The sequence below is a fragment of the Caloenas nicobarica genome, chromosome 3 (assembly GCF_036013445.1).
Source record: "Caloenas nicobarica isolate bCalNic1 chromosome 3, bCalNic1.hap1, whole genome shotgun sequence".
In the NCBI taxonomy this organism is placed as follows: domain Eukaryota; kingdom Metazoa; phylum Chordata; class Aves; order Columbiformes; family Columbidae; genus Caloenas; species Caloenas nicobarica.
The window spans coordinates 92,353,836-92,498,014 of record NC_088247.1 but is presented as its reverse complement, the minus strand read 5'-3'; the positions used below and the strand labels follow the sequence as shown (position 1 = coordinate 92,498,014).

Here is a 144,179-nt window from a genome sequence, read left to right as displayed (position 1 = left end):
AGTGAGAGCTAGTGGTCATTTTTTCTGGAAAAAGAGGAACAGCAGCCGGGATAAAGCTTTTATTCAGTTACTTAGTTTTGGTTGATCTAGTTATCTAAATCTGCATATATAGATCATACCTATAGCCAGCAACGTCACTTTACGTGGTTAAATTTCCTTTCAGGAAGATCACGTCATCGTTCATTTCAATCATCTGCAGATTTTTACATAAATGTCCAGTGGACCCTCCTTGTAACCTTCCACTGCTTCCGAAACGCAGAGGCTGTGGAAATGCGAGAGGACCTTGCACTCTGCACTCATTCTGCACTGTCAGGAAACTACCCAGTCACTACACCTGGATCTGAGATACTATTTTCTCTGTTGCCTTGATTCGGCCAGCCTGGTACATAGCATTGGTTTTGGAACCACATTGCCCCTCAGGTGCTCAAAGATTATCATCATGACTGAGGTCAGACTTACCACAGACACGTGATAACCCGAGTAGGGTTAGACTACACTCATTTCACCCTGACCTGAATGTTTCTTTTTTTTTCTTTTTTCATATCCAGCCTGACTATCGAATACTATTCAGGTTTTTTTACTGTTAAGAACACAATGAAAAGAGAAGACAGACAGAGACAAGACTTAAATAAAACAGAGTAAGATGTGCATGGGGACATATGGGCGAGTTATGCTCTGATTCTAACAACATTAGAAGGTTGATAAGTTTGCACTTACTCTAACCTGACATACCATATGGTAGATGACTCTTCACCTTTTCTCTGCTGGAAATATCCTGTATTGCATGACTGAAAGAGTAGAAAAATAGTCTAGTCACATCCTCACTAGACAAAATGCCTTTTTATTGGGGCTACATTTAATATCATTCCTTATCAGTGTGGATACTTCAGAAAACACAATGCCTAAATCATAAAGAATGTTTGCTGGTCTATTGCTGATAGAAACTGTGTGTAACTACGGAGGATGGTGCAGGACAGAGGGGACAGACAGAGGCAGAGACAGCCCTAGTCCAAAGTGAGGTGTCTGTTCAGTGCATAGCACTGAACACATAACAGGATATTAAATTCTCCTGAGCGCATTCCTCATGCTAATGAATCCAACTCCGAAACCTCTCTGAGATAATTTATTGTAAGTAAGCCCAAGTCACCATGTTAATCCAAGGAGGTGAGATAAAACAGAAAGAACACATTCCAAAATTATTTCTTACTGCATACAACTTTATTTGTAGAGATGAATGCCCCTGAATGATGTCAAACACATTGATGAGACAGCATGAAGTCAAATGATGTGATGTTGTCACAATTTTCTTGAGGAAATCAGTTAGTTTTCCATAGTTAGGCTGTTGTGCGTATACAAGAGCTGAAATCCTGCATGTATGATTGGTGTTGTGAGGAAAAGTTAATAAAAAGCAGTGAAAACAGGGGCAAAAAGTGTACATACGCTGCCCTTTTTAAGAACGTTTTTTCTTATTTTTGTAAGCCTGGAACATATTTTTGAAAATTAAAAAAAGCACAACAGCAAAACAGAACAGGTAATGGGCTTGCAGACAGTAGAAGAGGAGCTCCTTTACTGTGTAAACAACATGAATAATGATGAAGCAGTATAGGAACAAGGCATACTGGTTTGTGGGCCGGAGTAGGTCCTGGAGTGCTTGGCTGAGCTGTGGAAAAAGGAGAAGATGCGCATTATGTCACATGGCGATGTCTCACTCCCGCCCAGGCCCTGTGCTTCTCTGAGCACTCCCACTCCTCCGGCACACTTGGTTCATACGAGGTTGCTGTGAGATAAACCAGCACATGAACTGAATGCAAATCAGCTACGCTGTGTTAAGTGATAGGTGTCACATTCCCAGCCACATCCGTAACACAGGTTAGGTTTTCTCTCACTAAAATTAAGGTGAGTGACCTCATAATTACTGCAAGAATGAATATGCAGGTTCTCAAAGCAATTCATGTGAGGTAGGTGCATGCCCAGGGTAAGGCTTTTGTGTATCCATCTCTACATCTGTGGCACAAACTGTTGCCTGTGTTTTTTCGCTGCATGGTCATTTTCGTACATTTATACATGCTCATAGACAAACATTCAAGTTTTAATTTAAAAAGATAATTCAGTAGTTCATTTCCTTAGTCCAGACGCATGTCAGTCATTTAGCCCAATATATATTTGACCTGATCCTCATTAGTTTTTCTCTGACATAACTTCATGGATTTAATGGGAACGGCATTTACTTCACATAATCGTGAGATCCTATCCAGGCCTATGGATTAACTATATGGAAAAAAAATAACATATGCATATGGAAAACTTCAGGGCTTCTGTGGTGCTTAGCTTGGTGCCGTTATTGTGCATGATCTGAGCTCATGTGTACAACCACCACACAAATGCTACAAATACTGTGTAAAACACATCCTTCTATCCTGTCCTGATTTAGGGTACAGAACATGCAAGAGAAGATAAACATGCAGGTCCCATTAAAACACTAATGATTTAGACTCAGACACTCTTCTTACTCTCTCAGTCCAACGACAAATTGTGTTAAATTGGAGGAGAGTCAGGCGCACAGACAGCCAGTGTGATCAGGAAGAGCCCAGACAACCAAGATTTGCAGCTGTCCCATTTGCTAAACTCTGTCAAATAGAATGGTCTATTCTGGGCTGGACTACTGTCAACAACAGACTCCTATGCCTGAACATACGATTACTTCAGCTACTTCTACAAAACACAGGCTTGTAAAATCTGACTAATTGCCAAAAAAAATTGCATTGCTTTGGTAGATTCTGCAATCCACTCATTTGTTCATATATTTGTTATCTGAGTCATTCAACTGATCAGTTTCCAAGCCAGGAAATGGATCCCACTGTCGAAGCAGGAAGCAGATCAAATTGATGCTCAGAACAATTCCTCTGATGTTCAAGGGAAAAATAAGGAAAACAAAAATAAATTCTTGGATACTTACGTTATGAATTTAATTTGTGAGTTAACTGTTCTTCAATATATTTCATAGCAATGAATGTTATCATAGTTCAACTCCATTCTCCTTAAGTAGGTGTACAAGCTATAAAGATCACCTAGTCAAGTCTAAGTCACAGTACTACTCAACACACAAAAGAACAAAACCTTACAAGTTGCTTAATATAGAATGCACATGTTTCAGTATCTATTGTGTTCAGCCCTTTTTCCTTTCCCTACTTACAGATCTTTTTATTGCCTGTTGATGAATCTGCTCCATTCTCTCTTCATGAAGCCTTTGCTTTTCATTATCCTCATGTTCATATTTCAGTTTCGCCAGCACAAAATCCCACCGCATCCTCTCAAGCTCAATATCGGCCGCTGTGTCCTGCTTGTCACAGAGCTGTTCCAGCTCCTCTGTGCTGCTGGATAGTTCTGACTGCAAAGCACTGGTTCCTCCCTTCATGTCCAAATGCGCCATGCTCTCTGAGATCAAAGATGATGTTGTCATATCTCTGATGGCTCCCTGCTATAAATTGGAGAGAGGGAGGATAAATTAATATTTAAACTTATAGATGAAAATAGATTATATTCATGTAAAACCTGAACATTTGTTCAAGTGATAATTCACATATTTGTGAATTACATTCACTAATATCCATTATTTCCCTTTTAAAAAGTTTGTTCCTAGAGTTGGAAAAGAAATCTTCCATTGAATATTGTGTTACAAAATATGAAATATCCACTACATACAAATTTTCTCATTTGAAAATGTAAAGAAATTTCTAAAAATATTATGGCCTGCTTGATCTAAACCAGCCACTATGGCTCTTTTGACCAAATAGAAGGATTTCACATCCTGTGAACTTGATGTTAACCCATGAAATGGGAGGCACTGAGGTTCTTCACCTTTGAGAAGTAATTCAAATGTCTCATGATCCTTGCTTTCCTTTGCTCACTCAATTTCCTGGCTGATCTACATGTTCCATGATGCACTGTAGTTTTATATCTGGAAGAATTATATCTTCCACTTACCATCTTTTTATGCTGCTGCTTCTTGTTGTCATTATTCTGGGTTTCCTGTAAAGTAAGATGAATATCTTCCTCATTTCCCTCAAGCTTTTCCATACTTGTTTGGAATGAATATTCTGATCCCTCTAGGTCACTGAGTTCTTCTAAACCTCCTCCTATTTCCCAATGTTCAGCAAAGAGAGTTCCTGTGTCAACATGGGAGACCTCCACTGATGTTAAAGCGTCTCCAGGGATGTTCTGGAACAGAATGAGGATATCTATGTGCTGACAATGAAGCAGGTGACCTGTATGTATGAAAAGGAGTGACTCTGAGAATAATGTGGGCACACGCACACAGGGCATACTGGAGCCTATATGAAAGTGGCTAAGGGCTTAACTCTCATTTATGTCCCATCATATTCCTTGCCTAGATATGAATTTAAAAAATCACTGGGTGTAGGTCTGTAGGTAGATCTTCTGAAAATCTCGCTTGTAGGATTTTTAAAATGAGAATTTGTCAGCAATTCCCTTTACAGTAACCCATGGAGTTGACTAGGGGCCCCCAGGAAGTAAGAACAGTGTATCACACATCTTTAAAATGTAAAATAATCAATATTCTTCTGCAGGTCAAAGAAGGATGGCTTTTCTTTCATGGAAATAAAACTTGACAGAAAATCTACCTTAGACTGGGGAGTTTCTTACTACCTCCAGCATAGTCAGATCACAAGTTGTAGGGTACGTCTAGTCATTAGCTAGAAGTCAATACTATCCTTTTAACTGACTGGAGCTAGGCAGACATTTCAGTTTGTGAACTAAGAGCTTAACCTCTTATTTCCAGACTCATAGTACTTGCTGCACTTCATAAAAGTGATATAAGGCATAGATTTCACATCTGAGAAAATATTTAGGCAAGTAAGACGATTGATTTGTTTGTTACTGGGTTTGAGGAAGAGGAGCAGAAGAGGAAGAAACTAAAGCAAGCTGATTACCATGGGTAACTGATGTCCAATGACAGGGCAGGTAGCAGGCTAAACATAAGGCAACAGTCTCCTCATCACAGGATTTCCATACAGAAAACTTGTAAGCAGCTGTCCCAGTTCAAAGGCCAGTGCCCAGTGACCGCAGAGGTTCTTGCCTTGGCTGACTTCAGAGCTGCCCTGTTGCCACAACAAACTGATGCTTGCTGTTGGCAAGGTCACACTCTGCCACATTCCTTGTTCAACTGCTGGGGCAGTATCCAGGTGCTTCAAGGGGGACTGAGCTTACTTCCTTCTCTGTAACAAACCATCCTACTTTGTCACTGTTTTCTGCCTTGTAAATACAGCTATATGTTGCAGTGAAGCTTTCTGCCAGAATGCGTGGACTCCCAGAATGTCCCTGTGCCCAAGCACAGCTCTTTCTAGGAGGCAGGTTTATTGGAACAGAAAAAGCACCAAGATAATAGCTATCCCGTTGCAGTGTTCCTGGGTAGTTTATCTTCAAGGTGTTGCACTGAAACCCACTGAAGTAATTAGCCCAGGAAATTCTACACCATCCTCTATTCCCTACTGTAGATCTGCCAGTACTTCAGCTTCCCATCTATAAACTGGAATCCCTTGCAGGGGCTGGTCGTAAACTCACAGTGACTTCATGATACAGTAAAGGATGTCCCTGTAATAAGGTAATGTGAGCCCTTTCAGAATCTTAAAGAAAGCTCTCTTCTTCTCTGTTATTCAGGAATAGGGAGGAAAAAGTTCTACTGTTACTAGTAGTCTGTATATAGCACCTTTCAGAAAAGGATTTATCAATTATAGATTATATCATGTAAATAAACAGGGACCTCAACTGCTTTTTGACCTGATCCATATATCATATACACTAGTGCTAAGTCAGTATATTTGCTCAGTAGGTGACGTGTGGAGAGCTGGATGACAGATTAAGTGAAAATAAGAAAGACTAATGAAGTTACTGAGACCACTTCCTGTTGCATCATTCATCAAGTGTTTTGTCAGTTTACAGCTGGATTTTCAAATCCCAAGGCACACTGAAGAAAGAATGACACGCAAGGCTCTGGAATTCCATAATTAGTTTTGACTGACAATATTAGAGAGGTTTTTTTTTTCAAATGCATTTGGTGCCAATGATCCAATTACCTAGTTAAACAGGTCCTACTTATCAAATAATCATAAAAAGAGCAAGAAGGGAGGTAGGATGTTTGTGTATACATGTGTATTTGCATATTTACCTTATGCTTTCCAAAAGTAATGTGTATTTTCTAAGAAGACATTGAAATGGAGCTGTGGCAATCTTTGTGCTTTTATTGCAGTTAAGTTTCCTGAATTCCTGATGGACAATGCAGACATCATAATGCCTTAAATGCTTACTAATGATGTATTTCTTCAGATAGTCTCAAGACATCCTCATGAATGTATATCCCCATAAATGTTAAAGAACTATAAAAAGGATTTTAATCTCTGTCCAGGGATCAAACATTGTAGTGCAGTTAGGAAATCAATCTGGTTTTCCTGAATGACTTAATTGGCAAGTGAGAGGCATAGGACACTGTTTTGTAGGCACTAAATATGCAGTGAATCTCCTACAGTAACTAACTACTTGCGAAATCATTCATTCTCCATGTACCAAACTCCTATCAATCTTTTGCAGACAGACTAACTACAAGGTACTTCAGAGGGTTGTGAAGTTCTCAGCATCTCTCATGCTCTTGTCCTTGATTTATTGTATTAAAATATTTGCCTTCACATTCCAACCAGAGAGGAAGCTAATGTCATTTTTCATTGCACCCGAAGAAATGGAGGCTGCTACTTCCATTTTCAAATGATGATCTCTTTTGCTCTGTTTTGCTTTCCTCTTATCTCTCCAAACTTGCTGTCAATTTACCAGCAGAGCTGAAGTTAATGCACAGCAGGAAGGTATACTCTTGCCATCATTTGTGCTGCAGTTATTGCTATATATTGCAAAATTTTACTTTCATTTCTCTCTTGATATGATTTTCCATAGTTGCAAGGACACAGTAGGGTATATACCAGTTGAGATAACTGTGTATATTTAGAGAGTGAGGAACATTCACGCCTGAGTAGGAAGTCTCTTTTCACAATGTATTTCAATATCTGAAGATAATTTCTCTGCAAAGCCTAGTGTGTTTCATATAGGCATATATGTTGGAGGCCAAATTCAGATCAAGATGTTCATAATAAGTGACTGTAAGCAGGTGCAAAGAATTCCGAAGGACTTCCAAAGGTCATTTTTTTGGCAACTCAGTTGATGCAAGTTCCTACATAATATTTAATAAATGAAGGGGTCAACAAATGGAGTTGTGTGTAGACACCAGCTGTTTCAGACCCCTCAGGTCAGACAACCTTCCAATACTCTGCATCACAGTGCTGTTGTTTGGAAAAATGGAAGAAGGCTGGCAAAATACTTTCCTTAGACTGCAGCTTTTAGGCTGTCAGAGTAGTTAGGTAGTTTTCCAGAGATGTCTCTTAGGAAATGAGTACCTCCTTTGCGACACACACACAGTATTTCTATAGATTCTTATGCACTTGGGTTAATTTGTGAATTAATGGTATCATAAGGGGAGTTATCTCCTTTTTACATATGGGGAATTGAGTCACTGGCTACTACACCCACATGGACATACCCATGCCTGATCTTCAGTCTTATATGTACACCCATCCTTCTTTGCTCATATCTTCATCTTCCAAATAGTGCAGCAGTAGACAGGATAAAATTCTTCTTACAGAGGAAACAAGTATCACATTTTTTCCTGCATACACTGCCTTTTAAAGACAGACATATTTATGAAGTTACTGATGTACAGAGGCATTCATACCAGAAAGAACAGCATGCATAGGAAAATCCTGAGTAGATACAACAACTAACACATGCACAATCACTCTCATATTGTGATCGCACTGGAGGTCTTCTGCATGCACTGGACAGTCAATCTGTGTATAGTGGCAACATCACTAGGATTTCCAGGATACCAAGCATTTAGAATTCCAGACAAATGGCCAAATTCCTCTTTTTCTGGTTGGACAAAACTTACATGCAATAAAAGAGTACATGTTTCAGTTAATTCAAAATACATGCAACCCTTGTGAAATATAACGGTCAAAAAAATGATGATCACCAACATTCCCAAGCTCTTTAAAGACTAAGCTTCCTCCTCTATATATTTTATGATCAATTCCAATGAACCCTTTTAAATTATCTTAGCTGACTGTGCTTCATTGTTCCTTTTAGTGAATTTTGATGGCCACTTAGAATATACATTTGAATTTCCTGAATATAATAAGCACAAAACACATGGGTTGTGTACATACTAGATAACGAAGACAATACTACTTAAGCTGTACTGAAAGAAACTGGTCTAATTTTACTGTAAAACTCACTCTTTTGCTCTTTCTACAGCTTGCCTAATAAACTCAACACCTGTGTCAGCACTGGGATATTTCATTTTTGTGGGCTGATTTATCATGGTTTCTTTTCTTTGTGCACCAAGAAAAGAGCTCTTCCATTTTGTTAAAACAGTGCAAAACTATTCACCTGTAAGATTTAATTACCATATACAAACATACATTAATACATACTTATCTACATACACAAATATTTTAATATATTTGTATGTAATGAAATATGAACAGGAAATATAAATATTTAGGTGACCCATTAGGGCAAATTAATTGTCTGAGTGATCATTTGTTTGAAGGATATGGGTGTTACAGTAATTTATGATTGTATGAAACCCCTCCAGGATCAGATTATCATCTAGAATAGGTTAGCAAACCTCATTTTCTTCCATGACATTCTGCTTTTGGCCTAGAATATTTCACAACAATTCTGAAGCACTACAGATAAAGTTGTGTTCTTTTACCTGACAGATAATACTGAGATCCCTCCCAAATACAGGTAGCTTCTTACATCAGTATTTCATGGAACACTGAGAGATCTGTTTCATTAGGCCTAAGGTTTGGAGCTTCCTTAATTTCAGACTTTAGTCTGTACTCGTTAAAAATTCTAACTATACTCCAGCAAAGATTTCTCGAAGTGGCGTCCCACCCCACTTGCTCTGGTGAAAAGGTCCATCCTGGCTTCTCCAGGGCTGCCAAGCTGTCAAGCTGCCTAAGCTTGAAAGATAATTGAAAGATGAGAGTAGAAGGCTGTGCCTGTTGTGTCTGACTTCTGTGAGTGGGCAGAAAAAGCCAAGAAGTACCAAAAACCAGCAGCAAAAGTACCACCAGTTTGATTTTCCTGAAATTATATACTAATGTTTGACAGATGTAACTGACATCACAAGATTTGAGATAGCACAGTACTGATGTCATGGTATTTAAAGGCAGCTTTTAGTCAGAAATAGGGCTTCAACCATATCCAGAGTTTCAGTAAGGAGTTGGTGGTTGGGTTTTGGTATAGGACCTTTGAGAAGCATGAATGCATTTAAAATGGGAAAAAGCTTTTTTGAAAGCTGACAGGAACTTCTGCAGTTGTTCCAGGTATTAGAAGTAAGCTCTGAATAAATATACAATTATTTGCAAAACCTGAGCCACTTTTGCTGCTGTTTTCACTGCAGTCAACATATCAATCACTGAAGAATTCATGAAATTTTTCCTTCCGAGTGAATTATTCCATGTTCTAACCCCCTTGGTTAGATTCTGGATCATTGATGGAGTCCAAGCCAAGGAAAGGCCAGTCCTGAAAGATGAATGCAGTCTTTCTTCTGTTGGCTTTGGGTCATCACTATAGAAGGTCGTTTCTCCCATTGCTTATGCCTACATGAGTTTCACAACTGCCTGCAGATCTGTTGGAATATAGGATCCCTTCAGAGAATGACAATCAATTGACAAAACGTCATTTCTTTGTATGTAGATGTTGGTTGGTTGGTGTCTCATGTTTGAGGTAGTCCTTTCTTGTTTATAACCACAGTTTACTGCATTCGTTGCATGGGCAGGAGCACTTTCAATAGCTAGCAAATCTCTTTTTTTTAATATTCAGGATATCTGTGTTCAGATGAGACGATTCACTAAAATTAGAGTGTACTTTATTTCTGCTTAGAAAACTTAGCATATACACTGAGAAAGGAAGGAGATGGTGTCCTGGTTTCAGCTGGAATAGAGTTAATTTTATTGCTAGTAGCTGGTATAGTGCTGCATTTTGGATTTAGAATGAGAATCATGTTGATAACACACTGATGTTTTAGTTGTTGTTAACTAGTCAAGGACTTTTCAGCTTCTCATACTGGCCTGCCAGTGAGAAGGCTGGGGGTGCACAAGAAGTTTGGAGGAGGCACAGCCAGGACAGCTGACCCCAGCCAACCAAAGGGATATTCCATATCATCTGATGTCATGCTCAGTATATAAAGCCAGGGGAAGAAGGAAGGAGGGAACATTCAGAGTGATGATGTTTGTCTTCCCAAGTAACCATTACACGTGATGGAGCCTGGCTGTCCTGGAGATGGCTGAACACCTGCCTGCCCATGGGAAGTAGTGAATCAATCCCTTGTTTTGCTTTGCTTGCACATGTGACTTTTGCTTTACCTGTTAAACTGCCTTTACCTCAAACCACAAGTTTTCTCAGTTTTACCCTTCCAGTTGTCACCCCCATCCCACCAAGGAGAGTGAGCGGGTGGCTGCATGGTGCTTAGTTTCCACGACAGATGGAAACACAGCTATTTGAGAAGCCATCTCCAGTGTTGTGAGAACAGAGAGGCACCAAGCATGCTGTTAGCAACCAGACCTGTGCTCAAGACTGAGACTCCATCACAGAGCTGACACCCTGATTTATTTGGATACCTGCTCTTATTCTCCTCCTACCCTGGGAACTGGCTCACGATGACAGCTGTACTTGGAAGCACCCCCACACTAATACCACTCACATTAAATGTCAGCCTCGTTACTCAGCCTGCTCCATCTCATACTAAGTGGTCAGAACTGTCTCAGTATGACATTACCATCTGAAATATGTTTCTCAGTTACCAGCAATCCTTCTCAAAAAAAAAAACCAGTTATCACTTCAAAGAGAAAAGTCAGTTCTCAAGCCATCAAGACTACTTTCTTTTTTTTTTTTTAGCATACACTTCTGATATTTCTATAAACTTTTTGGGATGGTGCTTTCCTCTTTATGACTCACTTTACTGAACATTAATAATATGTCTTTATATAAATATGTAGATGAGTCCGTTCTCCCAGGACATTACCATGTAAACCAAGGTCAGATGATTCAGTTAAAAGCCCAAGTTGTTCCTGGCACAGCTCTACTTCTGTAAACGGAGCACATTTCTTACTTACACTAGCTGACTTTTTTTTTTTTCTCAAAAAGGAAGTACAATTACAGTAAGAGCAATGGAAGCACAACAGCGCTTCTAAGTCTGATGGGTGGAAGTTGATAATTCAGGACACACATACAAAGAACAATTTGGGAGATGACATTTGGTGTTTTGGAGAAGCAAGGCAAAAAAGAGTCCTTACAGGACAAAGATACAAAAGAAGAAACAAGTCAAATACATGGACTGAATGAAGAAAGCAAGCTAACAAATAGCTTTAAATGGCAATTGCTCCCAAAAAACAAAGCAAATATCACCAAGACTGAACTCCCTTATGGAGAAGCTCTAGGAACAAAGAATAATAGATGACTCAGAGAGGAGCAAAAGAGCAAAGAAATATTAACTGAACATAGACACTCTTGATGTGAAAGGCAGTCTCTGTCTTCAATCGGCATTTATGTGTGCTGCATAGGGAGGAAGCCAACATTGCACCATCCCAGGGCACGCATCCCCTTGGCAGAGTGTTACCCTGCTATTATCATGTCTCTCAGCTCCCTTCACATTCTCCCAGCAAGTCAGACCATCCAGCCTTCCCAGCTGCCCCCAGGTCTACACAGTCCTTAATATAACTCCTGCTGAGGTTTTCTACCAGCATGACTCATCTTTATCATCCAGGCTATCTGCCTCCTGTTCCCTGAAGGCAAATACTTACAGATTCTCCGTCAGCTGAAACCTCTAGAAAAGCTGCCCAAGCACACCCTTTTTCCAAGAAACAACGCCCAGAGTTGCCCCTTCAACACATCTCTGAGGCACCTGACAGCTGTTCTTCTAATGTTAACTGGGAGGTCTATAGCCGGTAAAGACTGGGCCCCATTCTCCAGCTTCTGTGCTGCTGCTCCAAGCGAGAGCAGGAAGGGGACGAGGGGAAGGTCATATCGTGGCCTATACAGCACAACTCAGGAATTATGCTGACCATCATAACACAGTCAAGCCTCCTTCACCCCCCAGTATTAAAGACAATACTAGAAAAAACAAGAGTGTCATATATTGAAGAAGAAAAGTGCTGTATCAGCCTAAAGTGATCCGCTGTGGCTGTCATTCTTGCTGCCAAATAAACTACTGTAGCAACACAATAACGGCAGAAAAAACGTATCCTTCTGACATAAGGCTTGGCACACCATTCTGGAGTGAGTCCAGGAATGGCCAGTAGGTTTGAACAGCCAGATGTAACAGCATGAAGGGACCGGGCTATATAGACAAAGACATAACAACTTCAGGGAAGTATCTATCATCAGTAGAACTACAATGGGAGATGGAGCACACGCAGCACTGAATAGTCTCATGCTCTGTGTCTCCAGTTAAACAGCAATTAGACCGCTCTGGAGTGGATATGTAACTGGACAGGAACAGCCTATAGGAGACTTTTCTCCATTATGAAACTTTCTGCAAAGCACTCTCCATTCAAAAGGCTGTGTCAGGGCCTTTGTGTGTGTGTGTGAATAGGATGCCTAATTATGGCCGCTATTGTCTAGGTGGCTATGTAATATACTATCAGTATCCAGAACCGGGCAACAGCATCACTGGATGTGGGAAGTCCATCAATTACTCTTAGACACAATTTACCCCTCCTCATCCTACCCCTACTGGAGAAGCTAAAGGAACAGTATCTCACCTAGAGCATGGAAAGGAAATTGAAACCCAGAAAAACCTGTCTTGGTGAGAGAGCAGAGAACTTCTGTTGCAGCACTGGGCTGCATGGCCACCAACTCACCAGGTGAACAGGATATTTGGTGTTTGCAGATAAGGTGAACACAAGTCAGCAATATGCCTTCAAGGGGGATGATGGTCAATGGCATACTAGGCTGCATTAGCAAAGGTGTAGGGAGAAGGTCAAGGGAAGTGCTTATTTGCTCTTTTCAGCACTTTCAAGATGACATCTGGAGTACTGTACGCAGTCTGAGCTCCCCCATACGCAAAAGACACTGTCAAACTGAAGGAAGTCCAGCAGAGGTGCCCTAAGATGACTATGGCACTGAAATACATGAATGAGAGATCTGGGTTTGTTCAGACTACAGAAGAAAAGTCTATGGGGAGATCTACCTGCTGTATGAACTACCAAGTAGGCATTGGTAAAAAAGACAGAGCCAGATCCTTCTCATAGGCACACAGGGAAAAGCTGAGAGGCAATGAGCACAGATCACAGCCAGGGAAACTCTGAGCAGATACTAGCAAAAGTGAGAATGGCCCAGCACTGGAGCTGGTGCCCAGAGAGGACAAATTACTCTTGTGATCATGGGCTCACAGTCGCTTTCAGGTGGGAAAAGCAATTTCCAGCTCCTTGTGTGGGGAAGCATTTAGGTAAGCTAAGCTTCAACCATCACTCTACGAAGGCAGCTACCTTCAGCCCACCAGTTAATACCAGCTTGTTTCTGTGTGTGCCGGTGGCTCCGGGCTGACCGGCTGCTTCAGTTGCAGCGCGTGCTGCAGGAACCCAGTCTGTGCTGGGAGCTGCACGTCTGGCTCAGGACGTGGGAGGATGTGGGTTGCTGATGTGTGAACGGGAAGGAGATGTGTGAGATTTGAGGGTGGTGCAGGTTTGCATACTGAGCTGAGGTGCCAGTTTGTAGCAGTGAAGAAATACAGTAGGAGGCTATAAAAGAGGGCTGTCCTTTTCTGTGTACATTCATTTTCTGTCATGGAAGGAGTTAAACATACCCAGAAACTCAGTGTCTCATACGTCAGATCTGAAAATCTCATGTTTTTCAACCACCTACTGTGGAGAAAGAGGAAGAAGAAAGTACATTTATGTTATTGTGAAAATCAGAGAACCCAAAGACTATTTTGTAAATATTAGAAAAATATCTTCATCAATAGAACTGTGGCCATTAATGATATGCACTTTCTTTTATGTAAATCATGGTATACCCCAGGAATCAACTAAGTGGGAATGAAAATAAATCTTTTGCACCCATAACAGCTCTTGATTTTAGTGCCATTTTGATGATAAATACCAGTTCAGATCATAGACATGTGATGTGTTAGCATTATGCTTGAGTTTTCAGAAAGTAGAGATGAGGATAAAGCCTTCAAATCAATACATACTGGAACAAGGAGATACAACAGCTAGAAGTATATGACCAGCAGGTTCTATGCTGGCAGTTGTTACAGGAGATAAAAACGAAAATAGAAGGGAAGAGATTTGGAAGCAGAGTCACAGATGTTTCACACTCAATATCTGAAGGAAGCTGAAATAGAAATGATGCTCAGAAGGAAATACCTATAAAAGAGAAAGGAACCTGTGCCAGCTCTTAAGAATGGAAGACAGGTTCTCTGCTAGCTCAGATGACCTTGTTGCTATGAACAGTCAGAGGCCTTTCAGTCTTTATCCGTATAGTCTGATATTTTACAGAAAGGGGAAAAAGCAATGTGACTAGGTCATTGGTTTTACCTGTAGATAACCCACGAGGGTAATGTATGGAAAAATATGTCTTAAATGTACATTTGACAAAGCTGATCAGAGAGGTTTTGCTGCCAAAAAATGTGGAAGTCCTGGAACATCTCAGAAGCATGAAGATCACAGAAGATCACAGCTGGCAAGGATGTGGTGGAATTCAGAAACAAACACAAAAAGATAACAAAATGTGAGAGGCATTTGAAGAGGAAATGGACAAGGTATGCCAATAGTTAGCCCACAGATCAGTAAGCAAGGATGGGAAAAGGAAGGTTGGGCAAGACACAGAAGGAAATATCATACCTGGCTCAGTTGTTAGATGCTTCTGCATTTTGCTAATATCTTCTTACTTCAGAAAACATTCTTCAGAAACCCTCTTAGCCTGTTTTAAATTAGATCAAGGAATATGCCAACAGTGCAAACGTATTCACAGACAAAGCCAAAACACTCCTTCTTGGGAAGATCAACTAGATGAGGTAGGTTATCAGGGTATGATGAGTTCCACTCTGAAGAAGGAGCATTAGAAGTTTAGAAGAAAAACAAATTAAAACTGAAAAATTATATTCAGACTGCTGAGAATAATTCACTTGATGGATGACTTCAGTTTTCACCTACCTCCTAAGGAAAGTTAGCTGATCAGAGTGATCACCTGCCATGGACTGCTCAAGGCCTTATATCATCAGGTCCTCAGGTCCTCATTCCAAGTTGCCTAACAGAGCATCCACATTTTAACTCCTGTTGACACGGGCCTATTAAGTATTTTGTTTATTTTGCACAAAATAGAGCCTTAAGAGCTGCCTCCTTCTTTGACAGTCCTAATATCTACCAATCCAGCAATTAGTCTGATCACTTGGAGAGACGTGGAGATGTAAATTTATATCTCCACTCCAAATGAGATGAAGGATTCAAACAAATCCAAATTCTACATTTCAGTTTTCTGAAAAATGTCACAGGTTGAAGCCCTCATCTCCAGCAAATGTGAATCCTAAGAGGAGAGCAAAAAGCTACCTCTGAATAAACACAAGGCAAAGTCCGTTCCTCCCCTTAGCATGTTCAGATGGCTATCTTGAAGTGTCAGGATACCAATCAGCAACTTTTCAATTCCATTGAGTTACTGTTGAATGCTATAGTTCCTAAGTCCCTCTCTGGGCTTTTTCCATCATATATCTGCCTCAAAATTTAGGGGGCAAATTTCTAAAAGTATCAGGGCACCTAATGACATCTCCATGATCACATGAATCTTTTATCAGTATAATTATTCAGGAGCAAATAACCAGCGTAGGTGTTTGGCTCTCATTAGCTAAAAAAATAGAGGTGCCAAAGCAATTTATTGGGTATTGGCATCAATACAGCTAAAGATGACAAAACACATGGATCTTGTAGGGCTAATGGGCAAGATTAAGAATAAATACTATTAACTCAGTGTTTAACAGATGAAGATCTGCCACAAAGCTCTCAGAATGCAGTTTTGTTTTTCTGGGTTGTTAGGATTGACCTCAGGCTGTCCAAGCTGAAGAGAAAGTTTGTGGAGGTCTGGACAATGAAACTAGAACAACTGAGTCTATTCCATTTTTTAGCCATGTGATCATCTAATGAGATCCACAACTGAGCTGACACTCAGTTCAGTTTTTCAAAAGTTTAAAAATACTCAAACAGCACCACTGCTACATTTAGCAGTCCTATGTAATTTACTGTCAGTCAAAAATGTACGACATGGTGGAGAGGCAAATAAGATTTATTTCTAAACCTTCTGAGAATGATTCAGTTACAGTAGGTCATTCCCCCCACAAAAGGCTAGATTCTTCTTTCTCCAAAATGAATTCCATAGAAAATTCTTTTAAATGCTTTCATGCAATTTATCAGATTCTCTGCTGTCCCTTTTTTAGGCAGTGAAGGTTATTGGCCATTTTCTTGCTCTTCCAATACAGTATTGCATGACTTTCATATATATACACTTTGAGAAATTTTATCTGGCCTTTCTTTTATCACTGCTTATGACATTGTCATACAAATGTTCTTAGCACCATTGTTAAAAATATGAGATGTCTGCAGTCCCTTGTTTTTCTTTGAGTTTGTCAAACTAAGTCAATTGAAAATACTTATTTCAAATTAAAATTTTACTTGCCGGGACTCAATCCACTAGTGAAGCTTTTGGAGATTCTAAAAATCATTGCCAATGTTTTTTGAATATTGAGATGTTTTTTCCACAAAGACTGATACACACTACTTTCAAGAAAAAGAATCAGCAAGTCGAAGTCTGATCCAGTAACCACTGAATTAAAGAGAAAGGTTTCCACCCAAAGCAGTGTATTTTGCCAGAGATTCACTAAGTAATTGTCCTAATTTTGTCCATATTACACAAGCTCTGTCCTACTAGCTCAGCTGATGTCTACAGGGATGTTATAAGTGCTGGTAAGATTTCACATTCTTATTCTGGCATATGTCTAATGTAGGTGATAAATCAATAAGACATTCCCTGGAAACACTGTTTTCCACCTGAGTCCTGAAAACTGACTCTTTGTCTGGCTTGCGACAGCAGTCATCTACACGGAGCACCTGGCACCTGCTGTGTACAGTGCACAAACCAATGTCATCCAAACTGAGCGGGTGGCAGCACCCCCACATGATTGTTTCTGCCTGCTGTTTTGGACACCTCCCACTCACAGGCTTTTCTAGTACCTGCTTCTTATAGTAAACTGACAGTATAAATGATCTCTTCCTTTTAATTTCATTTTATTCAATTAAGTCTGGCCTACAGCCTTCACCTATGGATAAAAGGGTTGGTATGTTTTGTCCTGCAATGGTTCCTCCATCTCTTCTTTCATTCTCAAACATGCCAGATGCTGTAATTTATACTTCCTTAGGCTTCTTCCTCAACAGTGATTACTTCAGTGCATGCATGGCAGGCTCTGCATTTAGAGATTTCAGTGATGCAATGTCAGAGGAGATACACTTCAGGAAACATTAAGGGAACATTCCAAAAATGTCTTCTACTGTGCGATCCTCTGAATGACTCCACTGTTATTGGGACCTAACCAGCTTTTACTCAAGGCCTTTCCACACCACGTTTTTTGCTAGCACACATTCATTACATAGAAACCTAAGTTTTGGTGGTTTTGTCTTTACATACCCCAGCTATATGGAATAGATATATACTGTATTCTGAGAGTTTTGCCAATACCAGTAATGTTAATGTTTAAGAATGGGCCATGCTTCCTTACATGCTATCTCAAATTATTTCTGCCTTACTACGGTACTTCTGCATCCTTTACAAGACACTATCTTGTGTTTCTCTGTATACTTGTGAGGTGTATTTGTGAAACAGTGAAAACCATTTTGCACTCAAATGTTCCATACTTTCTCATGCACATGACACTCCTGTTGCTGTGCATAAGGCAAATCACATGTACTGTAAGCCTTCTGTCACTACGCCCTTACATGACCTTTATCTTATAATGATGGATATGGCTGGCACCTACCAGTTGTTTCCATATCCCTTTCTTCAGGGTGAGTCTGCTTGCTGATTATATTCATATTTCTATTACATGTACATTGTGGTGGTGCTACTTTCATCTACTCTTCTGAAATAGCTTTGACACTGTTTTTGTTCCTCTTTTAATAGTTCTTTGTGTATTTCTTCTGGACATCCATGAAGTTATCCAACAACAACTACATCTGTCAAAGTCTGAGCTTTTCTAGCTTTCCTTGTGGAAAAAAACAGACTTAGAGTAGTCTAAGCACCCTTACCAGTTCTTTCTATCTCCTTCTGTGGGCTTACCAGATGCATGCTCTTACAGGGTTTATTTTTGCCCAACATCTATTACAAAAGAAAACTGCCTGCCTGTCAGATATTTTCCTGCCTCAGTTCCCGTGAAGATCAGTTCTCACAATTACTTCCTCTTTGTTCAGTTCTCTAAGTCTGTTTCACTTCATATTCTGCAAAAGGGAGCACAGCTGATCTTCTTTTGATGTTTTCTGTTCTCTTGATTAAAACCGTTCATAAGAAATGGAGAGTCTAGGATGGGGGAAAGTAACCAGATATTTCAGACGTACATTTGTGCTCAGCTGTTCAGTTCCCAGGGAGGAGAGAAATGGCATGAAAGAATCAGTACCTTAGAAACACTTTGTGAAATTCAGTTAAAAACACCATCTAGCTAACCATGACAACACTTCAGTATTTGCTGCAGGTCTGTTATTTTAATCTAAGACTCAAATTTCTTCCCATTTTCCCTTTTCTTTCTTTCTTTCTTTCTTTCTTTCTTTCTTTCTTTCTTTCTTTCTCCTCTCATCAGGGATGACAGCATCATCTTCCTACTCACTAAGCATAAGCAGGGCACCATCCTTCCTCATCCCCCCTCCCAGATTGCCTGTTTAAATCTTACCACTCCTTCCTCCACAGCTTTGCAAAGACCATCATGTTTTGCCTGAGAGGCTGCCAAAGTGTTTGTCAATGGGTTGATAATCTTGTTGCTTAGCTACTGTCACCTCCACTCTTCTAGCTCTGTTGCCTTCAGTCTTCTTGCCACTCATGTCTATGCCAAACACTACTGCTATTTTCTGCTTTGCCTTTTACTTATGTCTCCAGCTCCACCTTGCTTTCTTTTTACCATCGTACTACTTTAAACATAAGATCCTTTCTTAAGGCTTTAAAGACTGCCACAGGGTAGCATCACTATGATAATTAGATCTCCTTTGATTAAAAAAATGGCAACACCAGTCCATGTTATTCTGCCAACAAACACCTCTGTGAACAACTTGCCTGACCTCTCATGATAGATATGTGACATGATATTAAAATCCCTATCAGAACCCAGGAGACCTTCACCAGCACATTCTTCAACTTCCTTCTTAAGTCTTTTCTTCTCCAGGTCTTCTGGTTAATAACGAATATTTTGGAGGGTGAACTAAGACCACTCTGTAGCATGCAGAATCACATGGATGAAACTGCATCTCCTCCACCACAGAAGCCAGGAAACAGGCAGTAGAGAAAATAGGAAAGATGGCTTAGTAGTCACAGCTTTAAACCAAGTCTTAAGTAACTCAACGTCATCCAGTTTTCCAGGCTGGAGAAACGCAGGGCTCTGCAACCCTGCGGGGACAACCCTGGTGCAGAGGGTGGGTGGCAAGGGCAGCAGAATGGCCAGGGAGGTCAGCATGGCTGGTGCCTGTGCCTGGCACTGGGCTTGGACGCGGGGCACTGAGCTGACCTCAGACAGGCTTCACAGAGTCCTCTGCAGGGACAACGGAGGCTTGAGAGACAGAGGCTGCCTCTCAACGGTAAGAGTAATACTGTCTAGTTTCATGTTTACTCATTCTTTTTTATGTAGACTTAGAACTACGACCGAATTTAACAGATGTGACAGAGAGAGTTTACCTTTTCTGTTTGATCTTTTTAAATGACCGGGTATAAATTGTCTGGTTTTCCTGCACTTACTTGTTAAACAACCAGATCTTCAGACAACATCCATCAGCTTACCTCAACTGACATCACTTTGGAAGGGCACAGAACTATGCAAATTTACACATGATGATGAAAGTACCCAACGGGCCTTCCTTTAAAACTTTATATGCAGCTCTAACTAGATGCCTCCAGTTGTAGTTGGTATGAAATTGTTCTCTTTTGAAAACAACAAGAAAGACTTTAAAGATTTAGTCATGAGGATCCAGGGCCTGGAAGACAGAAAAAGGTCCAAAGCAGAATAGTCCATGTGATATAAAGGGACTCAGAAGTGAGATAAACTTCAACAACCCAGGTGGGAGAGAAAACAGTCTAGTTTTCTCTAGCTTTTTTTTTCTGCTTATAAGCACAAGTGACCTTCAATTTGAGAAAATGAAGGTAAGCATGCCATAGTCACCCTGTCAGACATTTGTACCATCACTTAGAGCTCAGTCCCACATTGCTGGTTTGGCATTTGGAACAGATGACAGGGAAAGACATTTCAAGCAAGGGAAGGGACAAGAGCCTCTTAAATTGATAATTAAGTTTGTGAAAATGTTAGTCAGTAAACTTATTAATATTGTCAAGCTCTACTCCACACAGCTTAGAGATGCTAAAATAGTCAGAATAATGCAAAAACCACAATGTAAGAATGTAACATGCATGGTAACTCCAGTTAAAAAAGGCTTAATAAGCTAAAATTTGCTTATATTGAGAGGGTAGACATATCAATGACTCTGGTTTCCCTATGGCTGGTTCCTGCTGTACCAGGAATGTAAAGGGAAGGCCTTGGGTTAAATATGCACTCTGCAGAACACCATTCACTAGATTTGTACTGATGACAAATTTGACTTTTATCTCATCCTCTGTTTCATTCACTGTGACCCCTTTGCCTTTTCCATCCTGATGTCAGGAACCAGGTCTTCAGTTTAGTTATCTTTATCTTATCCTTATCAGTAAGAGAATGGATAAAAGATAAAGGAGCAGAGAAGCCAGCAGAAGCTCCTCTGTTACTCGTCAGCATGGCTTCCTCCGGACAAACAGTGACTTCCTTTTCCCTCTAGCCCAGCAGAGCTGGAGGAATCTTCCTCCTACCCACCACAATCTTCAGCTCTGAGATTTGGCTAAAGGAAGCAAGTCCTTTTCCCTTCCTTGCCCCAAACTGTCACTGTTCCCAGATGCCTGGTGACTCATCAGTGTCCTCCAACAAGCAGCTTCACTACAGAAAAATCTGCTGTATTCTCTTTTCCAGCTCACTAGCTATGCGATACCTTGAGGATCCTGCCATACCCTCTGGACGGAGGAGAGGCCCACAGCCCATTCTCTCCTACAATCCCTCTGGTGTATTTACATACAGCCACCCATCTTGACAGAATTCCTTGCTGTGTACACGTAGCCTGGACTACATAGCCCAAAATTTATTTGGATGGAGTGGAATTTGAGCAAGACACAGCTGAGGCTGGAACCTATATTACAGAGGTCACATTTTTTTCTGGGGCAAGAGAATACTCATTCCGTCAGCTCAAAAATACCCTGTGACAATAAATTCTGAAGAAACTGAAGAGGAGATTAGAGGACCAAATCCCAGGCAAGGGAAAACAAGCAGTTCTGATGGTTAATAGACACAAGGACAGCTCATAGGAAAAGAATAATGAGACATGGAGCATGATGTAAAAGAAACAGGCCAGATGGCAGCACAGCTGTGGGGAAACTCAGCTAGGTCTGTAATGACTCCTCAGTTATTCAGACTGCTGACTGCAGATCCAAGCTGCTGACTGCAAAAAAAAAAAAAATAGTTCAGGCTGTCTCAAGCAAGTGGCAGTTTGTTAACAATTACCCAATTGAAAGCAAAGTGGAGCAGGTGATACTACGAAAACTATTATGGCACATCTGATGAAGAGCCATACAAGAATGTCCATGGCCTGTCTTCCAATACCACATATTTAGAGACACTTTAGAAAGCAGAGTTATAACTTAAACCTTAAGTAACACTACAGCTAATAACTTTACTCTGTACTGGATTATCCAGTAGACATCAGTTCAAGAAAGTCTTTTGAGGTCATGCAATGCCTTCATGGATGACTCAGTATGAAAATAGGATAATGAATCCATAAAGCAGTGTTGTGAAATGATTTGAATATGTAATAATATGGAATTTCTGTGATATCATATATTTCATGAATGGTTATAGTCTACCAGTGACAAAGATCACAAAGGAAAAACTTAACACTAGTCTAATTCAATTCTCACGTGAATCGGAATAATTCTTCAGGGACACTAGTGTCTCATGTTAGATTCCTAGCTTTCATGCAGCTTTAAAGCAGCTGCTAGCTACCTAATACACAGCATGATGCTATTCTTACAATAGTTAAACGGAGCAGTGTTTCAGACTTAGAGTAGTATGCTGAATTTAAGTCCCAGAAGTCTCTTTTGGGTGACTGGGCTATGAACTAAGAGCAAGTCTCCAAAGGAGTAAAAAATGAGTAGCAGCAATGACCTCAGGTGACTTCACATACAAGTTCCTAGAAACTGTATGTGGTTTAACTCGTCATCTGGGATTTAAATAAAAATGTCCAGAATACTGCTGTTCCTGCCTATGCTACTAGAGCAGAAATACAGCTTCAGGCACAAGAAAGGCAGAATTCAGTGCCAGAATATTCAGGTTTTTAGAGACCTTTCAGTGTACACCATCAAACACTAGCTGAATGGTTTCCCTAACTAAGCAAAGCCATCGGTCTGCAATTCCTTGGCACTCTCCCATGCAGTTCTAGTGGTTTTCAGTGGATCACACAAGTGTCAGTGCCAAGTGCTTGCCCTTAAACTATGAAAGGCTGGATAAGGCTGTAATTCAGATGGGAGGTCAACTGTCCATCAGGCAGAAAGAATACCTTGGATTTGCCCACCTGATTATAGCCTCCTCTGTATATCATCTATTTTTGCTTTGTTTTTCCTACAGCCTGTTGACACTTTACAGGATATCTACGTGCCCCAAGACCAGACTGCTTTGGTTTTCTACTGCTTCATCATCACAATCCTCATCTACTGCTGTTCCTTTTAACTGAGAAGCATCAGCTGCTTGTTATTGTACCGTGTTAATATTTAATTAAAAATCTCACTAATTATTTGCTTGCTATTAGTTCTTCCTCTCCAACATCAGCTTTCACTGAAGATACCCACTATTGAAGCATATCATCCCTTTGCATCTTCATCTGTCTCTCCCCTTGTGGGAGTCTTTGTGACTTCTAAGATCTCTGCAATCACTCTCTCTTTCCACTGCCTCCATGACTTTCTGGTCCATCCAGCTGTTCACTGTCTACTAAAATGTCTCTCTCCTGGGTATAACTGAGGATAAATATTTCATAATCTGCATATCTTTTAAAATCCTAGAAGAAAGAGGAATGGTAGGCAAACCTTGACAGACTCTGGTCTCCCCACACAGGTTGGCTTATTTAAAAAAACAAACAAACAAACAAAAAACCACAAACAAATAAACAAAATCCAAACAGTTAATTTCCTTTATTGAGAGAATACCCTTGATTTCAATAGAGGGCCATAAAGAAGATTCCTAATTCTGTTGAACATTTGGGCCCCAAAAAGATTTCTTACCAGGCGTAAGAAGTAACTATAGCTGATCTAGAGGACCATGGATGGTAGCGCTCTGCCATTAAAGAGTGAAGAGATATGCTGTCAATTGTTGGTATGGCCTGTGGCCTTAGGTCCATCTTGGTCTGTTTTACGAACATATTGTCATACAGGCTTCTCACAGAACAAAGCCACTGATGATTTGTCTTATCATCTCACTGAAAAAAATATGTTCTTACACAGAAATTGTGATCAGAGCTATCCTGTGGGAAGTATCATACATGCACGTGCTCCCTAGTGTAGACAATAATCACATTATTATCTATGATTATAAACACCTACCATTCCTTTTTTGCAGTCCAGTCCTATGACTTCTCTCTAAGTTGTGGCTGAAACAAAACTTACGGTGGAATAAAGAATAAGCGTCTTGCACTGAGCAGCACGCAGCAGCAAGCATGCCTAGCTATTTTCAAGATTACAAACTTTTGTGGGCACAGTAGAGTGAAGACACTGACAAAAGCCGAAAACATTTTGCTGTAATAACCAAATGTGTTTCTAGAGAAACACCTGCCCATTACCAAACACCTTGGCTATTAAAAGAACCTCTTTTGTGGTGAGATGTACAGAGCCTACTTCTTTTCTCTTTGCAGGGTAAAAGATTGAGAGGACCTGACCATACTTAAACCAACAAATTTCTGTAAGCACTTTGGCAACTCAGAAGCAAGAAGAATATTAACCGTTTGAAAACTGAAGTCAGGATATGTGAAAAACCTGTGAAAAACATGCAGGAAAAAATTGAAACTAACCAATTTAGTCTCTCCAAGCAGGTCTTTCTGGAGTCCCTTATTATGATGCCCTAAGGCACTGATGAAGCTTGACAGTTTTGTAATTGGTTTCAAACACAGAACATTGTCCAGCCACTTAGACTGAGCTCTATGATGACTATTTGCACAATACCAATCCATTAAAGGCTAAACTTTGATGCTGCAATAAATGGCAGGCGTGGAACCAGGGTTAGGCACAGGTCATTCTACACCTTCCTATATTTTTCAAATCTTGGGGACAGAAAGGATCCAGTTTGATCTCTGGAATGATTCAGAGCAGCCAGATCTGCTTAAAATTAGACCCTGCTTCACTGAGCCAGTGGCTTTCGTGGAACTGTCTCCTGTCCTACTTTCTTACTCTTAAGAGATATCACCTTAGTGGGTGAATAAGGGTTGATTATCTCCCCTCAATAAAGCACTGGGGTTTTTTTGTTTTGGTTTGGTTTTTTTAGGGAACCCCATTAATTTCCCAACTATTATAGCTGCAGAGCCATGGCAGCTGAAGCAGATGCAAGAATCAGGTCCTACACATGTTACTAAGGATTTCTGTCAGGACAGGAAACCAGCTTGCTACTCCTCCATTGTTAATTCACTTCCCTGGGTGATGAAATGAGCTAAATGGCAGGTGCTGGCATGCATAGTGGAAGAGTGTGTAGTAACAGGAAAAGTGGATGAAAGCTGCTACAATAAAGGAGAGAAGAAATTAAAAGGAGCAGTGAGTGCCATGAGGACAGGAAGGAATTAAGCAGCAGATTTAGGGTGACAGGCATGATGATGCTATAAGAAAAGGGGAAACAACATGCAGTTCAGCATACATAAGTTATCCACAACCATAAAATGAAGATTCAAACTGCCTTCATTAGAATGTCTATGAGGCAAAGCAGTCCCTACGGGATACAAGGATAACAAAGCTGGAAAAATAACTGGCAATCGATTTTAAATACTTTTCACTATTTCAAGTAAAATGAATCCCTATTTTCCAGATGCCACTTTTTTGAGAGCTTATTTGGTATGAGGAGAGACAGATATCTCTGTATAAAACCCATGTATTGGCTAGTTACTGAATGCATCTGGCATAAAATCCATTTTTTGAACCTGTTTTTTCTATTAGGACACATTAAAACGGGCTTTACTCTGCTCATAATGCCTCCCTGTGCTACGTGGAGTGCCGGACCTTCTTGGTGAAAATCAGCTGTTCTGATGTGAAAATTCTGTGTGTTTTCTAAAGGTATTGGTAACAGCAAGCAGAGTCTTTTTTCAGCCACGACTCCAGTCTCCCAGAGAGAGTTTATAAATATGTAAAGGGTGGGTGTCACAAGGATGGAGCCAGGCTCTTCTCGGTGACAGCCAATGATAGGACAAGGGGCAATGGGTGCAAACTGGAACACAGGAGGTTCCATTTAAATTTGAGAAGAAACTCCTTCTCAGTCAGGGTGACAGAACACTGGAACAGGCTGCCCAGGGGGGTTGTGGATTCTCCTTCTCTGGAGACATTCAAACCCGCCTGGACGCCTTCCTGTGTAACCTCATCTGGGTGTTGCTGCTCTGGCAGGGGGATTGGACTAGATGATCTTTCGGGGTCCCTTCCAATCCCTAACGTTCTGTGAGTCTATGATTCCCGGTAAAACGTGAGGACCTATCTTCCTCGCCCCGTGGCTGGGGTTGGACGGAGCCGCCAAGCCCCGGGCTGGGGGGCAGAGCCGGCGCAGATCACACGTGCGGGCGCCACGGCGAAAGCAGATGGGGGGGCGGAAGGTGCAGGCGGCCGGAACGGCAGCGGGGGCGCAGCCCGCGGCAGACAGAGCCTGACTTCATCGCGCCGGCTGCCTGCCCCCGCAGCCCCGGCCGCCCGCCCCCGAGGCGCCGCCGGGGGCTGGGACGGGGAGCGGGCGTTGCGAGGAGCCCCGGCCCCGCCGACGTGACCCGCGCGGCGCCGCGGGCCGCCCCGCTACGTGCGGCCGCGGCCGCCGCTTCCTGGCGCCGCCGCACCGCCCCCCGGCCTACGTGAGCGCCGGCAGCCGCCCGGGCTGCGCCGCCGCGGGGGAGCTGTCAGCGGCCCGCGGGGCCCGGCCGCGCCGCGCCGCCTTCTGCTCCCCTGCTGGGGCTGCCGGGGGGGAGCGGCGTGGCCTGGGTCCGCGGAGCTCGCTAGCGGCCGTGGCACAAGCGCTGGGAACCGGCAGCCGAAACCTGGCCGCGGTGCAAAGGCGGGAGGTGCTGGCCGTGTGCGAGGAGGGGGGCGTCACGCAGCAGGGAGTGGCGGCCGGCGGAGACCGAGATGATGGAAGTGAGCCCAAGGCCGTATATTCAGGGTGAATAATCGCAGTTCACGTTATAAACTGGGGCATCATCAGTTTGGAAGTGAGTGAGGAGGAAGGACCCAGGCGGTGAGCTGCCAGTCTGATGCGGCTGTGAAAAAAAAAAAAAAATAATGCGATCCTAGGTATTTCCAGTATGAAATGCCACAGTAGAAGTGCATTCAGGAGACCATAGCCGAGGTGCTATTATACATGCAGTTCTGGGCACTCACATTGAAACATGGGGGAAGTGGAACTAGTGTGCCTACGGAGAAGACTTGAAAGGGAGATAAAGAGAATGGACAACCTGTAAACCTTTGCAAAACAAAGACTGAGAGCAGATACGATCGGTTTGCGTGAATACCTTGGGTGACTTAAGCCCGAAAAAGGGACAGGAGCTATGTAAGCCAAAGGGGAAGTGTTTGCACAAAAGCAGTCAAGGTGTAAATGGGTCGCAAATACATTTTGGTTGGAAATCGGTTTGTTTTGGTTGGTTGGTTGGGGTTTTTTTCCTGTAGACAGTGATAGCCTGCAACAGCCTTTCTGTGGAAGCAGGACGGGGAAGAAAACTGAATACTTAGCTAGCTAGAGCTCTATCAGTTCATGACAGAAATTATATAGATAATTGCAGTAGCAGGGGAACTGGGCTTGAGCAAGGTGGCCTTTCCAATCTTCCTAAATGGGCTGAGAGTGTCTAGATACCACAGTGATAAATGATGCAAATCAGTAAATACATAAATAGCAATGACATTTCTAATGTACTTATCCAGGGATCTCCAACAGCTATGCAAACGTGAATGCCAGACACATATCCGTCACTCAGGAAAAAGCTAGACTAGCTTTGTGTTGAGCTAAGAAGAGTGAACCATAGAGAGGCCGAGTATCTGGCATGAGTCTATTACAAAGGTTTTATCTCCAGTGATCACAAAGCTCCATTGGGCTGAACTAGCAGCACACAGAAGCTCTGGAGTGCAAACACCCATGTAGAAAGCTTTCCTAGAGCAATAAGTAAGAGATCTATACCTGCTTTAAGAGCCATCTGCTGCTTAAGACTGGATGAGGGCCCATTCAAAGTTTCTTGGGAGTGGCTTATGTTGTACTGTGATACAGTATTCTTTATATCCTGGGGATAATAGAAAATAATCAGAAGCAGCTATGTCAATTAGAGCAACCTCGAAGTGGCTCTGTATTTCACTTGAGGACATTACAATAATGAAAGAGTTGTCCCCAAGTGAAAGAACAGTGTGACTGAAAAATAGGCCATGTGAATAAGTGGCAGAACTGAAAGCAAACCACAGTAACCCTAAATTATCTTCTTATCGCTGTGAATGCAAGACTTCATTTACCTTCAACCAGCAGCAAAAATGAAAAAGCCTGTTACTTTGCATCAGCCCTCATTTCCTGGCCCATACTTCCCAGATACTTATCCATGCTCTCAGCACAATCATGTAAATATAGGCAGTTTAGTGAAAAAGCAGTCACTTTCCTTTGCTAAACTTGGGCCAGAAGAAATACCTAGCAAAACTCAGAGACAGGCTTTTAAGAATTTATCAAAGGAAAAGTGTTGGTTTTCCTGTGTAGGCACATACCTCATAACAAAGGTCAGTTCTCAGAAGGCTCATCTGTAGTAAGGAAAAAGATTAAGTCTGTCCCTGCTCTCACATAATCCTTTCTGTTCAAAACCCCAGCCCTGTGGTCTCAGGCAAAGCTGTGACATGAATCTTCTCACCTAGAAACTGCCACTCTTTCATTGTATCTGAGTTCTGGGTTGAAAACATTTGTATACAGCAAATAATACTTCTGTCTATAATGGGTTCTCTAGTATCTTCACTTTTCCCTCGCAGTTTATTTTTCTGTTCCTTAAATACCCTTCAGCATTAGAAGAGCCCAGCGGAGCCCAATACCTTAAATTTCTAGGCCTTCAATACCTGCAGCACTCCACTTAGTGGCAAGCTGAACCAGACCCTTTTCTGTGATGCTGGGTAAACCTTGGGAGTTTATCGCAGTTCTTTCATTGATTTGCTGCAGGGTTTGTACAAGTGAGTTCCTTTGTGTCAGTTTTCCCCACTGGAAAAATAATAGTTCAATTTAGTCTCGTGATGTGTAAGTGCCTCTTGAGTCACAAAAGGTTGTCAATCTACTGGAGAGTAAAGAATTCCCATGGAATGGCATCAGTATATGTGCAGTTTTGTTAGAGGTGAGTTACTGGACAGCTTCATCTCATAATTTTTGATACTATCTATTTATGTTTCTACAGAAAAATCTCCACACTTCAATCCTTTACCTGGGAAATGAAGTAGGGCAAATGAAAAAAATGGCTTTAAGCAACCTCTTTTCTACAGCAGACATCAACATGGCTTTTCTTCGTTATCATTTTTCCTTTCTGTGAGGCATTCATCATGTTGACACAGCACATATGTCAGAAAAAAATTCTGGGCTGGACTCTGTGCCATCAATGTTGAGTTATTTACACTATTGCTAGCAACCACCAAGTGAAATGGTTGTGTAAACCTCCTCCCTGGACCTTTATAAATGGTGTCAAATGCGAAGCACTGAAGAAGCATATATTGCCTACTTTCTCATATATTCTAGGCTTCACATTTTGACACATACAGTATAATTTCCCCATATTTCTAGGCAGTAGTCATGCTTGTATTTAGGCCTGCATCAAATAATTCCATAAGCTCATGTCAGGCCAAAGCTTGCCTTAAGTAGCTAAGAACGACACATAGGAAAATCCATTTATTTGGAATTTATGAATGCTGGATAAGGTTATGAAATTGCTCTATCATGGAAACATTAAGGTTATAGTGAATCAGCAATTTGCTACCACAGCTGGTGTCATATAACTCCCTGAAAATGGAAAAAAAAGTCTAAGTGAGTCACTGACATTAATAGTCTTCTATTTAAATAGGACTGTCTTAGAAGAAATGTATGGCTGCCCTTGCACTCAATGGTCTGTGAGAGCTAGGAGCGTGTCGTGGAAAAATCCCAGCAAAAAAGAAGGAACAAAGAGCGGGAAGTGACTTTTGAAAACACAGATGTTTAGAGTTCAGGAGACTCAAAGGAGCACACTTTGACCGAGGGAAGTCTTTTGACCACTGTACTGGGAGAAGGAAAAATTAACTTGTTCTGGGAGCAAGAGAGACAGTTTTTGGAGCATACACAGCCAGCCTGTGGCAGACTCCCTCTTGGGAGGGAAAGGGACAGGAGAGAAAAACATGAAGCTAAGCAGATTGTCCATGTCACAAAGGAAGTAGGCGTGTGAAAAAGATGGGGCACAGGAATATGGCTCTTACAGAGAGATGCAAGAACTCTGAATGTCTGCAGTGAAATCTTTCCACAGAAACTAAAAGGCATGTGTCTCCCTCATCAGTAGAATTGGTTTTTCACTCGAGAAATCTGAAAAGTTGTGGATCTTTGGTTTGTTGTTGTTTTAATTTCAAGAGCTTGGTTTCTTCTTCCTTCCAGTTTCCCATCTCTCTAGTCTCACTGTATTAGGATGACTGTTCTAAATTACCCAGTCTTGGCCAAGAGCCCCACTTGCAAAGTACTCTCCAAGCAACATAACATGAGGGATGAACTACAAGTCATCATGACGTGTCTGTGAATAACAACCTGCTCTGGGTGCATTTCCCTACAGAAAGCAAAACAAATGCTGCGCTGTGATAGGAACCCAGGCAGCAAGGTAAAATGGTAATAGGGAAAGGAGCATCTTCACATTAATTGCTTTCAGCTGGTGATTTCCTGGTGTGATGAGTGTGCACTGAAGCAAACCAGAGCACTGGTTAGGAGTCTGTTTCCTCAGTGTTGTGATGGGGCTGGGATGACCATAGTTACACCTGTTAGCAGTGGAAACTTCAGCTTTATCTCCAGCTTGTGAGGAAAACCGAGCCCCAGTGCAGCCACTACCGGTGACTGGGGAATGCGACTTTGCTGACAGAGAGCAAGCAGAGGGGGCAGACGGCCCTGCTGTGGCTCCCCTGCGCAACCCTCAGCCTCAGTGAAGACTTGCCAAGCATCGTCTTCGGTTTTCAGTTCTGACACACTGGGGACTGGCAGGCAGCTCAGTGCCCTGTTGTCTGACTAGTGGCAACAGTCAGAGGAGAGGCGCTACCTTAAGCAGTGGTTTGCTACTCAGTTTTTATGGACTGGCAGGACTGTACCCTCTGTCACTGGTCAAAGGGATAAAAGCAGCTCAGAGCTTTAGGGGAAAGATGGTATCAGAGACTTATAGAAATGTCCTGGGCTAGGGGTAGTGAACCCAAAACAGCAAAACCAGCAAAAAAGTGGTGCAGCTGCACTTAGATTTTCATTATCTCCAGGCGGGACATTAGATTTTAAGAGACACCGTGGGAACTGAGCTACTAAATAAAACTGCTCATAAATGTAAATTAAAGCACATTTAATCACAGGTGCAAACTGTGCTTTTTATTTGTTCAGAGAGTACAGTTTAGGTTGTATTAACATCTGACCATTTCTTGTTTGAGAGCCATAAGGTCCCTAGGTGTCTGAATAAATAAGGCGTACTTGCCAATAACAACAGGCGCAACAATTGAAACCACAGGTTCTAAGTGATCACATATAGTTTTCAGACATGAGGGCCATGTTAAACCATGATATAAAATAAGCAATAGCTAATTTTTAAGGGCCCTGTCTTATGGTGACATTACTCAATCCTGAGCCATTGACTCAGACTCTCCATCTAAACATAGAGAAGCTTAGGTACTTTCCGTTTTCAGCTATGAAATGTAAACATTTTTATGAAGGCAGAAAATGTGGTTAACATGCTACATGCTTGAAAATATAGTAAAAGTCTCATGACTTAGCTGAAAGTAGCTGACAGGAAGAACAGGAAAACAGGAGCTCCTCAAAAGACATTAAATACTTCTCTGTATCAAAGGTATGTTTCTCTATACAGTTTATTGAGCCATGAGGTCTCAGAAGACAAAACCAAGTAATGGCTCTTCACGAATCAGCCGAAAGCCTAATAACAGTAGTCTAGTAACAGGGACCTCATCTGAGAGGTGAGAAAACAGTCCGATTTAGAGAAGGGACAAGTTCTGTCTTCCATCCCTTAGGCGAGTGTCCTAATCCATAAGCAATATGTGGTTCTAGGATGGGAGACTCTCCTTCTGGAACCACTCCTATTTTGAATCAAAAAATAAATATGGCCTTGAGAAAGGCAGCAAGAATCTGGTCTTAGAGCTAGCTGATGAGTGGTCTTCTAGGGTGTCTGAGACTCGTCTTTGAACTTGTGGCCTTCTGGATTCAGGATGTAAGCTTGAACAAGTCTCTCTTGTAAGGCAGGTGAGTACTTTAGCTACTATGCTTAGACTTATCAGATCCATCTGGAACATACTTGTTCTGTCCCATTAATATTGCAGTGGGGAACTCAGTTCATCTGTCCCTGCATCATCTTTAATGGTCTGTTTTCCCTCTGACCAAATTACCTGACCTAAAACTTTAGTTGTCTAGGTCAAACTCAGATGTCTGGAAAGTATAAGCATGCTGATCTGGAAAAAAACAAAACCAAAACCCAACCAAGCAACAAACAAGAAAACCTTCGCTTTCTGGAAAGTTCATGGTTTCATCTGATATGAAATGGATCAATCTTCAGAAATTTTAATGGTATGGGAAAATTATTTCTTTACAGTTCTAGTGTTGTTGTAAAGAACTGTGATAGAAATGCTAACAGTGGTATGAATGGGCATTGGCTGGGTGTGGAAGTACTGGAAGGGAGATAAGGTCAGAAAAGGACTATAGGAATGGCCGGTGTTGATGGCAGCCAGATTAGCAAGTCATCAGGGCCCTGGCACACGTACATGTGCAACTCCTCAGAACACCCATGTTGAGAGACAAAGGACAGTAAATCCTGATTACTCACAGAGGTGAGACAGAATGGACAGACTGATCACTGTCAGTTCCAAAAGAATGCAAAAAGGCGTATGCAAAACCAGCACATGGTCATCAACCTGCAAAGGGCACAGATGTGAGCAGGACTCAGTAGCTGACGTCCTCTGCATCATTGCAAGGAATGCTGGCCTGACTGCCTGAATAGATGTGTTTTGGTGCCAGTGTGCTGGACAGACTGCTCGAATACTTGCACACACAGCCCCAATGCCTGACTACTCAGCAGGTTGCCTGGGTGCACACATCCTGGTGCTTGCATGTGGTCCTGAGAACACATATGTGAATGAATGACATCTGTTTTGTTTCAGGTTTTGATTTTACAATAAAATCACCTTCCCCTCCTATAGAGTCTGGCATTGACATTCGCTACACTGTTAATACAGTGTTGCAAAATTTCCTACACTATTTTTGAAAATTTAGACCATATGGCTTTATGGTCTTAAGTGATCTCCAGAATTTAATTTTTCTGTGTTTGTTTGAGTTCACAAAATGATTTATATTCAAATAGTTTAAAAGGGAAAGCTAGATCATTAGTTTCATTTACAGCCGTTGGTTTCGACAACCCTTAAGCAATCCCCCTGGGTGATGCCAAGTACTGTAGCTATTCAATCGGGTAATACGAATGAACGCAAATTGAGTCACTGAGCCTGTGTGGTTTTAATAAAGCAGAAAAAGATCTGTGGCCACCAGGATGTGGCAGAATACAGTTTGCTGAGCAAATAGACTTGTTGACTACAAAACAAAATCAGGGGGTGCTGTGTGCATCATTGTGGCTTAAATTAATGACAGAGACTCTCTTACTCAAACATGGATCATCTGTGGGTTTTTCATTGTGGACATCAGAGTGAGTGTTGAAGGCAAAGCCTACCAAGTGAAAAACAGATTTGTGATTTTTATTAGCATTGCGTAGGAAATCTAGATTTTAGCAGGAAAACAAAGAGCCTGATCTCACTCTTGGATAAAAATGGATAAAGCTGTATACATCTGTGTGTGTGTGTATATACATAGCCCCATATGTATAGACATCAACAAATATGTCTTTTACTCATTAGGGTTATGAAGGTGCCAATAAGCATAATCATGACTCAGCACATACCTCTCAGTCCGTGTTTGAAAGGTTATTAGCAGGGCAATGAATAACTCATGAGTTTGAACTATCTAGAAACTATGGTCTTTTTAATCCTTCATAAAATATTGGTTATTGCACTATAGTCTTCTTCTGACCTTAAAATGAGGTTTAAAAAGAGAACTGACATCTATCATCTGAACCTTTCTATTTATCCCCCATCTTAACTGGATATCAGATTTGTTAAGGTGAGTAGTAAACAGACCTCAGAACTACAATACCTGAACTTGGACTTTGCTTATTCTACTGGCTCCTTTACTTGTTTGAGACAAGTTGCCTAAGCCAAAGTTTCAAAATCATCAGCCTAACACTGATATTACACTGTTGTTAGTGCTCAGATGCCCCTTTGTGACCTTTGATCCAAAATCACAAGCTCAAATTCAGCTTTGCCTAAGCAGAGCTCTGGTGCCCACACAGAGCTCATTCTTGTTCTGCAGGAGAGCTTGGCGGCATTGTTCAATGGTGTGCTCTCGTGTCAGAGATTAAAGCAGAGAACATGTATTAGGGTAAATATCAGAAAATCTAAAACTAGCCATCACCACTAAAGTAATTATTTTGCTGAAACTCTTTTTGTCAGATGCCACTGTTAATGGCACCCCTACCTGGATGGCAAGACTTAACACCTTCCCAGGGGAAACACATCCACTTCTAGGCTACTTCAAAAGTCTGGGGGCTAACCTGTGGCCTGCATCACTGCTCTTACACCAGACCAAAGTGACTCAGCACCTCCTGTTGCTTTAGAACAGCAAAACTAAACCTTCTGTGGAGTCCAGAGGTGGTATTTTTTTCTGCAGTTGCCTCACAGCAGCAGCCAATGGTGAAGACTGTGTGCAGCCTAAGAAAGCTAACAGGCACGGCTCTGAGGCTTCACTCCTTAGAGTACCACGGGCTCCTTCTATAAACCCTCATAAAGTCATTTGAGCGCGGTGTCCAAATCTGTTCATTACTAAAGCAGACCCTGATTCAAAGCTCAGTTATCTCAAAATACAGTAAAATATCAGCATATTTTGAATTCATTACATTTTTTTAAACAAAATGTAAAGTTACTTTAACTATAGACTTTGTGCATATGTGTGTGTGTGAAATGTGTATATGGGCTAAAAATTTGACTTCTTGTATATGAAATTTAAAATATTATTTCAGCAATGTTTTTTCACTTTTATCATAACTTTCTGGCTTTCAGGGAACCTTTTCTCTCTATTTCCATTTCAAAAAGGAACTTGCATTAGAAAATATATTTTAAAAGAAAATGCAAACTAATTGGCATATTTCAACCAGCTCGTCAAAGAACAGTGCAGATTTTACTTGGGTATTCCCTGCCTTGAAATCTGTTCTGGCATCATCACGCAGAGATGAGTAATGTGCTGAGAGTACCCTCTGCTCCAAGGGCCCGTCTGGGCTGTGACGAACTGGTTTAGGAGCTCCACATGAGCTTTTCTGCCAGCTCCAGCCTACAGGGAAGATGAGGAGCACAGCTGGTAGGCGCTCAGCCCTGGGTAGTCTCTGCCTCACAGGGCCTGAAGAGACATGGTGCAAATGACACCAGCCCTGGGGAGGCTCTGGCTCACACCAAGAGTTGTTGCGGCCCCTGCAGGACTCCGGAGTATGAATCCAAAGGTAACTTCAGTTAATTCTGCTTCCCTGTCTGCAGTCATTCCCCCCCAGCCCTGCCCGAAGTACAGGAACTGAGTAACTGAGCATAAGGTCTGTTAAGTCCCTCTTTAGCACTAGGCTATTTTTTTTTTTTTTCACTGTGAAAGCTGGATATACAAATCAAAACCGGTACTGCTTGCTCTTGAAGATTTTATTGTAAATCACAGCCACTAGTCCTGTGATTACACAACAAACAGTTTCTTTTCAAGTTTCCAGCTCTCGTAATTATGAAAAGTCCAGAACAAGACTCAAAGCCCAGAAACCAGATGACAACTGAAAGAGCTCTAAGACTCTTATTTGCTTAAAAACCAAAATTCTCATGAGTTTTAAGCCAATCATGATTTTGAAATCTGAGTTATGATTTTTGAATACTTTAGCTTAGCAAAGGTGGGGAAACTACTGATTTTGTAGCACTTAAAATGTTGTGGGTGCAGTTCTGAATACAGTTGTGGTGCATACACTGTTCTTGGAGAAGCACCCTGCATAAGGGGGAGGGAGAAGAAACAAATGTTGTGCAGTGGCTTTTATGGCAGCTGCTCTTTTTTAAACTGAATTTTGTGGAATGTCTTATAACAATAGCACTTCTCACTGTAAAAGTTGCAGCTGTCTCAAGGAGGCACTAAGTCTGAAATACTGTGTTTATATGAGAGTTTGTCGAAGTCTATTATTTTCTCTCATTTTAATAGATAATTCTTAATGACTCAGTTTTTGCTTCGCACTCTTCTTCTGTCCTCCTACCTTTGCAGCACTGCAGATCCACAGGATCAAAAGAGAAATGTGTGAAATAAGGTGGTTCAATAAATCTTGAGTCATAGCTGATCAAAAACACCCAGTTTCCCTTCTGTGGGTACCTTCACAAACTGCACATAACTTCTAAAACTTACGTTCTTTACCTCAACTTGCTTCAAACTTCAGGGCAAGGGACATCTCTTGACTATCACCAAAGTGCTCATTGAGCTGTGGTTTTTAACAAAGATGAAACTGGAGGAATTCTGTAAATGTTGCCAAATAGACTATTGCTCCCAAAGGCACATGTCATGATTAAAGCCACTGGTTTCTCTGTAGCTCTGTCTTATACTTTGAAACACAGAGTTGGTTCTTTTCATAGTAATAACTGTTTGATCGGAAGAGCTTAAACAGTGACAATGCAGGATCATAAGACTGGGTAGTTCAGGACAATTTCAGCAGGTGCTAAAGAGCCAAATGGTCAAATACTGCAGTTAAGAGTTTTTTTGAAAGATAGCATAGAGAACAAAGCATGAAAGAGTGCGTGCTCTGCTTTCACACTTGTCTGTGATCATCATAAAAATGCTGTGCAGCAGAGACCAGTTACATATGGAATATCTGGTGCTGTTAATTTTTTGCTAAGCAACTGGATCAAATAATCAGTTAATAATAAGCAGAAGTAAATCTCACGTGACCATGTAACCAGAAATCCCTGAGGACTAGTAATATAGTCTTAGAGACCTGCCACTTTCCATCTTATATATCGATATTCGCTGGACATATCATCAGCTAGTATGTCCCAAGAAATACACTCTTGGAACTGACACAGCAACAGACTGTCTTTGATTTTCCTATATTTTTTTCTGGTATGTACATTTCAAATGTAGATTTACCTCCTACAATTTAGCAAGGACAGAAATTTGGCTCCTTTGCAGCTCTCAATTGCTGCCAGCCACTAATGTAAGAACTAGATGAGGACAAGCATCTTCTAGTAAAAAAACCCTCTCCTTTCTGACAAGAATGGCATTTTGTCCAAACATGCTTTGTTTTGAATCCTTTTAAAGGTTTCCAACATTCCAAAAGCAAAAATCATTGAGTTGCAAACAGAACAAATGAAAGCTTCCAAAAGAAGCTTTGAAAGAAATGTGCATCACTCTTTCCAAGAAAGTATTTCCAGCTCAATCTAAGAATTATTGCAACAGCTTTTGAAATTCCAGGATCATCTCCTTCCTCTCGTGACAAAGCATGAAGTAGGGAATAAATGGGATACCATCTCCCAGATAGTTCATATTTCTTTTCCAGTGAGTAAAGAATGCAGGGTTGAAGCTTACTGTGATGCTTTAAAAAAAGGAGCTGGTAATTACTTTGAGCACTGCCTGGCTGAGGAACTCCTGGTTGTTGACAAAGAGCGCTTACTTGCTACCACCTCGGTTCTTTGTGGACCCTAGTCCTTGACCTTTGGTCATCCCTTCAACAACTTCAGCTCTGTTCTCTTCTTCTCAGGTTGGCTCCAGTGAGGTTCACCTGTGAGGCCTATAAAACATGGATTTCATGTAATTAATGCTTCTGCCAGCACCAGTTTTCAGTGTCGAGCCATGGCAGTCATAAACAACTTCAAGTCACAGTGCGGTGGCTTGGGGTCTGTTCAGCATTCACCCTGTTAGCCTGTATAGCATAGAAGGCAAAGCTTGGTTGGGTCATTTACGCTCAAACAGAGCAGCAGCATCTCATTCAGTATCCCTGCACTTTCAGGGACACTAGGAGATGCAAACTGGTGGTGTATTTATGTGATAAAACATGCACAATACATACAGGAAGTGACATTGCTGAAATTATCACCACAGGAGCATTGTTTCGACACGTTACCAACCTATATGTATTTATAAACCAGAAACAGGGACGCTTTATCATTTACTGATGTTTCTTTTCGGTCAAGCTTGACAATTATATTAGGATCAAGGACTAGGAATCATACAAGTGAAGCCACCTGCATTTTGTGAAATTCAAGTGCAAATTCCAGTTTGTAAGTTGTACAGTTACACAAGTTGCTAACACAGCCTTGATGTGTCGCTCTGTGGTATTTACCTTGCTCATCATGTTCTTTGAAGTCAGAATGGGAACAGTGCAAACACTGCAGCAAAAGGAAATAAGGTGAGGAAAATTGCCTGGGTTTTTGACGGAACCCACTGCAGTATTAGGGAAACACTGGGAGGATAATGACTTTTCTTTGGTGCGATTAAGCACATAAACACTGAGTTTAAGGGCACGTTGGTAACTCAGATGTTCTCGCATTGGGAGCTGTGGGATATATGTCAGTTTAAATCCAGATAGCCAGGGATTAGTATCAAGGCTTATTTTAATACAGAAGCCACACAGGATTAAAGAAACTACTTGCCTTTTCTCTTGTACAGAGAGGGTGAAGATAACTCCTGGAGAGCTCAAGATTTATGCATCATTTAAGTCCTGTTCTGATGCTGCTAAGTAGAGCATGGTGATGTCTCTCTGTATAAAGGTGACCTTAACCCAGCAGCAGTACCCCAAGGTGTTTATCTGGCCCCTGTGAAGATATGCAAGAGAACTGGAAGTGTTTCTAAGGGCAGATTTATAGCACCAACAAGAACCTAATTAAACTCTCCAAGAATTCTCCAAGGGGTTTTTGGCAAAACCCTCAATCCAAGTATTTTGTTTAAATATTTTTTGAACTCCAGTGCTGTGTTTCATAAAAGGTATTTGTATTATTTAAATGTCTTCCACATGACTATTTATAAATCTTGCTTCTAATCTAACCTTTTAAATCAAGTTCTATTTTAAATGAAACCTCTACATTTGGATTATACAGTTTATTGCTGATTTATATCCGAAATCACTGGCTTTCTGCAGTCTCCCAGAATATGACCCAGACTGCAGGAGACTGGCATGCTGAAATTTTTGCTAAAGCCTGCACACCAGCAGATGTACAGCAGTCTTCATTGGACACACACAGGTTAATCTCCTAGCAAGGTCAATAGCACTGTTCCCTGTATTAGTGAAACAAAATATCTATCTCAAAGAGTTTAAATTCAGCAATATCAGTTACGATCTTTTAGTCTGACTTCTGCCAAAGGACTGACCAAATAAACTAACCCAGGAATTCCTTTTTCAAGCCCATAACTCTCCTTTGAAAAGTGATGAAACTTCTAGGAAGGCATTGTCTCTTGTCATAGAGACTATGAACAACAGGGAATTCAATACACCCAATTCCAAACTATCCTTCACTGTTAAAACCATGCAGCTGCAGCGTGAACTGTAGGAAGACTTTCAGATACCCATAATAACCTAGATCTCTCATTTATAATTTTTTGAGTCTTCCTTCGCTCCTTACCATGGGGTTTATTGCCAGTCTATGGCCTACAGAAAGGCAGGCTCCTCTTTTTTTTTTTTTTACCCCTTAGGGAAATTTTATTTTGACTAGTAATCATGACACTGAATAAAGGCACAGAATTTAGGAGCTCTGGATGGCTGTGACTCCTGGGACTCTGTGGGAGCAGAACAAGCACATTCATGGCTGTGAATGGCAATGCCTGGCATTCAAGCTACCTTTCCAGTAACCGCTGCCCCTACTTCTGTGGGTTCAGAAAATCCAGGGTCTGTAGGGAAGCAAGCAGGAAGGAAAGCATCACACATTCAATCCCCAGCCTTTTCTGTCAGCACAGAAAACATTCACAGACTAGTTCCTAACAGAGACAAGAAAGCAGGATCGGTGTGTTGCTATGGGTCTGAGGGACAGATGAATGACACACGTGGGGATGTCAATATTCATTGAGGAGTTCTAATGATTTAGCTAAAAATATGGCATCACACTGCTTTAGTTCAACCAGTGCTCTGTGTGTGTTCATGCATATGCTGTACTAGTCTGGGGGAAACTCCACCAGGATAAGCAAGGTTTAAATGGACACACAGCTTAACTGGTGCTACATCATCCTTTTAACGAAACTGATACTTTTCCTTTGAGACCCCACTGCCCTGTCTGCGTCATGTACACCTACAAGAAAACGGCACCTTACCAAATCAGCAGAGGGATTTCTTATCAGATCAAAAGTTCCCAAGGTGACTCTGCAAAACCAAAGCTAACCTAATCATGCCTTAATGTCTTTCCTGGTAGATTTCTTATTTCTAAGGCAATCCAGGAAATGACAGGGACTATAGGTCAGTATGATTGATCTCCATAAGCCTCTGAGTATGAGGGTAATTGCTTATTTGACATGTTTCTGTTTCCATGCAGGTTTCTTAGCTAAGCAAATTCCTCTGTGTAAATAATCTCGTCAAATGACACAGGGCCAAATACTGTCCAGCCTGTACTCCATATGCAAGGTGCCAGCAGTTCTAGGACACTCTGTGTGTCCCAGTGAAATGAAATCCTGTCCAAGAGTCCACATAACTACTACTACGATCTGACTAAGCACAGTGAAGGCCCTTGCTGCTTCCTCCAGTACAACAGCACTGGAGTGACTGTGGGAGGCTGAGGTGCCTTCCAGAAGAGCAGACTCCTACTCAGCCCAGTAAGCTGCAGCCCCCAGAGGGCGTTAGCCTGAAAGAGAGAGAGCAAGCACTGAGAGAATCCAGTATTTCACGGATTCACCCCGAAACACGGCAGGGATCAAGCTCCAGCTGTGATACATGCATATACGTGCAGGCTCTGCAACTGCTTTGCAGTTCGCTGTTATGGGAAGTGTCGAGCTATGGAAAACAGAAGGCAGGAGGGCTTGAAAATGGATTGAAAGTCTATTTAATTTATTCTGCGAGATCCCCTGCCAAACATGCTATGCCAGAAAGGTCTAATTCGTCTTCTTTACTCCTTCAAGATCTCCCATCCATGGCACAGGTTGCATGGAGTATATGCTCCACAGATAGCATGCTGTCTGCGAATAAACAGAGATCGTATTTAAGAACTCCCCTTCCCGACTAGACCCAATGGCCTGTTCACAATGGAGTGCAAATTCTTGCCTTGCTGTTGCTCTTTATCCTCAGGAACAGGGAGTCCAACACACCTGTGTGTTTTGAGGTAAGCAGAGGCCACAATGCCACTCACAGACACATGAGAGGAGCTAGGCTCTGTCACAGTCCATTTGGTTGTCAACTATATTCTGATACCTAAGAGAAACATTATCCCTTGCTTTGTAAGAATAAGCTCATTTGCTCAAGCTTTTTATATGAGGGATGACTCTAATGCTGTCTGCTTTAGTCACCCTGCAAGGCAGGAAATCTGCAGTCTCTCACTGAAATTATAGCAAGTCTTGTGTTTGCTGTGTATATGTTACGTAAAAGTTACTATTCCGGGCTGTGCTAAATTTAAAAGAGAAATCTATCAGGGACTCCTACCAGCAACTCGGGTGTTGAAATGTTCAGGAGGATCTGTTGTTTTGATTAGGCAGATTGTGAGCAAACAAGCAGGGTTTGGAAGCCTAATTTCATTCCCAGTTCAAGTCAAAAGAGAAAATTGCAAAGCCCTAGAAAAATTGTCAATGATACTGTAATTCAATCTACTCCCAGAATAAAATTTCAGTTACAGGGACACGTAGCACCTAGACTGACTGGAGGGGGTCTGTTATGTGTTATAAAACCATGGATGGTCTACGCTCAAGCCATGTAGGCTTACTGGAAACTTGTAAAAATAACCTTTCTTTACTCCTGAATGTTCATGGCTTAGGTGGTGCTCACACAGAGACCTTTGCCTGCTTTACCTCATAAAAGTGATTTTTAACTAATTTTAAGTGGCTGAAAGTGTCAAGTGAATACAACAGAATTATGTTAGATTGTTTGATGCTTTCACCCTAACAGCATTCTACTAAACAACAATAATTTGATAACTGCTTAATTTACCAGTACTAAGAAAATTAAGAAATTAAGCTAAACACTAAGAGCTAGATTTTCAAATGTTTACAGGCACCCAAATGTATGGCAGAAACCTGTAGAAACCTAGATGTTTTGATCAATGTTTGTAATACTCTGAATACAGACTGTCTCTGAAAACTTTTCATTCATCAATATAGGACAGCAAAAAAGGCCTAAATAAAGCTTTTCAGAAAGCTTTAGCGAGAAGACGGATAAAGTGAGACTCCCCAAGGGATGATGCTGTGACAAGCATGTCAATACCTGAAACCGTGACTGATCCCACTTGGCTTTCCGCACTGCTCCAGGCCAGTCTCATTCGGCTCAAACACAGCTCCAAAGCCGTGTAAGGGGTCAGAAGGTACAGGAGCTTTATCTCCAGTGCCACCTGAATGGCTCTGTGCCCACTGTCTCGGTTCAGCCCAGCAGAGGGGGAGGCCCATTCAAAACTGGGGGTAAATCAGGTTTCTCCACCAGCCTCAGGGTCACCACCACCAACCACCACCACCATCTGAGGAATGATGGTGCCAGTTAACAGATCATTTTTCTTGAACACGCACACGCAATTCGGTGTTTTATCAGAAAACACATTATCACAGGCCCGGCTCTAGATGCAAAAAGGTGCCTGTGGAATTAAATCTTGGCAAAATGCTAGGAGCTGTATTTTCAGCCATGTGCACTTAGAAGGAGTTAGCTGTAGGCTCACGCAGAACAGGAATGATGTGTATTTATCATCATGGTATTTTACCTGTTCAGCAGCCGGTGTGTTGTACGTGAGAAGCGGTCCTTTGCTGCTGATGTGTTTTCCACTGGGAAGGTGCCTTCTGATACACTGGGGAGGAGCTGGGGCTCCTCGAGACACCCAGAAATCCCCACAGTGGCGCAGTAGTCTCTGCACCGGGGCAGCTCTCCACCTGGGCGCACGCCCAGCACGGGGAGCTGTCACAGGGGGCTGCTGAAGCTCTTGGCTGCTCGCCGGTGGCCCTACAACACTCTGAAGTGCTTTTATTGCCCTCCATGACAAGAAGGGCAATGGTGTCACCAGCCAGACCCTCTCCAGGGTTGCTATGGGTCTGAGGGACAGATGAATGACACAGGTGGGGATGTCAATATTCATTGAGGAGTTCTAATGATTTAGCTAAAAATATGGCATCACACTGCTTTAGTTCAACCAGTGCTCTGTGTGTGTTCATGCATATGCTGTACTAGTCTGGGGGAAAGTCCACCAGGATAAGCAAGGTTTAAATGGACACACAGCTTAACTGGTGCTACATCATCCTTTTAACGAAACTGATACTTTTCCTTTGAGACCCCACTGCCCTGTCTGCGTCATGTACACCTACAAGAAAACGGCACCTTACCAAATCAGCAGAGGGATTTCTTATCAGATCAAAAGTTCCCAAGGTGACTCTGCAAAACCAAGGCTAACCTAATCATGCCTTAATGTCTTAAATGTCTTAAAAGGCGCCATGTCCCTCCTGCCCATCTCCTGGCATCAGCCGTGGCGAGGGCTGCCTGGGCCCCGCCACAGGGGCAGCTCCCGCAGTGCTCAGGGACACACCGTTAGTGACTGAAGCTGCCGTGCAGCTCCCTGGGGAAAACTTGAGGCCAAACACGGCCTCCCACCCAGCTACAGCCCCGCGCCGGCAGCCCCTGTCAGTTGTGTACCCGACACAGAAAATGGCCAAGAAACAAGCCGGTTTTCTGCCCTAGGAGTTTAGGAAGGAGGGAAAAAAAGGACCAAACAAAAAAACCCAAAATATGGTGGTGGTCTCCTGCAGCTCTGCAGAGCCTGAACACCTGGGCACCTGGTCTCAGGTACCATGGAGGAGAGACACTGTGCTTGCTGGGGACACAGGCTCGGTCACCCAAGCATGTGCCGAGGGACCAGAAAACCCTTACTTATGGTCAAGCAGTAATACCTAACACAGGCACACACACAGAGCTCCTGTTGTCCCTAAATTTTCAGGGTTTTTTTTCTTTCATTGAAGAAACTAAATAATGAAGGTCTTCAGCAGAGTCATGTAACAGCTCAGGAATAAAGCAGGGCACAAGCAGCAGGACACTGAGCCGCTGGGTCTTGCGGGAATGCTCATGCTTCAGCTGGGATAATCAAAGTAATGGTTGCTGTATCTAGTCAGAGGTTTTCAAGAAAAGGCTTTCCTGGAGCTGAAACCGAAACGTGACTGAAACCCTGTCGATCAAAAGCAGAGAAATCCCATCCTATTCTGATATGCTGTCGATAACGAGGCTTAGCTGGCATCTTGCTGCTCCCAAACGTTACCACTATAATTGGTAGATTAGAATAACTATGCCACATTTCAGTCCAAAGAGAAGATAAGCAACATCAGATAAAATAAAAGCAGGATTAGAGATGAGTAGTTGTACAGAAAATTCTTAGGTTTTATTTTTTGAACAATACTGAAGCTGTATTGAAAAGTTTCAGGTCTGTAGTCTATGAATAGCTGCAAATTGCAGATGCATTAGTGAGACAATTCTAAAAAATACAAAAATCTCTGCACTTTTAAGAACACTCCATTGGGATAACTCAGCTAGTAATTGCTATTGTCATTTCATGCATGGCATAACTTGCCATGGGAGTCAGTGCCAAAGCTGGGATTTTAATTCAGGACTTTTAACTCTCAGCCAGCCTCAGCTTTGACCTCTATGTAACAGTGCTATGACAGAAAATTATCCCCACGGGGCCGATTGCACCTTTGGAAATTTCCAAGGTGGGGTTGCCCTTCATGCTGAAGTGACATTCAACTGTCGAGAGCATCATCCTATGCCTTCCTCCCAGGGCCCTCCTGTGACTTGCACGATCCAAAATCTACTCAAAAAGGAGTGGACAGGCTTAGGAGGACACTCAGTACCCCCGGAAAATCTCCAGAATGTTATATATTATTCAGGGCTGTTCCATCCTCCTGTGAAACCACCCTGCCAGAGCACGCAGAGTGGCTTCTGGGGCAGTGGCAGGGCAGAGACAGCCTCCTGACCTCCTCATTGCTGCAGCATCCTCTCACAGATCCCTGGAGGACATTCGAGCTTGCAGCAGCCCCATTGTCTGCAGGGTAATCCTGTGAACGGATCAGGGAGGCATTTCTTCCCCTCACTGCCCCTCCTGAAGATTTTTCGTTGGGAAGGGATGATCTAAGCTCATGTGACTTGCGATTCGATATTTTTACCCTAATAGCAACTGTAGTGCACTTCCCAAGTGGAAAAATAGAGTTTTGCTTCGCTGTCCCTGTTGAACAGCTGCTTAATAGTCCGTACAAAGTATATCTCTGTGTCCAAATTCGGGCTTCTCCTTTAAGTAACTTACAAAGTAGCCTTCTGGAAATGCCTTCTGCTTATTGAAATGCCAGGCTGCCCTCATCACTGGGGGAGGAGGGGAGAAAGCCGAAATATGAGGTCATATTCTAGTCATGTGACTGCTGCAGCATCTGTCAACTGTGGTACAATTACTGAGCCATAACTGTGCATTTATGACATTCAAACCTGCTCAGCAAAGCCCATCCTCCGCCGCTGGTGCCTTTGCCCTTTCTTTTCTCAGGGGTCATCTTAAGAGTTTTCTAAGCAAACCCATGCCGCGAATCACAAAGCGTACATTCTGGCGGTCATCTGTTATACCGAATATTGCAATGTACCACAAAAAAATCGCATTCTAATTAAATCCTTTCCCTGTAAAAAGCTTGAAGGCAGTCTCTTGGGTGGGACTGTTTGGAGCGGCAAATTTAACCTCTGTGTTCTGGGAGAGCTCTGAGCCTGCTGGGCTGAGCAAGAGTGAGCGCAGTCTCCTGCCTGGAGGAGCTGCGGGTTTGAGACCCTTTTTCCAAACTATCTGACTGCATGATTCTCACTTCAGCTGCAGTGTGGCTGTGTAGGATATGCAATCACTGGATAAAGTACCTTTTTTTTTTCAGGGTCTGTTTTTATGACTACAAGAATAGCCAGATCTGTTACAGATTATGTCAGAAGGTGCAGCAGCGCACCGGTGTTTTTTCTCTCTCTGTAGCCTGCCTTCTGTATTGCAGACTCAGAAGCATTGCAAGCACAGCGTGGACAGATTCCCGTTGTTTATGAGTTTCCATTTTTATTTGGTGAGCCATGGCAGAGAAGAATGGCTATTGACTGTATATTAGGTAACCCCCAAATTATTAGAACCATAGATCTATTTAATTGCATAGGGTCCATCAATATCCTGATGGTTGCAAGTAGTAAATTCACCAGAACTGTACAAGTCCTTATAGATGAGCCCCTGTATGACACAGATTAATCACTATAAAAAACGTGTTAGCCAAGTGCAGAATTTTTAGGAAAAATATAAGAACATTCATGCCATACGAAAGTTCAGCTAGCTCAACATCTTATGATCAACAGGGGCCAAGGTCAATGCTCAGGGAATGTTTGTGTTCAAAGAGTGTTTCTTCTCCTGGAATATTGTGGCACCTTTTGGCAAAGGTGAACTGTTTCCTGAGTCAGAGGTTGCATTTGGATCATCATATTTAATAGCCAATGATGGAAACATGCTCTGTGAACCTTTCCAGTTTTTTTAAAGCCCATTTATCCATTTTTGCTGCCACAACAACTGGTGACTTTGAGTCCCACAGCAGTATTGAGCACCTCGTTAAAGCAATTGTCTTCTGTTTGTTTAAGACCTGCTGCCTGGTAATTTCCTTACATTGCAGTTCACATCAGTTCACACTTATCTCATATGTTAAGCACCGTAAAACTATTGGTCACATTTGATGAGTTATCAGCTGATGCATATACATGACTCTCCCCACTCAGCAGAGAATCAAGGAGAAAAGTAAGCAAGCTATCAAACTGGTTGAAAGAGAGACTAATATCTTTGCTGGCAGCATTTGGGCTGTCTCTGACATGGGTACTGGTGATGTGGGAGATGAGTTGTACTCTGTAGCTACCCCACGATACCAATCACATACCCCAAAAGGACAGAAGAACTCTGGTAAAGGGGGAATGACAGAAGAAATCTGGTAAAGGAAGGATGCAGAACCACTAAGGCTCTTGTAGTTGTTGATTGGAAAGCGTGAAAAAAAAGAGAAAAAAGATCACTGACAATTCCCCTCAAAGCTTTTAGTCCCTTCTGTTTCTGCAGGTCCATTGGCGATAAACTAAAGATATTCAGCTCGAAGCTCCTTTCCATATTCTCTAGTGTGAAGGAGGATGCTTCCTCAGGTGCCAGTGAGCTGAATGTTAGGGCAGGATAAAGATCACAAGTCGATGAACATAGTAAAGTGTCCAGAGGATGTGTTGGCCAATAATGCTTCAGGATGGAAATTGCAATCGCTGGGAAATTTGTGATCCCTGAGTAAGTTTTACAGAGTCTACAAAAATTGGCAGAGGCTAATTGATTAAGATAATATATGAGGGAGAGATTTTGATGAATGCTGGCAAGGGAGAAGTTGAACAAGCCTTGAATACAATATGCTAGCAAAATCCATAGTGACTAACACAGCTCTGATACAAGTATCGGTGACAGCAAGAATGACACCATCCTTTACATAGCCAAATTTGAATCAGCCTCATCCAATGCTTTAGTGTTTTAATTAGAACGTGTGATATGACTGTGATGTTTGCAACCAACAGGGAACAGGAATTATATCACACTCCTTGGCAGAAAATGGAATTTTATGTCCGTAGGTACTTGGTATAAGAGAAAATTCAAGAAAAAAGAACAGCAGAAAACAAGGAAGGGTTTAATATTCACTCCCCGGTATAGCTGTCTACTAGGTGGCATGTAAAATGTAGTATGGAGGCTGAGGTCACCTCCGCAGCATTTAACGAATTAAAAAGTGGTGTCAGGCCCACCTTCTTCTTGCTTTGGACTGTTAAGTGCAATTCAGGCTGCAGCTGCAAGTTCTGATTGCATCAGTTCAGTGTGTACTCTTCTGTCCTCTGTGTTTCTCCTTGTTCCTTCTGACTCTTCCCTTGCCCTCTGCATTCCTGCAGCACCTGGGTTCTCAGACTGAAATCTCCTTGAAGAAGGCAACATCTTTCTGTAGGCCATAATATGATAGAACCTCCAACTGCAGCGAGGTCGTCATGAGTTGTATTACTATGAATACTTTTGTTTGTATATGTCTTCTTTTGCATTTGATAAATAAGCTGTGCAATGAGAGAGATTTCCAGATGCAAGAAATTCTCTGAGAGCTTCCTTAATGGAAAAAGCATTTCATGCTTGAAAGAGCATAGTAACAAGTTGGCACTGCATCTAAGGCTTTTATAACAGTTTAATTCACACCCTCTCTCCAAATGTAAATTAATCCAGATTGGGAAGTGTTGGAAATCTGAAGCAATGTATGTAATTTGGTACTAGTCTAAGGGTGGGGAAGGAAGAATAAAATAAAATATCCTGCTCAAACCCTTATATGAGCATTAAACCAATTTTAAAGCCTTCTGTCTTGAAGCTAGCAGTGCTGCTAACCCAAACAATCAGAAGCTGAGAGTCAGACCCCAAATTTCCAACCCCAGACCTGCTGAAAATTTCTCTAGTGTTTGAAATTTTAAAGCTCACCTTTCCACCTTTTCTTCACAATCAGGAGGGCAAAATTTTAGTTAAACTAAACTGAGTTAGAACTTATGAAATTTTCACTCCAGAGCATGGATTTTGAGGAATAATAAACCTCCCTAGGTTCTTAATAGTACGGCAGAAAAATACGATTATTGCAAAAAAGAGCTTGCTATGCATGTGTAAGAAAAATACACACAGACCCAGACACATTTGGAAATGCTTTGCTCCATTTGCATGGATATTGTCTAACACATTTACTTTTTTTTTTTTCTTTTAACAATATTTTCCCCTCTAATGATGGCTCTTTAAAAACCAGACCACTTCCCATTAAAATGTTCCTAGGCATAGCTGGCAGAGCACAGAGGCTGGTATCCTGCAGCCAGCCAGCAAGGTGGCAGGGCACTTGCATAAAAGCTGCCATTACCATAAGCACTCTTGGTTCTGCTAGTGCTTTTTACACTTAACTGTTTTCCCCCATCTCTTGAAGGGACGGGTGGGTCAGGCCGAGATCCCCTGACCTGGGAGCTGTCTGGGGGGTGAGTCCATGTTTGTACAGGTGATGCAAATGAGATTGAAGGTGTTTTGGTGACTGCACATTGCCATTTGAGAAATGCACAACGTAGCAAATAGGACCGATTTACTGTGGCTACAAGAGAAGTAAATTAATGAAAACAGCAATAATTTTGCAGTGCAGGTGTTAATGCCAAACCATTGCATGCAAAGACACAGAACTGACTTACACATAACTATGCTGCTTCCAGGTCTCTTGACAGAAAGGACATGAGGTTTTTAACTCGGTCGAAGTTGTCTGTGATTTTGGAGTACTCTGTAAGGTCATTCATAATTATGCAGTGTTACTATCTTAGGCAGAAGGTGACCTATATTACTTTCTTCCGATGTCTTCATTCTATGCACCGTTACTTCTGCAAATGCTTATGTGCTTAAGTTCCGGTCTGTCTCTTCAGGTTTCTCATGGTCAGTATGATACTGAGATCCACACACAGGAAGCACCAACTTCTTTCATCTTTTCCAGCTAGAGGACAACACAAGGAATGAAAACATTGCACAGAATATCTGAAAACATTACGCAGAATTTTCTACTGTCTTTTTGGATAACCCGAAGCAGGATGACCAGTAAAGGAACTGGGATTTGCTTGCAGCCAACAGATGAATCTAGAACAACTCATCAAGCTTGAAATTAAAAGATTTACAACCATTGCTCTCAGCATTTTGGCAGTCATTCTAGCAAATGAATGATCATAGTACTTATTTCTGAGAGACGAAGGGGGCACAGTCTCGAACAGGTCAGAAGATGTCCAGTTTCATTTTAAAAATTTCTGAATTCAAAACCAAGCTCATTTTGACTTGGAAAGAAACAGCTCTCTGAAAATATTTTGCCTGGTTCCAATCATACTTAATCACCAGTTGCCACAGAAATCTTCCTCAGGGAGAGTGTTGAAGCTTTCTGTGCCTGAAATCCTTTTGTCCCTCTCTTGCACTGCTCAACAGCACACAGACCATGTAAAATTTATTTCTAAAGCAAGATTTGCTTTGTTTGGATTTCTCCACCAACCAAATTCAGACATCATAGAAGCTGAAGCAACTGGGCTGACTCATGACACCACTGAATTTTTTCAAAGTCTATTATTATAAAGTGAGATCTACATCAGCTTTATCTCCCTGAGCTCTTATTGCCCAGCATCAACTGTCAATTTCTGATGGTGGTTTAATGGATGGAAGGAGCAGTGAATTTGGTAGCAGTGCTCTTATGCATATTCATGATTACGTGAACTGCTGAAGTGTTTTCTCATTCCTAAGTTGGCATGATGACACCAGTTTTCAAATGGAAAATGTTTCTTCATGTTATTCTTTCTTTTTTTTTTTCCGCTGAGTTAGGAGCTGAGCTCTGTTGAAAACTGGTGCAGTATTTGTGGCTTCTAACAATTATACAAACATTTTTAAAAGCTAGTTTCTCCCTCTATATGTGCTAAAGAAGCCTGCTTCTCCTTAACTCGGTGTCTTCTGGCTTCCATTAAAAACAGAACCCATGACAGCAATAAGGAAAATAGCAAAACGGTGGTGAATCCCACTGCCGGTATAAAAGAGCCAGTCAACAGGAAAGTGTTCAAAACCAAACCACCACCCCCCACACACCAAAAAAACCCCCACCCAGCCTACCATCCCCTTGTGCATCTGGTCCTTACTAGAAGCCTCAGGACTCCAGTAGCTTCAGATTTTTTTTTTCTCATGTTGAATCACAGACAAACACATTGCAAAGATGATCTCTCAATCCAAATTTTGAGTATCATAGGAAAGAGCAGATTTCAGGTCCTTAAAGTTTCTTTCTTTCTTACCAACTGAATTAATTAATGCAGAGTTAGGATTTCCTAGCAGTAGCCGGAGCCCTTATACAACATCAGCTTCAGCAAAATTCAGACTTTAGGAAGCCAGGAAATACAGAGTTTAGGTCAACATTCAGGCAACCTTTATTTTTCCCTCCTGGGAGCCAGCGATAGAAACAGGGAACTGGCAGTATTTGCTCAGCTGAGTATTGCTGTGTCAAATGGTACCAGACTTAGTAAACTATGATAGTAGGCAAGATGGGAGACCATACCTCTCAGATGGGGCCTCAGCCTCACAAATATTGTTATTTGGTGAGTAGTGGGAAAGAGAAAATGTAATTATTATGGAATTGTTTCTAGGAAATTGAGTCAGAGCATGCATGGCCAAGTAAATGTGACTGTAAATACACCCCACATTTCCAAAGAGGTGCACCTATGCTGTAGTAGTTACATACTGTGTTCTCTGAAAGACACTCACTGAAAAGATGAATTATTTTGATTACAGATATATTGAGGCATTGCTATAAAGGTTGGAATTAATATTGTTGTATCATCCTCTGTATTTCCTGGTTCCTCAGAGGTTTGAATTATGCTGAGCTTGACTTTATGGAAGCAAGTGAGCAATCTTAACCATATGTTAGCAAATCTTTTCAGCAAAGTAATGTTTTTGATAGGGACATGTTTTCTGTAGATCTCAGATGTTCTTTAGGTGCTTGTAGTTACTCTTGCAACAACAGCACTACTGAAATGATGCAAAGGGAAGCCTGTGACTCTGAAGCCCTGTTTTCTCCAGTGTTATATGGAACAGGGTTGTCACCACTCGCTGAAATATTTGAAGGATGAAGGTATCAGCAGTGCGATGAGAGAATCCGCAGAAATTATGGTTCCATGTTGATTACAATACACACCTAAGAAGAACAGCATGGATCTCTCCCCTTCCCCCTCCCCTCTATTTCTTATCAGGATATACATAACCCGGCCTGAGAAAATTTCCAGCACACTCTTCTTGTCCAGCCCTATTAAGTGATTAGCATTTGAGAAGTGGTTAGCACTTGCAGAGTTTCTCTTTGCTTTCTGATACTCTGGTTCTGCCAGCAAGCTTCACAGCAAGCTGTTTACGTCCCATACTCCCCTGCATATGCTAGATTCCCCAAGTCTGGATTTCTATCCTCAGGTCTGTTTTTAAAGCCCCTCCAGCATTCTCCACATGCCAAATTACATGACAAGGTCTCGAAGAAGACAGCCTAACTGTAACCCTAACCCTACCCCTAATCCTAACCCTAACCCAAACACTAACCCTAACCCTAAACCCTAACCCTAAACCTAACCCTAGTGTAGGGTGGGTTCAAGTCCTAGAGCAGGACTGAGTGGGGGGGATGTGGGGTTTCCTGCCTTCCCATCCATTTCTCCCATTCCCTGCCATCCACCCCCATGTCCCAGGATCCCATCCATCACCATTCTTTACTTCTAAATGACACTGGACTTCACAAGACACAGCACTAGGAATCTGGTAACTGGCATGCGTTAAAATATGGCTACATTTTTGTGTGTGAAACATCCTCAAATCAATAAAGATGTTTGCTTCAGCATTTGGCTTGAAAATTGAATCTTATTGGTGTACAGATGATTAACCAGTTTTGGGGCAACTTTGTCTATCAAGCAGATGAAGAATCAGCTTAAAAGTAGCTGATGAAGTCCAGAATTCATGAAAATTCAAACCCAAATCCAGACTTTGTCAAAGCTTGGGGAGAATCCAGAGGTCAGCTTTAGGCAGAGATTCATTTGTAATAAGTGGAATTTAAAGAGGTATATTTTCATGTATATATATTTAGAGCTGGAGGTTTTGTTGCTTGGTTAGTTGCTTTTTGCATGGTGGTAAATATCACCAGATTTAACAGAATTAATCCGCAATAAATACTGGTAAGAACCCAGGGAAATAATTTGCATTGGAATTCATACAGATCAGTAAAAATGAGATTTGGAACACATAGGCCTTGCAATAATTACATTTATCCTAGTAAATCAAACAAGGACAAGGTACATTCTTGAATTCTAAGTCTCAGTTGTCAGCACTGTGATGTCATCCCTAGAACATTTTTCGGCGTAGTTTTGAGTGGAGCAACACGAGGACTCTCCTGGGGAACTCACCAATGCCACGCAGGAGTCAGCTTTGACAAGGCATCATTCCCAACAGGGTATGAGACACCAATGTCGTGGTCATGGCCAGATCGTGCCTGCCGATCCCAGAGCCATGGAACAGGCTCAGGCACAATTTCATTTAGCTGAAGGGTTATAGCTTGTGGGTTTTCTTGGTTCCTGAAAGGTTGTTGTCATTTGGCTAAAATGAGAGATTGCTAAAGCTTTAATTTTGCCCTCCAGGAGCCACATATGGGATAATCACAGGCACGAGCAGCAAACTGAGACACAACCCAGCAGTGATCCTGGTGCCCTCTGGAATTCTGGTGAACAGCAAAGGACAAACCAGGAAACCTCTTATCTCACAGATTCATCATGCGATGCCCTTAACTTCCAGTAAGGCTAGTAGAACTGGAAGATGATTTGTAATGTACAAAACAATGCTCAATTTTCACTTCCCAGAACTAGACATTTCAGGGGATTAGTTTTGTTCCAAAACACATGATATCAGGAGGAGTTGGTATTCCCTATGCAAATCCTGCCCTGTTCCTGTAACACGAATACCTCTTCTGATCTCTGGTACTGAGCCAAGGTTCAAGATCTCCTTCCGCCCTCCTTTTTGGTACACCGTGGTGCATAAGAGCCATGCCAGACTATATAGTCTTCAGCACTGGTAGGACTCAGAAGTGTGTATTTCTTAGCAATCATTAAAGGGATATTCTGATACTATGGTGATGTATGGAGCCACACAGGTAGCATCAAGTGCTTAGAAGAAGTGTTTGCTTGCTTAGTCCTCTCTTCTGTGTCTGGGAATGGTGGTAACTGTAGCTGTACAAAAAAGCCCCACCATGACAGAGATTTTATTTCCAGCAGAATGTCTGGTGAACTGCAAGTAGTTGTCATCAAGTTGGCCTGAGGAAGAGAATTGCTTCTTTTTGACGCTTAGCCCAGGGCTAAACAGCTGCGTAGAGATTTATCCTATTCAGGCTCCTTCACTGAAGAGGGAATAGCACCTAAAGAGTTCTAGCATCATTTATTTTATAGTTTAATACTATATACTGAAATTCCAGATTTTTCAAGAAACCTATGGGAGGTAGGTGCCCTAATCTCAACAAGATTCCAAGGGGTTTTTTTCCTCTCTGGTGTCTGGTGCTTTAAAACCTTGCATAGAAAACTGCAATTTATATTGGCCTGAATAAAACACAAGCTTAATTTTAGGTACGGGCCTGGATCTGTGGAGTTCTCATATTTGAAATTAAGCACCTTATCAGAGGTTAATTGTGTCAGACACTTCTGTTCCTTTTTTGGTTGACGGTTTCTTTTTTTTTTTTTTTTTAAAATCTTTTACCCCTACTTTCCTATCCATCACTTTCCCATTCTTCCATCTCTTTCCATTTCCTACAGCATCTTTCACCCTATATCACCGTTTAATGCAGGGCAACAACAAACCGTGGTAGATGCTGTCAACCCCCTTCCCACTCCACCAGCCCTCCCCACCAAGAAAAAGGCAATAGGAGGAAAAGAGAGAAAAAGACTTGCAAGTTGGAAAAAAAGTTTAAAAAATTGCTTTACTAATGCTACTAATAAAATAGAGAAAATAATACAAAATACACAAAACCAATCTTGAATTTCCCGGCTCTGCACTGCTCCAGCAGCTGCAGGGCAGGCACCCGGAAGTCCTGGGCTGGACTCCACAGCTAACCGGACCTGGATTCAGGATTCACTGGAACCGGGCCTTGGATCGCAGGGACAACAGGCAGGGTCCTCTTCAGGTGCTGGCCATGGTCGAAGAGAGCGAGACCCTCGTGATCTCCCACTTTTATAGGGTGTATGACTCAGTTGGTCAATTTGGGTCACCTGTTCTGTTCACCCCTCCTTACAAATACGCCACTCTCACTTACGGGACTTGCATTTTTATCAGTATTTTTCATTATATTGCTATGTTATCAGCTGCTGTCTGCAAAAACAAGCAGCCAAATTCAGAAAAGCGCAGTTACTTTGAAGAACTTAGCTGAAAGGAAAATTCACTAGAAGAGAAACTGGTCTTGTTTTTAACAAAACCAGGACACCCTGCTTTAGCTTTCCCTCTCTTTTTTCCTTGCTTTCTCCCTAAGGAATCTTCTTTTCTGGCTGTAGTAAGGTGGTGGTGTATTTCTTCCTTAATTTCATAAGAGAGGCTGATAAATAGCAAGCTGAATGAATTTGGCAGCAAATGCTAACTTGGTAGCTATTACAAGGATCAGTGTGGCTTAAATAACTTTAGAGAAGTCAAGATACAAACAGAAAAAATGAAATAAGATCTGAAGACACACGTAAGGAGAAAACCAACCCAATTAACAGCTGTTTCTTAAGACAGAAAACCTAGAAAGATGGGCATGTACCCACAGTTTGTATCAGCTTGATCCTGTCAATTTTATCCCAGAATTCACTCACTCACTCTCCTTTTTATGTGTTGTGCACTGGCTGAATTTCTTCAGGGATTGCACCAGGAACTCCACAGAAGAGCAGCTGTTTTCCATTCTGTATTTGACAAGCTCCTAATCAAATCAAACACTCACCTTAATTAAGGACACAAAACTATTGTGATACAGTTCAGTAATTATTAACAACAGCATGGCAATACAGCATTGCTGCAAAATCGGATGTATTCTTGGAATGTGTATCTAAGAGAACCGCAGCTCAGAAGTGGATAGCACTTGTTGGGTGGTTATACTTGGATGATGATGTTGAAATCTGGGCACTTCATGACTGAAAACACTGTCAAACAATGATATTTCAAGGGAAAAAAGATGAGTTACAAGGGAACGTACAATCTTAACAGTTTAGCATGTCATAAGCATGAGAGAGTGCATAAGCTGTGCAAAGGATGAAAATTCAGTTCCATGAACATTTTTGAAATTTGTCCTAATTAGGAATGCAACCTGAAAATTTTGAAATCCCTTAAAAAAAACTTCTAGAAGAAAAATGAGGATGATTGAAATGTTTAATGACGTCACCTTTTCATTTATATTACACTGTATTCTAACACTATGCTAACTTAAAGGGAAACCATAGTGATTTAGAAAAGAAAATGTTTTGCTCTAAAAATATAAAAACCGGATGCGTTGAAGCTGCCAGAACATTTTTTTCTGCTTTTCTTAAAATATTTTCATGGAATTCACATGATTTCAAAAAGTATTCACCTCAAAGGAGCTGCCTTTTCAGAGAAAAGGGTTTGACTGATGTATTTTCCTTGACCATCTTTAAAGGTCCTGCACTACAGTTATTAAGAAAAAGCACAGAGAGTAGTGATTGTGACATTTTCCAGTGTCTAGTGCCAAATTTATTTTTAAAACACTGTATCTCATTCTCAGCAATGGGCTCTAGTTTTGGTCCCAGTGCCACTGTTTTGCTACTGGCAAGCCATGTGTGAAGTCCACTGAAGCTCCCCATCTCAGTTGCATCCATGCAAAAAAAAAGAAGGAAATTATTTAGGGTGTATTTAGGGTGATTAATAAAGCATCACAAGCTGTAACAGCATAACAGAGTAAGATGAAACCACTCAAGGAGACCTGAGCAGGAGTTTTCCATATAGTGGACCACTCTATCTTGCTCCCTGAAGAAAATAAGTGAGGTTTCCCCTGCTTGCGACTTTCAGCCCCACTCCGAGAAGAGCAGCACTATGGGTACAGTGAAGAGCCACTGTGGTCTAGCAAGCAGATGACTACAGCAAACGATCCAGAATGTGTCATCCTGTCTTATTCTGGTTTTATATACAACATGCCTTTGGTTGGAGACATCGCCATGTTCATGAAACACATTAGGAGGGAGGGAAGTAAGCACACAGTCAGGACCCTTTAAATTGAGAGGAAATTAGTACCAAAGCTCTTGTAAGTGATTAAAAAAATGTGGGAGATAGAATAGAAACTGACATTCAGAAGGAATTGGATCTGCAGCTACTTATTGAATTGCCTATCCATTTTTGGCACATTAGAAATAAGTGATTTGTTTCCTCTATATTAGCTGGGATACATAAACATTCTCTGCATTACATGATCTTGGATAGAGAAGCAAACTGTAATGATCAGATTCATAAATTGCAAAAATGGTGTTCTCACCATTTATGACAACAGTAAATCACTCTGACTGAAAGCCAGGCTTGCGTTATGTCCCTTTGGGCGTTACCTTCCGCTGCTTAGGGACAGCTCTGCTCCAAAATGAGAGATTGATTGCTCTGAAAGATGATATGCTGCAAACAGGGCATTCGGATGACATTGCCCTTTTCACTGACTTTCCTGAAGGCTTAACATTCCTTTTAAGTCTAAAAGTTTTTTTAGAGAATCATAAACCATGGCTCCAATCTTCAACAGACAGGGATGCTTTAAAAAATGCATCCTCTGATGGACTTTTGTGGGACTAACGCGAGTGTTTTTCACACATCACTTTGAGCTTTGGCTGGGACTTGGCATTTTTAGGGGTATTTCCTCAAATATTGGCTACTCCCACAAAGTCATTTCACCCAACATGGGAAGATGCCCACCTCTGCAGTGAGATGCATGGCCACTCTCTAGCAGATGCACATCAATCCGGCAACCAAGTGGGGCACCACAGCTCATCTGGCAGGGGGAACAAGAGGATTTGGACAGAGAAATGCTGGAGCGTATCCACAGCACAACTGTGAAGAGTGGCAGCACGACTGATGAAAATAACCATATTGTGTAAATTTTGAGGTCAGAGACACGTTAATAGAGATGGATAGACTTGTCTTTTCAAAAAGTGTTGAGTTTAGACAATTAACAACTCTTATTCCCTGGTTCCACAGACCAAACAGGTCCTTTGTTGCTTAATAAGGCCTGGCTCTGTCACTTTCTCTTCTATTTTTTTCCTTCTGCTGGTAACTTCACTGAAGGACTTCATTATTCTATTTCATGGTCCCACTCCATGTTCTTACTTGTAGAAGTCTGTATAACCCAGAAATCCCTCCCAATACATGTTTATCTTCTGTAGCTGTGTTTCTTCCTCCCAGTGAGTGCTCAGCCTCATATGTATAGAGAGGTCTTACAGAAGTCCTACAAGGCAACATTTTGATTCCTAGAATGAAAAAATGGACTGTTTTAAGACTCCTTTGTGATGCTAAAGTAACTGTTCAGTGCATAAGCTAGAATTAGTCACAGACTGTCCTTAGAAATTAAGTTTTTGTGAAAGGTTAGATTGAACCATTTTTCATTTCCTAACAACTTCATAGTAAACAATGAGACATAAAAATACATCTTAAATATTACTAAGATGATAAGGGTTTCCTTTTATCATTTCATGCTGGTCTATTTTACTACCTTATGAAAGAAGTTAGGGAAAATTTTTTAGAATCAGTGTCTTTATTAAAGATATTTAAAAGAACATTTGTCACAGGCACATAATTATTTTAACACATTTTTTATATTTGTACTGGTGAAACATGGAAATGTGTTACACAGATCAGATTGTCAATCCATCTGAAAGAAGGATGTGATGTCTGGTAAGGTATTTGTTATGCCAACACAGAGCAGAGTTGAATTCCTCCATAGAGCCACGTCAGTTGACATCAGCAGAGGCTCTAACACATTCTTAGGGAGCTGCTGCAGTTCAGAAGAGTTTAAGAAAATAAATCAATTTCCAGGAACTCTGGGTGAGTATATTCTCCTTATTGTATTTAAAAGGCATTAAGACGAGGTTCTTAGGGATATGGTTTAGTGCTAGAGTTAGGTTATGGTTGGACTCGATGATCTCGAGGGTCTCTTCCAACCCAAACGATTCGATGATTGTTGCACTCTCCTTACTGCACTGCTGTGGGTGCTTGCTGGAAAACAACGTGCAAATGGCGAAAAACAAGCACAAGAAATACACTGTGGATGAAGCCACCTGCTTGCTTACAGTCCTATGCCCCTGCGGGTGACACCACAGAGCCATATCGCCCGCAGGGCTTGTGTGAGGTTTTACGAGGTCGCACTCCTGCAGCAACCAGCCAGGCTGGTGAGGGAGATCTGAGGCAAGCGTTTCAGTTTACCAGTTCCCTGTCTTCATTTTCTCTAAATATTTAGTACAGAGTAATTGGCCGTCCATTGTCTGAGCAATGGGGAACTGGATGAGAATCATTTGGCTGGGATTGTGCAAGTTCAAAATGATGATTACAGCATTTGAGAAGCAACACTAGCAATTAAGCAAGCAGCAGACCAGAGGAAGTATACTCCCATTGATTGCACAGGCAGTGGCCTTGGGTGCTGCTGCCCAGGGATGCAGGTGTTGGGTGGTCCTAAACATATACATTGGCAAGGACAGCAAAAAAGGAAGTGGATGTCACCTGCGCCACTGAGTATTTGCACACTTTCAACTCCCTCATGGGTACCTGGGCACCCCTAACCTCAGGCAGCGTGAGCCAGATCACTGTAAAGCGGTTTTCCTATAGCTAGTCCCAAACCCCATCTTGAATAGGTGCTCGTGCAGGACATACCTGCTCAGTAGGAAAATTTGCTCTCTGGGATACCTGTGCGCTGAGTCCTGTGCTGGCTGCCAGCAGACTTCTTGGTAAATCCAGCTTTCTTTTATAGCTGGTGTTTTCCAAAGGGCTGAGGAAATACCTCCTGGAGCAGCCTCTGTCTGCTCCTGGGTTTGGGCTGACACTCTCTGGATAAATTAGGAGGAGACAGCAGCAGAACAGTCTTGGATGTCTCACTTTCCTCCTTTGTGGTCAGAAGGCATGAAAGTTTGATTGACTAAACTGAAAAACTTGCAAAATAATAACTTTTCTATTTTGCCCTGATTTGAAAACATGGTTTATTGAACATTCAGACAAGCTTTGTGCAATGTGGGATTTGCATTTATTTTCCCCCTCAAGCATGTCAGATCAAATAAAAACACAAACTATACGACACAGAGGTCTTCTCGTGGTTTGCGCCGTTGCATGCCAGCTTTTGTCATAATTGGGTAGGGCTTATAGCATAAATCTGCAACAAATACAGACTAGAAAAGGCAATTGTTTTCTGTCTGACTGTGAGTGTATTTCACACCATTTGAAAATGCGAAGTTGGAAACAGCTTGCTAGGGTGAAATCCGAGTGTCTCTGAATGGTGGAATTTTTGCCATTGACATTAGTGGGAGCATGATCTCACTCATTTTTCATGCGGTATCTCTCTAGATCCTGTCCTCTGGTCCTTTAGCCTTTCAAATGGGTACTCAGGGCTATTTAAACCATAGACATAAGTGTTTTTATATACACGCCCACTGCTGAATTTCAGATGCAAAGACAATAAAACTCAGCGTAGAAAAAAAATCCTTTCTGGTCCCGTTAATTATTTTCATACTTACCGACTCAGTTACGGGCTAACGCCACAGGACGCGACCAAAGTTTCCTTTGCACGTACAGGGCAACGGCGCGGGGGGGACGATGGGGCCAGCACCGCAGAATTCCCGAGCCCCCGCCGCTTTCGCGGGGCAGCAGCTGCTCGCAGCGCCCAAGCGACCTGCGGACGCTGCCCGCTCCCCGGGCAGAGCTGGGACCCGCCGTGCGTGCGCCGCCGCGGCCGGGGCGAGCGGCCGCTCACGCACGCCGGCCCCAGCTCCGCAGCCCCGGCGCCCACCCGGCCGCCTCTCCCCGCCGCCGGCCCACGCGTGGGGCGCCCCTCCCCGCCCCGCGGGGGGCCGCTCCCCGCCTCCGCTCGGCCCCCGCGCCCGGGCGGGCGCTGCCCCTGCGCGGCGCGGCCGCGGCCGGGGGAAGGCGGCTCCCGCCGGGCCCAGCGCGGCGGCGGATGGCGGGGGGGCCGCGCCCGGCGGGGGCCGGCGGGGGCGCCCGCTGAGCGGCGGCGGCAGCGGCGATGCCGGGGGGCCCGGCGCGGCGGGGCGCGCCCGCGGGGCCATGAGGGCGGGCTCCGGCCATGGCCCATGGCAGCGCGGCGGTCATGCTGAAGTGCGTGGTGGTGGGGGACGGCGCCGTGGGCAAGACGTGCCTGCTGATGAGCTACGCCAACGACGCCTTCCCCGAGGAGTACGTGCCCACCGTCTTCGACCACTACGCAGGTGAGCGGGCGGGGGGGGCCCGGCCGCCGGCGGCGGCAGCAGCCGCCCTCCATCCCCGGCCTTACCGTGCCGGCGGGCGGGGGTGGTCTCGGCCGGCGTTTGCCCCCCTTCACCCGCTGTGTTTCTCCCCCCTCGCAGTCAGCGTTACCGTCGGGGGCAAGCAGTACCTGCTGGGGCTGTACGACACCGCCGGCCAGGTGAGTGCCGAGCGCTACCCGCGGCCCCCCCGGCGCCAGCCCCCTCCCCGTCCCCGGCGCGCTCCCGGCGCCGAAGTTATTCGCAGGGCTGCGGTCCGGGCTGGGTGGTTCAGAGGCGGGTTGGCTGGGGGAAGGGGAGGCGGCGATTGATAAAAAAACAGCTTTAAAAGAAAAACATCGATCCGACCCTTATTCCCGAGGGCGGTCAGGGCTTTATTTTTAGCGGTGCGTGGCCGGCTCCGGGGGAGCGTGGCCCGGCGCTGGGGGGGCGGTGCGCCCGGCCCAGGCTGTGCCAGCGCCCGCAGCGCTCCGGGCCGGGCATCGCCCCGGGTCGGACCCTCCGGAGCGGGGACCCTCCCGCCGGCTTTCGGGTGGGGGGAGATGTGCCTTCTGCAGCACGGTGGGAACTTGCTGCCTCAAACGCGTCAGGTCGGATAGAGACCCAGACTGCCGCAGCTTGCCTGGTTTATGATTTGCAGCTCTTAAATAGCTAGAAAGAGTCGTTCAACTTAAAGGTGGAAAATAATAAAATGTAATTCTCAGCCGCTGCCTTTGCAACTACCTGGGTTTCTTCTGCTGTCCCAGACAACTCAAGTGATTCATTTGGTTAAGATGACTACAGCCTGTTGTGAAAGATGTTATGTCAGCACATATCTTAAGTAACTTTAATGATGGATAAAATGCTTGATGTTTCAGAGGGGTCACTGGTGTAGCGGTTTCTAAAGGGCTTCATTATTCAAGTCACTCCTTGGTTGGCTCAACTTGTGCAGCACCAACCGCGGGCTGAGCACGGTCTCCTGGGTTCAAGTACTCCCAGGTCTCTGGAGGTGCCTTATCCGAAACAAAATAGTTCGCGAAGGGCCTGACCTCGGGAGGTGTGGAACATCTGCGGAAATGCTGTGTGGGTGTTTGTAAAGTTGTGTATTCCTTGTATTAAAACTTCTTCTTGCAATGTGAGCATGTGTTTTGGTCTCACATGACCTCAGACGTGCTTCCTTGTTGTAAAGAGCAACTAGTAAGATAATCTCACTGGGTTCACATAGACCGAAGCTGTAATTTTTAACCATGTTATTCCTATATGTAATTGAACAACTGCTGTCTAAATTAGTGTACCTTTTTACATCTGCATACAGCCTTAAGTAAGGGAGCTGGCATTTAACCGATCTTTTATGTCTTTGTTAAACCTGAAATCAGTAATAAAATTAATTCCAGGAGAATTGTAGGAAACAGCCCCATTTCCAGAAACCTGATACCTGAAGGTTGATACTCTTCCCAAAAAGACTGACTTCATGATTGTCATCCCACTGACGTAAACACAAATTAGTCAAATGTAAACAAGCTAAGTGCATTTCTTATTACTGTCATAGTCCTCTTTTTTAGTAGCAAATGGTTCAAAACACAACTCGTTTTAAATATTGCTTAAGTATGCTACAAAATGAGGATCTAGTGCTCAGGCAAATAAAGCATTTAGATAAGATGCAACTATTTTTCTTTTTCTTTTTCTTTTTTTTTTTAATAATAAGCATTGGAAAACGCAAAAGCAACCCTAGCACTACTGTACATATGCATAGCTTATTTGTGGATGCTGTCTCAAACTGCTTGTGCTGGCTGGTCGCTATAAATGGGAGTGTGTGTTGGTAACTCTGTGTAACCGTAACTAAGATGGTTTTGTGGTATCCCACTCTGCCTGAATGTGCTGCATACAAAACCGAGTGACCTTTGGCCTTCTCAAAAGCTAGCAGGGTAAACTGGGCAGTTTGCAGCAAACAGCAAGTGAAGGTATTCCTGTTCTACCAAGAAAAACTTTTCAGTGTGAAATTGTATATCCAAATGTGTAAAAACTTGAGGTAAGCTTTTTCCCCCCCCCACCCCAGATTCTGAGAAGCTGAAATCTTAAGTTTGAATTATAGAGCAGTTTCTGATGTACCCAGGACCAGATCTAGCTGGCCTAGTTCAGCAGAGCCTCAGCTCATGTAGGCTGTTTTAGTGAGGCTACCTTTACAAATAGAGCTGTTCTTGGTGAAACTCCCCTTTTAGTCAGACCTGCGGTGCTAATAAAATCTTTACCACTACCCCCATCCCACTTCAGCGTATTGGGGGAACTGGCAGACCTCTGGGGCTGCCCATGGGAGCCCCATCCCAACCAACATCCAGCACAACTGAGGAGATGCTCATGGAGTGTCTGTGTGAAGATGCCAATCCAGCAATTTAATTATTTCAGATACTTCGTCAGAGGGCGTGCTGACAAGTCTGCCTTCCCAGAGCTATGTGGTAACAGAAAGCTTACTTTAGAGCTTAAATACATATAGTAAAGAGCAGAAAAGAGATGAGTTGATGGTGTCTTCTCTGCGTTGAGGAAACAGTGTGCTGCATCTGTGCTTGCCTGCTGCTTGCACAGACTTTTGTATGGCTCAGATTCTTTGCTGCTCAAAGTCGGGATTTCTGTGCCAGCATACATCAGTACTTTTGTTTCTAGTTCTATCACTCCCAAGTAGTTATACTGTAAAATACTGGCCTGACAGTATCATTTTATCTAAACTTAGCAGCGCGTGATTGCTGTGGTATCTCAGCAGTTCACAATCCTCAGCGTGTTTGTACTCCCAGCTCTGGATGGGGTGCATAGGTGCAATCTACAGATCTCATTTTGGGGGCAAGAGGAGTGAGGGGGTCAGTGGAGGTTCAGACAGTGACCTGCTCCAAATCCATGCAGGAAGCCTGTAGCAGTACAAGGATTAAAGACCTTTTGATTTCTAGCTGGTGCACAGCAAGCTCATCGCCCTGAAGTACTGACTTACCAGCTTGTGCATCTCTTTAACTTGCGTGGTTATGTATTTAGCAACTTGTGACAGACTTCGCTTTGGCAGAGGAGTTGCAAGCTTTAGAGTTCATGTCATCCAGTACTCATTTCTAGCTTGCTTCTTCACAACACACACAGGATCAGATGTGGTAATTATACTGATGACATAATGCCTCATATCTTTGCGAGTTTTAAGAGACTTGAGAATAAATCTATTAAAATCCCATTTTTTCCCAGGTTGTATATAGGAGGGAAAAATGACACTAGCAGTTCACAAACTTCGATCTGTAGGCAGACAGACCTTCCCCCGCTTTGTGTGTATGTGAATTCAGGCAGGCTTTTCTCTGGCTGAAAATACCAAGGCCCTGGTTCAGCAGAAAATAGCCAGTACAGCTGCTGGGCAGTGGAGGCTCTTGGAGCCCATTTGTGTTTGCAGCTGTGGAGGCAGGCTCCCGTGCCAGGGCGGTGGGGGGGACTTCGGTGCAGGTGGTGTCTGAGAGGACATTCCTCCTGCAATTCCTCCCAGAGGTGGAGCCTGCAGCTTCTTCTTGCCTGGCTGCTGCACATAGCCATGCTCTGAAACTGGGTGGGTTGGGAGTGGGTTGTGGTTTCCCCAGGAAGGTGAGAACTGCGGAACCTGGAAGTACATCACCTGGAGCTGGGAGCATCAACGCACTGAAGTTTAAATGTGATGTGCTCATGATGCTGATGCTTGGATGCCTTTGGCTTTGCAGTACTGTCTCTTGCTCTCAGAAAATAACTGTGTCAGTACTGCTCTTTGGGGAGCAGGGGTACGTGGAAAAATCAGCCTGGGAAAGGGAGCTGTGGCTTCATCAGGGGTCTGTCAACTTCACCATGTGCTTTTCAACTAGTGACAAGTGATTATCGTAAGTAATACTGCACTTCTCCTGATATTAAAACTTTTGGAGAAATGTCTGTAAACACTAATGGAGAGGTGTGCTGCGTGTCCCCTTGCCATGTCCCAAGTGATCGGGGTAAGTGGGAGGACACACAGGAGTTACCTCTTGGGAATTTCACTGCATACTGAAGGCTGCTGCTTAAAATGGCAGTCAGGATCCATCCTCCTCTCAGTCTCTTGCTGGGGGTTTTCATTCATGGTGTGGTCCTTTTCTTCCAGTACATGCTGACCACGTACAGGTGCTCTGCTCGTGTGTCTTTGCTGTGAAGGACTGTCAGGACCTGGAGGGAGGATGGGGAGGATGCAGGAGCAAAGCCTGTGCTGCTCCTGCTGCCCCGGGAAGAGAGATGCTGAGGCACAGCGTGGCTGGCTGGTGCAGGTTTGGCACCAAGCCACTATCTGGGCAGCTCAGATCAGGGTACAGAAGGAGCAGAGTGAATCTTGCAGTGGTGCAGTGCCTAATAATAACATTTATATCCCTCAGTGTTGCTTACTGCTGTGATACTAGCGTGGCCTGGTTGGACAGAGCTGAGGCAAACTGCGTTCCTCTGCTTTCCGTTTTTATTTCTTTGCCTTAAAGGCGCTAATATGTGTAGGACAAGCTGTAGATCTGATACAGTAAAGCTCTTGGTGCCTGCTAAACTGTCACCAGAATAGTAGCTGCAAAACATGCTAAGCCCAAGAGCAGAACAAGTCACTTCTTGGTTCCTCTCAACTCAGATACTGATGGCTACTCTGGTTGTAGCCACGGCCATCTTAATTCAGATACACTGATTTTCTTGTTGTAACAGAGGCCATGATATTAAAGGCAATTTTATATTACAATGGGTTGGGCTGCCCAAGTGCGTAAAGCTAAGCCAAGTGTTAGTGAGACCAGTGTCTGTCTTAAGGCCAGGTGTAAAAACAAAAGGTTATAACTGTGAATGTGCCTGTGGGAAACAGGGGTGGAGACGTGGTTATTTAAAATGGATGGTCACCAAACTTGTGGTGGTTGCTATAAATAAAACAAGAAATAGCAGTAATCTTTGTACTCCTTGCTGGCTGTTTGCCTCAGCTTGGTTGGCAGCCCTGCTCTTGCAGGTACCACTTCAGTCTCCTACTGAGAAGCAGCTGCTGATCATTTTGGCTGGTCTGTTGTGAAATAGAAATGTCCCTCCTTGGACCACATTACTCCTTCTGAGGTGCACCTACCACGCAGCCATCACGCCAAGTAGCAAGCCTGGAACAAGCGAGGATGGTCTCGCACAACGCAAAGCCTGCCTCCCTTTACTGCACAGCTGTAAACACCGAAACCCATAGCGTCATTTCGGCAGATCTAAAAATGGCGTGTTAGCAATTAACATCTTGTCCCCTTTCTGTCCTCCCCTGTGCCTCCCTCCTCTCCCGTGCGTTCTCCCTGGCGCCCTTGCCGTGGTCCCAGCCGCGCTGGTAGCTGCGCGCTCGCTCCCGGCCAGCCTGCTGGCCTGGGCATGGCTCGGCCCGAGCTGCTCCCTGCCGAAGGATGCTGCCAGCCACGAGGATTCAAAAACTCTGCAGCCACAACTGGATATTTGCAGATAAAATAAAAAAGTGCCTAGATTCCCTCTCTGAAATTTAAGTTTTTCAAGGCTAAAAGAAGGAGGTGACGTGCCTCAGCTTACCACCTCCATGTCAAGAGTTCTCTTTGAGAAGTGTTTAAGCAAAGATAGGCTTTCCCTTTAAAAGGAAAGGAACTCTTACTTTCAGATTGGCTTTTAAAAATGGCCTTCTGACTGGGATTATTATTATCCCAGTGCAAAGTTTACATTCAGACACCTCATCGTGAGCTGGGACTCACTTTGAAAGTGTCGTGTCTGTCCTAGAAAGATAAGTAGGTATTCTTATCACCAGATGGGGAGTCTCTCTAAGTTCCCAAAAGCATTCACTAAATACATGTGGCAAACTCAAGACAATTATGTTTTGGTTTTACTGTCAAAAGCCCCACAGCACTTCTGAATAGTGGCACTGAGTTATGTTAAAATCAAATGTAAGGGCTGTGTTCAAAACATGTCGATCCAGAATATCTTCACCAAATTAACAGTATGTTAATGGCAAAGCAAACTACATTTGAGAGGTTCTCTGAAACTTCAATTTATGATATGTTAAAAGCACATTTTTATGAAGACTACTGACCTAGAGACACTCTTGCTAAACATTGTTTATGTGGTCAAGTAAAAATCCCTTTTTCCTGGGTTAAGAGTCAGTTAACCTGGGTTAACCTTTTAGTTTGTGACAGAGTTCTCTCTGGATTTTACTAATTTATAATTTCTTCAAGGTACAGCGACATGTTTTGATGCTATCCAAACATCACCAGCTAAAAAGGCAACACTGAACATAAGTGGCAATTATTGCTTTTTCAGCACAATTTTATTGCATATCCTCTTACTTCTTGACATCATTTTAAGATGGAGTTTGCACCTGCACTCAGTTGAGTAACACATAATCTACAGCTGTACTGCAGGAGGCAAGAGTGATGGAATGGGACAACTGGGTAAGGTGGCATGAGCTGGCAGAGGTTTTCTGACAGAGAACATACGAGACCCTGGGAATTTTTGGCAGGTCCATAGTCAGACTTCTTGGTTGAAATCAGTTTCATTTGCAAAGAGCTCTTCATATTTTGGTAAATATCAAAATAAAAATTGCGTATTTTTCATGCATAGCCTACTCTTGATTCAGCCTCCAAACTACATCTTATAACAAACTAAATATAATGTAGACTAGAGTACTGCATCCATAGTGCAGACCTGCAATGCAAAAGGACGTACAGCATGTGCAAGGGTCTGAACCAAAGCTGTGTTAGTGGCACCATGCTGCTGACTTCAGTAGCTTTGTTCCAGTTCCTTTATTGAGAACATATGGACAAAGTGGACATAAAACCTACTTCATGAATACTGAGGTTTTGTCAGTCCCAGGCATTCGAAATGATGAGACAGCTATTCCTATCCGCAATACCTAAATACCAATACCTAAAAAACCTAGGAAATTAAGATGGTTTTTGACTTTGCCCTTTGCTGGATGTGGGTTTTCTTGAAGCTTTTGGGCTTCATGTATTCGAGTTTTCTCTATATCTGTGGGGTACTAGAAATTTATCTTTCATTTAAAGGTGAAAAGGATGTGATTTTTCTTAATGTAATCATGAGACTCTAGGAACCTGGGCTTTAAGAAATAATATGAAGCACACTGATTCCAAATCCTGCAGTTTTACTGCGAATTATAAAAACATTACTAAAATGGATGCTTTGGGACAGAGCTTCAGGACATTTTTTAAAAACCTCCAAATAATCAGTTACATTTCTAAGAAAACTGCGCCTTCTTTAATTAGAATAAATGCCAAATGAGGGCAGAGAGGAGTGGAACTGTATCTTTTTACTGCTCTGTTCTATGGTTTTATGAGCAGTCTATTGGTTTGGATTGGTGACTGGATCATTTGTGTTAACAGAAATGTGTCTGAACGCTGCATGACACTTTCAGCAGTTCTGCGGAGGTCGTGTCGTTTGACTTGTTAGTGGTTAATGTCCTCAGTTGGTTTTAGTCCTCTGTGCTGCATCCATGTCATGGCACGTGTGCAATAATTCTTTGCCATGGATGGCACTCGCTGGTGTGTGTATTAAAATGCAGGTGGCAGCGTTACTCTCTGGAGCAGAGGAACATCTATCAACATCCTAGGTGAGCTTATTGCTTCAGATGAATAAAACACAGACTGAAAGTGCCTCAGGCAGCTTGTGCTCTAAATTAGATGTAGCCGTGAACGCTGAAAGATCATCGGTAGGACTTAATGCTCCTTCCTTGTTGGTCTGGTTTCCAGTTGGGATGCAGGGGCAGAGTCAGTAAGGGCCGGATGCCAGGCGTGACCTGGGCTGCATCTTTAGTTACGATCAACAGATAGTTCAGGCATGGGCAGTGAGATGGCTGGCATATTCCTCAATTAGGAAAAAAAAAAAACATAGGCAGTTTTTCAACCGCTTTAACATCTGATGCAGTAAAATTGTTGAGTGTTTTACCACGTTCTTCAATGGGAACTGATAAATTGGGACTTGACATAAAACAAGGTGCAGAAGACTCTTAGGAACTCCTTTAATTCCAGAAACTCTTTCACCATGATGTGTTTATTCCATGTGCACATGGTGGCACTGGTACTCTGGTACTTTTGTCTTCTGAGAAGATGCGTGATGGGAATGAATCTTGAAGACTCAGTGTGAGGCTTAGTCTTCTGTCTTACAAAGCTGTTACTCAACACTGGACTGAGGAACGTGCTTCTGGTGTTTATTTGTAAAAAGTGAAAGGGAATGGGACATCTAACTGAAAAGTCATTCTTGCTGGAGCAGGATTTATATGGTTAGTACATGACAAGACATAGAATCATTTTGGTTGGAAGAGACACTCAAGATCATTGAGTCCAACCGTTAACACTCACTAAACCATGTCCCTAACAACCTCGTCTATGCGTCTTTTACACAGCTTCAGGGATGGTGATTCAAACACTTCCCTGGGCAGCCTGTTCTAATGTCTGATATTATGTAGATAACCACATTAAACCATCTGTATTCCATAGTCTGTTTTCCATGTGAGAACAGATTTACTGATGGTCACGTTCTTCTGTAAAAAACAGAGTGAACGAACCCATCTTTCCAAAGAGCAGGTTCAGCAGAGGATCCGACCAGATCCCTTGTGCCAAGGGTGAATTCTACTTTTTTCCTTTGATTGCCCGTATCTGAAAGAATGGAAGATCCCGATTGTTTGTGGCTGCAGTTAACAAAACTGGAGTGAGTTGCTTTCCTGGAGGAAGTGGAAATGCTGTAAGGGAATAGCGCTGTTTGTAAGGTTACTGACAGTGAGAAGGGAACTGGCACTGAAACGCCCCACAACCTCATGATTTCTCACGGGAAAGGGATGAAAGCGCTTTACCCATGGCAGGTGCTCTACCACTTCTTAGGAGCTCCATAGTGGATAAGCAACTGGTATAAGGTGTTTAACTGTGCTCGCCAATACTGTTTGCAGTCAGATGAATCCATGTTCTGTTGTTACAGATGCTAAAATAATGTCTTCTAGAAAAAATTTGAGGACTTCTACTTTTAGAAAGCCACAAAGAAGCCAGCAATTTGAAGTTCCTGTGGTGACAGAGAGAGGATGTGTTCTGTTGAGACTGTCCAGGCAAATAGTTTAGCATCACCACATGGCAAAATGTAGGATTTGAATAGTATTTAATCCCACATTAAGACTGGGATCCATTCTGATCACTTAAAGGCAATCGTATGTATAATTAAAGGAATATTCTGTCCTCTTTTCACTAATGCTCTAAAATCCGTCTTACTAGGCTCCATCTTCCAGGTAGTTATTTCTCTCTATACAGAAAAGCTTTTCCGACATGTAAGCAGCTGCATAGTCCTCAAGTGTGCCAGAAGGAAAGTTTTGTCAAAAAAAAAAAAATTGTAATTCACAAACCCTAGGCTTTTTCTATGTATAATTCATACTGCCTTTGAACAGTCCTCCTCACAGGAACTGAGAGATGGATTTAGATCAGCTTACTTCATTTTTAGAATACAATGGAAGAGCACTTACCCTGCATTCTGCAGCCTTTTCTATAAATTAAAAATAGATGCTGGGCCCAAATCGGCAGCTTTTTGCACTCCCCGGGAAACCCGTGCGAACAAGCCACACTGGGACAATTCTGCTTTCTTTAGCAATGCAAGCTGTAACCCCAGAAGCCTGTGAAGAGACAGCCAGGGAATAATCACCACATCTCATTTTGCGTGTTCAGAACCTGATGGCTACAGATGTAGGTGACCGAAAAATCAAATGTAGCGATCAGCGTAACAGGGCTTGGGTTGCAGGATCGGACAAGCAGTCGTTTTGTGGCAATGCTGCGTCAGGGCAAACTGCCGCTTGCCAAATGCTCCTGCATTAGTGGTGCCCAGTGAGTGGCAGTGCCAGGAAGCCACTGTCCTGGGGACACTCCCCCCTTCTTCCCTCCAAAGGGTTATGGCAAAAAAACCCCAAACAAACCAACAGAGATTTTTTAGCCAGGGAAGCAATTTGTGCTTGGCATGGGGCAGTACAGACCACTTCCCGCTCTCTCCTCCCCCACCCAAGGCTCTCGCAGGATCAGAAACCACGGGGCGATGCCGCGGGGTGAAGTCTGTTTCCTGGTCTGTAGGCGGTTGCTCTCGGAGGCTTTGCCTGGTGCTTATGGCAGAGCTGCACGTTAGCCCGTAATTCCAAATAATCTGGGGGAGACGGCAGGATGTGCCCACTGGGGTAACTACGGGCTGCTACTCAGTCCCTGGGGCACATGTTAGATACAACAGTTATTATGGCTCACTTGTTATGTGTTCTGAAATATTACAGGGGGCCTTCTGAAACGGAAATTCATTTTCAGGGAGGAAAACTATGGAAAAAGCAGTCTTGAAGTACAGCTTTGAAATGCACTTTGAAAATTGAAGCATGGCAATTCATATCGAGAGAGGACTTTTGTCTGTCATTACCAAGCCCTACTGTGAAATGGGTTAAAATTTGAACTTCTGGTTGGGACCTGGCTCTGCAGACACCAGCACGTTATGTATGTGTGGCTCAGTGAGACCTTCTGAGGAGCAGCAGTGATTACCCTTCACTGCATGAAGGTTGGATTCCTCCAGCAACTCTGCCTGATGTCTATTTTTGGCTTCCCCTCTAAAAACAGATGGCTGGGAGTGAGAACCTCCTCTTACGACTGCTGTTGTAAGCTATGAAAGCAACACATGGTTGCTAACACAGAGATCACAAACCTAGAGTTGTTAAGCTCCAGTTTTTCTTCCAGTGGTACAAGCTTTATGTTGTTCCCTCCCATCCACTTTATACTTTCTCAGAATACAAAAGAAATAGGCACATCCTTTTGTTTTTGAGAGTATGTCGGTATAACTGGAGATGTATTGTTAAAATTGCATTCCTCAGCTGTGTAACACATAAAATCATTAACTACTTTGGTTCCATCAGAGGACAAAACACTGGGCCTGGATTAAAACATAAACATGACACACGTTGCTTGGAGGCCCTGCCACAGTGTGAATGACATACCTGAATTTGATTTCTCTTATTTGCTTAAAGATACAGGCCCTCATATTTGCAAGAAAAAAAAAACCCAAACCCAAACGGATCTAGATTAACATTTTCTTCGATACTTGTAACAGCAGATCTGAGAGATGTGAATTTCCTCAAAGGTCTTGGTCAAGGCGTGGGAAGGTATTGACTGCAAAGGTGACCCCTCTAATTGCCTTTGATCTCTCTAAATTGTATAGAGAGACCCCCATGCCACTCCAGAGGAGAAACAGGCCTGTGGTCTCACATTTCTTAAGAGAGGGGTAAGGGCCTCTGTCCCCATCACTTTAACTTGGGCAGGGAAGAGCGTGATACCATAAAATGGGAGCTGCAGGGGCTCTAGTACTATGTGATCTCAAGTGTGCCTGCACCTCTTCACTTTTCTAAGAAATACAAGGAAACAATGCTTTTTGTGGGTCAAGAAGGTTGTCCAGAAATTATTAGACTTCTCTTTGCCTTAGTTCATTTTTTTAAAAAACATCCCACCGCACATAAGCTAGGTACATCAAAGGCTTTTGGAGTGCTTTGCAAAGACTAATGCATTATTAAGCTAGCAAACCTCTATGGATGGGAAGATGCAAGTGGAGAGAGCATAATAATTTGCTCAGGGCTACATATTGTGTCAGTGGCAGAGTTAGGAATACAGTTTGTGTGGTTTTAGCTATGTCTCTCAGCTGATATCCATGGACTGGGGAAAAAAGATATTCGTTCAAAATCAATTGTACAACTTGAAATACAGCACTGCATTCTGCTTTTAGTCTGAGCAAACCCTTGGAATGAAGAATATAATGCTGCAGAACTGCAATACCATTCTCCAGTCTGCATATAACAAGTTCCTCAAGACCTCTGATTTTAGCAGGTAAATGTCAGGAAAAGAGCCAAATTTTGGACATGCTAAAACAAATTCACCCGAACACCCAAAAGACAGTGAAAATCAGTGATTCAGTATTCAAGTACAAGGCAGCAGAAAGTCTCAGAAGGGCAGATTATTAGGTGCTGTAACATGGGAAAAGAGACCTAAAGGAGAGATTCTAAGGAGATAAGATAAAGGCAATGCTAGACTTACCTGCAGAATATCAAAACTAGAGTGAAATGAAAATTTAAAAGTATGAATTTCCATTCTCCCCTCTTAAAAGCAAAACAAAACAAAACCCAGTCCTTCCCAGTTTGTAGTTGAGAAGCCAAGTCATTAGTTCCTTCACCTCATCTCCTTTCCCATGTCTGCTCTCTATTGGCAGCTGTCCTGGGTTGCCACAAATGATGGAGGGTCCTGCTGCAATGTAATATCTTTTATAGGGATCATTAATTAAACCAATGTACTTGTGTCCAATTTGTTTAAAGTTATTGCAACTCTCACATTTTCAGCATGGTTTTCTATCTGTATTCATTTGCTTCAGCAAATGGGAAACAATTTTGTTTTAAAGATCATAGTGTGATGGAGAATGAGCCATTTCACTATAGCCTGGAGTTTTTGAGAGTTGTACTGCATATTTTGATCCTTAGTGGCTTTCTTGCCCATCTTATTCACACTCTTAAAATATTCCACTTAAATTTTAAAAATATTTTTAATGCCTAAATATACAGGCAGTGCCTCCTCCAATTAGACTGGAAGTCTAATTGTTGTACAGCGTGGTGTGTACATGCACTCAAATTGGAATTTATGTTGACTGGCTAGTATAATTACATTTTGCCATTGCATTTAATTTTAGAATAAGCCACATTTATTTCCCGTACACTGGATTCAGGAAATAAATTTAGTTGAAGCAATCATATTTTTCCAGGCTTCTCTAACATTCAGTCTGAATTCATTTGGTGTTTCAGATTCTTCTACCAAGCACAGCAGTTCCTTAAACCAAATACATCAGAGAAAGTTTTCAGGTTCAGTTGTTATTTGTGAAGGACTGCTGGGGAGCAGAAGTCTCTAAGCACAGATGGTCTGCTAGATGCAGGCAACATTTAAGCCAGGGTGTCTCTTAGGAGGACCCAGGACCAGTCTAATCATGTGGAAGGAGGGTTTATTAGAATTACTTACCACTATGAGTATCAATACAACCCCAATTTTCGTAGCACAGACAAGGTTTAAAGGAGAGCCTGACAGCACTGACTTGTGTCAAGCAGCAGGATTGGTGGGCATAGCCAAATTCTCTGTTACTTTAAGTAAGTGTAAATGCAGTGAAGTCGCTTTAGTGAACACCATGTACATCTTTGGCTGTGGTACATGATGCATCCAATCACATTGTACTTGCCTTCAGTTTAACTTCTTAATTACACAGGATGGACCCACAGCTTGCGCAGTGCGGATGGGACAGGGTGTAAATCAAAAAGTGTATAAGTAGATGCAGGGGCAGGAACGAGTTCAGTGACATGCACGCCTTAAAACGCGGTAACGTTGCTCACTCCCAGGTGAGTGCTGAGGAGAACGTGGGAAGCGAGGTGCAGTACCAAATGCACAGGGATTTGTATCCAATGGGATTTAAAAAGATAAACTAAATATGAAAGTTTTGAAGTAAGCCACGCAAATGTAACTTGTCTTCAAGATCAGAAAATGATTAGAATTTGCTATAAATAAAAGGTCGGTCTGTAATTTGAAATGGATAATCTAAGAGGTATTTTAAGGTCAGTGGACTAACAGTAATTCCTGGTGACAATGAGATGTTTTCTTCATTCCAATATTCCATGTAGACAGTGCTCTAATTGTTGTAGCCCAGGTGTGATGTTTTTGGAAAATGTTGTATGTAGTGAAGGCAACTCTTTGGTAGTAGGAATAAATTATTACTTCAAACTAGATTTTTTTTGTTTTTTAAGAAAATCCTTTCAGTAATACCTTGCATAGGATTTAGTAGAGCTGAATTTGAAAGCAACTGACAGATCTGCCTGTGTGTTCTTGCATGCACATTTTCTACTCCAGGGACTAGTCTAATTTGCAGTTGGGAAGCTTCTTTTAGGATTTTGGTCTCCACCCTAGAAAATGGAGTGGCAACCCTCAGCAGGATCTAACTACATTCAGTACTAGAAGTGAAACATAAAATACATGCTTGAAAAAAGAATTGAGTGTTAACTAGTTTCAAGTTGCTATTGTGATTTGTTTAAAGTTATTTCTGCCTTCTATGATGAACATCCACAGATGTGGAAAAGACACGGTTGCTAGTTTTTTCTTTTGAAACAGGATAGGAGCCTGACACTAGCAGGGGGACAACTGAGCTTCAGAAAGGCCTGTCAAATGTTGTGATTTCACAGTAGTGTCAGTTACTGTGGTTGTGAAACTGGGAGCCCATGTTTACAGCTAAACATGCTCCAGCTTATTGACAAGACTGGAGAGTATACAAGACTGGCAGTAGAGAGGATAATCAAAATGGCACATGAGAATACTGATTACAAAACAGAATATTGTGTAAATAGACACTGAAGAGAACTGGCCAACTGGCCTCCCTGCTAATGCAGGATCTCCTCCAGTGCTTGTTCTCATCAGTCTTTTCTCCATGTCACGATGAGGGCAGCAGCCTCTTCCCACAGCTGTTGACTTCCAAATGAAAAGCTGGGTCTAGCAGAACCTGCTCTGAGGGAGTTCTCACACGTTCTCTGAAATTCTAACGACGCCATCTTTAAAACGTAACAATCAAGGAAGGGCTTTTTTGAGGGTGTAACTATAGGTTAATAATCTGCTTATGTGACAGTTGCCAAGGAAACAAAAATGTAATTTTCTGTCTCGTTTCAAACATAGAGTTGAATTACATTTCTGTTTCTACACTTAATGAACAAATTGTTCCAATATTTGTGAGATTTAATTAAGATGGGGGGCTTGCACAGGGAAGAGGGAGGCTGCTGCAGCAGCCATAATAAAGTGGTGTTTATTGTGGAAAAGAAGGCGTAAACCCAGCATTCTTTGCTGTCTCTGCAATGCCTGGGCTCAGTCTTGGTTATCTATGTTTTTTGTTGTTGTTTTTTCTCTTCTTTTTTTAAAAAAAGAAACAAAACACAAAGCCTAAGGTAGGAATGGTAGGGCATTGGTTCACTGCCATAGACGAAAGGAAGCCTTGCAGAGAAAAGCTGGGGCATGCTCCCTCCTGCTCTTAGCTAAAAACTATGGCAAAATCCACTTTCTTTCTTTCTTGTTAGAGATATTGTGTCTGTTTTACAGTAGGGACAATGTTCCTGTGTACCTCTGTGGCCCAGGATATTGTATGCCCTGGCAGTAGGACTGGTGGCTTTAAATGCTATGGCTCTGAATAACCCGAATAATCATCTTTTCATGCTACTTCCCTCTCCCCTTTGCCCCAAAGGGCATTACTGTTCACCTGACAGCGTTCTTGATCTTTAATTTCTGTTCCTTCCCCACTCTGTGCTGGGCTTGCTTACAGAAAGCAGTCTGGACAAAAGAGTCTTTTCTGATCCTTACTTTGTCTGTCCTCATCATTAGCAACCGGACGGTAAGGTTTCTAAGAGACAGAAAGAAAATTCTAAGGAGGGACTTAAATATCATCTCTACATATGATCCAAAAGAGAACATTTAATTTAAGTGCATTAAATAGCCTCAACTTAGCCTAGCTTTGTATAACCTGGATGGCCCTATAGCAGTTACACCTGTGTATTTCTCTTTGGTCAAACAAATGGCAATCTTTGATCTGCAAGTATGTTTGAATCATAAGCCTTTCTATTTTTTCTTGAAGTTAAAACTTTTTAAAGGGTAGTGTTCTGTATACTCTCATACAGAAGTAACTTTCCACCAGTATTAACACACAGAGTTTTTTGTTATTTATATTCACATATAATTACCCTTACATGCAGATTTTGCTCTGCCATACTAACTAAACTGGAATAGTTGTAAACATTCAGAAAGTTTGCTTCATCAGAATTCCTGAAATATGAATACAGTTTCTGAATATAACTGTTAAAATTAACAAAATGCAAGCAACAATTTAATATTGCAGATAACAGGATTTTTCTTTCTCAGGAAGACTATGACCGTCTGAGACCTTTATCTTATCCTATGACCGATGTCTTCCTTATCTGCTTCTCAGTGGTAAACCCTGCTTCATTTCAAAATGTGAAGGAAGAGTGGGTACCGGAGTTGAAGGAATATGCACCTAATGTTCCCTTTTTACTAGTAGGAACACAGGTACATCTGGTTCTGTTCTACTTTAATTTAAACAATTCAGATCATTGTATGATGCCTTTTCTGTGTGCTGGAAGTTCAGGCCCGACAGGACCTGAGCAGCATCTCCTTCTGGCTTTGGAGGAACAATCCTAACAAGTGGCAGAAGAACCTGGATATGTGTTGTCCTCTCATGAGCTACCTCCATTTTGTTAAAATATATGCAAGGTTGTCTGCATCTCTCTGTGACTTTCTATAAAGTCATGGGACTTATGAAATAAAACTGTCTCTTCATACTCATGTTACTGGAATTACTTGGGTCTGCAGCTATTAGTCATATCCAATATTTGCTGAAGCAAAGGAGCAAGAGGAAAAGTGAGACAATTTCCTCTTGCTTCTTGTGGGCAGCGGACTGGGCTTAAATTACAAAGTGACCCACATGTTGGTATTATGTTTGGGTTAATCTTTCTGCCACTGCTGGATATACTTTCTGGTAATTCTGAGATGATCACATCTAATTGAAGAGCTGAATTACAGGATAAATGTTTGTTCCTTCTGGATTAAAGGTAGTAGTTCACAGCTTAAATTGCCAGGACTTTTGGATCAGGAAGGATTCACAATCTGAATCATGACATAAATCCATTTTTATACATGTAATACTCCATTAACAAAATAATTCTGCTTTACAAAGAGCGTATCATATAGCCTGCTGACTTTTGTTTAGAAAAAGCAATCCAACGTGACTGCAATCTTTCTTACTAGATTGATCTTCGCGATGACCCAAAAACTCTGGCAAGACTGAATGATATGAAAGAGAAGCCCATATCTGTGGAGCAAGGACAGAAGTTAGCGAAAGAGGTAAACTGGATACTCCTCCATGAAACCAAGTAGCAAAGAAGCAGAAAAGCCTATTTCTAATTGACTTCTTCCTTTACCACTTCACCCATTTCTTTTACCAGTCAACATATAGAAACCTTATATCTGGTTACCAGTTAATAGTATTTGCTTATACTGTTGAATACAGCTAACAAGTAGACCTGTGCAATAGCACTTCCCTGTTATAGTTCTAACTTTCTGTGTAGACACTGATTAAAACTACATGAGCATTAGTCAGAGAGAATTAAAATGACAGAGTGGTTGAAGTTGGAAGTGGCCTCTCCTACTCTAGGAAAAAGTTGGTGGCATCTTTAAGACATTATTTGAGAATGATATACTGGCATTTTAACACACTGCATGGATAATGCTTATCAGGGCACTTATCCATGGAGCCTTATTTTTGAAACATAAATTGGTCATGTAATTCTGTAATTATTTTTTGCTGTTTAGCTATCAAAAATACCTTAGGACCCCACTGCCAATCTAAAGAGCTTGTTTAGTATGCTCCCTTTTATAAACCAAACCAACTTAAGTACATTCCAGATCTTTGGCCAAAACACAAATCTTTTCTCCTACAGGGGGAAGTACACTCAGATGACTTTTCTAGACTGCAGCCAAACATTGTGGTGTCACTATAGAAGAAAAATAATACAGAGAGAACTGAGCAGCTGAAAAGTATTGCTATTGAATTAACTTTTTTTCTTGACAGATAGGAGCCTACTGCTATGTGGAATGTTCAGCTTTAACACAGAAAGGACTGAAGACTGTTTTTGATGAAGCTATTATAGCCATTCTAACTCCAAAGAAACACACAGTGAAGAAAAGAATAGGCTCAAGATGCATAAACTGCTGTTTGATCACGTGAGATACATTTGACAATGGCCAGGCTTACTGTGAAATTCTACTGAATTTAAATACAATGCATTAAGTACACAGCGAACTTGTTACAAGTTTGAAAGCTGAAACCATGATTCTGCCTTCTACAGCTGGTGAAATCCACAGGAATAAAATCAAACTCAACGAACTTGTAATAAGAAGCCACCACATCTGTTAGAAATATTTTATTCAGACTGGAAGGTACAATCTCTCAGGGTTACATAGTCTAGAGGAAGCAAAAACTGCACCATGTTGAAACAGCATCTATATGATTTTATTGCGCGGAGATGCTTGGCCTGAAATACTCTGAATTAATTTGGATAGTCTTCTGCTTTGACTATACACATATATATATATCTCTTATAAAAACAACAACTTTTGCACAGTCTGTATGGAATCTGCACAAAGAAATACCTTGTCTCTCTTTGCTCCAGTTATCTGCTTTTATATGTAAGCTGCTTCCGGTTCCAGTGTATCCACAGAGGTGCAATAATCAGACCAGCCACATAGCCAAAGGTCGCTCCGATGGAACAGGAGATGGGCCATACCTGAGGGGAGAACACAAGGTAAAAGCAGACGACAAGGCGAGCCTTTGTGGTTTCTTGTACTTTGTGAGCACAAATTCTCAGTGTAAGCTAGGTACTGAAAGACAGTAGTGTCTTATTCTACTTTAAAGCTTGACGTGTTTTCCAAAAAATGCCAAAAGTGTAACAATCATCTTCATGGACACTAAATGCTGTTGTACAGTTTTTAATTAATATGCATTAAAATGTAACCAGGCCTCTGGCTATTGCAGACTTCAGTTTGATATTCCCAAAACTATGTGAAAAAAATTACAGTATTTATATCCCCTGAAGTGTTCAGCTAAGCTGACTTTCTGTTCTGCTGCACACATTTGGAAACCAGATGGTGATTTCTCTTTCCAGTCTCTCATGGTGTTCTGAAACTTTTAGAGGTGTGTATAAATGAACTAATATTCAAATAAGGCCGGAGACTGAGATGGATAGTGGGTTTTTCTTTTTTTTTGTCTTGAAAAGTAGGCAAAGGGATCAATTTCCCTCTGGCTGGCAGTAGGGAGGGAACATAAATTTTGAAACTTACTGAACATCTTGCACCCAGTTCAGCAAACATGTAGTAAGCCAGTTATGTTAACGAGAGCTTTAATTATAAGCTCTATTTCCTAGTATAAGAACAGGGAAACTGACTCAATACAGCTGACTCACTTTCACAAACCATCTAGTACTGAGGCAAAGAAGTAATGGGGTTCTCCCCCCAGCCCCTTTATTTTTTAATTGGTGTTGATTTGCAGAGAGGAATGGTCAAAACATAACCAGTCTGTCCTCAGATGTAGCTTATATTGCCAGTCAACTACATAAGGCATTTGATGGAAGTCTCAGTTGTGCTGGTGATTAAAAATATTTACTGTAGAATAAACTGAATTCCCATTCCCCTTCAAAATTCTCCTTTGCTTTTTTTTTTTTTTGGCAAGGGCAGTTTTACACTTCCTGGTGTACAGTGCATGTTCCTGAAGCAAGTACAGACTGCACTCTCCTATTTTTTTTTTTAATTTTTAAATTAAGGGGGATATTTCCACCTTCTATAGTACTTGAGACTGAGAAATGCACTAGACATTATTAAAGAAAATATCCACTTCTCAGTGTCCAGCCTTCTTTTCTACTTCATTTTGGTTTGCAATTCATGAATATCAACTGAACTTACTCTTAATGGCACTAGTTCCTCCTTTCATTCATTTCTCTAGCTCTGATTCTCTATACTTCATTATCACTTGGAAAAAATATATTTATTCACATCCTTTGATCACAGGAATTTTAACTAGGAATAAGAGTAATGTATTTTGTCCTCAGCTGTTTCATCTTCACATTCCTTACCATTTGCAGTTTTATATATTATTTGGAGGTCTTAAGGAGTGTAGCAAAGATGACTGTAAACGAGGTGCCTTAGGTACTCTTTATTGACCTTGTTTCATTCTTCCATATCTGGACATTCTGTCTCTGCAACTTCTTTTTGTTGCTGAATATTTTGGCTGTTGCCTCTCAAACCAAAGACTTGCTTGTTTTCATTCATTTAACAGTGGTATTGTAGATCTTCTATAAAAAGCCTTGAGATGCTTTGGTATGGTAAGATATTATGTATATTTAAAACTCACAGGAGTTTGTGGCCTTGGCTAAACTTACACTTCAGGTGGATTTTTTCAGCTTTTCAATGAAATGTAATTAAGTTATTTCTAGCATTTGCTTATTACACATGTCTAAAGGACAAAACAATAAAAAAGCCCCTGCAACCCCAGCTGCTCACTCAGTAACATTCAGTTGAAACAGGAGTCCTGCTTTCTTATCCACTGATGAAGTCAAATACCACTCTTATGTCCACAAAACTATGGGCAGAGACTTCATAACTCGGTGGTCTTTTTACATCAAATTCTCTGAGTGATCAATTATCCTTCATTAAACTTTACCTACATTAGGTGAATCTGTAGTTGCCTATTTGCTTTTCAGAAGTATAGGTAGACATCGGATGCCAAATTTTTCATGTTCCCTTAACTAGAGAGTCAATATCCCTGATGACCCATTGACCCTGTATCCTTTGCTATTTTGTGTATAGTGGGCGATTGTTGGTATGATTAAAATGATCTCTGATGATTGTTGTAGTTTCTTTTACCTGATGGAACTACAACTTGGAACATGATTTTTCAACAGTTTTGTAAATTTTAGTATTAATTATGCCTCTGTCTGTCTTTCAAAATATTCAATTTTTGCTTTGCTTTTTAAAAAATCATTGTTACCTTACAGAAATTTCAAGCTGTCTCAAACACATGGGTCTCTGACCTCTGAAATCTAACCCTCACCAGTGGCAGATAGCCAAGACAGGAGGCAAAGGGAAGAAACCGTAAAACTCCCCATCTCACTGTCTATGAATGAGACAGAAAATAAGCACCACCTCATCCCTTCTAGTGGCACAGAACTAGGCCAGATACTCGTTCTTATTATGCTGGTCAGATGGCCCAAAGTAGTTCTGAAGGCAGTTTGATTGGCCTTTTGAAAACTCCCTAAGTATAGGAGTTAAAAGCCTGGACTTAAGAGCGTTGCTGTCCTTATGCTATTTTCTCTAACCCTCAAGGCAGGGCAAAAAAACCCGTAACAAATGAGTAATTATACTAGTTCTGCACCTTTTATTCTTGACTACCGGCCTTTAGACTACATGCAGCCAGATGCACCCATGGGTATATCTAAAGCTGCAAGTTATCAAAGACAGATTAAGGTGCGGCTCTTAAGCACATCAGCTCCACTAAAATAACAGCCCTTGCATATGCTTTTTGTCTGTCTATGAAAGTGGGTTTATTTTGCATTAGCTGCTGGCCTTGTTTTTCTGAGACCCAATCATTTTCCACTGGACCTTTTAAAATTAACTTGACTTGCTTGATCGGTCTGCTTTTGCCCTGTCTTTTATGTCATCTCTTAAACTTGGTTTACCTTCCCTGACTTGGTATGAACTGCCCCTAAGTGATAAAAATCTAAGCAGCTAATATCAATTGTCTGCCTGTTCTAAGAGATTCCATTCTGCTTGTCTGAAGTATGCAACTTGTAATATACTCCTCATCCCTCGAGAACTATTCAGTGCAGTTTCTCCTACTTTATGCTGAGGAAGCTGACGTATCCTACCCCAGTACTGATGTCATGTGTAGGCTGGGTCAGCAGCAGGGGAATAAGATGTTGGGCAACCGCATTTAACTGCACTTTTTTTGAGGGGGAAGAAGGATCTGGCGAGAAAAGTGTGGGGAGTGCAGGAAATAGGACAGAACATTCTTCAGGAAACTGTCATGAAATGCCCAGTTTGTCCCAGCAGCCGGGAATCATCAGGTACCATCCACACACCCTAATACAAGAAGAGTTAGTTTATGTATCAAAAGCATGCAGAAAAGGGCACTTTTAACAACCCATATATGATTACTAGAAATTTGAACAGCAGCTTGGCAAAAACAAATCTCCCCCTACATGCTTAACGAGCACAAAAATGGTATTTTAAGGGACAGAGCATGAGCCAGTGGTTAGTGCAAAATGATCCTGACTTTTGCTATTTGTTTAAATTTTCTTTTTGCCTTTTCATCTGGCAGCAGTTGATAGGACTTCACAGAGATTTCTTTAGGCTTGCTGAACAGTCACTGCAGAACTGCAAGTTTTCTAGTATATATTCAACTCATTTTAAGAATAAGGACTCAAAATAGGAATTGCTAACCTTTCAGGACACAGATGAGCTAGTTTTCTCAGCGCTCTTTAGAACACCTATGAAGTGATGTGAGAATGCTTATTAGCATGTTGCACAGAAAGCAGAGCATGTTGCAGGATCCCGACATGGCATCTGGCTCTGCTGTACTATGCATGTAGCTCGTTAAACCAGAATTCTGATTGCATGACGGTTTTGTCATTTATTACAAGTCTGTAACTTGCATCCCGTGCAGTGAGAATTACATAGACATTGATAAGGACATAAAGGCCAGATTCTTATAGGTCAAAGGAGCAACACCCTAATAAAGGTTTTAAGGATACTATTAAGTTAGCAGCTGACTGCTGGAAGTTGAATTATACAAATGCAAGTACAGTGATGCAATCTCCTGTAATTACCTTTTTTCTAGTAAACTGGTCTCATCCTTTAGATTAGTGCTTTTCTCATATTCCTAAACCTGATTTTTTTTTGTATGCTTACTATTTCAAAAGACCCATTTCTGACTGTCAATTAGAAAGCTATGTAATAGTTTTTGTTTCACTTTAAAACTGAATAAATGAGCACAATTACTTTCCCTCCCTGTTTCTAACATGCCTTAAATTCCTGTTTAGTCTGTACTGTGTTAAAAACTTCAGTACATGCCTTTAATCTATTTTGGTTGCATGCACATGTTAACTAAAAGTGTCTTATCACATTGTACAGAATGTGTGTGTTGACAAGCACATGCTGAAGAGAAGAAAGTGTGAGGTTTTTTTCAGGCTGGCATTTGTAACTAGAAGTTGGTTTTGTGGATTTGTGATCTAAAGTTATAGCAAGCATAACTGCCTTTGATCTCACCATGAAGGTTTACATTAAGAAAACATATCATTAAATAAACAATGATAACCACACTAAAGTGGAACAAGCTTCTACCTCTGTTTAAAAAGACTCAAACACTAGATATTATCCCTTCTACTCATGTAAAGCAACTTCTTTTACAACAGAACTTTCACAGTAGCTAGTAGATCTGAAAGCAAATACAAGAAAGAAGGAAACACTCTGAGCTGTGTGAAGAATAAATAGTGTGAAAGTTTATAGTCCTGTTTCAACTTACTTGAGTAACTACCAAGAACTGTACCCAAGATTATCCAGATTATTTTTCAGGTTACAAAAGTCTGAGAGGTATCTCTGCTAATATTTACAGTCATATTGGCTAAATCACATGGCAGTCAATCAACTCATTTGAGTTATATCAGCACTATTACGTTTGCGGCATCCAGTATAAAGTGGGAATATATCAATTTCACTTTTACCTAATGATATGAAAACAATGTAAGCAGAATATTGTTTCAAAGTTACTTTTTATCATTAGTTACAGGTACTACAGATCAAAATTATGCTACAAAAAAAATCCCAAAACAAACAGATGGGCAGGCATGCATACAATAAACCCAGGAACATGTTTGAAAAGTCTGTTATCAAAACATGGAATAAACCCAGGAACTTCACAATTTCCAAAATTCATTGCTGTCAAAGATGAATGGGGTGTCTGCAATACTAGTTCCACTGCCTATAAAGCATGCTGATAAGGTTTTGCTCTTAATTATACCACCTTGTTCTGCAACTGAGGTACCCCAGGCTGAGCAGAGAAAGGATGTGTCACAATGCATCTAGTAACACTCTAGCGATCCTGTTCTGTTTCAGTGGAGGTGTGCTTTAAGGTGCCACTTCTCAGATGACACATGAAGCCAGGATCCTAATCACATGATTAAAAGTACACCGCCAACTTGAAATAGGCTCTGAAAAAACTGAGCAACTGTGACAAAGGAAGTTATTTTCTATTTCTTTGCTACAACTGCCATAACTCACTGTAACCGTTGCATACCCACTGCGCATCAGAGGGACAAGAAGTGGATGTGCAACTCCTTCATCTTTTGAACATCACCTAGAATAGCCTTATTTAAATGGTCATAATTAAGTGCTGAAAACTATTTTAAAAATTGTTTAAGAATTAGATAGTAATCTCAAAACAATGGCAAATTTATTCTATCAGTCTGACACTTGAAAAATATTAATATCTTGCAGATAAGATATTAATATCTTACAGAGTAAGTCTTGAAAAGTTTGGGTGTGTTTGTTTGTTTTCAAATACAGCAATTTAAATACTGTAGGGACTAACCTGCATTCGTGTAAGGCAACTATCTTAACCTTTGAGATAAGCTTAATTCTGCAGACCTATAACCAGGAACGAGCACAGAGCAGGCCTCCCTGACCAACTCTTCTGCATAGTTACAAAATAAATGTTTCTGAAGACTAGCAGAGTGGCAATAGGCATGGCCAAATTATGTTAAAAAGTTACTTTAAGAAAAACAGAATAATGAAAAACAATCATCAAGATACCAACTGACTTTCAGCAATACATTTTATACTTCTAACAGAAATGCTTTATGTATTTTTCATTTCCATTCTGAAACATTATTCAGATAATTAATGTCATTTTATTTCCAAACCAACATTCTGTTCCTATTAAGTAATATTTACTTAGCGTAAAAATTGTTGTATGCTAAAAAAAATGCATTTTACATTATTTCAAATGTAGACAGGCCCACTAATCTGAGTATCCCCTGTATGTAATATTTTTCAAACATAAACATGGAAAATAAAGTGAAGATTTTCTGAGACATCTGTATTTATCTCAGTTTTGTTGCGTGTCACAGGAGGTATGTGTAAAGAACCAGTAGGTTTTCTTTGGTTTACGATACTTCAGGATGAAGTAGCATTTTGATTTTAGCCATTAGCACATGAAGTGGAACTCCTGATGATTCCATACTAAGTTTACTCCACAGAAGTCTGAAGTACTTAAAAGTAAAAACAAATTGTAGTGAAAGATGTGCAAGACATATTGACATATGATTTTCTGATCAGGTAAGATATAGGTAATGGTACTACAAACTTCTCAGCTTCTGCTAATACATCTCAACCATGATGTCAAGTGACGACTACTATAGAATTTTTCAGTTCAATTAACACTGCACGAAAAGACGCTAATCCAAATACAACAGCTAAGGACTGGGAAACAGATTAGCAAAAAAATGAACCTAGCGTTGCCCTCAATTGCTTTTTCTTTTAAGCAGCAACGAAGTGACATCAGAAGAACTGCCATATGTATCAGTGTGGCAATTTGGACAACAGGTGCCTTACAGAAAAGTGCAGGCAGCTTCATTCAATACTCTTAATGGCATTCCAACATCCTCAGTTGTCTCTTCCTTCAACCTCTTGTTTGCTTCAGGTGAGTGACAACAGACCATTTGCATTTGAAACCATTGCTATAAACAGAGTTCACAGAAGTGGCTTTACATACTGCACTCTCTGAACCGGACTACGGTCAATTTAAAAGTAGACTGGACACTCTGAAATTGTCTACAGTTTAAAGAAGTGCTAAATCCTGATGAAGTGGAAAAATAAACCAGTTAAAGACAGTGCTTTACTTTTTGTGTGAACCTCAGCTTATATTAGATTGTTCTAACAGAGCTAAATCAACAGCAACAGCATTTTTAATTCCAAGCTTATAGTGCATTTCTGCACCTGCTGGATGTCAGATGTTTTTGCTAAGTTCTGACATTTCAGGGCCACAAACGGAGCACAAGGGCAGCAGCAGCAACCTTTTGGTGTGCTTTATTAAGTGATATTTCTCAGCTATTGTTGACACATCCAAATCCTGTAGTACCAATTTCACCTTGTCTACAACACTCTTTAAAGAATTATCTGATGCTAAAGGTACAAATGCATCTGTGTTTCCGTAACACGTTGTTACACCACACATACTAACCATAACCAATAGAAACATCAGAACCAGATTTTGCAACAAGCAGGCTTAAAGGCCTTAACACTGCTCTCTAAAACCACATTTAAACCACATTTAAACCACATTTTCTGTTCTAGAACAGAACCATTTCCACTACAGAGTTTAATTTTTTTTCTTTCAACAAAAAGTCTAAACACTAACAAAACCCGTTCTTATCTCAAAACCTGGTCTTGAGTCCAAAGACTAAACTATTCCATTTGAGTCCCTTTTTGGATCCGAGAAGGGTAAATCCAAAACTGTAATCCTCAAACTCTCTGCTTTTAGGCTAATAGGAGAAACAGCTGATGTCAAAAGCATGACAGCTTAATACGTTATTCATGCAGATGCCTAGAAGTAATTGGGTTTTGACTGGGCTCTGATTACTTTTAAGCCTACATTAAGATCTACATGATTTTTTTTTCAGACCTTGCTTGGGACTTAATCCATCGGTGTTCCCATAAACATACCAGCTGGGTTAGGTTCTATACAAAACACGGACAGTCCATGTCTTTTGGGGGGATTTTTTTTTTTTTTTTAATAAATAACCTCTTCCTGCAACTGCATTATGTAAAGGTATTTTTATGTTCAATAAATCAGTGGTTAGTTCAGTCACTCAGGAGATAGGCAATCTGCAGTAAAGATTTTCTTCCCAAACTAAGCAGATCTGCAACAACAGCAGAATCCTTTATGAGGGCCATTCTTCTTTCCCCTGCCTTCGGCTGAAGACACCACAGAAAGCACCTCTCCTCTTTCACTGCCACAGTGGAAGAATCTACTATGAGTTTCTGTAATCACCTGACGTCAGGTAGCAAAAGGACTACTCTTGCAAAAAGGAGTTTCATTGCTAGTTCCCAGCAGACTTCTGAGGAACACCAGAAACACCTCTTGGCTTTGAAGATTTCTGAGACAGCATTGCAGAGCTACTATGTGCAGCTCAACACCTGTGGTGTTGAATCCATACTGCTCATTGGAGATAGAAAGACAAAAGATTCATGTCAACTGTTGCATGAAGTTCAGTGTTTCCACAGAACCTGATTCATACATATTTCAGCTTGGCTGAACTGGGAAGCAGTGTTTCCTGGGCACCTATTGAAAATGCCTGTCCAGGACACTTTTTCCCCCTCCTTCCCCCTTCTTCTGTGCCTTCATGACTGATATTTAAGAGATCACCTTCACAAAAGTATTAAATCCTCAATAGGTGATCGGAAACTTCTGAGACTTGGGAACAGCATCTCTAAGAAGCAACTTTAAAGAGGTTCATTTCTGCTTTGAAGATTTGTTACCATTTTGGTGCTTTGCTGTGTTGCTTTGCTGAGATAATTTGACTTTTAAAACTGCATTACATTTTAACAAGAACTGCTTCAATTTCTCCTTATACAGCAGATCTTTAAAAATTAGCACTTAAAACTACCGTTTTCAAAGACCATTGAAGTGGCAGCCTGCAGGTCTGATAAGTAAACTTCTCTGTGGCTGCTCTTGAATTGGTCACATGATGATTAATGACTGAGCAGTTCCGATCCAAAGTGGAAAGCAAGATTCTTCCCCCACCCAACTACTTTAAATGCTACAAGGTAAAAGATGGAGACATGGGGATATGGAAAAATGAGGGGAACTTAAGGGAAAGAACATAGCAGCAAATGCTCTGGCTCTAGGCAAAGGAAAATTGCTTTGATGCAGGAATCAATAGTCAGAAACTCTACCCTGCCAACTCTGGTATCAGGAGTATGTCAGAAATGAGGGTGGAGATGGTGAAGGAAAAAGGAAATGCAGACATACAGTTTTTGCTGCTGCCTGAATTCTCTGGGGCGCGTTCATGCCCAGGAACAGCTAGTGACAAGTTATGGTATTTGAGGTTTCTGCAGATGCTTTGCTGATCTGAGAAGTCATATAATATCTTTTTAGACGTTTAAGTATAGATCATAGAGCTTAACTTTGTCAGTCATGTTTGTTTTTTATTAACTTGGAAGAGTTTTCGAACAGACAAAGCAGCCAGTAAATTACCCAACTTGTGTGTTCTACTATGGGAAGATGGGTGAATGGACAAATAAAGTAAAAAATTAATTGTACTTAAATAGTCGTGTCTTTGTTTTGTTCATCAGAGTCTACTGAATTTTTCCTTATATCATTGATGCATACAAGGTGAAATTTTTGTACACAGCATATGAGCAAACTCTCAGATTTTGGGAATCAAATAAAACCTGCCAGATGTGATGAGCCATTCTACAATCCTAGCTGAGCAAGAAAAAAGTGCTTGCCTCTCATTGGAACAGGAAAAGTGGGTAAGACTTTGCAAGAAGATATAAGATTGCATTTCAATGAATCCCTTGAATTTGGGGTTACATTCATGTCAATCAAAAATTAACCAGTGCCAATACATACCTATGTCAGATTGCTGGTGAAACTTCTTGCAAGAGTAAAGCCAAGTGGTTTTAGGGAAGAAAACCTGATTTCTTTACTTAAAGTATTAACCTACTCCTCTATTATTTTTAAATAGAAATTTTAGGATCTCATTACACTGTTGGAAAGAAAGGCTGGTGGCATAAAAGCAAGCTGTTAGCTGCTTATGGATGACAAACTTCCATTGCAGTTGTAAGCCACAACATCTCTACAATATCAGAGAGAAAAGCGTGTTGCCTGTTACAATGATTTCTGAAAAAAACCTTTGAAACCATCTGCTTAAGAACAGGCCTGGTAGAGACTACTCAGCTGAGAGTGTATGAGTTTGGTAACCTGAGGAAAGAAAATATCCACTGAAGGCATTTAGGAAAAATCTTACTAGCATCATCATTTTATGGCAACTGCAGACTTCAGTTCTGTTTAATGGAATCATTTCTCCATGCCAATAAAAATATTAAGAACACAGCACTGACACTTGAGTTTATAAAGACAGAATCTGCAATGCCAGCTTCCCAGTTTTTATTGTGCAACTATGAAACTAAGGCTTGCCTTCCTCTGAAATCAGAAGGTAAGTTGTTAGTACTGTGCTTTGGCCGCACCATTTCCACAAATCAATCCAAATCCATTTAAAATGCATGCTGTTAAGTGCTTTTATGGAAGATAGAGGGTAACTAAAGCACTAGGAAAGCATCTTTTCTTCCCTACCCATAAACAATCAAAGCTACCAGACTGAAGGCAGACAATCTTGGAGCCATCTTCATTTCACATTTCTCCTCCTGCTTGTCTAGCTTCTTATCAAAGAACTTACAGCTCTAGTTCATGATAAAATTTCCATGCAACAGACACTCATAAATCTATAACAAAGAACTTATTAAAAATGGAGGTAAAAATTTTGCATTTTACGTCCTAACACTGTAAGCACAGATGCTTCCAATGACTTTTTAAATGTTTGGCATAACCCTGTAGGAACAGCTTATGAGTAAATCCAATATACCTGTACAGTTTCAGAGCAATTTTGTGTAGCATGCATTTCTAGAAAATAAATATTTTTATATTTATGATAAAGGTGTACATACTAACCTGCCAAGGCCGATCCCAATCAAGAGGAATAGGAAATGCTCCAAACCAAGCTCCAAATATACTGCAGATGGTAGTAATCTGTAGGCTGCTTTCCCAGATGGATGTAGCTCTGTAAAAACAGTATGTTACAAGATTTCAACAGCAGAAGTTACCATGTCAGAATGTTAGATCCAGTTTCTCCCAAGATTTTTGAGACTACAAATAGATACAAAAATCCATATATTTGATAAATAGCATGCAGGTTTCTCATAAAAGATACGAACTATAACTAAAATGTAAGTTGCATATTCCAGCTACAATCGCAATCTTTCTATACCACACATTCAGGATTTTTTTTTTCCCTTGAGATGTTTACTGCAAAAGCTAATTTATTTACCTGGAAATGCTCCTAATGAGCTTGAAATACTACTTGACTGAGCAAGTGAAAATATCACGATACTGTGTGCATTGCAAGGAGAAGCAGACATGAAAACACGTGCACAGTCACAAAGTATTCTGTGGTGTAGACATGTTGCTATTTGATGACTATGACAACTTGAAATTTAAAATAGAAGTCCATTATGTGAATATTCCAATGCAAATTTCCATCAACTGAAAAGAAACATTGCAAATAAACGTAACCTGCATGTTGCAGCCCTTCAGCAACATTGCATCAAAGTTCAAGTACACTGGCTGCAGCATAAATCTATCGCACGCTGAAGAACTCTGACATTGCCAATCATGGCACACATCGTATCATAAGAGATGTTAATGACTTCAGTTCTCAGTTTATAGCCTTCTACCACTACTGACTTCAAAAGTTTTGGAAAAGTTGGGTTTCTTTTTAACAGACAAGCACTCATTGCTCATCATCAGCCTACCAAGTGATTGCTTTTATTTTCTCAAGCCATGAACATCTGAGTACTTGGTACCAATTGAAAAACAAGAGCAGTGGAAGTTCAGAACACATTAGGGGACAACTCCGAGACAGAAGAACCAGGTAGAAATCCCCTCCCCAAATCCATAAAGTAAGAGATTTGAATCTTCAGTTTGCTACATCTCAGATTATAAACACAAACCTAGCTTTAGCTAACAGAAGAAAGAAGATGTGCATTTTTATGGCTTAAACTAGAAGGATGGTAAACTCTGAACTTCACATGTGCTGTTTATGTTGCATGACATGAAAGCTTTAAGCCTACACCTTGTTTTGAAGAGTCTAAAGTTTCTGACTTTATTTCTGAGTACACCTAACTCACTGCTGCATTTGCTATTGACCAAACGGCTCACAAGCGTAAAGCAAGTATTTTCCATTGTTTGCAAAATAAAGGTCATAAAGATTATAATATTTATGGTGCAACATTGACATTTTGAGCAGAACTCTTTATTTTACAATAACCCCACCCCTTTAACTTACAACACTCCATTTCAATTCACAATCCTAACAGCTTGATATATTTTCTAAAAGGGAAAGGTCCTGATTTAACTCTGGAACTGTTCAGGCGTCTGCACATAGAAAATGCTTGTAAATTATTTTCAGAAGCTGAATAATTGAGCAGAGAGTTAGGCAGCACAGGGAACAGAACATTCACAACAGCCTTAAGCAGCGAAAGAGCCAGCAGAATATGCCGAGGACTGACTGAGGTACATTCGCACCCCGCAAGACATCTTATCTGGTAAATCTACACACATACTGCTGCACCATATGGAGATATCAGACTGAACACAAACCAAAACAACAGAATTAGCAAGGCACAGCGCCCAAGTGAAGAACAGTCACTGGCAGTTTCACAACCATTTGAGCTGCACATTCAGCCACTCCACAGCATGGACACTGGCTACTCAAGTACAACCTGACTTGTCCTCCAACATCATCCTGAAGGAACAATGCTTTGATTACTCTCTTCATGGAATGTCACCTATTGGGATTTTTGTAGGTATTCTTTAGCTCATTAAACCATCACATAAACCCCTCATTTAGTGAGGTGGACTGTGAACTGGCTGAAGGAAAGAAACCAGAGAGTTGTGGTCAATGGGGCGGAGTCTGGTTGGAGGCCTGTATCTAGCGGAGTCCCTCAAGGGTCAGTACTGGGACCAGTACTATCCAATATATTCAGCAATGACTTGGATGAGGGAATTGAGTGTACTATCAGCAAGTTTGCTGATGACACCAAACTGGGAGGGGCGGCTGAGACACCAGAAGGCTGTGCTGCCATCCAGAGACCTGGACAGGCCGGAGAGTTGGGCGGGGAAAAATTTAATGAAATATAGTAAGGGAAAATGTAGAGTCTTGCATGTGGGCAGGAACAACCCCAGGTTCCAGTATAGGTTGGGGAACGACCTGTTAGAGAGCAGTGTAGGGGAAAGGGACCTGGGGATCCTGGTGGACAGCAGGATGACCATGAGCCAGCACTGTGCCCTTGTGGCCAAGAAGGCCAATGGCATCCTGGGGTGTATTAGAAGGGGGGTGGTTAATAGGTCCAGAGAGGTTCTGCTTCCCCTCTACTCTGCCCTGGTGAGACCTCATCTGGAATATTGTGTCCAGTTCTGGGGCAATGGATACAAACTGGAACACAGGAGGTTCCACTTAAATTTGAGAAGAAACTTCTCAGTGAGGGTGACAGAACACTGGAACAGGCTGCCCAGGGAGGTTGTGGAGTCTCCTTCTCTGGAGACATTCAAAACCCACCTGGACACATTCCTGTGTAGCCTCATCTACGTGTTCCTGCTCCAGTGGGGGGATTGGACTAGATGATCTTTTGAGGTCCCTTCCAATCCCTAACATTCTGTGATTCTGTGATATGAGGCTAACAACTGCAGCAACATTTATAAACTTTGAGTTTTATAAGTTTCTTTATTTTTAAACTACAAATAAACTACAACTAAGATCATTCTGCAGGAAAAACTAGTAATATTTAAGACAGGTTATGGTTGGAATCAATGATCTTGAGGGTCTCTTCCAACTGAAATGATTCTACAATAATAAATGTTCACTAGTGGCACAAAGGCCTTTTAAAGCCTGAAGTAATTTTTTAACCCCCTTAACTAATATAATAAATTAAGTGCTGCTTTAAATTATGTTTGAATTAAGAGGTTAAGATAACATTAAAGAATTTACTAAGACAGCTCCTAGATAGACAAGATCTGGAATTTTGGGCTGTGGCAGGACTGAAATAGTAAGCAGCACTTAGTATTTGATGACATCTACCTTTATAAAGAACATTTCCGAGTCTGTAAGAGTACACAGTTCACAAAAAAGTGATAAAATAGGTGAAATGAAGACTGGAAGGAGCCTTAAAGTTATGGTTTTATACTATTTTTAGCAAGGTCCAAATAAAATCTATTTCCTACCCAGGTGACATAATTACTATTATACCAGAAATTTCAACACCATTATTCAGATTAGTGATCTGAAATAAACAGTCTCCAAAAGGAGCAATAAAAATCAGCAACTGAAAGCTGATTTTTAAAGGCTTTTATAAAGGAGGCTGTTTTAGCCAACAATTACTGAAAAGCCATTTAAAGAATGTCACCTGCTTCCAATAACCCCTCCTGTAGCTTTTATTTCCCTCTGTCTGCTTACGGCAGCACATGATAGCATATGATCAGTGTCATGACATTGGTCACAACACCAGATGTCAGAACCCAGAGACAGCTGGCATGCTCCCCTCCCTTCCCAAAGGCAGAATTAGTGAAAAGAGCACTGTTTACAGCCTGAGTTAGAACTGAAGTTTTTATGATGTAGAATACACAAACTTACTTTTCTCAAACATTCTATGTGTACATAGACTATAAATGTGTGGGTATGAAAAAATTGTTCAGATTTCTTAAAGTTATTAAAAAAAATCTATTTGGCCCATTAAACTAACATTTCTAATTCAAAAGTACACTCAGTTTGAAAATGTGGAGCATGGGCAATTTTCTGTCTTATGTTTCACGCAATTGTTTCATGTATACAGAAAAAAACACCCAACCAAACAATGCCTCCCCTCTGTCCCACCAACAACCCAAGCTTTATAATACCAACAATAAACCTGCAGTGTCACAGCTTACATGTTACCACGAGACAGCACATATAATCTGCCTCCTAGAGGCATGGGCACTTAAAGCTTGATCTTGCAGTAACCCTATTAGAAGTGATTTTACTAGCAGTGCCTGCACTTCCTAGCGCTGCAAGTAGAAACAGAAAGATAAGCGTCTCTGCAGAAAAAATAAACGCTTTGCAAGATTAACCCCAAAATATTTATCAGACTGACTCAGTTGTACCATAGCTATTATGATGCAATAGATCACACACAAGTTGTTTGAATGTAACTTTATGAATAGTCCTGTGACAAGATATTATGCACATCGGCATTTTCACACTAGACCACTTAAAACTGCAAAAAGCTATTGAGAGTAATCGCTATGTAATTAATATCTGTTACTTATTTACACTTGATATATCAAGATAAACTTTTTTTTCTAAATGTATTTTTCTGTCTTTCTGCAAATACAATAACACAAGCACATTTTGATCTTATAAATATTGTACAGGCAAATAAGAGTAAGAAAATTAAATGCCAGTGGTTACTGAAGTCCAAATTGTATTCAGCTATTTTTAAAATACATTCCTTTTTCATTCTAACCTATACACTTAATCAGACTTTCCAGCTTGCTATTCCAGTACAATTCAATTTGCTAAAATCTTCTTTCAAGGCAAACAGCTGTGTTGATCTTACCTAACCATCCTTTTCCTCCACTCAACCAGTCCCACCTCATTCCACACAGTTGAGACAACCTTTCAATATACTATGTCTGCACTCAGCTCACACCCATATGTGAGACGTTCCAACTCAGTCATGAGGTCAAATGAAAAAACACAGGATTATTTTTAAAAGAGCAGCTTGCTACAATCCATAAAAAATTTTGCTACCATATTGCTTTGTAGTCTATTTTCATTTAAAAGCCAGTCTAAATAAACATCATTATTAAATAGACATTTTATTCAGATAATGTCACATGGCTCCCTAGTAAGAAGTATGTACAAGTTGTCAGAGCAAAAATGCCAAAACAAGACAACTCTGTTTCCTGCTGAAATAACATTGAAATCTAGTCTGGGAAAGAAATTGACAGGCATTCAAAACCTAACCTGGCACAAAGACAACTGTTGTCAAACATCTGTTTCTTCAATTCAACTAATATTTCCAGTTGCAAAACCTCCAAAGATGACTAAGTGAATCAGCAATGATTTGTTTTGGCTAAACAACTCCGTGCTTTTATTAAAGGCTATTCAGCCCTTCCACTGCAAATAAAAAAACCCAAGCATAACTGGCTAGAATAAGGATTCAAGATATCTTTCAGTAAGCTGAGAACTGAGATAAACCAAAAGTCAATACCTGAAACTACTATAAAAAGTCTATTTTGCTCCTTCTAGACAGAAGTTTAAACCTTGAGGTGTTTAAACCTATAGTAACTCTACAGGTTAGCAGTGTTATACAACTTTTCGCTTTCTTTTGAGATAAGACTTCACCCTTATGAACCATTAAAAGCAAATGAATGCTAACATCTTATTATTAAATCTCAAGCATATCTGGGGCTTCTTTATGTTTCAGCATCACAGTCCTTCAACAATCCTGTTATTTAGTGAGTGGAAAAAAGGCAGAAGAGAGAGAAAACTTCTGAGAAGTACATTATCCTTGATACAGGCTGATGTCATGGCTGTCACTGAGGTGAAAATGAGGTTAAAAGGCTCATTTTACTTTAAACATACTCTTGAAAAGAATAATGCTTGAAAACAGCTTTCTTTGAAATTTGAAAAAGAGCATGGGTAAAGATTATATACTTATGACCACACTAAATTATATATAATTTTCACCATTACACTCAACTTAAAAGTACTGTTAAAATAGTGCTTGTTTTGGCTTGTTATTCCTACTTTAAAAGCTGTATTTACGAAGGTACTATTGGATGATGTGCAAGCTTCTCCCTGTACAGTGCAGTCTCAGGTCTCCTCTTTGTTTGACAACCACTATACTGGACTGCGCAATGGTTTTACACCAGTAAAATGTGCATTTGAAACTTTACTTCCTTCAAACACATATAAAGTGAGATTTAGTGTCTGGACACCAAAAATAAAAAGCCAGTTTTCTGAATCAATGTCTATAAAAGACAGACTACTTTTCTTTGTCAGAAAAGCTTTCATAAGCTTCTAATTACAAATAAGAAAAACACCCATAATTCAGGAAGTTTTCCTTTCTTTATAAAAAATTCCATGATATATTGTTTACATCAATTCTGTCCATTTCTATTCTGGCCAAATCAGAAACTTTAGAATAGAACTTACCCATTTTTACTAAATACCCGTATCCACGCTTGTATGTTTGGTCCCAGCGTACACAAGCATTGTAAAGTAGTAAAGGTAGACAGGAGAACTGCAAACAAAAATGTCTCAGTCACTGACCTACAAAGAAGGAATATTACAAAATTAAGTGATGCAGTTACTAATTTTATAAGAGTTCCAAGATTTAGGAAAAAAAAAAACCACAACACCTCTAAGTCAACTTGTGAAAGCATGCATGCTTTCTTAAACCTCACACATAAGAAAAAAGTATTTTCCTCTTACTCTGTAGAATAATAAAGATGGAAAGAATTCTGGTGTCTGTTATCTCAAAGACCAAAATGCAGTAATTATTTTAAATGCTTGATACCTGTAACATTTTTTAAAACACAGGTTCACCTCATACAGAACATTAGTTCTGAACTGAAGTATGCCTGAATATTTACTGCATTATTCCATTTATTTTTCTGGTTTGATGTTGTGGAAGCAACCATGAAACCAAACTACATGATGCCATTGTTATGCAGTAACTTAGTATCTCTCTCAGAAATCTGGCTGCTTCATGCCTCTTTTTTTTTTTAGATCATTCCTAAAAACTAAAACGCTAATATAAGAAGGATGAAAAATATGCAAGGTGCGTGTTTTAGAATCTTACGGGGAAAATGACTAAATGAAACTTGGAAAAATATTTGTACCCGTATGTTTAGCATAGATATTAAAGTAGTTGTTTGTAACTGTCTTGAACAACACATGTCCAAATATTGTGTCCAGTTCTGGGCCTCTCAGTTCCAGAAGGACAGGGAACTGCTGGAGAGAGTCCAGCGCAGAGCCACGAAGATGATTAAGGGAGTGGAGCATATCCCTTATGAGGAAAGGCTGAGGGAGCTGGGGCTCTTTAGCCTGGAGAAGAGGAAACTGAGGGGTGACCTCATTAATGTTTATAAATATATAGTGAGTGTCACAAGAATGGAGCCAGGCTCTTCTCAGTGACAACCAATGATAGGACAAGGGGCAACACAGGAGGTTCCACTTAAATATGAGAAGAAACTTCTTCACAGTGAGGGTAACAGAACACTGGAACAGGCTGCCCAGGGAGGTTGTGGAGTCTCCTCCTCTGGAGACATTCAAAACCCACCTGGACACCTTCCTGTGTAACCTCATCTGGGTGATCCTGCTCCGGCAGGGGGATTGGACTAGATGATCTTTCGAGGTCCCTTCCAATCCCTAACATTCTGTGACTCTGTGTGTGATTCTGTGAAATTGTAAGAGCCAGCATCCAGAAAAAAAACAACACCCCGCCCTCCAACCAAACAAACCAAAACCCAACAACCTAAAACCAAACAACCAATAAAAACACAATAAACAAACAAAAAACCCCCAAACCCCAGCACAGCCACCCTTCTTCCCCCAGCCAGGAGCTTATCCTTTAACTTGCAATGTGCCAGGAAATATATTAGTACTTATACCAATATCTGCAAGGAGAACTGCCCCTTAAAATGTTTAGGGAAAGAAGGGTCTTCTGACTTACTCAATGAGAGGTGCTCCATAAAGAACAATAATCGCATGAAACAGTATGCAAGACATGAAAAAGTATACACAGCATTTTAGAAATCTGGATATCTAAAAAAGAGCAATAAAATATCAGAATATTTTTTCAAAATAAAAGAGAACATAAGTAACATACATAGACTATATCTTATCAGTAGCATTGTAGTCTACTTATTTCTTTAATTTCAGCTACAGCACAGTATGATAATAGCACGGCATATTTCAAAACAGTTTTCCCTATGTTTAGTACTTTAAATAATTAACTAAAAATGATCATATTCCATCTATTTTTTTCATGCATTCTAGTATAGTAAAGCAAACATACAAAAGATACAACTGGAAATTACAAGATAAACAGAGATAATTTTATTGTGTATTTTTACATTTCTGTTTTACATCTGAGTGTTATGTCCATTCTTTAAAAGTCATCATTCACAGAAAGTAAAAAAATATTTAAAAGCAAGAAAATATGTAACATGAAAGAAAAGACCAAAGGTAACACTTAAAATTACATTAAATAAAAACATTTTGAACTTGGCATCTTAAATTCTAAATCCATTTGAGAAATGTCCATGACTTTATATAAATTTGCAAAACACATACAGTTTTCTCTGAATTTAAACAACTGTTTCTGGGCACTCACTATACCATATAGAAGTATAGCCACTTGATAAACAGTTCTGGTTAGATCTATTCTGATCAGGTCACCAATGGAAATTCATAATTTCACTTGAGTACTTTTTTTTACTATTTATTCCTCACACTAGGCTGGGATTAAATCTCAACCAGAACAGAGCCTGCTTCATTTTTAAAGCACAGATGGTTAAAATACCTGCTTTCCATAATGACTTTGTGTATTTTACATCCCACTCAGTCAGCAAAACACGTAAAAGCTTTGCAGACTAAGATATTGCTTTGAGGGATGTTTGCTTGGATGTTTAAGAATTGCCACACCAGAGCACTAAATCTTGCCTGACTCAGCAAGCCGGGAGTGTAAAACTATCCCCCTGACTTCAGAACGCTGCTTCTGAACAAGTTGTGTACTGCTCCAAACTTGCTGTTTTCAAACATACTTCATTGGGATTCATATCTTTAATGTGTTTGTTATAAACTACAAAAATTTCTCTCAGATTTAGATAGTTCTTTACGCAAATTTCATCATTCAAAGAAATGTGGCCATTTAAATACTTTTCTGTGTCATTTTTTAAATTTACTAATTGGTTTAATTTTTAATGAGCTCATCTCTCTCTTATGTCTCAAATTCTAAAAAATATTTCTCTTCCTTCAAAGTTATTAGAAACTTATAACTACACGTGAGAAAAATGTTTCTTCATAACACTGAAAGTCAGGTCTGGACTATGAAATGAGTTCTGTACCCATTCAATTTTGCTGATTTTTTGCCACCATGCAAATTGTTGGAAGATCAACAGCTGGTGCTACAAACAACAATATATTGACAAGAAAAAGCAAAGGCTTAGAATTGCTCACTGGACAGGTTATTTACAGGTAGAGGAAGTTTAACGTCACAAAAATATTGGAAAACTTATTTCAAAAGGTGCTACATACAGCTCATTCATAAAAAACAAGAATTCACCACCAAAAATTGTCTGCTTTCTTTCTTATTTGATTATTTCAGTGAAATAATTTGCTTCCCTTCTGTATTGTCTGGTAGTGATTTAAGAATAATATTCTTACCTTGTGAGCAAACGAAATTCTCTTAGGAGACAGATTTGGTTTAAGGACTAAGTGCAAGATTATATTGAGGGTACTAACACAAACAGAACAAACACACAGCCACGCGAGGTGCGTGCCCAGAACTGTGAATCCGTCCCAGAAGAAAGGTGGAACAATCGCTGTCAGAATAACTGAAAAAACACAGAGGAGGTTGACAGCCAAGAGCCTCCTTATTTCTGCTTCTTTCATGGTGTTCCCTGTTCACTGGCCACCTGAAAGACAGTGAGTCACATCTGTTAATAGAACAGTACAAATGCTACAGGAGATTTTTGTTTTCCTAGTCACAACACACAGAGCTCTGAGCTTACTTTGGGGGTGAAAGTGATTATTTTCATAAAACCATAGAATGTCCTGAGCTGGAAGGGACCCATAAGGATCATCGAGTCCAACTCCTGTCCCTGGACAGGACAACCCCACAGGTCACACCATGTGTCTGAGGGCTTGTCCAGTCTCTTCTTGAACACTGTCAGGCTTGGGGCTGTGACACCTCCCTGGGGAGCCTGTTCCAGTGCTCCACCACCCTCTGGGTCAAGAACCTTTTCCTAATGTCCAGCCTAAACCTCCTCTGGCACATCTTCCTGCTGTTCCCTCGGGTTCTGTCATTGGTTGCTAACGAGAAGAGTTCGGTGCCTGCTCCTCCCCTTGTGAGGAAGCTGTAGACCGCAGAAAAACGTAATTCTTTCAAGAATCAGCCCCAAACCCAGGGACGCAGCAGCGCTACGCTCCGAGAGCTGGGCCCTGGCCCCCTCACAGCACCGGGGGCGCTTCCCGACGGCGGGAGCCGCCGCCGCCGCCCGGGCTTTCCCAGCCGCTCCCTCCGCAGCCCGGGGACAGCGGCGGAGCGGCCTCCTGACACCTGTCCCGGGCTGGGGGGGCGGGTGCGAGGTTGGGGGGAAGGGGTGCGGATGAGGGGCCGGTCCCGTCTCTTACCGCAGCGTCGCCGCCGCCGCCGCGCTGCGCGCGCGGGGCCGCCCGGCAACGGAAACCGGCGGCGCCCCCAGCGGTCAGTTCCGGGGCGGTCCCGGAAGCGGCTGTTTGTTGTGGTTGGGGCCGCCATGGTGTGCGAGAAGTGTGAGTGGGATGAGGGGGCCCTGCGGAGCCGCGGGGTCCTCCCCTCTCGGGGGTCCCGGGCGTCCCCTGAGCAGAGCTGAGCTGAGCTGAGCAGCAGCCCCGGGGCCCCGACAGTGTGGGGCGGGCCGTGGGTGGCGGGTCCGGGAAGGCCCGTGCGAGGGCTGGCGTTCTCCCGGGGGCAGTGCTTGTCGCGAGTGTTAAGGCCGCGTAGATTTAATGTTTTTTTACCTTTGCGATGTTTCCTTACGTAGGTGAGAAGAAGCTTGGGACGGTCATCACTCCCGATACGTGGAAAGATGGTGCAAGAAACACGACAGGTGATCTTGGGGAGGTTTAGCACTTGTTTTTCAGGTGTTTTAAAGCCAGTTGGTCACCTGAGCTATCTTATGATCTTTGAGCCTAAAATTTGGAATAGTTACTCAGGTTCATTTTTAACCTTGTATTTTCCATCCCATGCTAATTCAATGCATTGGGAATTTATTTACCCTAAGCTCTTCAGTATTGAACTTGCCTGTTTTCTTCTCCTTGTATGGAATGATGATACACAGACAGAGCACAGTGTAAAGTATTTTGTTGTCTTGGGCTTCCATGCTGTGCTATATGTTTTATCTCTCTTTGTGACTTTATTTGCACATGTGTAAAAGCTGTAAAACTGAGTTTTTTAAAGTATGCTTGGAACTGGGAAACTTACTGGTTTGTGGTTCTGTTCTTGTTGTAGAAAGCGGTGGTCGAAAGTTAAATGAAAACAAGGCATTGACCTCAAAGAAAGCAAGGTTAGCATTTAATACTGATTTTGGCTAAAAAAGTTAGTTTGGTATAACCGAGGCCTGTTTCCTGCACATCTGGGCATCTGCTCAAAACTTGTCCAAAATACATGCTTTTAAAAAAGAGATAATTCTTGGGGGGTTATGACATTTGATTAGTTGGTAAAAGTACGTCAAAACATATTTCATTGGTACTTTTTGCTGAATTGTAAGCGTGGGAAACTATTTTACTGCAGCTCTCACCAAAATTACTGGAGTTTGATGCTTTTGTTAGGAGTCTCCTTCTCTGGAGACATTCAAACCCCGCCTGGACACATTCCTGTGTGATCTACTCTGGGTGAACCTGCTTTAGCAGGTGGATTGGACTAGATGATCTCCAGAGGTCCCCTCCAACCTTAACTATTCTGAGATGAGCCAGAAAAGCTTATTTTTTGTGTTAAGGTTGTCAGTACAATCTCTTGCGCATTTCCTTAGTCTCCAGGGGATGTTCTGTTATGCAAGGGGGCACGGTGCTGCTGGAAGATGTTTAAGTTCTAGTATCTTAATAAAAAGACACATTTTTAGTTCTGCTTTTAAGTTTTTCTCCGTAATGCAAGAAATCTCTCTAAATGGAGAAAGTGGGAGCTTTTCTGTAGACTTTGGGCAGCCTATTAGAAATAATCTTTGTATGTCTCTTTTCTCATTTATAGTTTTTGCTGGTGTTTCTATCTGTGCCCTCTGGCTCGGACTTTTTAAGGCAAGGCAGAGGAAAATACTTTATTTCAAGGTGCATAAATGAAGTACTTTTCCTTTTTCCCAGGTTTGATCCTTATGGAAAGAACAAATTTGCAATATGTCGGATTTGTAAGAGTTCTGTTCATCAGCCGGGGTCTCACTATTGTCAAGGATGTGCCTATAAGAAAGGTGAGTTTCACTGAGTACTAAATTACCCCAGTTTGGTTTGAAATTAAGGAGCGAGTGGAACTCTTGAGTTTGTTTTGCCTTACAAAGAGATGGCTAAGATGAGTTTTAGTTGCTATCTTCAGCTACTAATGGGAAAGCATAGAGAAGATGGAGTCAGACTCTTCTGAGGTGCACAGTAATAGAGTAAGAGAAAATGTACACAGGTTAGAACGTGGAAAATTCTAATTACATACAAGGAAAGCAATTTTTATCATGAGGGTGGTCAAATGTAATAACAGGGACCCAGAGAGGTTGTGGAATGTGTACAGTGGGTGTTCAGAGCTTGATTTGAGAAGCCCCGAGCCAGCCCCATCTAAGTTGGCTGTGGTTTTGAGTGCAGCAGGGAGAGGGCTGGAGGCTGCTGGAGATCCTCTCCAACCTAAGTCATTCTATGATTCTGCTACTTTTAGAATGTATCTGGTATTTAAATTCATAGGACTGGAAGAATAATTGTAAGCTTAATCCTGGCAATTGCATGGAAAATTGTTATCTAGCAAGTTTGATCTTTCTTTTTTTTTTAAAATGAGATTTTGTAAAACTCAATTGCTTGTTGCAGTCCCTCTTCTGCTCCCTTCTCCCTTCTTCCCCTTTTATAATAGCTAAATCTAAAATTCTGAATAGTGGTCTCAAAAAATGAAACAAAACCAAATGAAAAACCAACCAACCAAAGAAAACCAACCAAACAACCAAGCCACCCCAAACCCAAACAATCCCTCCCAATCCCCTCCCCCCACCCCCCCTGCAAAAAAAGAAAAAAAAAAAAATTCCCCCCCCCCAAAAGCCCACAAAGGCTAGCTTAACAAAAGAAGAATACTTGCGGAATAAAAGGCAAACAGAAAAAAATAAACGGCGTTTTAAAAGCAATTAAGAAACAGTCACTGAAGGGAAATTGTGCTCATGGTTGTCTTTGTGCCTGCATCTATTCTTATGCATTCAGTGTCTTAACATAAGCCACTGAAAGGTTAATTTCTTTAAAAAGAGTCTCTGGTCCAGTTGCGAATGTACTTGGTGCCTTGTAAGTCAAGCCTGTCTTAAGTTGAAACTGAAAAACGAAAAAGATATAATTGTCCCTAGAAAGCAAGATATTGCACTGTGCAGTACATAATATATAAAATGTTCCTGTACATGAGTTATGTATGAATGACTGCACTGAAATTCTGCTTTTATGTGGAAGCTTTCTATCTCCCATATTCATAATAGTCTTCAGTATTGTTAAAAACTGTTCAAAAATTTTGGAGGGAGAAAAAAAATACATTTCAAGCAAATTTGATGGAGAGCCTTAAGGATATAAAACTTTTAATAGTCTTGTGGTTTTGAGCAGATAAGCAAAAGGGCTCAAATTTGTAATTCCTGGAGGTGGGGGGAAAAGCAACATGAACTCGGTTACATTGTTGATACCGAGGAATCCACATAGCACCCAGATATGGGTTAAGGCAATTGCTAGATGTAGAACTACAGCTAACCAGTAGTAAGTTTTGTTTATGAAATGTCTTTTAATTGTTCTATAAATGTGCACCATGTCACTGAGTCAGTCGTTTAGGAGTCTGCTGTAGGAGGGTGGCCTTTTCTAGCTGCTACATGCTCACCAGATGGCTGCCTGAAGCCCAGATGGTAGAACCTTGTTCCCAAACTTATGGTTGGTTTGGGTGGGCTTCAGGATTTCATCTTTGTCTGTTTGTGTATCCTCGCGGATTGAATATGCTTTCTTCATAAAACTCAGAATTTTAAGTCATTTAGACTTTAATTCTGACCACCAAAGATGTGGTTGGGGCATGTTTCTTGAAGCAAATGCAGCCATATGGCTTAGTGCTTCCTCTGTTGCATGTCTGAAATTGAGAGGCAATCTAAAGTTAATTACTTCTCAATTTAAACCTGAAGTGAACAGCCTGTGAGTTGGATTTTGCTCTCCAAAGTAACTCATGTGATGTGTTCCCTGCTGTTCTCTTTCCTAATGGATTCTTAGATATGTGTCCAGTCCTGATGTCAATATATGACAGCACATGATATAGTTAACAGGAATAGTTGCCACTTGACATTTTTGTTGTCTACTGATGAATGGTCTCGTAAAACGATATGTGGCCCTAGCAAACAGAAGATTTAGCACCTTTCTGCTTTAGGAGGAGAGGGAAACCTTGAGACAAACCCCTCTGCCCTTGCCAAACTTGTGCTCTTTTTGCTGCTCTAGTTTTCTGACTTGCCACTTTTTGGGTTTAGGTCAAAGTTCTCTGGGACATCTGTAGTCATCTTCACGTCAACTCTCAAGTATTCTTGGTGTCCATTGTTTCTTGCGTCTGCTAGTCTATGAATAGCTTAATTCTATGAAACTGTATTTATTCTCAACTTTCTCAATGTCCAAAGCTGCCGACCTGTTAATCTTCCATTTAACAGACAATTTGTTGCTGACTGTTTTCTTAGCCTAGCAACTTTGTGTCCTTCTTGGGCCTCAGTTTGGCTACAGGATTTGCAGAGTTTAACAATATAACATTTTTACCTGTTTGCCACATGGAAGCCTTCCCTGGCTCTCTTCCAATATTCCAGCAAATTGCAGAGGCTTTGGGCAATGTTGTGAATCATAATGCTCTCAAAATAGAGGTGTGGGGTTTCTTGTTGTTGTGGGTTTGGTTTTTTGTTTTTGTTTGAAGCGGCAGTATTACACATGTGCTGCAAACACTAATTTGCATTAGGAGTCATTACTTCTGAATTTGCAATATTTGGTGAGAAAATGCACAGATTGTCACTGAGAGCTCGTTTGAAGAATTTTTTGAAAATAGTCTTTACAAAAACATAGCAACTATGTTTTTGAAGAAAACCTTTCATGATTTTGAAAATAATTTACACACCTTTTGTGTGCTTATAGGCATCTGCTCAATGTGTGGCAAGAAGGTCTTGGATACGAAGAACTACAAGCAAACTTCTGTCTAATTGTATTGACTATTCTTATGAACTTTAACTTCTATGTCTTTGTACAGTAACTTTTCTCTAAAATAATTTGTGAATATTACTTTCTGGAAGATAATTCATTTACTTGGAATGAGAGGGGAGGTGAAGACAGCCTGATTGTTTGCCTAGAAATGTACATAATATTTTTGATGTTTTGTCACTAAGGTTAATTGATATTTAAAGCCAATGGTTTGCAGCAACTGATACAGTTCAAAGTGGATGAGAAGATCCTAGTGGACAGGTTGAAAGTATGTTACCATCATAACACAGATCTTTGAGACTAACACTTTTATTCTTTTGCCGTATCTTGAGTCTTATGCTTGTCTGATAGATGTATAAAATATGAGCTTGTACCATCTCGTTAAAGTAGTACCTTCATTTAGTTCTATGCTTATAGGTATTTATAATTACTCTCACCCCAAACTATTACATCCCCCCATCTAAGTATTGATCTTCAGATTTTAATGCAATTGTCCTGTTAGATTTTGTTTCTGCCTCCGGTAGATTTGGTTAAATCACAAATTGTTAAACTATGGAAACCTGGAGTGTTACTCTGCCAGTTCTCCGTTTGGCACTAAGACTGATGAGCTGCTCCCCTGTCAGCCTCTGAGGAGGCTTTACATACGTCATCTGGTGGCCCAAGGCAATAAAATAATGAGCATCAATTTCTAATGCTAGGTCTCAGTCTCATCATTTGCTAAGTTAGTCTGGCTTTTAAATACTTGGTTTGAAACTGGCTCTTGAATTCTATGATGTAATTGCTTTCCGTACATGTCAAATTTGAAAGATCAAAAGAGGCTGCCTTCTCTTCAGCGTTGGTTTGATATACAACTCAAAGTGAGCCTCTCTGAACATGAGAGGCTGAGCAGTGGCTCTGCATTTCTTTTGTCCTTTGGTTAATTTCTACATAAGAAAGCAATTACGAAGAGCAGTAAATGTTCACTGTGCATGCATTCTAAGGCAGAAGAATCATATTCTTAATCCATGGTGGGGCATTAACTAGACCTATTTAAGTGTTTACTCCTCCCAGCAATCTCCTCTTGGCAATCGCTTTTGCAGCTTTCTTTCAACTGTAACAGAAAAACTATCAATGAGAATTTCCCTATGAATAGACACTATGGTTTAGATTTCCTTTAATTCTTGTATCTTATTACTGAGACACCTGCATGACTAATGGAGACTGAAAAATCACTGTTCTTTCTATGTGTTAGTGGCAGCAAATAAAGAATACTGGGGATATAGTTATTCTCTTTGCTCTTAGCTCTTGCCATGCCGTGGTTGTGCTAGTTGTGTAGCCCTCTAAAGGGAGTTGTCTGACATTTCCTGTCACCCTTAACTATCCATTATTGAGCATTTTTCACCAGAGTTTCCTGTTTGAAGTGTATTGACATCCTGCAATTGCTAAAATGGTAATTCTTTTCAGCATTTTGGATCTACTAAGAAGCTTTGTCAGGTTAGTAGAATGAGCTGGGCCCCCTAAAAGAAGAAAGGAATGCTGCTGCTTTTTGTTTCAAAAGCTTCACCTACCTTTAACAACTGAATGGAGGTATGTGGATTAGCTAGCTGGTGACAGCTGGCAGCCTACAAAGTTATTTCCACATGATGGTGGCCACTTCTTTCCAAGCACATCAAGGAATTCTAATATTAGTGTACATCCCTATGGCATGTCCTTTGTATAGATGAAAAGAAAATGTCTATAATTGGCTTCAAGTTGGGCAGCACGTGTTTGTCAGGAGACTGTGTGGTGATTTTGAGTGGCAGATTCTCCAGTGTTCTCTGAACTCTTCACCCTTTATGGGTGTTTTCTATAAGATTGATTGATGTTTGCTATTCTGTGAATAAAACTTATTTTCTTGTCTTCCTAAAACTTGCCAGTATCTCTGTTTCAAAAGCATTACTGTTTGTAATTCTTGAATACATGGTATGAATTGAATGTTTACTGCACTCCATAAATATTGGCACTGAATGAACTCTTACCTCATTTTGTAACTGATTTAAGAACAACAAGGATTTAAATAATAGGATCCTTTGTTCATCATTATTTTGTGACTAGAACTTTCATGCACCTGTATCCTATTAACGGGCAGCTGCTTTTGCATGTTAGAATGTAATTTTGTTGGAAAAGGAGGACAGTGTTTTGGGTTTTTTTAACAGTCTATACAAACAGAAGTTTGTTCTAGTGGTTTGTACGTGCTTAGGATCGTCCATCTGTAGCTTTCAAACCTCCTTAGCCTCATGAGAGGTTCAGTTCCTGAGATCTGAAAAATTTGCTGATATAACAGTCAACTTTCGGAAAATCCCATTTTTCAAGTGTTGTTTTGGAGAACCATTGCTTTGAATTTAGATCACAAGCCCTCTTCTGCATCTCTGAGATGCACTGCATTTCGAGGCAATCTTGAAAAAGAAGCATTTAAAGTTAGATTTTAACTTAGATATACCTTCTATGTAACTGAATTGTCATATAAAAGCACTTTTGATACTAAAAATGTCTTGTGAGCATGGGACGCCTTTCCTGAGACATATGCAGTGAAAAACAAAAGAAATTTGACAATGGAAAGTTGCCATTTTTGTTTAATGTACTGAGAAATACACATTAATGTTCCCAGATGATCAGACTGTCCTCTAAATCACAGGTTACATAAGAGATTTGTGCTGCCAAATTTAGTAGGATTAGAATTTTCCTCAGTACTGCTGAATTCCTATACTGTCCTTGCTGTTTCTGCATGTTTATTGGCTAGAGCTATTACTGAGCAAAGTGTAGGCAGCATTTTGATGCAGATTATTGAGAGAAAATAACAGATTAGCTGTAAAAATGGTACTGTGCCTGTGGCAGCCAGTCAGATGAAAACTGAACAGGAACAGTTGAAGGGTCCTTGTTGTGTCAGGGTATTCTCACATTCTTCCCCATCCTTACCGTTTGTCACTGTGACTTTTTTTTTTTTTTTTTTGACCCTGTTCTTTCTGCTGCAGAAGCTGGAGAAAGGACCATTCAGGAGAGTCATTGGGCAATACTGTTCCAAGGCATTAGGGCTATTTTAATTGTTTACCTGTGGGAATGTGGTGGGTTTTTTCCCCCTTTTAGGTTTATTCTGTTCCTTTGTTATCAGAAGGATAGCAAGAAAGTCTTCGTCTTTTATACAGGGATGTCACCAGACAGTTTGGATTCAGTTTTTCTTGAGAATGGCCCAGACTTGCTCCAAAATCTCTTATTTAGTAAAATAAGAGATGTACAGCTTTCAGATTGTAAATCCGTTGCACCTACAAGCTTGTTGTGGTACCACTGCTATCATCAGCCCATCTCTCTGCAGCGCCTCAGATTGCACAGATACTCCAGTTACCATAGAATCATAGAATGTCCTGAGTTGGAAGGACCCACAAGGATCATTGAGTCCAGCTCCTGTCCCTGCATATGACAACCCCACAGTTCTCGCCATGTGTCTGAGGGCTTGTCCAGTCTCTTCTTGAACACTGTCAGGCTTGGGGCTGTGACACCTCCCTGGGGAGCCTGTTCCAGTGCTCCACCACCCTCTGGGTGAAGAACCTTTTCCTAATGTCCAACCTCAACCTCCCTGGCACATCTTCCTGCTGTTCCCTCGGGTTCTGTCGTTGGTCACTAAAGAGAAGATTTCAGCGCCTGCCCCTCCTCCTCCCCTTGTGAGGAAGCTGGAGCTGCCATGAGGTCTCCCCTCAGTCTCCTCCAAACTCAACAAACCCAGTGACTTTAGCCACTCCTCATATGGCTTCCTCTCTAAACCCTTCACCAACTTCGTAGCCCTCTTCTGGACACTCTGCAGTAGCTTTATATCCTTTTTATACTGTGTGGTGCTCAGAACTGCCCACAGTGCTCCAGGTGAGGCCGCACCAGTGCAGAGCAGAGCGGGACAACCACTTCCCTCGCCCGGCTGGCAATGCTGTGCTCCGCTAGTCCAGAACTAGTGGAGCATCGTGCTGCCCAGAGACACTTAGGCCAGGACCCTCTGCCAATCTCACCGTTACGAATTCTGGGCAAGAATGACTGATGCCTTTGTATTATCAGTGGACATAAGAAATATGTACAAAAATTTAAAAATGCTGCATTGAATTACGCAGCTGCACAAAGTAATGCAATGACTGCCACGTTGCTGTGTTTTCTTAACGCAAAGCTGTAAGTTTCCCAGCAGCAGAAAGAATCCCCAGCATGAGAGATTAATTATTCATTGGAAGACAGTAAGCCAAGAGCAAGAGCTGTGGCTCTTTACATTGGGTATGGCAAAACCGAGTTTGTGATAAGGCCTTCTGGGGCTAATAAACTCTTTGCAAACCCCTTCAGACAAGTAATTATTTTTGCTGTATTGAAACAGGGCTTCCTGATCTCCTGTAAGTATATATGGCTTAAGGATGGGCCCGTTTCTGTCATTTGCTTTGGATGTTGGAGAATCCAAGACTGGTTTTTGGGATGTTGCTCCCCAGTCACTGACTTACCAGTTGCTTAACAGAACTCTCTGCTCGGTGAGTGCTGGGTCAGCATGGGATCATGCAGGTATCTCTTTTGCTTACAGTATCTTACCAGATCACTGGTTTAGGAAAAAAAAAATGTGGCAGGGTATAAGACAGAATACTGGTGACAGGAAATCTTGTCTTGAATGTCATGAGAGAATGAACACATTGCTGCATCACAGCAGAGGTTTACTACTAAGCAAAAATATTTTTGCTTTCCCAGTCAGCAGAATTGGCTGGACAATCTGATAAGGCGTGATGACAGCCCTTACAAATAACAGAGCCAAATGTTTCTTTTAGTGAGGATTATAAATGTGTCTTCCTCCCAGACTTGTGCTTTTGTGGAATAAGTTATCATCTGAAATTCATCAGAAATTGATTTTTCATTAACTTTTATGGGTGTGGGCCACAGTTCACTTCGCAGAACTTGCACGAGGTGTACATGCCTGCAGAAAACCTGAGTTCTCTGTTGTCAAGGAGTGCTTACTTCACCTGTTGAAGTGCAACAAGAACACGTGTTGAAGTAACCTGGAAGAATTTGTTTGAAACCTTGCCAGGAAACTGAAGGAAGAGCTGAGTGGAGTATTCTCCATGTGGGTATTGCTGGTAAAGATTACTTTCTTACATGGTTCATAAAGACACTTCTGACACTTGGCGGGTTTTTTTTGCCTTGCTACCATTCCTTTGCAATAAACAGCAAGTAGATTTTTGAGGCCAAATAACCACCTAATTAAGCAGATATTTCCAATAGAAAACCTCTAGAAAGTACTTCTCTTTCCTTTCTGTCTCTCTCTTTGCACTGAAAGATGCAGACTGAACTTACCAATGTTAGCGATTCATTAAGCATAAGCACTTCCAGCAAATGCACTTATTATATGCTTGTTTGCCAAGTGGTACTGGGAAAAAAATGTTGAGGGTTGTGTTTTTTCTGCCTCATCATGGTTATAATGATTAAATATCAGTATTATTAAGTGTTTCAGGTCACATGCAAACGCACAGAATACACAGTTGCTTATTAGTTAATGGGTCTCATCACAGACATCTTAAATACATCGTTTATCAGTTCTGTCTTCAGGAAATCATTCCTTGCTGTTAATGTTCTGTTACTCCTTTTGCTGCCATAGAAGGTAAAGATTTAAAGTTCATCTAGCTCCCAGATTGTGTCATGGACATTTACTGTTCTGATATGTTTACTACTGTTCAGTAACTCATCAGTGTAACTACAACTATGTGTGACAAAAGCCATGGCTGTCAGGGAGTTGGCATCTAGCCAAGTCCAATTATCATATTTTATTGATTAAGATATTTAAATCATAATTGGATTAACCCAAGACCTTACTCCACCATCTTAAATCTCAGTCTTTCTATGGGAGGCTTTTGAAAAAGTTATGACATAACGTATCAGTGATGAGTAGCTTCCTTTTATGGCTTCCAAAATCGTTGCTTCCTAGAGGATGGGAAGTAAGCGAAAGTGCTGTAAGGGAAGAGTTGTACAGATTTTCAGATTTGTTTGTTTTGTTTTCAGGTAGTCCTTATTTATTAGGGTTTCACAGATATCTTTAAAAGGTCAGGTATGTTTTGTGTATTCAGTAGTGTCAGCCTGAATTCAAAGAGTGCCAGAAGCAGTGACTGAAAGATAAGTTGCTCTAAGCTTAAAATATATCATTGTTTGGATAATGAGATATTAGCAACATTAATTGCTGCCATTCTCATCAGAACATGTCATGCTGATAATATTCACCCTCACTTCTCTCTGTTTTATCCAGATTTCCTATTATAAATACCTCTCTGCATCTGGCTAGCATACAAGCATATGTTATTGCTGAACTTTGAGGAAGAGCAGCATTGATAGTTGCACTGAGGGAAAAATAGACAACAATACATGGTACATAAAAAAAAAAAAAGTTTTTAATAACAGTCATATATTCATTATAAAAGACAAGACTTTAGAAATTATTTCTCTTGGCTAAATTAAAAACAAATGATCGTGCAAATATGAAGGATATAAACTAGCTTGCAATTTCCATGCCTTTTTATTCTATAAAAGATTTCTGAAGATTTGTTTTGTTTTGTTTTTCCAGAAGCAGCTGGGTGTCAGGGACAATTTTTTTGAGGGTTAAGTTTATTTAAGCGAATAATTAAAAGTTTTGTATCCTTTCCAATGTAAGGCTATAAATGGCAAGGTCATGAAGATTATTTGGAGGTGAATATAGGTTAGCCAGGTTTTGACAAGTGTGCCTGTCACATGCTAGCTGTGAAATGCAATTTTGTAAAGACTGCTCTACCATAAAGTGCCATACGCTCTGGCTTTATTCTTGCCTTTGTATTTGTAATGAAAAATCAATGCTTAGATTGAGGGGAGAAATTGTAGTACTAGCAACAGTAAAAGTGTGTGGAGCACAAGCGCATGCTTCTGTCATCGAGCACTCAGTAAGCATTCATTTTCCCTCACAACACCACGCAAGGTAGATAATTAAGAACGATTCAGCTGATTTTGCCAAGGCTGCTGAGGAGGTTGGTGTCAGGTTGGGGGTAGAACTCATTTAAAAAAACTGTGGCGTATGTAAATTGCTAGGAGATGGATTGTCTCTGTGTGTCTTTTGTCTCTGCAATATTTTCAAAACCTGTATGACCAGGGCAGACTAAGACAAGAGTTTGACACAAGAACCCCTTTAATGAAGGAATTAGTTAATTCAGAAAATAAGTAGACCACAGTTTTCATATGGGATTTTTTTCCCCTTGAGGTCCATTCAAACAGTTTTCCATAACATTTTATGTGTGTGTATATAGATAAGTTTCACCACCAGTACTTAATACTTTGGGCTATACAGCTGTTTTATTTGTGTAAACACTTAATCTGTATAATTTGTTCAACTTTCATTGTTGATTAAACTTAGGCAGGAAATGGGATTTTTTTGAACACTTCATATCTAAACCTATCAGTTTAACTTGTTCTTATTTGGATACCTGTGGGTTACAATATATTATCCCAATTCTACCAAATATTAAGGCATATCCAGGTTGTTGTAGGACAATGTTTTCTCAAGAAGATGGGTCAGCAGGATTATAGTGCATTGAGGAACACACAACTATATATCAAAGTACATTTGCATGTGAAAAATGTTATATTTATAAAATGGGTAAAACTAACAAAGAAAAAAGAGCAGGTATTAAAATAAATCAATAATCTGATAGGGAAAAACCCGAGCATCTATAGAATATAAACTTCTGATTCAAATTCAGGTTGTCAGATTTTACCTCTCTTCTCGAGGTAGAATAGTGTATTTTTCTCCAAGTATTGCCCCTAGTTTTGTTCAGAGATGCAAATATTTAAAGGGAGCAAGGGACCTAATTCCCATCGCTTTGGTTTCATTGAGAACAAGTGCTTACATCAAGCTGTGTAATAAGGTACTGCACTGTATGAATAGGGTATGAAATGTGGCATATTAGTGATGGCATATTAAAAAATGCCACTTGTTCCATCTGGTTTGCTGTGACTGCAGGTTTATTTCCAATAAAGCTTTAATAAAAATTCAGGTAAATGCGATGCAATAGCTGCTGATCTTTTCCTTGTGTCTAAGGATCTGGAAAGACTATTTGATCCCAGAGATCTTAAGAAACAGCATCATGTTACCTTGTTGGTTCTGTATTCCCTTCAGAAAGTGGCAAACAGGACTTCTGAGCTGGAATTTCGAGATAGTGATAAATAAATTACGTTCACAGTACGACTGAGGCAGCCTGTTAACTGATGATTGAGCATTTTCTGTATATAAAAATAAGCTGATAGTGCAGTACTGACTTACTATAATATATACATTGCATGGTATATCATCACATGATACAACTCTTTTCCCGTCTGTCCTAGGAAATTCTTACAGGTTAAGGGAGAGGATTAAAAATATTTTTTGAGTGCTAAACAAATACAGCTTTATCCTCTTCTTTGAATCCTGCAGAAGGCACTGTAACATTACTATGTATTTGAGAGTTTTAATTTCAGGATGTAGATGCGTTTGTGTGGAGGAAAGGGGCAGTCATGGAGATGAATGGCTCTCTGAAGCCACTTGGCCATATTTCTTTGTAGTCCACTTAACCAAATTTCTGCTAGTGTCTTTTAGGAATGGGCACATAATTGCCTCACTGTTTTTACAATGGGCTATGACTTCCAAAGGGCAGCCTATCAGGCAGCAGTTTCTGAAGCGCTGTGGCATACTTGTCTTGCCTGCTAGCTGGCAATTTTAGTTTGCACCCTAATTCTGCCACCCAGAAAGGAAAAAAAGACAGTGTAGAAGCAGATTACATCAGTCTTGTATCTTCTGGCTGTTCATACGAGGGATGCTGGCTGGGGAGACCTGTTTTTTTTAATCAAAGTATCTTTTGGAAAGCAACCCATAAAATCTTATGAAGTGGGATAGAATCCTCAGGAGCAAGGATTAGGGGTCTGGATCCTCAAAGGTGTGTGGTCATCCAGCTCTTACTGAAATCTGGACAATGCCAAAGTGTCTTCACGTACATGTAGTTAAGTTTGTTTTCTGTAAGCTTTGTTAGTTAGGATGAGGTGTGGGGATGAGTAGGTCATTTTAGATTTGAGCTATTAAAATGTTACAGTGGCACTATGCTTCGAACAGTGAGAGAACACCTTGTCTGGTTTTTGTTGGATAGCTGTTAATTAAATACTTTTATCCTTTAGCAAGAATTTTTGGAGACTGCAAGGTGCTAACGAGAAGTGAGAACAAAGCTGTTTCTCTTGTACAGATTCTCCAAACCTAACATAAACATACCAAATATAGTAATCAGTGTCTGGCAATTTTTTTACTGTTAGTGCCATCAAACTGTGATTTAGAATCTGTTTCCATTTGATTGTCGATCAGCATGAGAAAATTCTTCCTTGGATTTTGGATCTTCTTGCAAGACTGCGAGAATTAATGCTGGTGACTGTCCTGCTGTTTGTCGATGCCGAGCAATACCACGCATATGTGTCCACAAGGTGATTTGTTAAATGTTCAACCTTAGTTTATTATTCTAAAATATGATAAGTCTGGATAAAAGTTTATAGGAGTATCATTCTTTACTTCTGAGAACAGCTCTGAAATGAACTGCTGTTTTGCAGTAGTCAATATTTAAACATGCTTCAGTTAATCGGAAAACCCATCTATCACCCACTGTGTATTCCTCTTTCCTATAAGAACGGTCTGCCTTTTATCTCTAGAACGGAGTTCCTGGTGAAAGTCTGACTGAAGACATGTTCCTCTTCCTCATCTTGGGAATTTGATACCTATCAACCTTTAAGCATTAAGACCTTAATACAGCCTAGGTAGCTTCTCACTCAGATTGTTGCTTTTTTAGGATCTTGTCCTTCAGCCTTCAACACTGCACAGGCTTTTGTTCAGGAAAGCCGCAGTGCCCATCTCAATGCTGAAGATCCCACTGCATATGAGTTGGCCTAGCAATAAAGCACTGGAACTCTGACATCTTTTTTTGGGGCTAGCTACAAGTGACTTCACCAAGGTCATGGTATCTGGGTCATTAGCAAAATTAGCTTCAGGAGCTGGCTCAAAAAATCCCCTAAAATCTCCCCAAAGGGAGATGACAGTGATACACTTGGACTGTGTAGCTGTTTCTGACTTTTTAATAGCAAGCGCTATGATTTAACACTAGGAATTATTTTACTTCTACAACTGTGGGCATCCCAGCAGGTTTCAGAGCTTCAGTGAGTGTAAGAGCAATCTGTTTTGTAAGCTGCTCTTAAACTAGAGGAAGGAAAGTAGGATCTTCCAAACCCTGCTGTTACTGCCAGTACTTGTGCAGTAACACTGAGATGGTCCTACCGCACTCCAGGTACACGCCGTCAAATTCTAACACTGAGTAACTAAGTGAGCTCTTGAGCTGGAAGCATTTCTTTAGTGCTTTGGAAAGTCAGTAAGTGTAACGCTAATGAGGAGTGTTGGGCTAGCAGTTCTAAAGCTCTGAGGGTTTAAAAAGGTGTTATCCTGACAATTAGTGAATATAAATGATTGTACACTGCCATATGTAATCTGGTTAAAAATTAGACATCCAGGCCTATTTATAATATATCCTAGTTATCATTACTATATTCTTCTTTGTAGAATTCTCTCTCTCTATATTTTTTTTTTTAAATACTCAGCTGTGACTGTTATGGCAGTTCTGGAGTGAATTCAAAGAAGGCATTAAGGACTCCCAGTCCCATTAGCGTAAGCCAGTGAAGTACATGGCTCACATTCTGCAGTTCAGCTATGGTTGAACCCATTTGCTCCTCCCCTTCAGCCCAGTCTTCATCTGTCCAGAGTTACATGAGCACCCACTTATTTCAATCCAAGTAGTTTATAATTGTACTTACAATCTTCTGTGGTCAGCATATGAAAAACTCCGCTTTTTCTGTGAGACCTCTGTCAACCAAAACAGATCATATTTTATAGTGTGATCCATTTCCAGTGCATTATTAGCCTTGCTATGACAATTACAAAGCAACCTCCAGTATCACAGTGTGTTTGTTGCAGTTCAGAATACAGTAGGAATTTAGTAGGGTCACTGCCAAACGTTCTTATTATTTTTGGTTCTTTGGTATGTGGACCATTTTTCCAAGTAGGGAGTATGGTCATTATTTGATAGTCTCAGCCCCTGCAACAGAAAGGAGAGCTCCTCACTTGTGAGGAATGTTTTTTTCTCTCCAGAAAGAGGCACCAGTCTGAAAGTTACAGGTATCCCCGATTTGCTTACACAATTGATTTAGCAAACCCAGCAGATAACCAGCAGTGCCATTGGCAGCTGCCAGTAGAATGTGTATGCTTGCTGGTTAGATCTTAATTAAACAGGTCACAGAATCTACCCTTCATGCAGACCTTAGCTTCCTGCCAAGTCCCTCCCCACTGAGAAGTCTGGGCAATAGGAAAATATTTGCAGCATGTCCATGTGGCTATTTCAGTTCAGGGTGAGGTGCCAGCTCCTCAATTAAGTACCTCGCACAGAGAACACCCTCCTACCAATCTCTTTCTGCTTGTAGTTCATGGTAAGTGGTTTAGTGTGCAAGCTTTTAAGAAGTCTGATTGGGAAACGGTGACAGAAAAGATAGCATTTCTGTGGCATGAAACAATCCTGCCATGAAAAAGCTGCAAATAACTATATAAACTATAATAAAATCATACTATGTAAACCCTAATTTCCTACTAAAAAAAAATACTATTTTGCGATCACTGTCATAATCTTTGTTACTGTTATAAACAAACTCCAGGCAATTGATCGTTGGCACTATTCCTGTTGTCTGTAAGAGACCCTTGCCTCCTATGAGATGGGGAAGGCATTCCCAGAACTTGGGATGGAGATGGAGTTTCACCTATCTACCTTGCAGCTGCTACCTAGAGGTCTTTCCACTTCTTCAGGCTGGGAGACACTGCAGAGCTATCTGCCATTTTTTCCTGGTTCAGCGGAAGCACAGCACTACCGCAGTATCAAGACTTCACTCCTGGCTGTGAGCCTGAGCCTTTGGGTGGTTCACCACCACGCAGTCTCAGTCCTGAAAATGAGACTTGCCTCTTGCACCTAGACTGTGGCATTCCACAGATTTGGTTGTACATCCAGTTCCCTTGCAAGCTTGCATAGTGCAACCACTTTCTTCATACGTATCTGATGCATACCTGCAAAAAGAAAGGGTGTAAGTGCTGAATGACGAGTAGGCGTGATCCTAGAAGGAAAGCTGAAGTCTGAATAAAATAAGGACTGAAGAGGATTTCTGTGCCAGCTCTATGGGGCTGCCCATGGTCACAGCAATATAGGTGCAAATCAGAAACTGTAGACACTGAGCTCTTGAGCTGTGATCTTCAAGCCTGCATGTCTGCCTGTTAATACCAATAGGAAATTCAATACTGCCTCTGAAATTCTGAAAAGGTTGGTAAGTCAGATGCACAAAGCATGGTAGTTGTGGATGAAATAGTGTACATGTAGGTGTTTTAGAGCTGAGAGACTAAGAAGATGAGAAATTCTGTTTCCTCCAGTTTCAGAATAAAATTACCTTTAACATTGTGAAGGATGGAATGCCCAGGAACAATCGTTCAGTTCATGAAGATAAGGTGATGTTTTAAATGGAAATTTTGTTTTGACAAGCCTTTTTATTCCTATAGCTAGGAATTTAACCTGATTTTATTCGGCTAATAAAACACTAATACTCTAAATTCCCTTATTATATTTGAATTCGAATTTGCACCTAAATATAGCTTAACACTAATCAGGAATGAAAAAGAAATCAGCTCTAAGAAATACCAGCTACCTTTTTCTAGCATCATAAAATATAAACATTAGAATTCTGAATAAATACATCACATTAAATAAGTGCTTGTGTCTGTAGAGAACATGTGTCACTGATTAGCAAAAAGAAGACCCAATTTGATGGAGATACTACATTCTGCTATGAATGAACACTAGATTACTAATCAATAAGAATCCAGCTTTTTTGGGGAAGCAACAAAAACATGGGAATGGAAAATTATAAATGCATTGTGTCAGGAATTTCCATTGCCAAATTAAATAATAATTAAAACAGTGATTCAAATTATTAGTCAATCAGTCTACTTTGAGACAGTTTATGCATATCTGGATCACAAATAGGATTTTTGGTGAGGAGGAAAGCAGGCAGGTGTATTTTTGCACATTCCAAATGATTCAAGCTGCCAAGGATTCACATATGGAGTAAGTACTAGGACAGAACTTCAGCTAAGCAGCATGTGTATAGACTAAGTTTGTGGCTGAAGGAAAAAAAAAAAGGAGGGTCTACTGAAGAGAAAAAAATAATCTGGTTTGTTTAAATGTCATTCTAGCAAATAAATGCAGCAGGAGTTTCAGTTGCGGAAGGATTTCAAGATTAAGCTAGTGAATGTAAAATTTGGATCAAGTTTGTCTGACTTTGGGTAGAGATACTCCCTTGGTGTAGCTTGCAGAGTGTTTACAGGAGCTATACTCCTGCTGTAGTCGTTCACTTCAGTGGGAATTCTGAATGCCTGAAGGAGAGCAGCAGCTTTACCCCTTAGTAAGCCATCAGCTTTCAGCTACATAGCTACAGAAATAAAAATATCTCTGTCACTTGTGGTGGATATCAAGAGTGACCAGCTCTGGACTGCTTTATGCCGCAGATACACCTATTTTCACATTTCATGCTCCTCAAACTACCTTCTTAAGGAGCTACTGTTTTACATATCCCTTGAAGGATGAGTATTTGTTATTCTGGTTTACCTTGCTGGGCATTAAGAGCTCACAGCATTTTTTTCCTTCTTTGTTCTATTTACTATTATCTCCCATTTTATTTGCTTTTATTCAACACAACGTCCAAGACTTTGAAAAACAGATCTTTTCCATAAGACAGCTGGAGAATAACTAACAAAAGAAGGGTAAGAACTGGTGCTTATAAAGGGAAAACCTGTCAGTATCCTTGGTGGTCATCATCTCATCATGACCTTCATCAAGACAGCATCGCTAAGTGACTTAAAAGGACAGAGATGAGCTTAGACTGGAAAGGAAATATCTGACTTTAGAGCAGAAAACTCTGGTCTCAAGGGATTTACAGTTGTGATGTAGCAAATGAGCTGTACAGTCCAAAGAGCTGAAGAGAAATTTGCTGAATGGGAAATGCATGTGTGCATTCCAACCCTTGAAAATGGCTTTAATGAAAAAACCTGCAGTAAACTTGTGGGGTTACTCTGAAGACTCAGTAGGAGGAGGTGGGGGTTTGCATCCAGACCTGCACTTTACTTTTTCCATCCATTCAAGAAAGCAAGGTTTTTACTCTAGGTTCAAATCTGTGACTCAGGTACATTTCCAGTCTTGAACTGTTCACCTGGATCTGAATGTTGCTGAGATTTCACCGATTTTAAGTTCTGACCATTTTCAGTCCCAGTCACAACATGATGAATTTCTAGGATTAAGCTTGATTTGTTCAACTGTTTTACTGATTGCAAATCAAAGCACAGTGATTTGCCCTTCTAAATGTGAAGTCTAACAGTACTTGTAAGGTAATTTTTCAATATTTTGATAAATTACATGGATCTGTTATAAAGAAAGCAAATCAAATAAACTGAAAAATCAAACTAGAATCCCAAGTTTACAAGTCATGAGTGTGCTGAGTTGAGGGGATGGGAAAATAGGACTCCAATGCAGCAGCAGAGGAACCTCTTCCCAAGTATATGAATTACAATGAGAGCAAAATCAAGTTGACACACAGTAGCCATGATCCCTGAAAGAAATGTGAGTCACTGTAAAAACACTAGATAAATCATTATTTTCACTTTCACAAATAAAAGGCTGCAGCCCAGAAAGCAGCGATAAAAAAGAATGAGCATTTATGTGAGAGGAAGAAAATTTTCCTGGATGAGAGAAACTGAGCAGGAGATGCAATTTATTGAAGGAGATTTTTTTGAGTAAAGCATTTGTCATGTTTTCCATAATGTACCTTTCTTTTGTATGTACTTCTTCCCTGCATCTTATCTCCTTTTGTCTTCATTCAAATCCTTCCCTTAAGTCATCACTGCAGTACTGCCTCAAAAATGCCTTTACCAATTATTAACAGTGTTCCAGTATTATCATAGCCTTAAACTGGCCGAAGAACTGAGCAGCTTGCCGGGAAAAAACAGAGGTAAATGCCAGATGACCTTAGCAAAAGAAAGGGAAAACACAGTCAGACTAAGTACAAAGGATGTGCTCTGCAAATCTCTCTTCTTATCACGTGCTGAATCTTCCTTTTTTTAAACTAATCCTAGGTGTTTTTTTGGTCTCAAGAGCACTGTCCATGAGTACTTTCCGTCCTGATGTATGACCCGGTTCAGTGAACACTTTGGCACCAGCATCGCTTTAATCATGTTCGCCCAGGCAAATTCCATGTGAACAGAGATAACACATACATGTAAACACTTTCAAGATCTGGCCTTTGTTTTTAGTATCGAGTTAGCATACATAGTTGAAGGGAAGCATCTTAAAAGGTGGCTCTGGAATAGATTCTCAGAATGGAGGATAAACAAAATTGTCTATGTTGGAGTTCTTATTTTCATTTCATTGATGACAAATATGTTTGTAACTACTTGCTGATTTTTCTCTTTGCATGGAGATAGCTTTTTTAGTTGGTCTTTAAATAATGACTCATAAAAGACCCCTACTAGGCTTATCCTTGACATACTTTCAACAAAAGAAGTAATAGGAGGAATTCTAACCTACTACTATGTGAATATCCAGAATTTAAAAAATAACAATAGCAATGGTAGAACTAATGCGTGGAAGGGATTTCCAAAGGAAAATTAAGATTTTAAAGCATACAAATGTAATCTGTGGGAGTAAAGTTCAGATTATTTATGATCCATGTTGTTAAAAATACATGAAAGGAAACAAAACCCTGGGCAGTTTTAGAAGTAGGATGTTTTAAAAAAGAAACAATTTTTTTTTCCATTAAATAGATTCTTTATGCATCTGATGTGGCAGACCCATGAGTTATAATAAGCCATTATAGCAAGAGAGCATCTCAACAAGTAAAAATGATTTCTCAAGAAGTCGAAATAGGGTGCTGTCCAAAAGAGAGGAGATAAGCCAGCCCCTGGCTGCATCCTGTGTATCAGGAATGGCTGGTTTTCCTGACCTTGGGAGGCACACGCTAAATTCTTACAGCTCAGATGTGTAGGGCATATTTCACATACTGCAGGAGACAATGGGCAGAGAAGATCCTGAAGAGGTTCATAGCTAGGAAATGACAGTTCCTGCCCAGGGGCCCTCCTGCCCCATCGCAGGATGGGGATACAACTGGTCTGAAGATCCTGCTGGGCCTTAGAGCATCCCCAAGATGGTGGCACCAGCAGCCCCAGATGGCTCCCTCCTTTTTGCAACTGACGTTAAAACAAACGCAAGAGGAGGCTCTGAGAGTCCTATTCCTCAGCCCTGCTGGAACAGGATGTCCTTAGGTGTAGGACCTTCTGACAGGGAAAACGGCCTCTGTTTAGAGCAACTTGACTAGCAAGAGTGCAGGTAGAGAGGAATCCTATTATCACAGTTTTCTCGTAGTTGACTGGTATTGAAATTTATCTCTTTTGGGGAAAGGCTGTCTTTACACAACTCTCTCAAAACTTTCCATCAGAAGGTGCAGACCTTACTGAGCAAAACCTGGCTCTATTTCTTTGCAGCGATTTGAGCCAGGAAAATCCAAATACCCTTGATCTCAACAACTGATTTCCCATTACAGATAACGCTTTCTTCCAATACCATCTAGGATGGAGAAATTAGGAAGAGGGAAATCTGGGGAAGAAGTACTTAATCACCAGAGGGAGAGCAAAAAGCAGCAGAGGTAAGAGCAGTGTGGTGCCAGCCAGACGGACTTGCCTGCAGCTGAGAAATGGCCATGCTGCCCCATAGGTGCCTCACCTGAAGCACAGCTTGCCACTCCTGGGGCAGCCCTGTCTCCCCCAGCCACCCCGCCGCCTGCCAGTGAGGTGGCAGGGGCTATCAGCCCAGTATAGCCCAGCATGAGCTGGTATGGCGCGACCAGCACAGCATGGCACGGCACAGTCCGGTATGGCATGGGCCGGGCCATTTTGGGCTCAGTGTGGCACAGCACAGCCACCTGCCCCTCAGCTCGACTGCACGCTGCCTGGCACCCACAGACCCCATCCTTCCCCGGTCCAGTCCTGGCCCAGCTGCCCCTGCCTGCATCCAACTGAAACTGCCTTTGAGTGATGCTAAACAGCCCATTTTCCTGAGTCTTGATTATGTGTCTGGCCACATCAAGCATCCAGGCTTTCGCTAACGACACACTGGCACTTTAACCCATGCTATTATGAAATTAATCTTGTACTGTGTTTGGGAAATGTTCATTACAGAGGAAATTGTAAAGCTAGCAGAACGGGCATGGGATTCCCAGTACCAGCGTGAGCTGTGTTCACAGCAATTAGCACAAGGCAGGCTCGCCTCTCTTGGTGTGTACAGGGGAACCTGTCAGGCTCTTTACTGGCCAAATCAGAACAAGGTAAAATCAGTTCATATCTATAAATTTGAGACAACATCTTCATGTACAGCAGTGGTTGTTCTGGATTGAACAGTAGGTAATCGGCAATTGCTCTCTGATTTTGCCATTCACCTGAAATATGACATTATTGATTTTCCTTTTACTCAAGCAATTAGCTGAACTTAATCTCTGAACCATTTGCAATCATCTCATAGATATCTACAAGGTCTGGAAAAGATAAATGGTTTGCGTTTAGCTCCAAAGAGAAGTCAGAAATGATAGACTCATCAGCCTAAACTTCATGCCCTTACAAGTTTTGGCATAAAACACCAAAGTTTCTTTTAGACAGAAAATTCTTGAGGTATGTCACCATTGTGTTTGTGCAATGTCTGAAATGATCATGTCGTATATAGTACATCTGCATCATTATCTAGAGAGCGGTCAAGAATTAATGCTGCAGATCACAAAAACTGATGTCATGACAAGTAATACATTGGAAAAGATAAGGGATACCTAGGATAGTTATCTGAGTAAGATACGTATTTATGTTAATTTGTTAGTATTTTCTGGTATGGATGTATACAGCTACAGATCTTCTCTATATTACAGTATCTTAATCTGTATACTTTTTTTTTTTGGCATGTGATGGTTTATCATAATTTAGCTAATGCAATAGTATTAACAACGTTTTTGCAAAGATCTGGTTTTAATTGGTTGGCATGCTATGGAAAACAAAATTGTTGTAATTCTCACAAAGTTTCCCTACAACCTTTCATCCACCCACTTATGATTAAAGCTGGGTACAGAAAATTTTCCTGTCTCATAAAACTTACAAAACAAGAATAGTGTTATTCCACAGCATGGAAATTGCACCAGCTTTCACAGTTCTCCATAAAAATCTCAAGAAATAAAACCAGATGCCTTTTAGACTGTAGATGATAGGTAAAGATGTACAGAAAATGAAAGTAAGTCATGGATGGAAATTTAGATAATACTGCCATAATGTATGTATCAGTTGTGTAGCAAGTGAAAACAGCTGGCAGTGGGTGTAGGCATGGCTTTCTAATATGTTGACTGTTACCTCTTCTGAACTTCAGAGCTGAAAATATTAATGAAAACCCCCTAATCACAAAACAGGCTAGGTGCCATAAACAAAAGTTCCTTTTCCTACTAGTCTTGTATCAAGGTTTTCCAGCAAAGATGAACCTAAAATATTATATTATGACTTTCAGACTTAGGTGTTAATCAGACAGATAAAGAATAATAAATAACATACAAGAAGTTCCTTGAAATTTCATCCGTGCTCCTCTGATTTGGTGGGGAGTCTGCATTATATAGTTGCTCTTGAAATAGTTTGTGTTGAAAAAACGTGGGCGCAGTGGATGATCAACAGATCATATACAGAATTTGATGGTGCTGTCAGTAATATTTTTTGTACCAATAACAAACAGTTGGAATTTCAAACAACTATTCATATATGCATAAGCATTTGCATATACAAATGTTTGCCAAAGATATATTATGTGCTGTATATGACACAGGTTTCCCTCTAGAAAAAAAATAACCTGATGCATTCTTAGATATTTTTGCAGAAGGTCTTCTAACATCAATTCCAGTTTGATTTTATACAAGGATTGAGGCAGACTATAATGTTGTAGTTTAAACAGCATTTTTAAATCCATTTGCATAATAGCTCATGGTAAAATTAATTTTGCTGACATGCTACATAACTTTTCCCCTTTTTAAATTTTGACTTTTTAGACAGCCTCTGGCATGATGGGAGTGCTGACTCTGTTTAGAGTCTTTGGGAAATGTCATGGCACAGAGAATAATTATCCAGCACAGTGAAACAAAGGCATTAACAATACTAAGTATTTCAAAGTGGACTAGACCTCCAAACTAAGAAGCTGATTTAAAAATCACAGCATTTTACCACAAATCATTTTGGGAAGAGGGACTTGGCCTTCTTATTTTTGAGCTTTTAGGATTTATGGTTTTCCACCTTTTCCTGTAGTCTTAAAAGCAGTTAACTTGCTTTTTTCCTTTCATTCTATTTTAAAATGAAAGCTGAGAGTTTCACAGAACTCTGGAAACCTAAATCAACAAAATGCATTTCACGAAATTCGTGCAATTGTGAAGAGCACTGGGATCCTACCCTCTCTCCAAGTCAATAAAGACCCAGAAAGGGCAAAACCTTCTGTTTTTTACGTTAGGTTTTAACTTTCTGAAATAAATCCTGGAGTAAATGTAGTTCTGATGTTCAGCTCTAGCTCAGCATCCACCACAGTAAATGAAACAGCTTCTGCTGATTTCAATGAGAGCCGGGGCAGACCTTCATGAGCAACGCTTTTTTTCACATCTTTGCATTCAGAAAACATTTCAGTACTCTGTGACAGTTCCTAATCCATTTTAAATATGGAGAACCAAAGGGAAGAAAAGAACTTTAATGTCAGATCAAACCAGGCACACGAAAGTGCCTGAATCAGCTTCCTTTTAGGTCAATAGGAACTTTTCATTGACTTCACTGGGCATTGAATCAAGCCAAATAAATCAAAGCCTAGCCATAAATTTAAAATCTGAATGGAATCTAAATAAAGCTGATAGCCTCAAGAGAGGTGCTAGGTAATAAGCTTCATACATTGCCAAGCCAAAATTCAGAGAGCATGTGCACTGCAATACAAAAAATTCAGGCAAAGTGTATCGAAGTGTGTAGGGGAATTGCTTTGTTGCTGAAATCATAAGTGAACAGATATAAACATAGCAGCAAATCAAACTTACATTATCAAACATATTTTTAGGCTATATAATGTGTAAAAGTACTAGATGCATCTTTCGACTGGGTTATTGCTGCAAGAAATATTTTTCCAAAAATCCTGTGGAAGTAACAATCTGGAGCTCTGACTGCAGCATGTATCAGCACATTCAATCAAAAATGACTCAAAGCAGGACTTGTATAGTATCAGTAATAGATGTGTCAAATCAGTGTGTGTGAATACTTTACACTAATGACATTTATTAAGACTGGATGCTGTTAATGATACTGCATAGGACTGCATTTGGCAAGCAGTATAGATAAAATGTACTATAGTAATTGTTCACTGGCAGTTTGTCTGCTTTGTCCTGCTGTCACTCAGATATCCCCACATCTTTCCTCATTTCAGTCCTGACATGCTTTTGCCTTTCTGGTGTCCTTACTTTTGAGTAGAGTTGCTGGTGATGATGACAGTAATACCACATGGTTCCAGTGCAGATGAGGTCTGAGTGACCCTAGTCCACAAAAAAAGAGCCAAAGGAATCTGCTGCCACCACAAGCTGAGATACTACTCTGTGTGGGGATAAATGCCAGCATTGCTACTATCATTTTGCCAAAATGTCTAAGTACCAATAAAATGTCTACGTGTGACCAGAGTAGATTGAAATGGCATCACTAATTCTGGGGGATTCTTTATAGAATCAATGAATAATGTTTCAATTTTGAGTCTCTGGCTTTCCTCACATTTCACTTTCTTCGAAGCTTTGTTTTGGGCCAGGCTGTTCTGCTAATCCTTCATTGTTCTGTGGGAGAGCTGGGAGTTCCAGTTAGTATTGTAGATGTTTATTCGTGTCTACAAGTGTTAATGAAGGTTTTGCAATGACTCATGAGAGCTCAGACCGTGATTCATGTAACCTCTACTGAAAATTCTTTCCAGAGCCAGGTCTCCCAGACTGAAGGATGCTTCGTCCTACGCTCTTGCGTGTTGTAGCCAGCCTTTGAGATCTGGTTCGTTCCATCAGCAGAAGCCTTGAACCTTTTGTAACTTCCATGGCTTTCAGTGTGATAAGATACAATTTAGCTTTTAGTCTTAAAGTAGTTCCTTATGCAGTATTGATATCACTACTGTGTATTCCCACTTATCTCTTCGCACATTTTAACCTCCAGATTACTATTCCCCTTTCCTTCTTGCCTAGCTGTGTCTTACACTCCATGACTCATATCCCAGGCAGAATGCCATTCATCCTAATAGAGTAAGACCGAGTATATTTTCCTCCTATTAATTTAATCAAATCTGGTTTTTGCTCAGATCATTTTCTCTGCTTTCAAATAAATCTTATTTGTTCCTAACATCTTCTAGCTGAGGATCTCATCACACTTTACAGTTTAACAGATTAGACCTTATAACTTCACCATAAAGCATGTAAATACTAAGATTTCTAGGGTTTTTTCAAATAAAAAATTCAGATGTGGATAACTTTTAAAATATCTTAATAGTTATAAACTGGTAAATGAGTTGTGATCCGATTAAATATCTCATTATTCCTTAATTTGAGCTGAACTGCTACTTACTAGCACATAAGCAGAGTTTCCTAGGTGAATATGTGTGTAAAACTCACACTTTTGGAGATGAAAATTCAGCATGATCTGTATCACATAACAGGTTTACTTTTAAGTTGGGAAAGAAAGTTAGGAAACACAGTTCTGACGCCCATAGCCATTTTTATGCTCTATAATGGTTCTGTATTGTAGGTTGAAAATACTTATGTGGTCTGTATCACAAAATGCTTTTTTTTTTGCCAAGTCTAGAGAATGAGCATCCTTTTTACAGGCTGCTCATAGATGCACCCACCAGTTCATCCCTTGTGAGCCTGCACATGGAACTGTGAGCAGTCACTGTTTACCTCAGCCATTCCTGATAGCTTTTGGAGGAGAATTTTGATGCATCTATTTCCAGCCTCATATTGGGAGTGATGTGGTTGACCTGTGCATTATGCACTATTCAGGCATATCTAGTGGATATGTAGTTATTTTACCTTTTGTCTCCAGTAAAAAAGAGTTACATTCTGTCCTCTCTGTAGACTCCAGCACCAAATGACCTGTGAGTTTACTTGGGTTACTGTCATCATCTTGTACAGAATTTTTTGCCGTCACTTCCTTGGTAATGAGACATTTCAACAGTAGATTTTGAACTAATTCACAGAACTGCACAAATACCAAGCTATGCCAGTATTGCCGTTAAATAGAACATTTTTTTTTCTTTTAAAGACAGCTTTTCTTCATGTGTAGACCCTTTGCTCCATCTAGTGTTTGAAAATGTAGACCAATTCTGGGCCACTGAGCACAGAACATCCCTACAAAAAGGTTTCAGCCGTAATAAAAGCTAGTGGTGCTGGGAGCCATCGCCTAATGAATTTCATGCAGTTAAGGTTTTCCGGTTACAAAATACAAATATACCAGAGCAAGATATGCAAAAGCCTTTCTGTGCTTATGATTTCCAATCCGTTGAATCTCCCATGATGTTACACTGGAACCAATAGATCAATTCTGTGTCAGAAATGGACAACTGTGTGTCTACTAGTGGCAAAAGTACAGTACTTTTCATAGAAATAAGTGTGGTGTTAGATAAATCATCAAGCACAGCTCGGATGGAGAAAATAGTTTTCTGTTCCTGTTCTAGATAGTGACATCTTCTGACCCAAACCATAGGAGCAGCTGTTTGCATCCCAGATGTAGCTTCTGATCATTCCCCTTTTGAGGGAATGGTGTTGATCTTCCAGTTCTTGCATGGAGTTCTGCAGAAACAGAACAATAATTACATCTGTATATGTACTGTATAATTGCATATGCTACTCTGCAAAAATCTACCAGCAAAGCTTTTCTGTCAACAGTTTATATTTCATGAGCTTGCTACCAAAACATTTGTTTTAATAAGTAAAGCATGTATAGTTTTAGCATAGATTTCTATGGCTTCTAAGAAGGCTGAGACAGCATAGTCTCTGATTTCTGGTACCTCGGGACCATTACTTGCAGCAGCTGAGTGAAAAGATCTGTGTGAAATGTACAGTGTGGTTAGCCAAGTGTGAAAGGGAAAAAATTGCTGTGATAGCAAGTTACACTTCCTTCTACGTGCTGTGAGAAATGTGGCCAGGCAAAAAAAAAAATGACATCCCTTTGTCAGTTTATGCCAGGCCAAGTGAAAGCCAGGGAGAGGAGATCTCATTTTTAACTGATAGCTTTGTCTCATTCTTGTGACTCCATGAATGTGACCCAGCTGCTGGTTATTGAGGTATTGCCAGGAATGTCTGGGAAAAGACAATCTGCTACAGATAACTAGAGCTAGAGGCAGAGGATGTGTGGAAGACAGAGAACAGAGAGGATATTCAGCATTTAAATTAAACTGTCGATTTTCATACATACACTGAGTTGGGCTATGCATGGAAAAGTTTATGAGTGCTTTCCTGGAAAAGTAATCAGCTGGACTAGAGAGCCCAGCCCATCATTACGGAAATAATTGTGATTACATTTCCATGGCAATCAAAGAATTGGACACCTGGCCTAAGGCTGTCCTGGTGACTCCCTTGCTGGTCAATGGAGAGAGGCCACACGTTCAAGAGGTGATTCATGCTATGTCTCCAAGACATTTATTTCAAAATGGGGCAAATTCAGAGCTTAGGAGGTAGTTCTTTCTTTCCCAGACTGTAGGGGAGGCTGAAAGGGTATTAGATGTGACGCCAGTTTAAGATCAGTTAAGTAACTGGGATGACTCATCTGCTAAGTTGAAGGTAGAAGCAAGGCAAGGAGAAGACATCTGAAGAAAAGCACACCATTAGTGGTGTGAACCCTCTTCTCTGTATTTTATTTAGCATACTGAGGGTAAAAGCAATAAGCATGACAGTCTTAAGACCCATGCCCTACGTCTAAGTGTATAAGCTGACCTGCATGAGCCTGATATCTCTGTTCCCCACTGCCCTCTGGCTATGGACTCTGTTCACATTTGTTTCAGTCCATTTTTTGTTGTATTAAGCAATCCCATGAATACAAGGATCTACCCATAAAACCAGTGGTAGGATCAAGCCTTTCTCTGGGGACTGATTGCACCCAGGTCTCTGTGCAAACTAATTGTGGCTGGTGGATACGGACCCCAGGGCGCTTTCTTCTGCTGTCACAGCATGACCATGACATAATTTACCCTCATCTGTCCCTCAGAGTCAGCTCAAGACCCTCATGCAGGGCTCACTAGAATCCTTTCTGCAGAGGAGAACCCAGGGTTACGTGGGTCACAAGCTGAGCGTGAGTCAGTTATGTGTCAGGATTGCAAACCAGACAAATGCTGTTCTGGGAGGTGCTAATAATAGGGCATAGGCCAAAGAAGATAATTTCTGGGAGTCTGTTTGGCACTGGAGTTTTCTTCCACTGCTGGAATAGTCCAGTTTTGGGCAATGTGTTTTTAAAAGAATGGAAAAGCTGGAGAGAGCTGATAGAAAAGCCATGGAGATGGCAGGCAGTGCAGAAATCCTGAGCTCTGAGAAAGGACAGAAAGAAGTCAGGCTGAAAAAAAAAAAAAAAAGAGGAAACTCTGGGAAGGGAAAATATAGTAGTCTGCTGAGTATGTTTTCAGTTGTCTTGAAGTTGATTCAACTGTTGCCCATGTCCAGTGCAGGTATAAAATTAAGAAGTGATTATATCAATTTTTAATGAGAGATTTACATTAACAATTAGAAAAAAATTCTAGGAATGGAGTAAATGATACCAGGAAATCCCTTCCAGCTATAGATGTCTAAGTCTTGTTAATGCTGTCAAAATTCAGGAAGAATTGTATTTACGTTGCTCAGATGCAGTGTCAGATATATATGACCTTTCCCATCAATTTAACAATATGCCTACCTTTTTTTCCCTAGAGCTTGCATTCCTTGTGTGACTCCGGATGTGCAAATTGCAGTGGAAGCTGGAACCCCCTTGTGCCTGACTGCCAATGTGTGAGTACCTGTCTTGGACAAGGACCATGCTGCCTTCCTCTGTGCATTCTCACTTCTACCCTGGATCACTACACTCATAAGAACAAAGGGAATCTGAACTAATTCAGAAGTGTGAACCTGTACAGAAGTGTGTAACTGTATTGTATCGTGCACAGATATTTAATATCTTCATCAATGACATAGACATTGGGATCAAGTGCACCCTCAGCAAGTTCGCAGGTGACACTAAGCTGGGTTGTGCAGTTGACACACCTGAGGGATGGGATGCCATCTAGAGGGACCTGGACAAGCTTGAGAAGTGGGCCCATGCAAACCTCATGAGGTTCAACAAGCCCAAGTGCAAGGTCCTGCACCTGGGTCAGGGCAACCCCCAGTATCCATACAGGCTAGGGGATGAAGGGATTGAGAGCAACCCAGCAGAGAAGGACTTGGGGGTGCTGGTGGATGAGAAATGGGACATGAGCCAGCAATGTGTGCTTGCAGCCCAGAAGGCCAATCATATCTTGGGCTGCATCAAAAGCAGCGTGGCCAGTAGGTCAAGGGAGGTGATTCCGCCCCTCTGTTCCGCTCTGGTGAGACCCCACCTGGAGCCCTGCATCCAGCTCTGGAGCCCTCAGCACAGGAAAGACATGGACCTGCTGGAGAGCGGCCAGAGGAAGCCAGCAAGATGATCAGAGGGCTGGAACACCTCTCCTATGAGCACAGGCTGAGGGAGCTGGAGTTGTTCAGCGTGGAGAAGAGAAGGCTCTGGGGAGACATTATTTCAGCCTTTCAGTACTTAAAAGGAGCCTATAAGAAAGGTGGGGACAGTGATTTGATAGCAGAGCGATTCAAACATAGAACTATTTCTCAGAGCATCCCAAATTTCTACATCACTTGCCCTACATTTCTCTTGCATTGTTGCACCATCTAGTGGCTACTTGGAGGTTTTGTCGGAATCAGTTCATAGACTGCCAAAGTTACATTATTGGACAGAAACAGAATGATACAAGATCTAATTAGTTTCAGGTTGGATGGAAGCCCAACCATGAAGCTGAACTTCATGATGAGCTTTAGGATTCCTTTAAAGAAGAATCTCTAACACTGGGCACGTCCAAGCATTTTTGAAACTTTGGAATTACTTGCTCAATCAGGGAGAAGTTACAAAGCTTGCACCTCTCCTCAAGTGACCTCAGGCACCATTTATGTTCATTCCTTTTAAAAGGTAGTGGAGGTAGGGAATATCACTATTCACAAGTGAGACCACTGCAAGCACACCCCAAATATAACTTCCAGGAACTGCCACTACCCTGACAAGAAGTTCAGTTCTTGCGTCATCTTAGTTCCCGGCTGCTACAGCAGGAACATCTGTTTTTTGAACAGTATTGAAGAAGAGCAGCATACAAGACCAACACCAGATTTGGAGAGTCCTCTTGATATCCATGACTAACCAGTAACCAGCCAGCTACTCGCAGCTGTAGTCACAGTCCCACTGACTGTGGTGAGTTAAGCATCTTCTGAATCCATCCTCAGCAGAAGAAAACACCACATCAGCTAACAGGTATCTTCCTGTAGTCATCAGGTTCCTCTTCAACATCTGCAATAAAACAAACAAACAACAAAACCAAACCCCCCCACACCTACTAAGCAAAGCAAAAGCCAGACCAAACCCAGTTACAAGCATATTACCTATTATATACGCTGCTGAACCTTGACTCTTCCTGAAGCTCTTACCTCAAATAAATGCCTCTGCTTCTCTAGCTCAGACACTTTAAAAGCTGCAAACTACTGCAGGAACAAAAGAGCAGCAGAACACCAGAGCAGCCCAGGAGCAGAATGAGCTCCCTGATGAGAGGCTGTGGCTCGTATAGCCCAGGCCCCACCCACCACCCTTACCACAATCACCTGGACCCTCACTGGAAATGACAAAACCTGCTCTTTTACTACATCTATTGCATCTGCAATATGACTGAGTAGGGATTTAAACTTCATTTTCCTAAGGCATAGATAGAAAAAGATAGATGTCATACTAAGCTGTATAAAAATGTAGCTCATTAAACATAGTAACTATATTATTATTAAAATTGTGTGCTGAAATTTCCTATAAAAATTAAAATGCTATTGCATTATACTGCCACACATACTACCTAACTTCTACCAGAACTACATTCTGGATAGGACTAAATGACAAAGCAGAATTAGATTCCCTAAGAATCTCTTCTGAAAAATAAACCAGGACTTGCTTTGCCTCCCCAGAACTCCAAAGGTCTCCCAGGGACTCACCTCATCTTCCAAGGACTGCCCAGCTTGTCCCCAGGCCTTGCCTCATCTCCCTAGGGCCCCCCAGAGATCCACAGTCCTCTGCAGGGCTTGCCTCAATTGCCCAAGGCTCCCAAGTTCTGCCCAGGACTCATATCAGTTCCCCAGGGCTCCCAAGGCCTCTCTTCTTCTCCCTTGGGCTCCCCAGGCCTCCACAAGGTTCTCCATGGCTCCCCAAAGCTCACCTCATCTTCCCAAGGCTTGCCTCAGCTCCCCAGGAATTGCCACTTCTCCCCAGGACTTGTCTCATTTCCCCAAGACTCCCCAGTCTTCTCAGTCCTCCCCAGGGCTCTACGCGGTTCCTCAGGACTGCACAGTCCTCCCCAGGTGTCCCCAGTTCTGCCCAGGGGTTGCCCCACTACCATCAACAAGTACCACAAATCCTCTAAGAGATGCCAAAACAAGAGCACCCCCTGAACTGGATTCTAGGACCTCCCGCCAATTCAGAACCCAACCCTGCTCTACAACCATGTGTTGACCTGGAACCTGCTCTGGAACCCCCTACTAAATAACATTCCTTTTATTTATTTACGCTCTAACATTTTAATCGTTACTTTACTACTAAGTGGATTAACTAGCACACGATTTTTTTTAATATGAACTAGGGTTTTTTCCTCTACAGGTATTACTTTCAATTAGTGCTCCACTATTTATATTCTGCTATTTTTGACTTTATTATGTAAATTGGAGATAATTACTGTCTGTAGAGTCTTAAGTAATAGCTAGAGTAGATTATAGGCATTATTTACTCCCAAAGACTCTTCCAGTTACTCTTAGTTAAGTTTTTATTCTAAATGTTTTACAGTAAATAAGTAGTTAAAATCAAAATAATAGAAACCAAGGACCTTGGAATTTGCAGGAAAAAACACCAGGGCGCCTTGACGTGACTGGAGACTGTTGACGGCCGGTCCCGCCGACAACCTGTCCAACGAAACCCGCGATGCTGCCGAGGCTGCAGCGACGCGATGGAACCGACCGCGACTGCGGGGAGGACGGACTCATCCCAGCAGGTACGACACTTAACGCTGAAACACCGGGCAGAGCGTTTTTATTTCAAAGGCAGAACACACACACAGAGCACGAAGAGTTTTATTCTACGTGAGACGCGGGGCTGTGCTTAGCAGCTGCACAGCAACATCGTCCCGGTGATTTGGAGTCCCGGTGGAAAATGAGGGAGCTCTGCATGTTGCAGTGGACCCTCAGCTTCCTGCACACGAGAATAACGCTTCACCCGTCAGATGACACCAAGAAGTAGGAAGGCTCTGAAAAACTAGGAAAAAAAAGGAAGAAAAAACTAGGAAAGCAAGGAAAAACTAGGAAAAAAGGAAAAAGAAAAATAAAAATGAAGGAGAAAAGAAGAAAATAAAAAGGAAGGAAAAAAGAGGGGGGAAGGAAAGAGAAAAAAGGAAAAAGAAAAAAGAAAAAAAAGGAAAAAAAAAGTAAATAAGAAAAAAGTAAAAAAGAAGGGAAAAAGAGGGGAAAAAAACCCAATAAGGAAATTTAAAAAGGAAAAAAATTACCTATGAAAAATTAGGAACCCCCTCAAAAGAATTTTCAATTCCGCACTCACACAAACCAGATACACTCACCTGCTGCACGTTCTCCCGGTGTCCCCTCCTCTACCTTCCCCACGGACGCGTTATCTACCCCAGCCCCCCGCCAAGGGCCTCGGTGTCCCATCTATCACGTCCCCAGGTTGCCTCGGTGCCATCTCCTCTCCCTTCCCACCATGCCCCCATGCCCCTGAACTTTGGTTCCGCCCGGTGTCACATCGAAAATCTTTCCCGGAGTCCTCTTTTTTGCCTTCTTCTCACCCCCATGACCCTGAACTTTGGTTCTGCCCAACTTTGGTTCCGCCCGGGGTCACATCAAAACCCTTCCCAGTGTTCCCTCTTTTGGCTTCCTCTCACCCCCGTGACCATAAACTTTGGTTCCGCCCAACTTTGGTTCCGCCCGATGTCACATCAAAACCTTCCCCCCACCCCGCCGTGTCCCCTCTTTTACCTTCCCCCCCACTCCCATGACCCTGAACTTTAGTTTTTCCCAACTTTGATTCCACCTGGTGCCACATTGAAACCCTTCCCCTGGTGTCCTGGTCTATTATCTTTCCTTACCCCCGTGACACTGAACTTAAGTCCCTCCCAACTTTGGTTTCACTCTATGTCACAGCGAATCCCTTCCTGCCCCCTCTTTTACCTGAACATTTTTTTGAAATAACAGAACACAGCATCATTATAAGGGTTACCTGTTTCCATCAGCATTCTGTTGTGTTTCTGACAGTAACCTCAGCATGAATTTGTTTACATTATCTTTATGCAAGGAGCTTTTGGGGGGGTTGCTATGGCTTGTAATTCCAACCCACCTGGAAAGTGGATGCTTGTTAGCACATTTGCACCTGAAAGGTGGAAGAGGAGTAATCAGGAAGCCAATATATGGGAGGGGACGGTGTGGACATGAAATGGTTCTTCAGAGGCTTCCTGTGATCTGTTACTTTTTCCATAGTCTGAAGGTCTTGCTCAGCTGAAAAAAGCAGAAAGTTCAGAGGAAGCTTATTGTAATACAGTGAGTAGCTGTTGCTTTTTCTTTGGGCTAATTTAGATTTTAGTATTTTTATTCAAGGTTGTCTTGGTGTGATTTGTTTTGTATTCTGTGTTTGTTTCTAGTATGTTGGCTGTTCTGTCCAGTTTCTATGTAAAGCCTGGTTGCCTTCTTGAGACAGTGTCCCAGTTCTTTGCAATTACTAAGTTTCACAATGTGTAGCAAAGTGGGCATACACTGCCTTTTTCTAGCTTTGTCCAGAAACTGCTGTTGACTCAAAAAATGGAAAGTTTGAAATGCAGGATTTCACTGTTCTTGGTAGTTCTTTCTCCTTAGTATACAGGTCTACTTTTCCTGCAAGTAACTAGGTTGGGGAAGGGGGAAGAGAAGAGGTGCTGGCATAATCCATTGTTCAGGCTCAGAATGGATCCTGATCTCTTTCAAGAGGAGAGGATGGTGTCTTTGCCCAAGAAGCGCCTCATTTTTCCTGTTGTCTTTGTGAGGCTGAGCTGTTGTGTGTAGAGTGGGGAGAAAAGGAAGATGCTCTTTGCCCTAAATTCATACTTAGGGGCAAGGTGACCAGACACTTTCATTTGTTTTTCAAGAAGCTTTGCATATATGGGGAAATGTCTAACTTGTAAACTTCTGGGTTAATAAACACAAAAGGATACTGTCTCTACTCTGACTCTGAAGCCAGATGAACGTGCTCAAACTAACTTAGACAATAATAAGCAAAATACAATGCTGGCCTTGGTTTCCCAAAACACAGGTAATCCCTGCTGCTCAAGGATTTTACAGCAGTACCTGTGGGTATTCATTCTGCCTGTGCCTTGAACATGTCTTTGTGGATGCACCTTGTAGCTGAGGTCAGCAGCTGGCCTCCCTATGGGTGATTTGCTTGGCATACCACAAGAAACACACAGGAGGACCCAGGTGGATTTCAGCTGTGGCATTAATTTGTTTTAAAGCAAATACAAAGCTTTCAAAGCCTTGAGTTAAGCCCTCTGGGTCTTTTTTTCCTCATCAGCTGCAATATCTGAGCATGCAAACTTCTTGGTCATACTGGAGTGTCCCTCTGGGGTGTGTGCACTAGAGAACTGTAGAGAGGGGAAAGTACCTTTCCTTCTTTCTAGTTATCCTTTTCAGAGTCCAAGTAATTATAGAAAGTGGGAAGCTGTCTGGTTATGTCAGATCTTGGCAAGCACAAGTATGACTCATGACTTTTAAAAAGGCAGCTGGTGGACAGGGATGAATTCCACCAGTGGGCAAAATATAACCTTTATTCATCCAGGAATAGCCTTATTGTCATCAGTGAATGTCCTGTTTCCTTCCACCTGTAGAGGTTTTTCTGTGAGAAAGAAAATAATTGAAAATCAAAGTGGTTTAGGTGATGTCCTATAGGCCAGCCCTGAAAGTTTCTAGTTGTCCATCATGTGATTGTGTTTTCCTTTATTACATATGTTTATTTGCGTGTTTCGTTATATTGGAAGTTTTGAGTTGAAGAGCCTTTATTCTTTTTTTAGATCACTGTGTATCTATTATCCATATATAGCAAATTTTCAGTACCATAAGTAGTTGTAATCATTCCTCATCAAAGTAAATACTGTGTCTGGACAGTCTAAAATCCTGTTAAGTCAGAAAGTTTTTCAAATCCAGACTTTCTGGCCATTTTCCTCTTCTTGACCTGGGATCTGCAAAATGTCTGTAGAGTATTTATTATTATACCTGTAAGGGAACAAGTAGTTGTTTGCTTATGTTGCATTCAGACTTGGGCAAAGTTAAGTGAGTGCTTGACAGCATCCTTTACTCCTGGAGGATTTCTTCTGTCATAGTTGGTGTTGATTGTGAAATTTCTAAAAACTTTTAAAATTTAAAAGTAGGTTGTTTAAAAAAAAAAAAAATAAAATCAGTGCCAGTTAATTACCAGGAAATGGAGAAGCATGTGCTTCCTGCCATAATTAATTAGTCTACTGGCTCTTTTCTAGTTTGTATGCTAATTATAGAGACAGTATCTGCCATGAAGCATTAGCATCCAATCACCAAGGTGTGTATGTATTTCCATAGATTTCATCTACTGGGTTAGCTGTCAGAAATAAAGATGGTGAAGACCCATTAAAACATCTTGTCCCATCCTCCTGGTTGGCATTGCTTTTCTCGGCTTTAAGGATTCTGTTGAGCCTGCACTTAACAGATTAAGGAAGGGAAAGAGCCTTTCACTGTTTCTGAGGGGAGAAGTGCATCTTAATTTGTGAGCCATAACCTTTCATATATGCAATCCGTGGGCAGTTAAACAGTGCTGAAAATGCAAAGGAAATATCCAGTATAGAATTTGGGAGAGGCAAAGCTTTCCAAGTATGAGAGATGCAACATGGTAGTATGTATTTCAGCTAGACATATTGTTTGATACATTTAGCTCACAAAGAATAAAAATATAAGACATCAGGAAAAATCTTTATTTTTGGTTTATACCTGAGAAGGTTGACAAAATGTAGGTATGGGGAATGTTCTAGAGACCATGTTACTGCCTTTGCTTTTGTTTGGCTGGCGTCCCTTTCACCTGCCATGGATTTGTGGTGCTGGTGAACTTCTCAAGGAAACCAGGTCCCCGAGTTTAGACCAGTGCCTGATGTCTCAATTTCTAAGTTTCACAAGTGAAAGAGGTGGATGCTGTTTATTTGAGGGACAAGGAGGAAACATAAAGGACAACAGCTTGTGCTAGTGATTTACACTTCCAGATTGTGCTGACTGAGCAATATGTCTGACTGTGAGCCACCAAATGACCTTTTAGCTTCTGTTAAAGTAAGCTAGCTGTGCAACGTACCTGGGGCCATCATGACAGGCTGAAGCATTGATACTCGGCACATAACCTATGTTCAGAAGTAATTATCTGAAGTAGGCTGTGTCTGCTGAAATGATCCAAGAGCATTAATTCTTATTTACTAATAGAAGTAGCCTTCTCTTGAGAATAGTCTGTAACTCCAGGTGCCGTGTCCTCCCTTGACATACACCTTGCCAGGACTGTGATTTTAATTCTCTAAATAGATATTTCACCAGATCACTATAGTGAGCATCTTTAATTTTGTCACGGATCTCCTAAAATGTTTGACAGGAAATTTTAATTATGTCAGTACAGTTTCTAAGAGGGTGCCTAGTCAGGAAGTGAAGACTTTGGCCAGAGATATAGAAAAGCAGGTTTTTGAAAAGCCAAAGGCTGCTGCCTTTTTTCTCCTTTCCATGACATGTCACTTACGGTACCAGTCATCAAGGCATTTAATCATGTGAAGAATTCCCATCCAGTTCAGTGAAGCAGTTTTCTGCATGTGGGATTTAGTTGCGATGCATGTTGTAGTTGGTTTTGATTAAGCTGCAAACTAGGGGAAAAACAACAGCAAGGGTTGGGCACTGGAAGGAGACCATTTTGTCCCATTGCATTATTTCCTTTATTTATTGAAGATCTGACATGTGGAGGCATGTGATTAAATGTGATTTCCTACCTTTCAAAAACAAATCAGCAAATGAACGATAGTTGCTGCTCATGGCTGTAGGAGAGGAAAATCTGAAGATGGAGCTGGTACACTGGCTGAAGGAGTAGAAAGCAGGAGTCAAAACCAAATCCATTTTGATTTATTTTTTGGGTCTCACAGTCTGTAAGCCAGTGTCATGATTTCAAGGAAGGCAGAGAAGAGTCATAAGGCTTAGGGTCTGGGGGACTGATTATAATAAAAGACTGCTGAAGTTAAATAAACAACCTGAAAGTTTAAAAACATTTAAGTTTGTCGTCTTGATAGAGGTTGGATTATGCTCATTTTCTGCCCCCTCTCATGTTGCTTTTCAGTTAATCCTTGCTGCTGGGTCCTGACTGCAGTGCTAGCTAATAATGTTCTAAGCTGACATTAGTACGTTAACCAGATAAACAAGCTGTGTAGTTTTTTTGGGAGGCAGAAGGCAATTATCTGTGTAAATACAGGACCTGATGGCCATCTTATTTTTGCCAAAGCAGACACATCTTGTCTCACCTGGCAAACTAGAGGAAAAAAAAAAATGAACGAACACAAGAACCTCGCCTTTCTTCAAATGCTACTAGCCTGTAGAGATACTGGCTGTAATGGCAATCTGTCCTGCCTGTAGCTCTGGCAGCTGGTAGAGCATTTCAGGAAAGGAGAGTGGAATAAGGCTGAAATTTCTTTCATTGCCTTTCACCTAGAATGAGTGGCTGTGCACAAAACTTTATTTTTAAATTGATGTTTGGGAAGATTTGTTGTTGTTACAGTATTGCTACTTTACTCTCTACCAGTTCAGATTGACCCATACTGTGGCTTATTGCCTGCCAGATACTCTGGGCACATCAATTCCAAAGAAAAGCTGAAGTTGGTGAAATTAAACAACAACAACAAACCACCACAAAAATCAAAACCAAACAAAAAAACCAGGCCTTCTGGGTCACCTGTTGTCAGCCCTCTGCATGTCACAGAGCGTTTTGTCTTTGATGTATTTTCATTGATGTAATATTTAACCATTTAACCTCTTGAATGCCTGTAATGAGGATCTCTCTGTCTTTACCTGGAGAATATAACCAGTAGCTGTCTTAATTCTGACTTTTAGGAGCCTTTATCTGATGCCTTGACTGACCTCTAGCTTTCTTCATTTCTGAAAACTGCCGTCAGCTGTGTCAAGAAAATAAGGATGAGGAGTGAATGAAAATAAAACCACTTGAAGCCTCTTGGGTTGCTTTTACTTTTATTCTGAATATCTTTAAAAGAGAAGAAATAAAGCAGAGACCTCAAGGGGTAGATCAGAAAGGCATTTTTAAATTGGAGAAGGAAATATGGACTTGGAATGATGTGATGTGATGTTCTGTTAAAGGTCCCAGCAGTGGCTAGTGGTTTTCTTTGAGAAAGTTGGCTGGATGATGATAGCCAGATTTTGTTAAAGCACCAATAGATTGATTTGGTTTGTTAATAAAATTTCTGATGTACTTAAAGGAGTTGTATCTAATATCTTTAGTCCCTCAACGATAATTCTAGTAGAGAGAGATGAAAGCCTTAAAATCAGTCACATCTACTTAATAGCACCATGAGCTATGAATCCACTGAATATTTGTGTGTAATCACAGTATGTGTCTGTTTAAACAATGTGAGGATTATTTAAGCTTTGAGAGTGGGCCTGGATATGAAAGGGTAGTCAAATATTCCTGTACGAAGGACGTTGAAATTGGAAGTTTCTGACTTCATAGGTCAGTATGAGTGAGTGTATTGTTCTTCCTAAGAAGTGTCCTGCCAGTGATAAGTGAAATAAAAGGTAGTTTGTATGGATCTGGTTAGACAAAAGCAGGGCCGGAAGTCATTACTTTGGGGATCATGCCAATGGGAAGGAAAGAGTTCTGTTGACATCAGAAAGATTGCTTTGGCTTTTTGCTAACATATCATTGTACTTCATAGCAAAAAGCTGAAAAGCAAGTACCCTGTGGGATCCTAAGCAGAACGGTGGGTAGGGGTGGTGGTGTTCTTTTGGCATGAGTTGGATTTCTAATGTTGAAGGAGCAGAGGTCTAGTGTACAGTCAGCTTCAACATGCTGACACATCTGATTTAAACCAGGCAAGTAATTTTGACAAATATATTAATTTAGGAGGCCCTCCTTTCCTGAATCTTCCAGGTTTTCTGTTAGTGCTTCCCTAGTTCAGCTAATGGGAGCTCTCCTCAGCTTCTTCCATGCAAGGCCAGGCAGGTTAACTTACTCCTCATTTGCCTCTGGAGCAAACCCATGTGAATTCAATAGGACTGCCTAGCTGTGTGCACTGTAACGAATTCAGCATGCCTGGGAATGTTTGCAGGCAGGGAGTTCAGCTGGCAGGGAATGACTTTCAGTCAGGATAACGTGTGCTTTTACACCCCTGCATAGGCAGTGTGCAGAGACTGCATGTCAGGAGTGATCCCTCAGGTACTGTATAGGCTGAGCAAAACTTGGGCTCCATATGTGAAAGAGCTACCTTGTTTCCCCAAAAATAAGACCTATTCCAAAAATAAGCCCTAGCATGATTTTTCAGGATTTTTGAGAATGCTTGAAATATAAACCCTAGTTACAGTTCATTAAAAAAAGTCAATTTAAATAGTGTCCAGGCAGCTATACATGTAAAAAAGGAATAAGTTTTGGAGCAAAAATTAATAGAAGACCCTGTCTTATTTTGGGGGAAACACGGTAGTTGCCATGGGTCAGCAGCATGTCAAGGACTGTTCCCACAGATTACTAATGAATAACTGCCCTCTCCTGCATGGAAAGGTCAGCTGGATTATGGAATTTCTTGCTATAGATGCACCCTTATATGCTATAGGGGGTAGGCACTGATCTCTTCTCTTTAGTGACCAATGACAGAACGCAAGGGAATGGCAGGAAAATGTGCCAGGGGAGGTTGAGGTTGGACATTAGGAAAAGGTTCTTCCCCCAGAGGGTTGTGGACACTGGAACAGGCTCCCCAGGGAGGTGTCACAGCCCCAAGCCTGACAGTCTTCAAGAAGAGACTGGACAACACCCTCGGACACATGGTGTGAACTGTGGGGTTGTCCTGTGCAGGGGCAGGAGTTGGACTCTGATCCTTGTGGGTCCCTTCCAACTCAGGGCATTCTATGAGTCTATAAACTCTGAGGCTATCATTCAGGTAACAATTTCTGTTTAGTCTGGCATTTAAATAAATGCATACCCATGTTTGCATGCTAAACTCCTATGGACTTTAAATAAGACTCAGTTATTAATAATTCCCTGACTGTAACACGAAGTTGATTTAGTAAGGATTCTCTCTTTAGCATGTGCATATCACAGTGGAAATAATTGAAGCAGGACCTCTTGGCCCAGTTGTTCTTTGGCCTTTGGCCACTTTGAATTGCTTTCAAAACAGTTTTTGTCATTAAGGTCACCTCTTCTCTCACCCATCCTTAACCCTTTTTTGCTTTTCTTTTCATCTTGTTCAGTGCTTAAACTTTGGAACAGTCTGCCAGGACTAATTAGAAACATGTCATTTACCTGCCATCTTGAGCTCTTTCAGGCCAGGAACTGCTGCTGCCATTGCAAGGATGCAATGCTACTTAGATGTTGCTATATGAAGGGGTAAACACTAACTGCTGTAAATAAAACAGCATTAAAGGTCAATGTTGTTAGGTCAATTATTCTGATCCCCAGGTGCTTTTTGCACATTATTCTGCTGATCTCTTCTATTTTCGTAAATTTTTAAATATGGAAATTTATTTTAAGTCACCCAGACTTATCCCTAGGGGATAGGTTAAGATTATTCCCTGTAATATTCTTAAATCTTGTTCACTCTCATTTGGAGACGTGAAAGATGAAAAATCAAAGTGAAGTGGGGATAGGGAAGAAGGAGGAAAAGGAACAGCACAGCTGTGTGCAGAGCTTGTTTCAAATTCTGTACTTTCTTGTGCATGTTGGTTGGATTGAGCCCCATATTTAAAATTAATTTTGAAGCTGTTTTCAAGGAAATCTGAAGGTCTTAGTTACTTAAAATCTCAAAATAAAGATGCAATGCTTCTAATTTTACCTCTTCGAGTTTACCAAATGGGCACTTGTAGACACAGCTAAACCCACATGCATCAGCCTGGACCAAGGATCCAGACTTACCTGAACTGTTCAGGGGACAGTAGTTTTTGAAGTGTCAGTAGTGACTTGAATTGTATCATTAGGACATATTCTATTCTAAGTGATCAATAAAAGTTACTTCTTAAATACTGTTAATCTCATTCACTTCAACTTAGTTTGAGGGCTATGGCATGTACTCTTAGTCTCAACAGGTGAAGTTATTTATTTAGGATGAAAGATGAAATTGGCAGCATAACATGCAGTCCTATTAGTGAAAGTAGCCTATTGCTTCAAGGCTTCATACTCTATTACTGCAGTGTACAAGAGCTTGGTTTTATACCTTTTCTCCAGCTGCATTTTGCATGTCTTCATCAAGGAACAACTAGAAATGCAGCTGTCTTGTCACTTGTCGATGTCCTCATTACAGCTGTGTAAGGAGGACAACTCTCACATGGCTGTTATACATGTAGGTATTGTACGTATCTCTACATCATGGGACTAAAAGGCAGCTCATGCCATTTGAACATCACCTACTAATGTTAATGTGTTTTTAATTCTGTGCAACTTGTCTTGTCATTTAGATTCACTCTTAATGATTTCATCATAGAATCATTTTGGTTAGAAGAGACCCTCAGGATCATGGAGTCAAATCATAACCTAACTCTAGCACTAAACCATGTCCCTAAGAACCTCATCTAAATGCCTTTTAAACACCTTCAGGGATGGTAACTCCACTACTGCCTGTTTCAATGCCTGACAA

At 41.2% G+C, this 144,179-nt stretch overlaps 3 protein-coding genes across 7 annotated transcripts; 2 read left to right on the top strand and 1 right to left on the bottom strand.

The window, feature by feature from the left end:
* Positions 1 to 60,799: 60,799 nt before the first annotated feature.
* Positions 60,800 to 89,081, top strand: RHOQ (ras homolog family member Q). 5 transcript variants are annotated; one of them, XR_010605972.1, is made up of 7 exons: positions 60,800 to 61,133; positions 61,272 to 61,330; positions 77,087 to 77,251; positions 77,990 to 78,085; positions 78,813 to 79,545; positions 86,335 to 86,489; positions 87,707 to 89,081. XR_010605972.1 is itself a non-coding variant. In XM_065631882.1 (5 exons), the coding sequence occupies exons 1-5, from the start codon at positions 60,973 to 60,975 to the stop codon at positions 78,966 to 78,968; spliced, it is 570 nt and encodes a 189-aa protein (XP_065487954.1). In that variant the 5' UTR covers positions 60,800 to 60,972; the 3' UTR covers positions 78,969 to 86,316. The 5 variants fall into 5 exon arrangements, 3 of the variants coding, with proteins under 3 accessions (XP_065487954.1, XP_065487953.1, XP_065487956.1); XR_010605971.1 differs by lacking the exon at positions 87,707 to 89,081 and having other exon boundaries at positions 86,335 to 87,462; XM_065631882.1 differs by lacking the exons at positions 86,335 to 86,489; positions 87,707 to 89,081 and having other exon boundaries at positions 77,154 to 77,251; positions 78,813 to 86,316.
* On the bottom strand, positions 79,159 to 101,095 carry PIGF (phosphatidylinositol glycan anchor biosynthesis class F). The gene is made up of 6 exons (XM_065631880.1): positions 101,029 to 101,095; positions 100,060 to 100,310; positions 98,345 to 98,436; positions 96,823 to 96,939; positions 90,522 to 90,630; positions 79,159 to 79,527 (listed from the first exon to the last, which is right to left on the bottom strand). Exons 2-6 carry the CDS (start codon positions 100,285 to 100,287, stop codon positions 79,414 to 79,416), a joined length of 660 nt encoding a protein of 219 aa, XP_065487952.1. The 5' UTR covers positions 100,288 to 100,310; positions 101,029 to 101,095; the 3' UTR covers positions 79,159 to 79,413.
* Positions 101,096 to 101,118: 23 nt separating this feature from the next.
* Positions 101,119 to 106,487, top strand: CRIPT (CXXC repeat containing interactor of PDZ3 domain). Its single transcript, XM_065631879.1, has 5 exons — positions 101,119 to 101,169; positions 101,421 to 101,486; positions 101,888 to 101,942; positions 102,733 to 102,836; positions 105,733 to 106,487. Exons 1-5 carry the CDS (start codon positions 101,154 to 101,156, stop codon positions 105,795 to 105,797), a joined length of 306 nt encoding a protein of 101 aa, XP_065487951.1. The 5' UTR covers positions 101,119 to 101,153; the 3' UTR covers positions 105,798 to 106,487.
* Positions 106,488 to 144,179: the final 37,692 nt, after the last annotated feature.

Bases quoted from the DNA above. Each gene is read 5' to 3' on its own strand.
- RHOQ (XM_065631881.1), top strand. From the start codon at position 60,992: ATGGCCCATGGCAGCGCGGCGGTCATGCTGAAGTGCGTGGTGGTGGGG. The intron at 77,252-77,989 runs GTACATCTGGTT...CTTTCTTACTAG, and splicing joins TTTTACTAGTAGGAACACAG to ATTGATCTTCGCGATGACCC. The intron at 78,086-78,812 runs GTAAACTGGATA...TTTTCTTGACAG, and splicing joins GACAGAAGTTAGCGAAAGAG to ATAGGAGCCTACTGCTATGT.
- PIGF (XM_065631880.1), bottom strand. From the start codon at position 100,287: ATGAAAGAAGCAGAAATAAGGAGGCTCTTGGCTGTCAACCTCCTCTGT. The intron at 98,437-100,059 runs GTAAGAATATTA...GCTCTTTTTTAG, and splicing joins GAATTTCGTTTGCTCACAAG to ATATCCAGATTTCTAAAATG. The intron at 79,528-90,521 runs GTTAGTATGTAC...TTCTCCCCTCAG, and splicing joins ATTGGGATCGGCCTTGGCAG to GTATGGCCCATCTCCTGTTC.
- CRIPT (XM_065631879.1), top strand. The intron at 101,487-101,887 runs GTGATCTTGGGG...TTCTTGTTGTAG, and splicing joins TGGTGCAAGAAACACGACAG to AAAGCGGTGGTCGAAAGTTA. The intron at 101,943-102,732 runs GTTAGCATTTAA...CCTTTTTCCCAG, and splicing joins TTGACCTCAAAGAAAGCAAG to GTTTGATCCTTATGGAAAGA.